The sequence below is a fragment of the Adiantum capillus-veneris genome, chromosome 20 (assembly GCF_014529385.1).
Source record: "Adiantum capillus-veneris isolate H3 chromosome 20, ASM1452938v2, whole genome shotgun sequence".
NCBI classification, from domain to species: Eukaryota; Viridiplantae; Streptophyta; class Polypodiopsida; order Polypodiales; family Pteridaceae; genus Adiantum; species Adiantum capillus-veneris.
In genome coordinates this window covers 38680505-38824683 of record NC_140950.1, presented here as the reverse complement: position 1 = coordinate 38824683, position 144179 = coordinate 38680505, and the positions used below count along the sequence as shown (strand labels likewise).

General features: G+C 44.8%; 2 protein-coding genes across 3 annotated transcripts; both read left to right on the top strand.

Annotated features, from left to right (window-relative positions):
- Positions 1-24984: 24984 nt before the first annotated feature.
- On the top strand, positions 24985-110868 carry LOC147432386 (uncharacterized). 2 transcript variants are annotated; one of them, XM_086492360.1, is made up of 7 exons: positions 24985-25170; positions 25397-27217; positions 27310-27472; positions 27569-27732; positions 109597-109855; positions 110215-110284; positions 110629-110868. In XM_086492360.1, exons 2-7 carry the CDS (start codon positions 25455-25457, stop codon positions 110706-110708), a joined length of 2499 nt encoding a protein of 832 aa, XP_086348486.1. In that variant the 5' UTR covers positions 24985-25170; positions 25397-25454; the 3' UTR covers positions 110709-110868. The 2 variants fall into 2 exon arrangements, with proteins under 2 accessions (XP_086348486.1, XP_086348485.1); XM_086492359.1 differs by having other exon boundaries at positions 24985-25176.
- A 26777-nt stretch (positions 110869-137645) lies between these two features.
- LOC147432385 (uncharacterized) lies at positions 137646-138763 on the top strand. Its single transcript, XM_086491919.1, has 2 exons — positions 137646-137945; positions 138035-138763. The coding sequence occupies exons 1-2, from the start codon at positions 137646-137648 to the stop codon at positions 138761-138763; spliced, it is 1029 nt and encodes a 342-aa protein (XP_086348045.1).
- The last annotated feature ends 5416 nt before the right edge of the window (positions 138764-144179 follow it).

Below are 144179 nucleotides of genomic sequence, written 5' to 3'. Positions count from 1 at the left end.
CACATTGTCTCTTTGTAAGATTAGACCTCTTGTACATCTTCCTTGTCTTCTTCTTCACTGGATGATTCCAGAGCTTCATGTTCACTTTGATCTTCACCTGTGTTTTTCTCTTCTTCCTCAGCCATATCTTCTAGATCATTGTCTCCTCTTCTCTTAAACATTTTAATCCTTTTTCCTGCAATGGGAATCTTTACTTCTGTACCATCTAGTTCAGACAAGCTGTAAGTAGCATTTTCATGCACATGCTTTACAACATACGGTCCAAACCATCTTTTTGAGAACTTACGCATGACTGTGTGCTGGTTATCAAGGCTACTATCATACACTAAAACCCAGTCACCTTTTTCAATTGCTTTGCTCCTGAGTCGATGTCGCTTATCAAAATAGTCCTTGTTTTTGAACCTTGCATTTTTGAGTCGTTCTTTTGCAACTTCAATGTCTCCAGGTCTTCTCTCTAGCTGCCTTATACGCAGTGCAAGGAGATCTTCCCTACTAAGCCCCTCTTGCCAAGGTAGTACATTCCATGTGGGAATTGTATCCTCAATAGGCATCACTGGCTTTTGACCATGCATTAGCTCCGCAGGGATGTAGCCAGTTACTGAGCTATGTGTTGTATGATCAGCCCATAAAGCATATGGTAACAATTTTGGCCACTCACCAACTCTTCCTTCGCAAGCCTTGGCCAAAGATTTGATGATAGGAGGATGCCCTCTTTCACTCTTTCCATTGCCTTCAGGGTTGTAAGCTGTAGTAAGAGAAAGCTTGATCCCTAATCTAGAAAAGAACTCCCTTGCTTCTTCGACATCCAGTTCACCTCGATCTGCAGTGATTTTTCCCACACAACCATAACTGCAAATCACCTCATCAAGAAGGAATTTGCACACAGCTTCTGTGGTCTTAGCTCTTAATGCTCTTCCTTCAACCTGGTTAGTTAGGTCCTCTCGTGCAAGAACCAAGTATCTCATCTGCCAGAGTCCTAAAGGCATCGTGACTAGATCCACAACCCATTTATAGTGCATGGCTAGTGGATATGTAGGGTGCAATCCATCACGATGTCGAACATTTGAATACGTTTGACAAGTTGCACATGACTCTACAAACTGAGATACATCTTTAACATACCCTTCCACCAGTATTTTTCTTTCAACTTGGAGAAGGTTGCCCACACACCCCTGTGTCCAGCCATAGACTCTCATGAAACTCTTGCATGAGCTTTACTTGAGTCTCTTTTTTACATATAACCCGTTGTGGTGTAGCACCCTTTTGTTTAGGATGCTTCCACAAGTAACCATCCCTTAAAAAGTACCCATATGCTTTCATGCGTATCCTCTTGAATTCTTGTTCAGACCAATCATCCTGTTTTGTTAGAGTACTCAAGTACCTTCCAATAGAAAGCCAATCACCTTCATAAAGATCTTTCAAGAACAATTCAAGTGAATTAGTCATGCAGACATGGTTACCTTTGACATGAGAGATAGAATAGAATTTTGTGCCTACATCATCTCCCTCATCAATCATTTGTGACTCATCTTCATACCTTGCCCTTGATAGCATATCTGCCACTGTATTGTCTTTACCTGCAATGTGCTTAAACTCGGGATTTAAGGACTTAATGTAGGCAATCCACCGCAACATAGCAATGTCTGGTGTTGAGCAGCTTGTAATCATCCCAAGAAGTGGTAGACAATCTGTTTCTACAACCACACATGCACCAATTAGGTACTCTTTCCCACTTTTCAAGGCTGTAACCATACCCCATAACTCTCTCTTTATCTGTGGATATTTTCTTTGGCGAGCACTTAGTACCTTTGCTCCAAATCTTACCACATACCTGTGTCCTTCTTTGTCATCTTGCCCTATTGCCCATCCAATCCTTGTAGGACTGGTATCTACTGTCACAATCACTGGCCTTTGACACTCATAGTCTACCTTTCTCAAAGTCGTTGCTGATTGGAGTAACTCCTTTAGCTTTTTCATGGATTTTACATGTGCTTCTGTCCATTTAAACTTTTGATTCTTTCTAAGCAGCTGATAAAGAGGATCAGCTACATGTGCATAATGTGGAATCCAAATAACATAGAAGACACATGCTCCCAGAAACCTTCTAACCTCAGTGATGCTAGTGCATGTTTCTTTCATTCTTTGGATGGCATCTACCTTTGATGGACAAGGTTTCCTACCATATGGCCCGCACATGTGTCCCACAATGAGCACTTCTTTGACACCAAACATAGACTTTTTCCCTGACAATGTAAGATTCACTTCTTCCAACCTAGACAAAATTTTATCACAATCATTTATGTGATTTACCACAAACCTGCGACATCCCTTGAGATCCAAAGCTTCATCTTTGTCACTTTCTTCACATCCTTTGATAGGAAAATCATCAATGAAAGGCATTGTGATTTGAGGAATAAAGTCACGTAAGACCTTATTCATCCCATTCATCATATGTGCAACCAAGTTGGTTGCTCCCTGTGGCAAGGTGCACATCCTTACCAAACCCAAAGGTGTCCTCATGGTTGTCAAGTCTCTGCTTTCGATTGCAAGCTGAAATTGATCATACCCTGAGTAGAGATCCCCCATTGAGTAGATTGCCCTCCTTGCAAATGCTTCTGCAAATTCATCCACAATTGGACATGTTCCTACATTTCTAATTGTCACCTTGTTCACTGGTTGCATATCTTGGATGAAGCGTAGAGAACCATTCTTCTTTGGAACTGTGAACCACCTGTTTGAGTATGGAGCACAAGAAGGCTCCAAGATTCCCATTTTGATTTTCTCATTCAGTAGCTCTACTAACTTTGGCAAATGAGCCTTTGGAACCGGAATAGGCCGCAGATTCCAAGGCACATGAGGTATTGTGAAAATTACCATAGGAGCTACAATATAAGGATCAACACATCCTATCTCATGTGGCTCAAATGCAAAAGCCTTACCATGCTTTGAAAGCATTTCTTTGAAGCACTTTGTCTTCTCCTGTGTTAGAAACTCCTCGCAACCAATCTGCAACTCTTGAAAGGACTCCTTTGTGAAGGTATGCCCGATCTTTTTAGGATTCCGCAAACTTGGTTGTAAAGAAGCCTGTTCAATCTTTTCCTTGTTGTTGGGTGGTAAGGGTGAAGCTACTGGTTTCCCCTTCTTTGCTACACTCTTGTATTTAGTTTCAACATGGACTTCTGGGCCAACTGTTTGGCTTTCTTTAAAGGCTTCTATTACTTGATACATTTCCATAGAGCAAACTTCCACGACTTCATTTTCAAGATGCAAACTAGACCTCATTATAGCATCAATCTCACCCATAGTATCTACAAAAGAAACTTGTTCACACAAACCCAAAACATTTTCAGTAGGCTTTAGCAACCCACTCTTTTTCATGCCTATTTGTACATTATGCACATATTGCCTCTCATATCTCTTCAAATCTTCAAGTTTTGTAAAACATACTGATCCATTCCTTGTTACCAAGGAGCTCATCGAGAAAGTTTCACCTATTTTTGGATCAGGCGAGACCCTTTTTCTTTCTGTACCATTGCAATCCCGCTTTACAATGGTACTTGGCCAAAACCCATCATTTCTCTATGATCATGAAACTCTTTGCTTACCTTTGGTAGAGGATGTTCTCTGAGGTTGTCACGATTTCTTTCATGGTTTACACAGACTGTGAGAAATTGGACAGCTCGTTTACCATCTTTGCTACGTATTCTAGCATATGCTGAACCATCGTCCATAACCTTTGTTTCCATTTGAACTCCCACAATGTAGGGTTGTCCAAGGATGAGATGATATGAAGATGTATCCTGTACAAAGAAGTTTTGGTCAATCTTTACATCACCTATTGTCACCTTCACACCTGGACATGCTGCATACAATTCACAGGATGAATTGTTTGCCACTTTTACCATCCAACCATGATCTGTGTCCATTGGCCATTTGCACTTGTTGTAGAGACTCTTTGACATTATGTTTATTTCTGAACCATGGTCAATCAAGGCAACAAATGGCTCTTCAAGATCACCTACCTTGACCAAAGTTTTTGTAGTAGCCCTTGCCCAATGACTTCGTGAATAGTAACTCCTAGGAATATCTTCAACTTCTTTATCATCATTTGAGAAATGCACTTGCTTCACTCTCCCACTAGATTGGTAGCATCCTACCACAGCTCCATCATTCTCCTTATTTTGCAGTTGCATCCCTTGTGTCTTTGAGGTTTCCCCTTCAACCTGTGGACGAGAAACTTCAGCAAGGGTTTGCCTCTTTCTCTTGATGATGTCAATGATCTCCTCATGGAATTCATGCTTTGCAATGCCAAGAACTTCTCCCAGAGTAAACTCAATCTTGCTATTCAAGATCCTTTCCTCCAAGACTTTCTTTAAATCTGTAGCAACCTCAATATCAGATTGTAGTTTATAAGTTGGGCCTTTTGTCTTACCTTTCATTGGCTCTTTCTTCTTTCCTGTTGTAGACTCCTCCATGAGTACTTCAGGTGGAGATGCTCCTTGTGTTGAGGGTGTTTGAGAAGGCATTGAGTCGCTTCTTCCCCCACTTCTAGAAGCTCTTTTTGATGGTCCTTCATCAGCATTCTCACGTCTGCGCTTCTCTTCTACAATTGCCTCATTTTGTTGGCATTTTGTAATGTAGGCATGCACTGACAATGAGTCCACTGGATCATTCCATCCTGTTTTTAGACGTATGCAATCACCTGCTTCATGTAGAATCTCTTTTGTAAGCTTTCCCTTTGTAGCTAATTGCATGACATTTGGTCAAATTTGACCATGATGGTCACTCACCTCTTCATCACAAAAATGTTCAATTTTTACTCCATAAGTAGCTGCCTCAACTGAAGAGGTGGCATGCTTGGTTGCCATATCTTCAACTAAGGTTTGCATTCCCCCCTTCCCAAAGTTAGTTCTCAAGGGTAGACCTGTCTCTCTTAAGTGGATTTTACCATCCTTAAAAAAGACAACATCTTTTGACAAAGCATCACAAAAATCATCACAATCCCTTCTTACATGGTCTGTACTATCACACCAAATACATCTATTAACAAACCCTTCTTTGGGCTGTTGTCTTTGCCTAGGAAGTGGCCCTGATGGTTGGCCTTTTCTTCAAGCTTTGTAAACTTCACCTTCAAGTCACGCATTCCCTTCACAAGCTCATCTAGCATGGACTCATTAAACTTAGGAGCGATAAAAGTAGGCTTTACCATTTTGTCAGAAGTTGAGGTGGAAGGACTTGTAGTGTTTACTACCATCTTGTCCCTCCTTCTTTGTCGTTCGGCAAGCAGTGAGACAGCACCTTCAACCTCATTCCAGTCGGTCTTTAGTCCTTGCTCAGCATCTTTATCTTCAAGAAGAAGCTCCAAATTTTCTTGAAACTCTTTACCTGCAGCTTGTAAGAAAAGATCTGTCTTCTCTGCATCTAGTGTGGCCCTTTCTGTCCTAGTGAGTTGTGCATAGCGCCGCTCAAATTCCCTAAGTAGCTCTGTTATTGATAGTCCTTGCTTTGGCTTGACTACCCATTCTAAGAATGTCCTTTTGGTCACTCTCTCAGAGTCCTCCATGAAATATTCCTCGTTTAAAGCTACTTTGAGTTCTTCCCAATTTCTCCCATGCCCATCTTTAATTGCCCTAACATGCTCCCTAATTTCTAGAGCAACAACTAGCTCAAAGCTTTGAATCATCTCACCTTCTGACACGCGATGCAACTCCATCTCCTTCATATACTCGCGTAAGTACTTGGTTACATCTTTGCCATTGAACTGATCCATTCTGTTGACGACCGCTTGTATGGCCTTCGTTGCTGAAATCTCCCTTCTTTCAGTAGCATGTTTTTGTTGCATGAACATTGCAAATGCTTGAAAGATTTGCATTGTTGCTGGGTCAAAATGCATACCCTGTTGCTCAACATGATCACCCATGGTTACCCACAAACTCTCACCCTAGCAGATTCGTGTCGAGTTCACCAAAAATATGTCGAGAAATTTGCGGTCTTGCCAGGAAAGCACCGGGCTTATGGCTGTGAGAGTTTGTGAGAGAACTCAACAAAAACTATATGAAGGAGTTAAACCATAGATGCCATGAAGAATAGGGTTTGGAAAGAAGTGCAATCAAAGAAGACTCACTCTTTCTCTCTTGCACTCACACACACAAAGAAAGAACGGAAAAGAGAATGTCAAAACAATACGAAGATGAAAACATCAAGGCTATGGTCATATCGTATCATGGGTAATATGAAAGGGTTAATGGATGAGTTAATGGCATTCAATCTTGGCTGACCAAATAGGCTACGAATTGTTCTTTGGAATTTTAGTTTTGTGCTTACCATAATATATATATTTTGTCTAGTGATTGGGATTAATTGTGTGTACAAATCCTCTTGGTTCATAGCAAGATAACTACGTTTACATCAAAAGAAAAATTATAGTCTATGAGAGGTAGTATGATGGGATCCGGTGATAGAAGTATTTCATTGAGCCTTTCAGGGCCGAAGAGAAACACTATACGTTGTTGAAAGTGTATTTTACGGCTAATCCATACGTTAATTCTAATAGATCGTACAGAGTGAAAGCGATAGAAATGATCATCATGTGGGTTATTCATCTAGGATAGTATGTGAGAAATGTAGATATGAGAGAAGTGAAGAGATGAGAAGTTTCCCTCCCAAGCCCTATTCTTGCCCGTAGGCAATAAGGATACTGCGGGGAGAGATGTACCTGTAGCAAGAGAACCTAGAGAGGATGAATTACTAAGAATGAAAGAGATAGGTTTGGTTAAGGCGATGAGATTAGATACATATATATATATATGTATATGTTGGATTAGAGATGAAAATGAAAACAACAAGAAATCAAGAAAACATCAATGTAGAACACATCTTACTTGAAACCCTTCGGCACCATTATTGATGGGAGAGAGAAGAAGAGTGGATAATTCCACTTTGATTGATACACTAAGTGCAAGACCTTCTTTGATTAGAGTTGATCTTCCAAGGTTAGCTTGTTGCAAGAATGGCTAGTCTCCCTCTAGGAGAAAGTGTAGGCTTGGGCTTATGTTAATGGCTAAGTACAATTAGGCATTACTACTCACTCCCTCGAGAATTCCTCTCATCAATGGCTTGAATGATTGAGTTCTTTCCAAGGAAGAAGAGGTCCCCTTTTATAGGTGAAGGGAACCCCCAAGGGTTTACACAAGAAGAGAGGAGCCAGTGTGAGCAGGAATTGGAAAAGTTGGAAATGAGTTGTCCCTGCATGATGTGAGCAGACTGGGGTCCAGTATTTTGATCATATTTCCTTAACCGTAGCTCCAAATAAAAAAGTAAAAATATGGGCAGAAACTTCATCTCATTAGCTACGATTTTTATTTTAAAATCATTCTCCAATTCGGATTGGAACCTTGTGTAAAAAATTCATCAAAATAGGGTCCATTTATGGCAGCAAAAGTCTTCATGTGGTCTCCTTAGCCTTGACTTTCATTTAATTCCAAAGGACACCTCATGCCATATGAAAGCATGACATTGCTCCTTGACAAAGTTTTGTAATCATGCTTGAAATAATGCATTAAAATAAGTGTATCTTTGAAATCATGCCACCTAGTGTCCCACTAGGATTTGATTCTCTCCTAGTAGCTATTTAAAAAGAAATATAAGAAAAGTATAAAAAATACATAGAATATATATATATTGGAGTTTACCCTAGATATAGGATCTAGCTAGGGTGTGAGATGATAATGAAATAGTAGAAATAAAGAATCAATGCTTTTTGCCCCAAGTTAAAGAGGCGGAGCTATTGATGCTTTTCCCATAGTATTTTCTGATGGTAAAGTAAGGATATGTTACCCTTGAGAAAAATAATAGGATGAGATAGAAGGCTTATTATTATACTTAAATATGCATATGTACACTATAGGAAATATAATTATGTATCTAAAAAAATACAAGATAGATCTTGTAGCATGCGTTCCCACTATGTACGTGTCACAACACGACAGCGTTACTTCGCCATGCTGACCGCTTCTTCTATCGGTGCTGTAAAGAGGTGAATGTCAACTTCTCCAAGCTTCAATCTTGCTTTACAAGCTTATCCCTTCTCTAACTTTTATCATCATATATCTCACCATTTGGTGAATGATTTTGTAAATATGTTGTAGTGATAATTACTAACTACTAACCACTAACCTTATTGTAAAATGCACCCTCTACTAGAGTAGGCACTCCCAAATTATTCACTCAATACTCTCTCCTTTCAGCCTCAATAATTCTCTTCCCTTGAGCACACATCCATGTGACTCAAAGGACAAGAGAGACCCACCCTCATTAGAAAAAATAAAAATATGCATAATCTTTTATTCCTTCAAATAAACTTGATTAGGCCTAATCCAAATTGGGGCTTCTAAAACCTATAAATAGAGCCTTTCTCTCCCTTGTAAATCATCACATGATCACACTACACCACACCATTCTCAACACATTACACACCACTCTTCAAGCCTAGTTGTGTAGAGTGTGTGCATTGTGAGTGCTCTATTCCATCACTACACATAGGTGCATGGAGAAGGTTGAAGTTAGTTATGCTATCTAAAGGAGTGGAGTGATATCATACTCTACATCACACTTGTAGCCTACTCTTGTCCAATAAATAAGATTCATAGTTTTGGGTGCAATTGTATGCTGCAACTACGACTCTTCTCTCCAAATTGACTTGATAAGTTGGCTCATCAGGTGGTTGAAGGTATATTGTCCTTGAAGTTTGTTGTGCCATTTCATGCTTGGTGGTTTGAGGGCTTGTTGAATTGTTTGCCTAAAAGGTAAATTGTAAGAGGGTGCTCGGTGAGAGGGCTCCCGTGACCCTAAGACAATTTGTGTATTGGCAACAAGGTCAAGTTTTGTGTTGTCTCTCTATTTCTCATCAAGCTTTATGTGCATCTAGTCTTTAAGGCTAAGACTGAGTTGCTCAAGTTGATTTGTGCTCTTTACCTCTCTCTGGTGTGGTCAATGTTTGTGTCTGGTGTGTGTGGCTATCTTGCATTCCCCTCTCTTTGTGCGTTTGAGTACAAGGAGATATCACGTGCATCCTAGTTCGCATCTACAACTAGATGGTGCCCCTTTTCTTGTTTGGTTTCTGGTTGTGGGTTGTTGTTGTCTCTGATTGTGCTTGCACCAGCCCCAATTGAGCAGCACGGGAGCCTCGAAGGGTGTTTAGAGGACGCTCTTCTTGTTGCCCACCCCGTACCGCCTCAGCATCACCAAAATCACCGCTTTGACTTCAACTAGGAGCATCAGTGCTCTCCTCAGTGGAGACACCAAAAGATGGAGAGGGGGAATGGGGAACACACCCGACACACAAACAACTGTCCCTATATAGCGCAAGGTATTCATAGCACCCCTGTCCTCTTGAAAACACCTTCAAAACAAGCAACTCACACTACCAGGGCCTCGCCTGCACTTCGCCCAATGCACACACACTTTGCACGATCCTCGGATAGCGATCACACCGATCTTGCCCGCTTCTCGCACTTCCACAATTCAACACCTCTCTCTCTTTCTCTCTCACACACACAGAGTGCCTGAGAGACGCACACGCTCACACACACCGGTGCCACACACCCTGGAGACGAGCAAAGAAGAAAGAGGGGAAGGGGGGAAAGATGACGCCAAAACCGATAATGAAAGCTTCTCCTTCAAAACAAAACACATGTACAAAATCCATATGGCCTGCTCTTGGTTGCAACAAAGCCATCACCTGCTTCATCGAGAGGGGCCCACATCTCCCTCACCACTTGACTACGTCGGTACACACATCGTCGAGAAAATTCAACTCTGGCTTCGCTTTGACAACAGCCTTTCCTCTTGGTAGCCTTCACTGCTACGTCCTCTACCATGCCCTCGCCCTTTCGGGAGCTTCACGGACAACACTTTGCGTGCTGGCTTCGACTGTCGAGCACACGAAGACCCTCTCCCTTCTTTCTCTTCCTCCTTCTCTCCAAGAAAAAGCCAAGGAGCCCTCTCCTCTTGAAACCGCTGCCCTCCTTTTTCTTCCTCTTCTCGTTTCAAAGCAAAGAAAAAGGTTTGTTTTTTGGGCCTCTTAGGCTTAGTCTTCAAAGATTTTTTTTCTTTTTTTTTCCCACTCCCCTTAACTTTTGAGCTTACATTTCTTTTATGAAAAACACTCCAACCTCCTCTCCCTTTCCATTTATAAGCAAGAGGATTTAATAATTTGATTCGCACGCCATCGATGCTCCGTGTGCTCAGGTTTGCCCAACACTTCTCTCACCAAGTTACTTCCTGCTAGCTTTAAACCTAGAGAGCTTTGTCGCATTCTGAACACTTCACACCCTTCCACTGGCAAGTCGCCAAAGTGGAAAAAAATCGAGTTCGCTCCCCTGCAACGATTGGCTGTCAACTTAAAGTGGGCGCATCTCGATGTCCTTGACTCCGATTCAGGTTCGATCGACTCCGACTAGCATCACATGCTGTATACTATCCACCAGACACCTGGCGAGCTCTAGAAAACACCAAATTGCACATTTCCCAATGCGGCTCCCAAACGCCTCGAAACTGGTCCCTATCAAACCTTGATTATCCATAACTTTCCATCCAGAAGTCCGATTCTCAATCCGAAAAGACCGGCGTGCCCCACAACTCGAGGACTTCCCATGTATTATTTCACACTTGCCTTGACCAACCACCTGTGCCCGCCCAATCCGGCGAGAATCTGCAAACGCATCCCACTTCAACTTGCTATATCTCGCACCTGCGGGCTACGTTTGACGAGCTGTCTAGAAGAGCTTCTAGAGCATCTCAAATACTACATTCCAGAACACTAACTCAGCATTCGGGGCACCTTTACCTGCTATTCCACACGGACCATTTTGGGGCCTTTTTGGCCTTAAAAAACCACATTAGGCATAGATTTCCGCTGCCACTGTCCTGCTGAGGTCTCCCACACTGGCTTTAGCCCTTTGCCATGCACATGCTAGTACCCTTTGCACTGCATAGCACACTTCCCAACGCAGACCAACTTTGGTCGCACTAACGGCTCTACAGTCATCACGCTTGTTTACCATGCAAATCATATCGAATTTGCACAAAACTTGAAGGGAAGCTACAGGGGACTATCAGGAGCATATCCTATCACTGTCACAGCATTTTAGATGGGTATACGAATCGCGATCATTCGTCCCAAAGTACGCAAAAACAGTAAACGGATGATCCTAAAGGGTCGTTTTTGGATCCCTAAAGCCTCTCCTAGGGTGAAAACAACATAAAATACACATATAAACACTCAAAATAGCGATTTAAGGCCACAACGATTGCATTTGATACGTACACCGAATCTTGAATGCTTACACTTGAATGAAAGAGCAGAGTAAGAAGAACACAATGCAATTAACAAAACTGAATTTGGATTACTATAGCCACAATAGCGATGATTACAAGTTGGAGCCAAGAGGTCGCTCCCTGTGCGTACAACAATAGTCACTTATCTTCAAAAATAATCCCCCTTTCCCACTAACCTTAGCGTATTATATACCTAGGGATTTCTAAAGTGGCCGGCGGCCAACTTCTCATGGACCTTTACATACATCATTGGAAAAATTACATCCTTGACTTAGACTTGACATAGACGATTGTCATTAGGCTTTTACAGGGTTTGATATATTAAACATCGGAAAAATAATGTGACTACATCAAAACTTTGCCCGGCTGACCCAACAGGCGCTATGGCTATGTGGGCACTTGTATGTTGTTATCACCTCCAAACACTCCCCCCTTCCTAGCTCGTGTCGTCCCTTGACACAACCATTTGTAGTCTGGTCTTCTTGTTGATGAGACTCCCCCCTTCCTTGATTGAGTTATATCTGGCATGTTTTGCTTGTTTAAATGGGGTGCCCATTTGCCTTTGATTGATGAACATGTGTTCTTTGTGATTTGGATGTTGTGGACGAGGCATTTGTGCATGTTGTTGCACATCCTGCTTTACCTTTCCATTTGTGCAGTTGGTCGATGATACCTGCTTCTTTGGATACTTTGCCTCCTGGTGCAGTTGAATTTTTATTGGAGCTCGTATCTCAAAATGTTTGAGACTTTGACATGTGTGCATTGGCATCTCCAATTTGATTTTCTTTGCCACTTTGTCAATAGAGCTTTGTTGGTATCTTTGAAGATAAGAGCTGCTCTTGTTGAAGCGTAGTTGAGAACAATGTGGCCCCACTTTATCTCTTTGAAGATCGTGTAACAAATTCTTTATTGGTTTCATTTGATGGAAGGAATATATACAATAGAATAGTGATGGGTGTTTCTAAATTAGGGTCTAGAACTTGAATGACCAAAGGGAAAAACCCAATGGGAAAAAATGCCTTTGGTATACGCTCTTATTGGGCTTGAACACTTGGAAGTTGAGTATTTGTTCATGAAAGGTGAGTGCTTGGGAGAAATAAAGTAAGAGTGCGTAATTCAAGTGCCAATGATGGGACACTCTATATGCACACAAGAGTTCTTTCAAGAAAATCATGCGGTGTGAAAAATGAGTTGTTGGGTGCTTCAAGGAACAAATGTAGCACATGTGACATCCAAGGACATCTCAATAGCTTCCACATTTCCAAAAAGGTTTTTTGATGTTGAAGCTTCTCCACTCATTACTCACTATGCATAGTGCGTGAGTGTCTTTTGGACTCTCTTCTTCACTTTATCAAACTTAAAATACATAGACTTGGACTCTTATGCTCACCTATACCAGCATGAGCGACTCAACATAAATATGCTCAACTCCTCCACCTTGAGCAGTACCTAGAATAGCTAATACTCTTAGACCACAAAGAATATTACTTGAAGCTTTGGGACTAATGCCTTTCTCATTTAGTGGCTCAGCTGCCCGACTCTTGACTTTTATGCCATGTATTTTTAATGGCGACTTGGACTTACCTGTTCATGGCGGAAAGAAGTACAAAGTTGGAACTGGCAGCCCTCCCTTGAAGTATTTTGCAAGTGCCTCAGAGCTAACAAGGACAAGCCTCCTATCTGCAAAGAGGGATATGTAAGACAACGCAAGATGCTTGCCAAGTTTTTGACTTTAACGAATCGGCTATATTCTCTGCAGTAATCTCCAAGACACAGGTCGCCATTGGAATAAGCACTTGATGCAACATCTACCACTCCTAGGTCAGTGAGGCAAAGAGAATGTGAAGCATCAATTGACACTCTTAGTCAAACCCACACTCTTAGATCATTATTCTGAGAAGGGGTTAGATCAAAGGTGCATGACGCACAATTTGTTTTAGGTGAGAACTCAAATTCTCCCTTGAAGTGCCAGTCTTTTGGTTCATCGTTGGTCAATGACTATGCAAGGCCCTGCTTGACGATAGGAAGTGGGAGGGTATGCCATGAGCTGCTGAGCATGACTGCATAGTGGTACTTGACATAGGATCACTGGCTTTGTCAAATGGGTTTCACACATGCATCAAATGGTCGCAAGCTCAACCCGTTGAGAGGAGGTCAACGAAAATGTCAAACATTTTTCAGGGGCTACAAAGTGTGTCTACTAGTGAGGTCTCTTCCCGCCAACTGTATAGAACGCAACTAAATGTTATTGAAGAGCCCACTAACATTTTGATTCACTATGTGGGGAAAGTTATGACTGTGTACAACAACATGGTGGGCTTTGACGAGTGGGGGGATCTTTGGGGAATCTATAGGATTAATGAATAAAATGTATGATGAGCCAAATATAATATAGTATAAGTAGGGGTGTACGATGTTGGTTTATTCCGAAAATAAGGGAAATAACTCCTTAGCGTGGAAGGCTTGCACATGGAGACCTGTAGGTCGATGATTATTGAGGCGATCGTAGCATGTTTCTTTTGCATCTGTTGAACTTGAAAGACAAGTGGAAATGTATGCCGTCTCTTTGGAAGGCACTTGCAACACCTCTTGATAACCACATGGTCCACCAATAACCCTGATAACATTATACCACAGACCCTCAAGTCCACTTCCCTTGCTCTTGCAAACATTGACCACACTACTCACACCTCGCCTCCAACACACCCCTACCATTTTACTCGGTGACTTCAACATCAATGCTAAATACCAAACCCCTGAATTCCTTGCTATTTCTAACCTTCTCTCCACACACAACATGACACAACATATAACCCACAACACAACAATCTACAATTCAACTTTGGACCACATTTGGACTACAAACTCCTTCACTGACATAACAACAGGCACTAACTTCTCATTTTGATCAAACCACTCCATTATTTACTTACTGCTTCCACTAAACTCCAAAAACACATTCCAATACACCCCTCTTGCTACTTCCTGACAACACCTGCACAAATCCTTCCATTGGCAGGCCCTCGTGATTCCTCACCTTGTTTTTTTTTTCATGCTCATTAGAATTAACTCAAAATAGTACATGCAAACCTTGGCATATCCTTTGTAGAGGGGTTTTCGACAAGTACAAAAGGCCCCCCTGAGGGATTTGAGACCACAGACCCTAATCCAACCCTTCATCCAAGTTACTATTTTTTTGCTTCTCGACAAGCTGCTTCCTCTTGCTTGACAAAAGCCACTCGTAGGTTTCCAGCACCAGATTTGCATGTAACTCTCCGTTCTTTTCCTAGAATAGTAGTTCATTCCTAGAAACCCATATGGCTTTCAAGATTGTAGCTCTAACTATACAAATTTGTGTCCTCAGATCTTCATTGTCCAAGTGCCTAGAGCCCAGTGCAAGGTCTCATCTAAAGAAAGGGGTGCCAAGTTGGTGAGCCACCCATCTGCTGTCATAAAATCTAATATCTAACCAACCCAAATGATTTTCTCATATTAAATTGATCACTTAATGTGGGAGAATAAACGGGAACAAGTGTTAAGATATAGATATGTGCTTATAGATCTATCTCAACACGGGGCCAATAGTAAAGAGGCCCAAATGGGAGATGGTCTATCAAGAGCAAGGCTAACCAATGGAGCATAAGACCTTAGGGTTAGATTCATTGAAGACCTCCAATAATGTGTGTAAAAGTCCTTTGACCTTAGGTAAGCTAGGGCTGAGCTTGAGGTGGGAACCCGGCCCAAGCTCGAGGTGTTTGTCCTGCTTGAGGTGCTTGTCGTGCTTGAGGTGTTTTTCCTGCTTGAGGTGCTTGATTAAGGTGCTTGAGGTGCTTGAGGTGCTTGACTTACTCCATGCTTGAGGTGCTTGACTTGCCGCTTGATTAAGGTGCTTGAGGTGCCTTGACATGCTTGCCTGAGATGCTTGTGGGAATACCCCCTAGTCCAAGTGCTTTGTCATGATTGATGACTAAGGTGCTTGAGCTCCTAAAGTCAAAAGCATCCCTACAAGAGGGGGGGGCGAGCCCTTTTCCTAGGGATTAGAGAGAGAACACACACTCACACTCACACTCACAAGGGAAGCCCCAGCTTGAAGAGGCAGCAAGGACACATGTCAGGTCCCTACCCATGTTACCTTCATGTGTTGCTTGAAGCCTATTGGCTAAGCTTCAAAGGGGTCCAATGATAAATTACTTGAATTATCTAATTGTTTTTGCATTTATCAAGTCCTCTCTCTCAAAGGGGAAAGGGGGACACTTGTCCCAAGGCTACCCCTGTTGCTTGTAATGGCTTCTGCTTGTGATTGGCTAGGCCTGGAGGGATCCAATGAGCTTCAAGCATGAGCTACAAGGGGGGGTCGACCCAAGCAAGCTAGGGGGGTGCTTAGGGGGTATACTCACCCACACACACTCACAAGCACTCTCATTGTGTACTATGCAAAGTGCAAGAGCTCCCTCTCCTTCTCCAAGCAAGTAGAGATTGAGAGCCTACACCAACACTCTTGGCTATGGAGTGCAAATCCAACCAAGAGCCATGCTTCAATGCTTAAGCTTGCCATCTCCTTCTTCTTCATTACTATGCTATTATGTATGCTAGCAACAAGATTATGATAAGTGAGGAACTAATTCTTTCTCCTACGAAATGTTTCTTCTTCCTCTTCCCTACCCTCATTCCCTGCTAGCTCTCTCCACCTTCGAAGGTGTTTGAGGTCTTGGGACTGAGGCTTGGGATAGTTAAAGCTTTCTTCAAGTTTATGTTATGTTTGTGATGCATGAAGCCTTCCATATTCATGGCATCACCTAGGTCACAAGGAACACAAAGACTGTATTGTAACAAGTCTCTCTTTATGGGAGAAATCATAATACAAATGCCTATTGGAGGGGGGACCGGCTCCACATAAATCCGGTCCTCAACTGTTGTCATGTTCTCTAAACTCTCTCTCTTGCAAAAGTATTGTCTATGCCAAGTTAACTAATTGCTATGATTATGTTGCTGTTGGGATCGGAGAGCACACACACAGAGAGCCAACACGAAGAAGGAGATAGACACAGTGTGTGGCGGGGCGGTACTCACACTACAATGTGTAGTTATGAGTATAGTTATTATGAATGAGTAAATGAATGGCTGTACATGGGCGGTTAAACAACGGGCAGCCGGGCACACGGGCCTTTAACCCAACAATTGGGATCGGAGAGCACACACACAGAGAGCCAACACGAAGAAGGAGATAGACACAGTGTGTGGCGGGGCGGTACTCACACTACAATGTGTAGTTATGAGTATAGTTATTATGAATGAGTAAATGAATGGCTGTACATGGGCGGCTGAACAACGGGCAGCCGGGCACACGGACCTTTAACCCAACAATCTCCCACTTAAAGGCAGTGTACCTTTAAAGTGGCCAAAGTACAGCAAAAGAAGTCAAGCCATACCCATCAGCGATCTACAGTGTGCAAACCGCTGTGAGGGTAACGACTTCGTGAGTAGATCAACAGGGTTATCGTCAGTGTGTACCTTGACAAGCTCTATGCGCTTGTCCTCTAGCACCTCTCGTATGAAGTGATACCTCACCTCAATGTGCTTTGTCTTCGCATGGAAAACAGGATTCCGTGCCAACGCTATGGCACTCTGGCTATCACAATGTAGAATCGGAGCATCACCAGCCATACCAAGATCTCCCACTAGTCGTGAGAACCATACGGCCTCCTTGGCAGCCTCAGTGGCAGCCATATATTCAGCCTCTGTAGTGCTCAAAGCAACGCATGGCTGTAAACGTGATGCCCACGAAACCGGTCCACCTGCAACTGTGAACACATAGCCGCTAGTAGACTTCCTCGAGTCCACTGACCCTGCATAGTCTGAATCTGTATATCCGCAAACATACATATCCTTCTCACCATAACATAGGGACAACTCTGAAGTCCCTCTCAAGTATCTGAGAATACCTCTCACTACATCCCAATGACGCTTGCCCGGGTTAGACATGTACCTGCTAACCACACCAACTACATGAGCAAGATCTGGACGCGTAGCCACCATGGCATACATCAAGGAACCAACAGCTGACGCATAGGGAATCTGAGACATCTCTGTAGTCTCCAAATCTGTCTGAGGGCAGTCATCATGGATGAGTTTTACATATGGAGGCAACGGGGTACTAATGGCCTTCCCCCCTTCCATATGAAAACGCTCAAGCACCCTGTCAATGTACTCTTTCTGACTAAGAAAGAGCATCTTGTGAGAACGATCACGAGTGATCCGCATACCCAAAATATGACTGGCATCCCCAAGATCCTTCATGGAAAAGGTTTCATGTAGCCTATGTTTCAAGGCATCCACATCAGAAATACACTTCCCTGCGATCAGCATGTCATCCACATACAAACCCAAAACAATAAGACTACCATCTGCAGCCTTGCGAGTATAGAGGCATGGGTCCTCATAACTGCGTACATAGCCCAATGAACTCATGAATGCATCAAACTTACGATACCATTCACGAGATGATTGCTTCAGCCCATACAAGGTCTTAAGAAGCCGGCATACCATCTTCTTTGAACCATGAATAACAAACCCACTTGGTTGCTCCATGTACAAATCCTCGTGCAAGTCCGGATGTAAGAAAGCTGTCTTTACATCCATTTGCTTCAACTCCATGTCTTCTGTAGCTACCAAGGCAAACAACATACGCAAAGTAGACATCTTCACCATTGGGGAGAAGATCTCGTCAAAATCAATGCCCTTCTGTTGCTTGAATCCTTTAGCCACAAGCCTTGCTTTGTACCTAGGCTTTGCATCCATTGAACACAATTTTATCTTATAAACCCACTTGCATGGTAGTGCCTTCTTACCCTTTGGCAAAGGAGTAAGCTCCCACGTTTCATTTTGGATCAACGAATCCATCTCTGACTGCGTAGCCTGCTCCCACTTGAGCTTGTCAACACTAGACATGGCCTCATCATAACATGATGGCTCCCCGCAATCAGTCAACAATACATAATCCATAGAAGACACAAAACACTGAGGCTGTCTTGCACGCCGCTCTGAACGCCTCAAAGACTGTGCAGGAGGTGCATCTGGCTGTCCCACATCTACATGATCTCCCAACAAGGGCTGATCTCCCACTTGAGGGTCAATGGGTTGCCCACGAGCAGCCATGGGACCATCATACCGATGACCATCCTCCTCAAATATCACACGCCGAACCTCAACCGTTCGCGGTGATGCTCTATACATAGAGTCCTCATGAAAAACAACATCATGGCTGCGCACAATCTTCCTGTCAATAGGATCCCACAATCGATAACCCATCTCACCAGAGCTACCATAACCCAAGAAGATACATCTCTTGCTCTTTGGATCCAATTTGCTGCGTTTTGCCTTAGGTACATGTACATAAGCTTCACAGCCAAAAACACGAAGGTGACCATACGAAGGTGGCAAACCTGTCCATACCTCTTCAGGCACTTTGAAGCCCAAAGGAACACTAGGTGAACGATTTATCAAATGCACAGAAGTGGCAACAGCTTCAGCCCAAAATCCATTTGACAAACCAGTCATAGAAAGCATACTACGAACTTTTTCCTGTATAGTCCTGTTCATGCGCTCTGCCACACCATTTTGAGGAGGTGTATAGGGAGCACTAAGCTCGCGCCGTATACCCTTCTCAACACATAATGTTGTGAAAGCATGAGACATAAATTCACCCCCATTGTCCGTACGTAAGCACTTCAACTTACAACCTGATTGGTTCTCAACAAGAGCCAACCATTGCTTAAATATATCAAACACCATATCCTTCTTACGAATGGGGTATGCCCATACCTTCCTGCTAGCATCATCAATGAACGTAACAAAGTACATAGCACCTCCAAGAGAAGCATTGGGCATCGGCCCACATACATCACTATGCACCAAAGCTAGCTTTTCCAAAGATCTGTGTGGAACACTTTTCTTATGAGAAGACCGAGCATGTCGACCATAAAGGCAATGCTCACAAAACTCAAAACCACCAAAATCTGAAACGGGAATGTAATCCGCACGTGCCAACAACTTCAAACCTTTCAGTGACATATGCCCCGAACGCTGATGCCATAAAGAAGCAGGAGGTTGCTCAGTGATCCCCACAATGTGATCAGCCACACTAGCTACACAAAGGGAATACAACGTATTCCTCTTAGCACCTTTAACCAAAACAAGGCTGCCCTTAGTGAGCTTCCAACCTCCATCACCAAAAGATACATTGAAATCAAGTGAATCCAACTGACCCACACTAATCAAGCTTTTTGCAAGAGCCGGCACATGACGCACACGCTGCAAGACAAACGTAGTAGAGTTTGGCATAGCCAAATGAATATCCCCAATGCCATGAATCTGCATAGAACGCCCATCGGCAATCCTGACAGTACCTGTGCTCGAAGCATCATAGTCATGAAACCACGACCTATGAGGCGTAACGTGAAAAGAAGCACCACTGTCAATGACCCAATCCATAGGCATACTACGCTCATGAGTGAGAAGAAAAGCGTCATCAAAATAGGATGCAAGCAACACATCACCAAGCTCTTCACTAGTAGCACTAGTCGGAGCACATACATGGTCATCTTGAGAGCTACACTCTCCCTGTGTTGCATTTAACTGCTCAATCTTGACATTGGATTTAGGCTTGTCCTTAGCATCATGGTCTTTCTTCTTACCATCTCCATTTTCCCTTTTCCACTTGTAGCAATCCTTTTTGAAATGGCCTTTTCTACCACAATGAAAACATTCCACATCCTTTTTACTTGTGCCTGCACGGGACTTGCTTCTAGATTTACCCCTGTTGGACTTATACTTGTCCATAATCCTGCCTCTGACAACCATTGCACTAGAAGACTTACTACCTGCATTATTCTTTCGATTAATCTCTTCGGTGAGAAGACTAGACTCCACATTAGTACTTGTCAACTCATCCGTAGGAACCGAGTTACTTATGGCTGTCCTAAATGTGTCCCATGACTCAGGCAATGTGACAAGTAAAAACATAGCTTTTACATTGTCCTCAAACGTAATTTTCTGCGTAGCAAGTTGGCTGAAAATTGTATTGAACTCATTCAAATGCGCATTCATGGAAGCATCTTCCTCCATTCGCAAATCAATAAGCTTTTTAATCCAATACACCATAGAAGCAGCCGAATGCTTATCATACATATCGCAAATCCGCTGCCATAGCTCATAAGCTCCACCCTGTGCATCTTTCACATTGTAATAAACAGACTTTGAAAGGGAAAGCCTAATGGTAGACCTGCACATCTCATCCAACTCCTCCCAATCATCCCTCTCCATGTTCTCTGGCTTAACTCCCTGCAACTTTAGAGGTCGAATCTGTTTCTTCTGCACCAAGACATCCCAAATCTGATCTTTCCAATATGAGAAGTTATCACCATCCAACTTCTCAATATCGAAAACTGTGTCCTCTTTAGTGCCCATTACAACAAGAATGCAACAATGAGAAACGTGTAACCAACCAACAAACTGCTACAACAAAGTAGTGTTGCAAATCTGACAACACCTGCTGCTCAATCAAAGAGCAAACGCATAGAGTATAAATTAGCCCATAATATGGTCAAAAAACGTACGTAGAAATCCACAAACAAATGCATAAACCCGTGACACCTGTAACTCAACCGGCCTAGGCAAACTGTGCCACAAAATGCATCAACAATGAGCTGTCATAGAGGCATAAACATACTCCATGTCTGAATAACCACAATAGAGACATAAGCTGACCAAGCTTACACAAATCCGTGAGCATAAATGGATCCAAGTGAGCATATAACCAATGCACAAGCTCAACGAAGTCCAATCTCTACTGTCAACCAAGTACCTATCCGTACTCAAACCGCAACACTGCAAGCAAGAGCAAACCCGCTCTATGTATAAGTGAACCAAATCTCCACAATATCATGCATAAAGAGTGTCTGTCAAACTGCCATATCCACATTCATCAACATACATAGATGATGTCAACCTGTAGCTCAAGAACACGCATAAACAGACTGCCCAGAAGAGTAGAAGCTCCCACTCAAACCACAACCATATGCATGGCTGTCCCACAGTCAAAATACATGTTTTTGTAACCACAGAAGAAACCTGTATCCAAAGTTCCCTGTAACCTGTAGCCTGTACCCGTACCTGTACCTGTACCTGTAGTCGAAGAAGACAATGTCGCCAAACTCCCACTCTATCTGTGTGTATGAGGCCACTCCAAGAAGAGGCTACACACTCTCAAATGAGCTGTGGGCTCACGTAAGTGGAAGACACTACAACAATGGCACCTGTAATGGCTATGGAAGCTCTGGCAGCAGAAAACTACCAAAGAGAGCTGAAAAACGCAGCTCCTAGTTTGTAGCTCGGATGGGATTTCTAATGGCACGAATGGCTCCGAAAGGGGGGTTAAACCTCAGGACACCTACTGTAAATACTCGCGGAGTGGTGAACCTTCCAATGCCAAGCTCAGAAAAACCTTCTGCTCTTTAAAAATACGCGCGTGCGCGAAACCGAAAAACGGCAATGAAACAGCAGCAAGTTTCAACACACTCAACAATGATGATGAAGCTCTCAATGCTCTCACTACCAAGCTCTGATACCACTTGTTGGGATCGGAGAGCACACACACAGAGAGCCAACACGAAGAAGGAGATAGACACAGTGTGTGGCGGGGCGGTACTCACACTACAATGTGTAGTTATGAGTATAGTTATTATGAATGAGTAAATGAATGGCTGTACATGGGCGGCTGAACAACGGGCAGCCAGGCACACGGGCCTTTAACCCAACAGTTGCTATCTTCAATTATGTCAACCCGCTATGCTCACAAAATCATTTCTTGAAAGTACTCTCATTAAATTCTGCTACTCTCAAATTGAATAGGCAAATTCCATTACATCTGCAGACTCTTCAAGTAAAGCATTTTGATCGCTAGACATTCCCATACGAGATGGGACATGGTCTCAGGTTGTTGGTTGCATATGATGCAGGTACCATTGCCAAGACCTTGTATTTTGGCCTTGTCCCCATTCAATAGAAAACCAAAAATCATTTTCTACAGGAAAAATTTATGAACATTGCATTCAGAGTTCCATATATTCTCCAAGACCTGGGTCCATTTGATCTTGCTCCACTTTTATAGTCCTTGTTGGTAGAATCCGAGATCTCCTTTTCCACTTTTTCCTCCCCGCTGGTTTTCTCTCATTGGAAGGTATTCATGAAATTAAATTACTTGGTGACAAACAAAAGAAAAGTTGCACGGCTTTAAATGCTGACTCTCTTCTTCTTCTCAGTCTATGTTTGGGTTTTGAGACATAGTCTTGCCCTTTCTCTCTCTCTCTCTCTCTCTCTCTCTCTCTCTCTCTCTCTCTCTCTCTCTCATAAGGGTCTGCTCAGAAAAAATATAATTCCCAATCTCAAGAATCAAGGGTCTACTCATTCCTACTCTCAAGAACCCATAGTCTATCTCATGGGTGTAGCCTATGAATGCCTCTCATAGTTTTTCTTAGGTAGAATATACCATGTTAAGTGCAAGACGTAGCAAGAGAGGGACGTCAAGAGAGAGGCTCCATGCACTTGGGCTTCTTGTTACAATTTGTGAGCACTAGGCAACGTTGTGTACGGCTAGCAACCAAGATCACTAGGAGGACAAGAGCAACAGGAAAGGAAGTTCGACTTGTCCACCTCCATGGGTGGAAGGAGAGCATTCCTTGTGGTACTCGTTATGTGGGAAGGGGCAATGAGGGCATCTATCGTGATGGGAGAAAAGTGTGTTTGCATTATCCACTTCGTGGGAAGAATTGAAGACCTATGTGGGAAGTGTTAGGTACTTTATGCTAGCCTTTAATTCTTTAGAGTGTTGAATTCCTTAGACTAGCCTTCTTGAATTTTTGCGTAGTGTTGAATTTCTACGTGACATACCGGTTCATTCTGAATTATATTCATTTCTATGGTAGATTCCTCTTGGATCCCACCCTTCCAACCTTACCCTTTGTGTTATGCTCTAAAAGTTTAGACCATGATTCGATCTCGTACCCCTGAGAGTATATAGTCGCGACCTCACTATCTAACCACATCAACCAATGCGTCGAGCTATGTTGCGTAGCGAACCATGAACTTAAAAAAAACTTCTCTGCACTTGCATGCTCCACAGGTGCTCCCAAGCAGTAGCCTCTGTTGTTCTTCCCCCCACCTTGCAAAACCCTTCTTGATACTCCCCCACCTCGCGTGACCTGTTGGTCTCTCCCCTCGCCTCCCTCGCCTCATGCGACGCCTGCAAGCTGTGCTTGATTCCTTCTTCTTTTTTGTTTCCAGCTCCTCAATCGGCATCCTTCAAAGATTCGCATGTTGCTTTCTTTTTTTCAAAACGTTGGCACATACTAATGCCTACTGGCTCGTTTTAAAGAAAATCATTAGTTTTGTAGATTCTCTCATAAGATTCTCTTCCCTCCGAACTTCAACATTCCCCCCCAAGCTACACTCGCCATCGCTAGAGAACCTCTGCACAAGCCAAGGCAGCCCTTGAGCTGTAGATTGCTCGAAAGAAAGGCACACAGATGTGACTGCTTGCCTCTTCCCTCGACCCAAGAAGGGCTTGCCCTGCCCTTGCCTTGACCTGAGAGAGAAAAAGCTATGCATGGGCAGAGAGAGAGAGAGAGAGAGAGAGAGAGAGAGAGAGAGAGAGAGAGAGAGAGAGAGAGAGAGAGAGAGAGAGAGAGCAACAAAAAATGCTCCCAAACAGATTTTGCAACAGCCTGCGTCTTCTTGCACGAGAGAGAGGCTGACATCGCTCATGAGAGTGAGAGAGAGAGAGAGAGAGAGAGAGAGAGAGAGAGAGAGAGAGAGAGGGGGGGGGGGGGGGAGCGACACAGGTGTTAGCTCCCTTCTATTTTCGAAGGCCACTGTAACCTTCACCTTTCCTACCCTACGTGTCACCCTTGCTAATGAGCGATTTTTTGAATTTTCTCTAGATGGTGCCCCCTACTAGCCTTCTTGAAAGTGTTGAATTCCTTAGGCTAGCCTTTATTTCTTGAAAAGCCACCTCAATGGCTTTTGAGGAATTCAAGACATGACTAGTTTAAGCTAGTGTGAAAATAGACACCCCATGGCTTGCCAAAAACAATTTTCTTAGCTGAAGAAAATACGGAAAACTTAAAACTCTACCGGGCTTTATGTCAAAACTCAAATCATTTACCGGTATTTATACTAAAACTTGTAAAATTTTGCTGAGGCAAGCTCATAATCTGGCTAGGATTTTAAAGGAACCCTCAAGACAAGAATACTTTTATCTTTTCTAATAAAAAACCTTCTTTATGTGTAGGTATGGTGTCCTTTTATTTGGGAGGACGGATAAAACCTTTTAGTCAAATTTACCTCTAAAATTTCTCACATTTAGGTTTGCCAAGTTCTTGTGTTTTTTTGGAGCAGTGGGATAAACGTAAACCTTTACAAGGAAGTGCCAAGGTCTTTTAGCTTTGGAACCTAAAAAAATCTAGGGGCGTGTGGAGAACCTCAAAAAGAACGGTCGAAATGTAGACACGTGGAAAGAACATTGCTGAGGTGGCAAAGATCTCCTCGGAGAGAGAAAGAGAAAGAGAGAGAGACGAGGGGGGGGGGAGGGAGAGGGGGACGTCAACTCTCGCAGAGACTCATGAGAGAGAGAGAGAGAGAGAGAGAGATGGTGGGCGGATGTGCTTTTGGGCTTTGACGTGAGCTGACTCACATACGAGAGAGAGAGAGAGAGAGAGAGAGATATGACGATGGTCTAGGCACTTTGCCCATTTGCCTTCTCTCCCTCTCCATTTCTCTGTACGTGTAAGTTGATCTTGATCTGTCCTCTTATTCAAGTTTGTACACAGAAGTTATTTTTATCATTTTTTGTGTTGTTTTTTGCTTCTTCTATTTGCTCTTGGAATTTTCTGTCCTCTCTTGGAATTTTCTGGTTGTTTGATTTTGGTTTTTTTTAAAAACTTCAATCTCATTTTTAAGTAATGTTCTGTTGCTCATGGAGATGTATTCTTTGGATTGTGCTTAGGTTGCCTGCTTCCTAAGCCTTTGCATCGCCCTCATACCGTAGCAAGCTCAGTGTTGGTATGGAGGGTGAGGATGAAGAGTTTGAGAAGCTTTTAGAGGAGATCCCTCAAGCTATGGAGAGCAATACTCAGCTAGATGATCTGGAATCAGCAGAGGTTGTGCATAATGGGGTGGACAGTTACATGATGCGATCACACAGTATCGAATCATTACAGGGCATCTTTCAAGCTTTCCAACCAACCCGAGACAATGAAGAATGCATGTATTCCATGCATTCCTCTCATTCTGATGGGGTATTGACCACAAATGCCTTTATGGATTTCCACCCCCCTTCTGAGGCATCGGGTGTGCAAGCGCAGACTTTTGGATTTGTAAACAAAGAGGTACCTGCAGATGCTCCTCTTGGTACTGTGTTTGCGAATCTTAAGTTGGAGGCAGCTGCTCCCATGCAGTCAAATTTTGCTGTGCATCATTGCGCAGAATTTTCTCTAGATACACTACGTAATGCCAGCTCAACATGGGTAGCCAATGCTAGTTCCTTCGAGTCTGGTATGAAATATTCAAGGCCAATCACACAGGCAGTGACCGATGAGCATTTGCGAGGCGTTCCTAAGAATGGTGGTTATGGACAAGCCTATGGCAGACCTGTGGGTTTGGAGCATAGAGGCTTGCCACTCTCTCAGTGCAGCGGCGACAAGAATATGACAAATTTGAAGCCTATGGGCCTTGACTCAGGCATTGATTATGTGCATCAGGTTTTTGGGGTTCGAGTGATGACAAATCAGCCTTTCATGTGCCAAGCACCAATGCCCTCCTCTGTTCAAGACGAATGTGTGCCTAGGATTTATGTTGATGGAAAGGATGGCTGGTATCAGAACTCCAAAGTGCTTGCCTACCTTCAACCTCAACAGGTGCACAAACTGAAGCTTTTACAGCAGGCGAGAGAGGGAGAGACAATCAATGAAGTTTTGGCTCATTACCCTCGGGACTTTGTAGATGTTGAACATAATAATGGTATGTCAGCATTTCCTGCTGGTAGAGACCATGGATATGCTCGTTTAGGCATTGGAAACACATGTCCTATAAACTGTGGGTACCCCCTTAGACAAAAGCTTGTTAACCCTTATGTAGATAACTTTTGCTCATGCTGTACACAAGACGTTTGCGGCAGGCGAGATGATTGTTCAGCTTTCCAAAGTATGCTAGGAGGTTCTACAAAGAACAAGCCTTTTCAGGTCGAATCGGCACTTCTCAGCAATGGTTTGCTCAAGGCTCCCACTTGTTCTCCTCTGTATGAGGAGAAGCCACAAGTGAGAATTTTGTCAAAGAAAAGCTTGAGAGTAGCTGCACCTGCCTCAACTCCATTGGTGGGATGGTGTCACAACAACAAAAACGCGAGTAATTTCCGAGAAAAAGGAGCGTGCAATCAATGTTCAATAGCTGAACCTAACAAATCAGCAGGGCAGGAAAATTCAATAAAGCCTGCTTGGGAACTGCGTAAAGCATATCAGGCCACGGATGCAACGCAGCAAGGCCCCTTCTATAGCACTTTAGCTGACATTGAAGGGCGCATACTTGCTGTTGCCAAAGACCAACATGGATGCCGTTTTTTGCAGAGGAAATTTGATGAAGGTTCTCATGAAGATGTTCAAAAGATTGTTGCTGAAGTACTGGGTCATGCAGTTGACCTAATGGTGGACCCATTTGGTAACTACCTTATTCAGAAGCTCTTGGAGGTTTGCACCGACGATCAGAGATCAAACTTGCTACAGTCCATTACAAGCAAAGGGGAACTTGTGAATGTGTCCCTTAACATGCATGGGTATCTAATACTCCTTGCTATCAAGCTTTACAATGTAGTTGTTGTGGTTCCAGTTGATAATGGCTTCCTAACTTTTAGTGATTTTTGGACAGCACTCGTGCTGTGCAGAAGTTGATAGAGACATTGAAGTCCCATCAGCATGTGGCTATTGTTACGGCTTCTTTGAGGTCAGGGGTTGTGACCTTGATTAAGGATTTGAATGGCAATCATGTCATCCAGCGTTGCTTGCAGCACCTCAGCAATGAGGACAATCAGGTCCTCTTACTACCACCACCATCTCCCCAACTTGTATTGTTTTGTTGTTCTTTTGTATGTGACAGAGCTATGTGTGTGCTGGATGGTGATGTACAGTTCATTTTTGAGGCTGCTGCTCACAATTGTGTCGAAATCGCCACCCATCGCCATGGTTGCTGTGTGCTGCAAAGATGTATAGATCACTCAACAGGAGTTGCGAGGCAAAACCTTATCTGGGAAATTGCTTCAAATTCTCTACAACTTGCCCAAGATTCTTTTGGGTATGTTTTTTACGGTTTAAAAGTGTCTGTGTTCTCATGTCGAACAAAAAACAGTGGGCTAAGGGTATGTTTTTTAAGGTTGATCAGATTTATAGGTGCATGGGTGGGTGCAATGGACAGTGGGCTGAGGAAGAAACAAAGAATGAAAGAATACTTATTTATTTGTCATTCAAACAACCAATTGAGCAGCTAGATAGTTTTATTTAGTTACGTTCCACTTTGGATTGCCATCTCTCTCTTTCTTTCTTGGTACCCTCATTTCTTTTTATTTTTATGTTCCCTAGGCATGGATGTAACCTTTTGGTCTCATAGGTCATTTTGGCATTTTGAAGATGTTAATATAACATTTCATTTCATCTCTCTCTCTCTCTCTCTCTCTCTCTCTCTCTCTCTCTCTCTCTCTCTCTCTCTCTCTCTCTCTCTCAATGAGCGTGTGTGTGTGTGTGTGTGTGTGTGTGTGTCGAAAAAGGAGCTATATAGTGTGAACAAATGACCTCTTGGGATGCTCATGGGCCTTTCTCCTAAAGAACGTACAAATTGGAGGAGTACAATGTGAGTGCTAGCTATACATCATGGCTGCATATAAGAAGAGTGGAGTATAAACCATCGAGGATGTGCATAGTTCCATGTAATGTGTCCCTGATCCAGATTGAAAGATATTGAAGACTGCATCCATAGCCAAAGGAAAGAGGATTCATGCGCCTCTCCTGTCTTGGAGGAGCTTGCTGATGTATCCCAATGGCAAAGCAGAGTATGCACCAACTCCCACCGGATAGCAGTCAAGGTAATAGTTATTTGGGAAGGCTGTGGGCCCATGATGTGAGCACACAAAGCCTTCCGCATAATCCATAACGTAATGCAACAAATTTTTGCAACAGTTGTTTCCCACGGATGTAGATCAAACTAGTGCATAGTGGGTGGAAGCATCTCTAGACCGCCTCATTTGTAGCCTAAAGACGTGAGCATAAAGACTGGATTTGTAGGAGAACCCTTGAATAGAGTATGTAACCAAGAAATCACAAAAGCCATGCAACAAACACATCATGAATGCCAACTCTGATAAGCAAACAACATACTACCCGCCAAACCATGGGCATATTCAAAAGCAATGTCTTAGGGTCTCATGTGGCTATGTAGTAAATCATTGACATGTTAGGTCATGGCCAAATGTGCAGCCCAAGTGTCAACAAGGAGTCTTGCATGTGCACTCGTCACATGAAGTAAGATGGCTCTAGATGCATGACCAAAATTGGAACCAAAAAGTAGGAGAGAATTGCTGCTGAGACCAGTGCTGCGACTGGCGTTGGCCACCGGTGATATGGGGGCTAGCATTGTTGGATAATCAAGTGCACACCACCATGGGTTTCATTCCTTAAACCATGCATCCAATATAGAGGCCAAGAATACATGTGGATAGTGGTGTTTGGAGACCATCCTTTATATTGTAACCTTTGGTTTAATTGAACTCTCTTTTTTTTGCTTATTGCTTTACATGGAATTCTTCCTCTCCTCTCTTTGCTTGTGCTCTGCTCTCCATCTCCCTAAGCTTTGGAAACTATGCTAGAAGACAAGGTATTAGAGCGTGGTGATTTTCATCCTCCATAGCCTTGGCTTGTAGCTCTCGTGGGAAAGATCTCCTGTAGAGGAGAAGGAGAAGAAGTTGACCATCTCGAAATCTTACACAACTGGCATCATCAGGGTCGCCAAGGCTTGTAGAGCATCTCTCGATAGTGCAAGTAGTTCCGATACTCATTCTGCAGCCCACCATGGGTAAATACGACTTCGTTCTGAAAACCTATACACTGTTGCAGAGATTCCGTAGGCTTTTTATGTGTATTCACACCAATTCTATGATTGGCCACTTTGCTTTAGTAACCCTAAGAGGTTCTTCACATCATCGTACAAATGGCTTTCGATATCTTGGCTTTCTTGACAAGTTTAATTGGATTTATGTGTCAAAGTTATGCATCTCAAGTGAATGCTCAATGTGTTCCTATTTATTTATTTTATCATTTTAGGTATTTTAAAACTTATTTGACATGAAAATTGGGCCGAGAAATTCAGTTGAGGGGTATATAAGGATCCCCAACCCCGAGTGTGTTGGTTTGAAGAATCTCTCTCTCTCTCTCTCCCTCTCGTGCATTCTCTCTCTATCTCTACGCTTCCTCATTGTCTACTTTGACATGGTATCAGAGCAAGTTGGCTCATGATCGCGGGAGACGCACGCAAAGAAGAAGAGGAGTTTGAGCTTGGTGCAACTTTGAGATTGACGAGCGCGATCACGTGGAGTAGAAGCGTGAAGAGAACTTGAAGAAGGTTGGAAAATCTCTACGCTTTCACATTGTCTACTTTTGACATGGTATTAGAGCAAGTTGGATCGTGATAGTAGGAGATGTGCGGGTAGGAGAAGGGGAGTTCGAGCTTGGCGGCGGTGTTGGAATTGGCGAGCGCGATCACGTGGATCAGAAGTGTGAAGAGAACTTGAAGAGGTTATTTCCAACCGGATCGACACTTCAATTTTTCGGCGATCTGAAAGTTCTTATAGTGTGACCGACCTCAAGATGGCCATCACAAAATGATGACGTGGCATGCCCACCCGGACAAGCATTGATGGAAACTGACAAAATGAATAGTTTTAGGTTGTTCCAACTTATGAGGTCTTGTCCGATAGGGCCCAGGGGACACAAGGATTCAAAAATAAAGTGAAGACTAATTTCTGGCACTGGCTGCTGACATGGCAGGCCGTACGGACACCTGCAAATAGCGTTGACTGCTGATGTGGTAGACTATACAGACGCCCGAGATTTGCGGCGGAAATTTTGTTGGCAGCTTTGAGCGCTAGAATGAGGACCATATGCTTTTGAGACTTGAAGGCTTTTCATGTAACTACTTTTGGAAGGCCATGGGCCTAAAAATTTGTTGCCAGGGTCTCTCCCTCTCTCAGATTGGCTTGGGATGTTAGGTGCAGCGGAATGAATGTTTGCGCTTTTCTTTGCTCAAGATGAGTGGTCCATAGTGTGCTCAAGGTTCCTTTTCGTTCTTATGGAAGGTAGAGCCTTCCGTTCTTAATGAGAGAATGCTATGATCACAAACAAAGTGAATGGACACTGTGCGTGCAAGTGAATGAGACTGAGAGATAGAGAGGAAAGAGATACGGTACCATAGACGTTGTAAAACCCTCCTCCGAAGGCCCCACTCTCGTCAGCGAGAGTGGTCTACTTATGATTGCACAATCTGGTACAAATGAATGCAAGTGACTGATGCAAGTCTAGGCTATGTTGACGATGACGATGGAGATGACGAAGTTGACCTAAGGGCTGAAATCTGCAATCTTTCTACTGCTGTCCAAAAACGCTATGGGTTGAAATCTGCTGCGGGTCCAAAAACGCTGATTTGGGGGCTGTTTTCTATGGGTCTTTGTCACTGAAAATCTGCAAGTCTTATGGCTGAAAACTGAGGTTAAAACGCTAGTTGCCTGTAAATTCTTCTGGCGATGAAGGTTGATGCAAAACGCTGGTGTCTGAACTTGCTGGCGATGAGTAGATCTTGAAAACGCTAGAGGATGGCTGATGCAGAAAACACTAGCATGGGGGTTCTTGCTTGGAGGGGGAAACCACCAAGGTTCTGTTGAGAAGTTGCCTGCTGAGCTTGGCTCCTGTTGCCTCTTCTGCCATTTAGTATATATTTTCTTACCCAAATTGCTCTACCTACTTTTGTGGAAAGTCACTTAAATTAACAAGTGAAAAATGTCAAAAATAGGGAAAATAGGCTAAAATCACTGGAAAATTCCCATGAAGGATTCTGATGGGAATACTGATGATCATGCTGTGTGCAACGAGAGGATATCCATCTACACTAAGTGACTAGGCATGCACGGTCTACGAATAGACTCACAAAAGTGCCAGATCACTACTAATTTAGACTGACTGGATTGATTGAACCCTGATCATGCTGTAGCTTGTCTACGGACACATAGGGTTGGATGTGTCACGTGACATCCCCTCCTTTTCAAAGTGAGGTATTGGTACCGAACTGTATGGCGTCGAGGGAGATTGCCAATAGCATCCGGAAATTTGGAAGGGACTCTTCGCCGGCCCACTCTGATGTGTGGGTCGTGCGTTACTTGAACTTCATAAAGGTCTGCAACGCTTGCTTCTTTGGGCCGCGTCGAAAGCGACACAGAGTCTTTTGTGGCTCCTTCGATGCTTCAACTTCGTCTAGAGTCATGCTTCTTTCTTCTTCAAGAATCTCCATGGCTAAAAATTCTTGAAACCATTTCCAACACAAAACCATGAACATACCTATTCCATGTAAAGTGACTGGAAAAAATATTGTCTTCCTAAAAGACAGTGCATGCAATGTAGATGAACAAAGAGACGGAGTGCCAAACCGTTCACCACACACACGTAACCAATGAGATCGAATCTCTCTCTTTGGATCTAGAGCAATCAATTGTGGCAATTCACAACGGAAATGCCCATGCTTGGTGCTCATACTTTCATGTGCTCTTTCTACAAATGTGTCATGCCAAGGAAGAGACATGGAATGTGACTTCCTTGAATGTATACTTTTCAGCTTTTCATGAAAAATCCGCATACATTCGTGCTCATCCATGAGTGAAACGTGCTCAACGTACAATATGTTATGCCTAATAAAAGGGATCACATAGAGACGCTGACTAAAATACAAGAAACGATCACGAATGAAACACTCGAACAATGCGTGCGTATCAATCATGCGAACACATAATACTTCCTGTGAGGGTTCTTTGGACCTAGGCTCGAAAGCCAAGATCGGTTCTTCCTGAATGAGCAAATTATCCTGTGGGGGTTCTTTGGACCTCGACTCGAAAGCCAAGATCGGTTCGTCGTGATTGATCGAATCTACAACGAGGTTAGCTTTGCTAGAAAAAGCATCCACTAACACATCATCCTTGTGAACAATCGCACCATCTTCATGCAACTCATCATGCTTGTGAGAAATCACATCTTGATCATGCAAATCATCATGCTTGTGAGAAATCACATCTTGATCATGCTCATCATTAACATCCAAATCATCATGCAAATCATTGTCATTTAAATCATCATGCTTATCATCATCATTCAAACCATCATGCTTATCATCATGATGTTATGTCCCGCTCACAGGAGAGGGGATCTAGCCGAGATGCCGTCGGGATGGGCGTCCAGTGTCCGGACGGACGTAGTGTGAACCCGGCCAGTGTGGCCGGCCATTATTATAAAAGGGAGGCCAGTGGGGGTCGATAACTGCAAATAAGGCCTTGGCCTCCCTTTTATAATAATGGCCGGCCACACTGGCCGGGTTCACACTACGTCCGTCCGGACACTGGACGCCCATCCCGACGGCATCACTGCCAATGGGGGTCGATAACTGCAAATGAGGCCTTGGCCTCCCTTTTATAATAATGGCTGGCTACACTGGCCGGGTTCACACTACGTCCGCTCGGACACTGGACGCCCATCCCGACGGCATCTGGGCTAGATCCACTCTCCTGTGAGCGGGACAACATCATGCAAATCCTGTGTGTCATGCTTTGGAGAAGAAGAGACTGAGAGAGTCTCCGTCTCCTGAATCTCTTGCATCTGTGCCGGCACTTGAGAAAAGAGTCGCAAGAACTCTTGCATGTGTCGCTCGCGCTGTTCTTGTCTTGCCTTTCTTTCTGCTTCTCTTTCTGCTTTGTCTTCTGTGTGCGTGCGATCCATTTCTGCTTTTATTTCTGCGTGTCTACGATTTACTTGTGCTATTCTTTCTGCATTTCTTGCTTCGCGTTCTAAGTTCTGTTCCAGAAACATCAGCTCCAACTCCTCCATTGGAGTTAGTGCAATCGTTGTAGATGGGGAAGGGTCAGAAAAACCTCCTGGTGGGGAAAATTCTTCTTCGCCTCTCTCATGCTCATCACCTCCAAGCGAAGTATCCATTCCACTTCGAGTGATGACCATTCTAAAGTCGTGGGTTCTTGTGGTCTTGGGTTCTTAAGTTCACGAGGAACTTGGGTTCTTGGGGGTCTTGAGTTCTTAAGTTCACGAGGAACTTGGGTTCTTGGGGGTCTTGGTTCTTGAGGTTTTCTTTCGCTTGCAAACCGTGTTTGAGAAGGATCTTCTCTTCACCCGAGTTCTACTCCTCTCCGTGGGCGCACCCCTTGGCGGCCTTGCGCTCACACCAAGGTTGCTTTTTCCCACCTCACGTCGATTGGCCGGCCGCTAAGTGCACGGTCCGCTCTCAATGAGTGAAAAGAGACACAAGGGGAGGTTGAACAAGCCCTTCTTTCCTGGGATTCCTGTCACTCTTCAAAAACACGATTAGGAATCGACACGCCCAAGTGAACTTGGGTTCGTGTGACCGCAACAAGCAAAAAAAAAAATTCTTGTGATTCTTGTGGTTCTTTCCTTGAGTGATACAAAACACTGCCAAAGCTCTGATACCAATGTTAGGTGCAGCGGAATGAATGTTTGCGGTTTGCTCAAGATGAGTGCTCCATAGTGTGCTCAAGGTTCCTTTTCGTTCTTATGGAAGGTAGAGCCTTCCGTTCTTAATGAGAGAATGCTATGATCACAAACAAAGTGAATGGACACTGTGCGTGCAAGTGAATGAGACTGAGAGATAGAGAGGAAAGAGATACGGTACCATAGACGTTGTAAAACCCTCCTCCGAAGGCCCCACTCTCGTCAGCGAGAGTGGTCTACTTATGATTGCACAATCTGGTACAAATGAATGCAAGTGACTGATGCAAGTCTAGGCTATGTTGACGATGACGATGGAGATGACGAAGTTGACCTAAGGGCTGAAATCTGCAATCTTTCTACTGCTGTCCAAAAACGCTATGGGTTGAAATCTGCTGCGGGTCCAAAAACGCTGATTTGGGGGCTGTTTTCTATGGGTCTTTGTCACTGAAAATCTGCAAGTCTTATGGCTGAAAACTGAGGTTAAAACGCTAGTTGCCTGTAAATTCTTCTGGCGATGAAGGTTGATGCAAAACGCTGGTGTCTGAACTTGCTGGCGATGAGTAGATCTTGAAAACGCTAGAGGATGGCTGATGCAGAAAACACTAGCATGGGGGTTCTTGCTTGGAGGGGGAAACCACCAAGGTTCTGTTGAGAAGTTGCCTGCTGAGCTTGGCTCCTGTTGCCTCTTCTGCCATTTAGTGCTAACTTTGGTTTGCTTATATATTTTCTTACCCAAATTGCCCTACCTACTTTTGTTGGAAAGTCACTTAAATTAACAAGTGAAAAATGTCAAAAATAGGAAAAATCGGCTAAAATCATTGGAAAATTCCCATGAAGGATTCTGATGGGAATGCGGATGATCATGCTGTGTGCAACCAGAGGATATGCATCTACACTAAGTGACTGGGCATGCACGGTCTACGAATAGACTCACAAAAGTGCCAGATCACTTCTAATATAGACTGACTGGATTGACTGAACCCTGATCATGCTGTAGCTTGTCCACGGACACATAGGGTTGGATGTGTCACGTGACATGGGAGCATTGAGCAGAGAGAGGGCCCTCGGACATTGTACTTTGTCAAGATTAATTTGAAAAGAAATACCGAAAGGGGCGCCAGATTTTGGGGCCAATCTCTCTGGGCACGGAACTACGCCGGCCGTGTCATCTTTCTTAGTTGTGATTAAGTTATTTCGAGTTTCTCTCATGTGTGTTGCGTCAGATTCTTGACTTGGGGTGTTTAAGTCTGTAACAGTGGTATCAGAGCTCAAAAAGATTCTTCTTCTATGGAGGATCCGATCCTTTTTGTAGCACACACAGGTTTTTGTGCAAGAATCTTGGCGTCCCGACCCCGGACTTATTAGCTACTCCCACCCTTCGTCCATCGCACATCAGGCGCGCTCCCGTCTTCATCGCTCTACCTTGAGGGCATAAGCCATAAAGCACCCCAGATTCCACATGGGTTCTCGTGGAGAATCTGACAGAGATAACACCTCTAAGGCAAAGAAAAGTTGAAACCGGGCATGGGAATTGAAGAAAAGAATGAAGAAATGGGCAAATTTTTGGCAGGAAAGTTTGCCAAAGCCGAGTACAAATGTCAATTGCAAGTTGACATTGTGTGAAAAGATTAATCAAGTACTCCAGAGACCCGAGATTTGTGAAACCTTGAAGATGTACCCGATTGATGAGATTCACTCGAGATGCCGTGATGCCATTGATACTCCTCTTAGCTGAAAGGACAGACGAGTGCAGAAAAGCGGAAGTTGTACTCGCAAGAAGAGCTGGATAGAGCTGTTGACCAGAAGATGAACCAGATAATGAAAGGCTTGAAGTACTCTGAAAAGAAGACAAAATCGGTGGATTTTCCCAATTATTTGGGCCGGAAGTTGAGTTTCGAGGTGGCAAGCAGATCCAAGAAGTGTGCTCATTTCAAGGACGACTCAGATTTTTCTTCGTCTTCAGAGAGTTTCGACAGTTCGTCGTCCTCTAGTTCCAAAGAGGATGAGAAAAGGCGGAAGAAGCAAAGAAAAATTAAGAAAAGCAAGAAAAGCAGATTTGTGAAAAAGTCTAGAAGGCATGGAAGGCCATCTAGTAGTTTAGAGGAGGAGAGCTCGTCCTCTTTTGACAGTGCAAGAAGACTTTCACAAAATGATGATGTGGTAGTAGTGCCCGGACAAAGAACCGATGATGTGGCAACATGTTGTACGGACAGGTCCGAAATTTACGTTGACAAGTGCCACATGGCAGCTGTACGGATTTTCGTTTTATGCGCTGACATGCCGACGTGGCTGCTGTACGGATTTCCGCCAATTGCGTTGGCTGCTTTTTGGTAGTTTTTGGTACCATATGCTTTTGGGACAAATTGCTTTTGAGTTTACTGCTTTTGGGGCATCCCTTGTCCCTTGTAAGAATAAATAAGACCCTTGGGGCCTCACTCTGCAGAGCATCTGGATGCAGAGTCTGAGAGCAGAGGTCCTGCGGGTGTTGTACTTTGCTCAAGCCTTAATATAAAAATAAATACCGAAAGGGGCGCCAGATTTTGGGGCCAATACCTCTTGGCACGGAACTACGCTGGGCCTTGTCGACTCTACTTCTAAAGTGTGATAAAGTTGTGAAGTATTTTCAGAGATTCTCTCGTGTGTCGTGCCAGATTTCCGACTAGGGGTGCCCAAGCCCGTAACAAAGACCAAGGAGTTCAAGAAAGGGGGTTAGGCCCTCAGGTTTGAGACGTTTTCAAGCTACCAGGACACCCATCGAGCCCTTGAGTTTGTATAACAGTTTGACGGCACCTTCTTTGGAGGTCGGTTCATAGAACACTCCGAAGGGCGGCATCTTACTTGAAAGGAACTGCATAGACATGGTGGTCTACTCTGTTGTTACGCAAAGAAGCACCTGTGACGTCGTTAAAATTCAAGAAATTTTTTACGTCAACTTGGATATCAAATGAATATGAAAGAGATGTCATCACGGCTTGGCATCACTTGAGAATGACTAAGAAAGATACATTTGATGACTACTGCCAGTGTAAGGTGCAGCGGAATGAATGGTGAACTTTGCTTAAGATGAGTGCTCCGAACTGTGCTCAAGGTTCCTTGTTCTTGGGGAAGGGAGAGCCTTCCGTGCTTTAATGAGAGAGTGCAAGTGATCACAAACAAAGTGAATAGACACTGTGCGTGAAGGTGCATGAGACTGAGAGATAGAGAGAGAAGAGAATACAACACCAGACGTTGTAAAACCCTCCTCCAAGGGCCCCACTCTCGATGGCGAGAGTGGTCTACTATTGATTGCACAATCTGGTACAATGACTAATGCAAATCTAATGGCTATGCCGAGGCCGACGGTGGTACCGACGATGACGAGACTATGACTGGAAACTGAATGCTTGGCGAATTTGCAAGGGGTCGAAGTCGATGGGCTGATCTGCTACTGTTTTGCTTGCTAAATTGTTCGCTGAAAACGCTGCTTGGCTGCTGCCTAAAAACGCTGTCTATGGCTGAAACAAAACGCTGGATTGGGCTGTTTGTAGGCGCTGTTGAGGCTGCTTGAAAACGCTGCTATACTGTGCACTTGCTTGCTGTAAACGCCCTTGCTGAAAACGCTGGATGGCTGCTGTAAAACGCTGACAAGGCTGGCTGAAAAACGCAAGACAGCAGGGGACCAAAACGCTAACTGTAGAGGCTTTTTGTTGCTGAATTCCCTGGCTGAAAACGCTGATTGAAATTGCCAAGGCAGGGCTGAATTTGTTGATGAAGATTGGTGAAAAACGCCAGCCAAGGGGGGGGGGAGTCTTGCTGTGAGAGAGAGGGGGAACCTGCTGCACTTGTGCCTGTGTTCTCCTTGCTCTTCTGCCAATTAGCCTAATCCTAGGTTTGCTTATGTATAACTTTAGCAAAATTGCCCTACCCAGTTCCCAACAAAATTCACTTAAAATAATAAGTGAAAAATGTCAAAAAGAGGGAAAATAGGTTTAATGCACTGGAAAATTCCGCTGATGGATTCTGATGGTAATGCTGATGACGTGCTGTGTGCAACCGGAGGATATGCATTTAATCTAAGTGATTGGTCATGCACGGTCTGCGAACAGACTCACAAAAGTGCCAGATCACTTCCTATTCTAGACTGACTTGATTGAACTGAACCCTGTTCATGCTGTAGCTTGTCCACCGACACGTAGGGTTGGATGTGTCACGTGACATCCCCTCCTTTTTAAAGTGAGGTACTGTTACCGAGTTGCATGGCTTCCTTGTAGTCTGCCAACAACTCTAGATAATCTTTGTAAAACTCTTCGTCAACCAACATTGCTTCGTAGGTTCCTCGATCCTTGAACTTCAAAAAGTATTGTCTCACTTGCTTCTTCAAACCATGTCGAAACCAATGCAACAACACTTGCTCCGGCTCCATGACTTCAGCTTCATCTATGATCTCCGGTTCTTCTTCTTCCGAAATGTCCGTTTGAGGCATTCGTTGAAACACTTTTTTTTTTCCCGAGAAAAAGATCCTTCTATTAGTTACTGAAACTGCCCGTAGGGCTACAACCACCTCTTCAAGAGAGGGCTACAACAACCATGGTGGGAGACTCTCCCAATGAAAAACCAGCGTACGTACAATGGGCCTAAATCAAGAAATGGGGAGAGGGAAAAGCCACACAGGTGGTCGGTAATGCCATTGGAGTACACCCTGGACCATGGTGTAGAAAGGCCCAGGACGCCAGAGTCAAAGGAAAGCCTCTCTGCGCTACTGCATGCGGTCGCAGCTGCCTTGTAGTCCCTCGAGCTGTCCTCTGAGAGTGTGGATCAGCTCTAGCCAAAAAATCGCGAACAGTCTCTGCTGGTGGCACGGGGCGAGTCTCAAAGATGCGGAAGCAACGGGCCCGCCAGATGAACCAGAGTGTCAGGCCACTGATGAGCTCCCAACACTCCTCTCTCTCACTGCACCACTCCTGTGGAGTAAGCTCTGTAGCAGGCTGGAGTGTAGGTCGCCCCTCCTGCATCACTATCATCCTGCTGGTGGAAGATAGCTCAAACTGAAATGCCGGGCCTGAGAGGGTGGACCAAGCCGCTGCTCTGTACTGTCGAGCCGTGGAGAGAGCAGGCATGAGCCGAAGAACTCGTAGCCACACCTGGTGGCCCGAGGGACAGTCCCAAAGACAGTGACGCTGACTCTCCACAAGGTGGTCACAAGCTGCACATGCGACCGAGAGACCACTATGCACTAGCCAGCTCCCAACTGCTGTAGCTCTGTGTGCGACCAGCCACTGAAACAAGGTGACTCACCTCGACTGTCTAGAGTCTCACAACCTCTCCCAAAATGCTGCCAAGAACTCAACTGTGAGACCCTCCTCCTGCCAATGAGGTGCTGCAGCAGGGCGGGCCTCTCTCTGTGCTGCTAGTATATGACGTCCCAGTCGAACAGTGTACTGAAAGAACGGGACTCCTGGGTGGTCTGCAGAAGAGAAGGGATCCCTCCATAGCCACTCACTAGGATCCCACTGTACTCGTGCCAGTGGACAACACTCCCAAGCCCAAGCCTCTAGTGTCAAGTCTCAAGAGCTGCTGGGTCAGGGTCTATGACACAAGTCCTCCCACAGATGCCCACTACTTGAATGCTCTGAAAACAGCACTTTGCTACCTGCGGGGCCTCTACTGCAACTCGCTAAAGGCGTCCCCCACCCTGAAGCTCGAAGAAAAGGGCTGGGACAGTCTCTGAGCAGGCCCTGACTGAGATGAGAACCTCCAGTCGTGTGAAGGCTCCCATCCACCGGGGTGCTACTGGGCTCGAGGGGCGTGAGCCACTCAGCTGGAACTGACTCTGAGATGTCCTGGCACATGCTATGCACCCCTCTCATGCCCTGTAGCTGGAGACCTTGCACCTCCTCTGACAAACCTGTGAACTCTAGCCAGTCACCCAAAGAGTGCGCTGGACCTGCTGCCATGGGGCCCCAGGAAACATGAGGCCGACTACCAACCAAGTGGCCTCTCGAGTGCTAACCATGGGGTTCCAGACGAGGGGTTGCCGTAGGCGCTCCTCCGTGCACTCAAGGCCACGCCGCAAGTGCTCCCAAGATCGAAGCAAACTCACAGCGAAGCGGTCCTCTAGTCTCCTGCTCGAACCAACTCTGCGCATCTTTGTAAAGATCCATTTGGTCGAAGGTTGCCAAGGGCCTCCTGCCCGAGGCACCCTAGCACGAAGCCGCTGAAGCAAGAACTCCTTCCGGGGCTCCTCACTTGGAAGAAGTCCTCTGACGATGAACTTCCCAAGAAGGGCTCTGCTCTGCTGTGCTGGATCAATGATCCCAAGCCCTCCTTGTGAACAAGGAAGAGTGATGACCTGCCAAGCCACCTTGGCTCGGGCTATCTGAGTGTCACGTCTTGACCAAAGGAAGTTCCTAATCAGCCTCTCTACTTGGCTGATACAAGAACTTGAGAAGATCTAGCAGGAAGTGACGTACCACATAGTCGCCAACAACACCTGGTTGGCAACTACTACTCTGCCAGCCAAAGAAAGTCGTGCTGAGCTCAAGTGTAACAACTTTCTCTTGATAGACAGGAGAAGGGGAGCAACTTGCTGCTCGGGAGACAAGTCCAAACCAACCTGACAGCCCAAGTACCGAACTGCAGTCCCTAGGGGAATCCACCTAAAACCCTCTCCTGGCATCCAATCTGGCACATGAGCACTACCAACCGAGAAAGCCACTGTCTTTCTCCAGTTGATCAATGCGCCCGATGCACAACAGAAGATCTCTAGAGCCTGCTCACACCTGTGAAGGTTGGCCGCCTGGCTATCTAAGTACAAGGCTTTGAGTCATCGGCAAACTCAGCATCCAGTAGCTCATCTCCCCGAATAGGGAGTGCTAAGCCCCGTAGACCAACCTGCTGCGACGCCAAAAACCTGCTCATCGCCTCCGCATAGAACAGAAAGAGGAAGGGGGCAAGAGGACAGCCCTATTTGACCGAGCGTGTAAGCATGAAGCGATCACCTCTACCTCCTGCCAAGAGTACTTGACTATGAGCCTGTCTGTACAAAGCTGACACCCCTCTGATCCAAGCATCTGAGAAGCCCATCCTGCGTAGAGTGCCCTCTAGAAAGTCCCAGTCAACTCTGTCGTATGCCTTCTCAAAATCGAGAAGAAGAATCACGAGGTCCTCACCACGGAGCTGTGCCAGGGCGGAAGCCTCCCAAAAAGTAAAGATATTGTCAAGGATACTAAGTTCCTTGACAAAACCTGTCTGAGTCCCATGTATAAGGCTCTCTAGAAGTGGCTGAATCCTCAAACTCAGAGCCTTGGCAAGAATTTTGTAGGCTGAGTTGAGGATGGTGATGGAGCGCCACTGTCGAATCTCGCCACCCTCCTTGGGAATGAGGTAGATCAGGCCCTCACTCATGCTGTCAAGCATCACTCCTGTGTGCAAAATGTACTGAAAATCACTATAGAGATCTGGGCTAAGCAGGTCCCAGTACTCCAAGAAAAAACTGGGAGTCAACCCATCCTCACTTGGACAGCTACCACGGGGGAGGGCCCTAAGAGCCGTGTGCAGCTTCTCAAGCTGAAGTGGCAGCTCAAGCCTCTGACGCATCTCCTCAGTCACAAGACAAGGCATCTGTGCCCAAACGTGCTCCCTGCATGCATCCTGACGCTCTGACTGGGACTCTGCAGACAGTAACTCACGGTAAAAGTCAGTAGCAACTGCACGCATATCCTCGGGCTCAGAAGCAACTGACCCGTCGGGCCTCCTCAACTGACTGACCTTGGCATGCGAGTGTCGAGGTCCCACTGCCTCAAAGAAAGCACCAGTTACTCTGTCGCCCACCTGGGTCCACTGAGATGCCTGTCAGTGGAAAGCAAACTCATGTCGCCTGTCCTCTGTGCTAGCAAGCTCCTGTCGAGCCTGCTGTAACTGCTCCTCCAACCAAGGACTGTCTGGATGCTGCTCCTGCATCCTTTGTAACGAAGCAATGCCCCGTCTGAGACGCTGCTGTGCCTCTCTCGCTGCAGCCCGGCGAGCCAGAGACTCCTGGAGAAAAAAACTACTAATCTGAGCTAGGTCTGAGGCCACTCTGTCAGGAGGAGAGTCCTGCCTGTCCAAGCCCTCTGTCCAGAGAGCCTCTACCCTCTCTGTGAGTGCTGAGTCCAACAAGACCCTCTCTGGGATGCGAACCATCGTGCTCCCACTCCTCTGCCTGTCTGCTACTGTGAGGATCATTGGTGCATGGTCCGAGAAGGAGGTCCCTGCCAGGATGCCCACTGTCCCTCCCAAGTCACTGAAGTGGTCACTAGTGTAGAAGCGATCTATCCGCGATAGATTCACTCCTCCCACTCTGCGGTCCAATCGAGAGAAGGCAAGGCTGTTTGGGGGCCTCACAAAACCAGAGTGCTGCCAAACATCCGAGACCCTCAAAGTCATACAAAACCTCTCCCAAGCTGCCAACTCCACTCCATGCACAGTAGCATGGCTACCACCAATCCTGTCAGAGGGGTCCTCTAGCATGTTGAAGTCCCCTCTTATGCACCAATGTTCTGCCTGCGGCAGAGACTCAACTATCTTTGACCAAAACTTTGCACGAGCACTCGCCACATTGGGCGCATAGATGTTTAGGAAACCCACTAGGCCACCCTGAATCTGCATCGTAATCCATTGAGCCCTGCCTGGCACAATAATCCCTCTGCCCACAATGGCCTGCTGCAAAGAGTCTGCAATAGTCATACATACCCCACCCTGGATGCCTCCAGGTCCAAAAGCAGCTGACCAAAAAGTATCATATCGTCTACGCAAGAGCTGACCACAACGTCTAATGCGGCTCTCACACAGATGGTGCTCCTGAAGCATAAGGAGATCAATCTCTCCTCCCACAAGGCAACGCTGAAGCTCCTGACGCAGTCGGCCCCGTTGACGCTGAAACTGGGGCCCACCTAGTCCCTGTACGTTCCATGAGATGATCTCATGGGGAGCGAGAGAGAACAAATGCTGCCGCAACAGCTAGACGGGCTATCTTTGAGGCTCTCTTGGATGGGGAGTAATCCACATCCGAGCGTCCTCTAGAGAGGCATGACTGCAACGAATGCCTGGTCTAAGTCCAAGCAGAACGAGCCGTACGTAAAGCAACCTCCTCTGTCCAGGAGTTCTCATGAATGTATACATGGCATGGGAAGTACTGTGTATCGGCAAAGAAGTAAATCACAATGTGTCTACATCCTGCTGAGTCTTGAGGTGTCACCGCAAACTTGGCCAATGGCCACAAAGTCTGGAGCATGTCTGTAACTCCTAGTTCTCCCATGTGGTGAGAGAACTCTAGGATCTGTGTGTGTAACCATCCCAACATTGAGTCGAGAGTCCACTCTGTCTTGTCTCTGCCACAGAGGGGGAAGGAGAAGCCAATTGCTAAGTCCAAGGCCTCTGTCCCCCTAGCGGCAAGGAACAGAACATGGACCCTGAAGCAGGCTGCCTCATGGTCTGCTGAGGGGTCGCCGAGAAAACGAGTGAAGCCGTAGTCGAAGAAGTCCCATCGGCGCCGGATGTCAATGCTCGTCAGACCACGAGGGATAGCTGCAAGGGAAGATGTCTGTCCCTGCAGAGGGGGCCGCAAGAAAGGCTGTCCCTCTCTCGCTAAGCGACTCGTGGCAAAGGCACTGCCAAGAGATCTCCTAGCCGCCGGAGAAGGCCCTGCCCCCTGGGTCGACTGTGGAACTGAAGCAGGAGGGGGGGGAGAGGGAGCTGGGGGGAGCAGTGGAGAAGAGGGGCGGGAGGGAGCGACAGAGGTAGAGGGGTGGGGGGAAGAGGTGGCGGGAGCAGGAGGCGGGGGGGAGGATGATGAAGAGGGAGGGAACTCTGGCGGGGGAGGGGCTGTCGAGGGTGAAGCTGGGGTGGGGCTGGGGCAGGGACCTCATCCTGCTCAAGAGGACCAAAACGGTTCCCCGTGGGAACCCACTGCTGCTGAGTAGGCGCCTGAGGACCACTCTGAGTGCCAGGCTGATGCTGTGGCCCCTGTCGTCGTCTACCACGGGCCTGCTGCCATCCCTCCTCCGCTGGAGCCCCAAGCTCAGAGGATGGCTCTGCCTGTGTGTGCTATGTCTCTGGCTGTGTCTGCTGGCCAGCCCTTGAAGGCTGGGGCTGAGGCTGTGGTGTAGGTCGAGGCCTCGTCCGTGGACAGGCCTTCGCTAGATGGCCCATCTGTCGACAAATGAAGCACTGGTTCGGGAGGCCCGAATACTCCACTCTCTGTCTGAACCAACCCCCACTCACCCGAGGCAGAAGAATAACCTTCGGGAGCGTGTGAGTGTCTCTGACCAAAACGCGAACTGAGGGAATGCCAGCCTCCTTGGCAGCTACTGAGGCTGCCGTGCGAGGTGTCTCCAGGACAGTCCCAATGGCTGAGCCGATCCTGGACAGAAGTGGTAGGTACTCCCTCCGCAAACCCGAAAAGCAGACAAAGATGGGGATGTCTGCCTCCTCTACTAGAACATCCGAAGCAGGGTCGAAACCATGTCTTCGTTGTCGAAAGTTGGCACGTGCTGCTCGGATGGTCAGTGGACTCATGGTGATGACCTTGGACGCCATCTCGAAAGTCTCAAACTCGATCTGATAGTAACCTCGTCCGAGTATCTATACGTCCAAGATCTTGCCCACCTCTGCGAGAAGGCGGGCCTGGAGAAGGTCACGCAGCTCTCCTCTGCTAGGTCGGGTGCCGAGAATCTTGCAGATGACAGAAGTCGCCTGCAATACTTCCCCCAACTTGCGAGCCCCGTTTTCATGTGATTACTTGCGTCCCTTGTATTCGGCACTTTCTTATGATATTGATCATTCGTTCGCGTCCCTCACTCTCGTGTCCCTCTTGCGTTCAGTTTTCAAGTTGCGTTCTTGTGTATGCGTTTGCTTGCCTGCAGGTCCCGTTTGCATCGCAGGTGAGCCGGCGCGGCCCCTTTTTCGCGACGCCCCGAACGAGGGCGTCTCACTTGGTATCAAATCGCTCTACCTCTGCGGCTAGGCTCGCTTGCTCTGTCGGCGAAAGAGCAAGTCAAATGGTGGGCTCAGCAGGGTCGGGCGAGGGGGCTTCGGACGAGTCCCTCTGTGGCGGAGCTGGAGCCTCCATCTGTGTCTATTGCTGTGGCGAAAGAACAGGCGGCGGGGAGTATGTGCAAATGAGTGCGCCGAGCACTGCCCAAAAAAGTCAGTGCGGCACGAGCCAAATTGCAGAAAGCTTCAGGGAAAAAGGAAAGTAGGCGGGGGGCGGGGGGGGCGGGGGAGTGCGGTTGCACAAGCGGCAGTGGGCGGGGGGAGAAGGGGGGGGATGGCGGCGCGACAGGAGGCAGCGGTTAGGGAGCGCGAACGGGCAGCAGGCAGCGGGCGGGCGAACAGGGATAGCGGGGGGCGGGCGAACATGCAGCGGGCGGCAGCGCGAACGGGGGGGGGGGGGGGGGGGGGGGGGGGGGGGGGGGCAGTAGGCGGGCGAGCAGGGACAGCAGGGGGCAGGTAGGGCAGTGGGGGGGCAGCGTTGGGGCAGAGGGGGGGGGGGGGGTTAGCGATGGCGGAGCAAGGGGAGTCGAACAGCAGCAGCGAGTGAGCCAGACAATGGCTGAAACACTTTTAACCACGAAACATGGAAAACATTGTGCATTGACCATGAGTTAGGCAACTGCAATTTCATTGAAACCTCATTTATCTTTTCAATGACTGGAAATGGACCATACATTCGAAAAGACAACTTGGGACACTTCTTTCCAACTTGCTTAAGATGTTGCTTCATGATTCTTAAATACACCCAATCCCCTTCCTTGTCAAAACATCCCGACGATGCTTATTAGCCTGCGATGAATAAGATTCTTGAGCCTTGCTTGGCCGAAGCTTCACACTATCAGAAATCTCATCCAATGACTGACTTTCAACATTGTCATCAGGCATTTGACTGACCGAGCGAGTCAAAAGTGACTGGAACGGACGGCCAAAAACTGCCTCATACGGAGTTCGACCAATGGCAGAGGAAAAAGAGTCATTCAAAATAGCCCGAACCAATGGGAGATAGAGCTTCCACTGAGACTGCTGATCATGCACATATGACTTTAAAACATGAAAAGCCAATTGATTGTAAATCTTTGTCTGACCATCTGACTGTGGATGAAAAGCCGATGAAAAATTCAACTTAGTGTCAAAATTTTCAAAGAGTGCGTGCCAAAAATTGGACGTGAACTTAACATATTTATTTGAAACAATTGATTTTGGCAAACCACAGAGGGGGTACCAATGCTTAATGAACAACCGTGCTACATCTTGTGCAGTGACTGTGGCGTTACAAGGAATCAACATGCAAAACTTGCTGAAACGATCAACAATTGTTAAACATTGAGCGTTCCTTGAATGCAAACTTGGTGGAAGGTTAGTCACAATCCATGGAAATATTTTGAAAAGGTCCATCGGGAATAGGCAGCGGAAGCAAGAGGCCTTGCTGCTTACTCCCAGGAGCTTTTACCTTTTGACATATAGTGCATTGTGTGACATATCGAAACACATCTTTGCGCATTTTAGGCCAATAAAAGAATCTTTTTATTTTTTCCAAAGTGGTGTTCATTCCCCTGTGCCCATCCGTGAGAGGATCGTGTGCATCATGCAATATGGTTGGCCTGAGAGAGGGCAACACACATAAACGTTGACGAAAATACAACAAACCATCACGAATGAGATAGTTGCTTGGCCCTTGGGAAGCAAGAACCTGCAACCAATGCTTACCTGCTTACCAAACTCGAAATCCGCTTACTAATTCTTCATGCTGTCGAAAGACACACTCTGAATAGAAAAAGTGGACTTGACTTAAGAGCCAAAATCTATCCTTTGCGACTCAATGCATCTGCAACAGGGTTAGCTTTTCCAGGCACATACTCAATCAAACCTCCAAATTGCTCAAAAAATTGTGACCACCGTGCTTGGCGATCACTCCAATGTGCACTAGGCATAGACTGGAGCCACTAAGGGCTTGATGATTTGTGCGAACTGTAAACTCTCTACCATAAAGAAAATGCTTCCAATGCTTAAGAGAGTGAATGACAGGCAAAAGTTATTTATGATAAATTGAATAATTCTTTTCTGCACTATTGAGCTTCCGGCTAAGGAAAGCTACAGGACGACCATGCTGCTGAGGCACAACGCCTATGGCGACATTGCTCGCATCCGTCCATACCTCAAAGGGATCATCCCAAGAGGCAAGGATAAGACATGATGCTTCTGTCACCGCAACCTTGAGAGCTGCGAAAGCCTCAATGGCTGCTTCGGGCAAGTCTATGCGCTGACGGCGAGTCTTGACCCCTTTCAAAACATTAGTCATAGGTGCGGCAATGTGTGCAAAATTCTCTATGTGCAAACTATATGCTTGACATAAACCAAGAAAAGAACGCACATCATATGCAGTTTTGGGCAAATCCCAATTACGAACCTGTTCCATCTTCGCGGGATTTAGCTTGACGCCTTCTGCATAAATAATATAACCCAGATAAGTGACTTCAGTAAGAAAAAATTCAGACTTCTTAGCTGCAATGTACAACTGACACTCATCCAAACGGGTTAGTACCCTTTCGACATCCCTTTCATGTTGTTCCCACGATGCAGAAAAAATGAGAATATGAACACACATACACCGACTATATCGCCGAAACGCCTACCATGAGATGGTTAAATGTACCCACGGCACCTGTCAATCCAAAAGGCATAACAACATACTCCCATTGCCTTCTCTTGGTGCGAAAAGCGGTCTTGAAGATGTCGCCTTTGAATACCCGTACCTGATGGTATCCACTCTTGAGATCGACCTTGCTGAAAACCTTTGCTCCATTGAGCCTATCAAGGATATACTCAATGCGAGGCATCGGAAACTTGTTCTTGACGGTCATCTTGTTCAAAGCCATGTAATCAACACACAAACGAGACGAACCATCCTTTTTGCGAACAAACAAAATAGGAGCAGCAAAAGGACTACACTAGGACGTATGAATCCTCTGGCCACCAACTCCGTGAGTTGTCGCTCTAACTCTTCCTCATGTGTCTGTTCAAATGGTAGGGAGCCTTATTGATAGGCTGTGCCCCCTCTATAAGCTCGATGCGGTGGTCCTCCGGCCGCTCGGGTGGGAGACGGGGTTAAAGATGATCCTGCAAAAAGAGATGCTTAAACTTGATAAACAAATCTGAATACTTAGCTGGAGCTTGAATGCTCCGGGAAACTGGAGCAGCATAGATGAATGCCGCTTGTGCTCCTCGTCGTAATTCATGCTTTACCTGCACATGAGAAATGAGAGGCAAAGAATGTCGACCCTCCTCAGCACGAATGATGATGGGGGAGTAAGTCTTGGCATTTAATGTGAGAGTGTTGGCCTCCCAATCAATGAGAGGGTTATGCTCACGAAACCATCTAATGCCCAAAAGCATATCACATCCTGAAAGAGGAGACATGAGAAATTTCCTAGGGAAAGCAACTTGCTGAACTGTAAACAACACATCAAGGCACTCTTTCGTGATGAGAGAGTCCATACCGGGAGCGAAGCCAGAAACCTCGAGAGGAGATTTCTGACCAACCTCTAGGCGGGCTCTCTCAACAAGAGAGGCACTAATCACATCATGCATACTACCTGGATCAAACAATATGATAAAACTCTGACCCTTTACATGACCATAACACTTCATGAGAGACTCATCAATGTGTGTGTCAGAGACATGAGAAGATTCAGCTTGGTTCATTAAAGTGCTTGTGGTTGCTGTGGATGCCTTTGGTTCTTTAGGTGGGGCTGTTTTAGGACAAGCCTTCTTAATGTAACCCTTGACGTGACATTGATAACATCTACCTTCCTTAGCATAAATCGCTTGTTCTTCAGTCGTGATGTATCCTCTTATAATTCCTTGTGCAGCTTTTTTATCCGGGGTTAGTTTAGGTTTTGCAGGTGCTTTAGCTTTACCCTTAGATTCATTGTTAAAGTTCTTTTCCGAAGAATTAGAGGAAGATGGGCTAGAAGAGTTACCATTCTTATCATTCTGTGGGTTCTGAGAAGTCTGCGAGGTTCCTTGAGAAGTATTGTTCTTCTTAGGCTTTCCTTTATTGTGCTTCATCTCCTGTGCGAGAGCAATCGCTACCGCCTTGTTGAGATCGATCGGATCAAGTACCTCCACATCAAACTTGATATACTCGTCCAATCCATAAAGGAATGCCTCCTTGCGCTCCGCATCCGATTTGCGTAATTGAGTACTGAGCTGCAAAACACGATTAGAGAAAGACATAACTGGCATACCATTTTGCTTGAGAGTGCGCCAATCGTCCTTCAATCGTGCGAGGTACTGAGGTGGCATAAACCGCGCCTTAAGCTTGTCTTGGAAATTGGCCCAACAGAAGGAGAGGGGCGTGAACTCGTCGGCTTCCTCTAGGTGCATGGCTAACTGTGCCTCTTGCCATGCGTGGTACCAATTGATGGCATCACCGGCAAGGTACATAGCTGCCGTCAAAACCTTGCTATTGCCTGTCTTCTTAGTTGTCGCAAAATAAGCATTAAATTGATGCAACCAAGAATGAATACCCGTGACATCCATCTTATGATCATACTCACTGAAAGTCAACTTTTCTGTGAATCTCGGGTTGTGCCACTTGATGAACTACCAACATCTTTAGCTGGTTTGGACATAGAGGCGAGAACATGTCGGACTAACTCTTGCATGCGTTGTTCACTCTGTGCTGCACGCTCTGCGTGTCGTTCTTGAGCCGCCAAGCGCGCTTGATCATGCTCACGCTCCAAGGTTTCTTGTCTGAGTTGGCGTTCACGCTCCAAGGTTTCTTGCCTTTGTTGGCGTTCACGCTCCAAGGCTTCCTGTCGTTCTGCTTTTCTTTCTAGTTGTGCCATCGCAACGTGATTCGTTTCTTGTTGTGCCATCATCTCCATCATCGACTTGACCATCGCCTCCATAGGATTTGGTACAACTCGTGGCGTAGATGGGGAAGGGGGAGGGTCGGGAAAACCTCCTGGTGGGGAAAACTCTTCTTCGCCACTCCTATGCTCACCACCTCCATGCGAAGTATCCATTCCGCTTCGGGTGATGACCATGCATTGTGATCTTGGTTCTTAAGTTCTCGAGGAACATGGGTTCTTGTGGGTCTTGGTTTCTTGGGTTCTTGAGGGTCTTGAGTTCTTGAGGTTCTTGAGGGTCTGGAGATTCTTGAGGTAGAGAAGGCTCTTCTCTTCACCCGAGTTCTACTCTTTTCCGCGGGCACACCCCTTGGCGGCCTTGCGCTCACACCAACGTTGCTTTTTTCCACCTCACGTCGATTGGCCGGCCGCTAAGTGCACGGTCCGCTCTCAATGAGTGAAAAGTGGCACAAGGGGAGGCTGGACAAGCCCTTCTTTCTTGGGTTTCTTGTCACTCTTCAAAAACACGATTAGGAATCGACACGCCCAAGAGGTCTTGGGTTACATGCGACTGCAACAAGCAAAAAAAATTATGTGGTTCTTGTGGTTCTTTCCTTGAGTGATACAGAACACTGCCAAAGCTCTGATACCAATGTAAGGCGCAATGGAATGAATGTTGAACTTTGCTCAAGATGAGTGCTCCGAACTGTGCTCAAGGTTCCTTGTTCTTGGGGAAGGGAGAGCCTTCCATGCTTTAATGAGAGAGTGCAAGTGATCACAAACAAAGTGAATAGACACTGTGCGTGAAGGTGCATGAGACTGAGAGATAGATAGAGAAGAGAATACGACACCAGAGACGACGTAAAACCCTCCTCCAAGGGCCCCACTCTCGATGGCGAGAGTGGTCTTCTATTGATTGCACAATCTGGTACAATGACTGATGCAAATCTAATGGCTATGTCGAGGCCGACGCTGGTACCCACGATGACGAGACTATGGCTGGAAACTGAATGCTTGGCGAATCTGCAAGGGGTCGAAGTCGATGGGCTGATCTGCTACTGTTTTGCTTGCTAAATTGTTTGCTGAAAACGCTGCTTGCTGCTGCCTAAAAACGCTGTGTATGGCTGAAACAAAATGCTGGATTGGGTTGTTTGTAGGCGCTGTTGAGGCTGCTTGAAAACGCTGCTATACCGTGCTCTTGCTTGCTGTAAACGCCCTTGCTGACAACACTGGATGGCTGCTGTAAAACGCTGACAAGGCTGGCTGAAAAACGCTAGACAGCAAGGGATCAAAACGCTAAGGGTAGAGGCTTTTTGTTGCTGAATTCTGTGGCTGAAAACGCTGATTGAAATTGCCAAGGCAGGGCTGAATTTGCTGATGAAGATTGGTGAAAAACGCCAGCCAAGGGGGGGGGGGAGTCTTGCTGAGAGAGAGAGAGGGGGAACCTACTGCATTGCCCTACCCAGTTCTTAACAAAAGTCACTTAAAATAATAAGTGAAAAATGTCAAAAATAGGGAAAATAGGTTTAATGCACTGGAAAATTTCCTTGATGAATTTTGATGGATTCTAATGGTAATGCTGATAATCATGCTGTGTGCAACCGGAGGATATGCATCTAATCTAAGTGACTAGTCATGCACGGTCTACGAACAGACTCACAAAAGTGCCAGATCACTTCCTATTCTAGACTGACTTGACTGAACTGAACCTTGGTCATGCTGTAGCTTGTCGACGGACGCATAGGGTTGGATGTGTCACGTGATAGCCAGAGGTTTTGGGATACTTATTTGCCAGTATCTTCATTTCGGAAGATTACTTTGAGAAACCAGGTTGAGCGGTTTTGCTGTGGATTACCAAAAGAGATTCGAGATTATTATCTAAACTAGAAGTCTGACTCTATCCAGAGACTTATGGGACATGATAAGCAACGATTTGGAATGCATGCTGGCTCATTGACTTATCCTATGAACAGGATAGTATCCTCCTCAAAAGGGCAAGAGTCTGCCAGTTAAGAGAATGAAGCAGGGAAACCGGATGACAACTCATCACGGATCCTGGAGAATCAGAGGGTAGCACATCCGAGGGTTCCGACGAACTAAGGGAACCAGATGCAAGTTCATCAGAGGATTCTTGAGAAGAAAGGGGATCAGATGATAGTGCGTCTCAGGGTTCCGATGAGACTGACGTGCCAATGGATAGGGGAGGCTAGCTACCCACAGGTCCTAGGCACAAGGAAAGAAAGGAAAAGGGAATCAGCTGGCGGATCAGAGAATTCCCAGATCTAGGTGAGGTGCCAGTGAACAGAGAGTCCAAGGAGCAACTTGAAGTGGAAGAGAACGAGGAGATTCTCGTTCCAGAACAGATACTGTTTCACATGGAAAGGAAAGTGAAAGGTAAAGTGAACGGCGGTTCTTAGTTAGGAACTACCTGGCATTGGATGTGAAGTGGATGGAGGAGGAGGACGTAGCAAAATTTCCTTAGATTTGGAACTTTACCTTGACGCTTTTGGTCTAGCTTCGACTATTCCAAGAGTTCCTGGAGATCAGTGGGTTGAATCTGGTGCAAGCAGGACTGCACAAGAGAGGAGTTACTCCGCTCCTTTGTCATAGATTACTCAAATGGAGTCATTGATTTTTTCTTTGGATTTCAGGGATACTGATGGGATGATACTATTTTTTTTTTGAATTTATGAAAGAAGTACTTCGAAATGGAAATTCCGAAATGAATTTGATTTATGTGTGCTCTCTCATGTGAGTAGTGTTTGAGTGCATCTTTGAAAGATGAAATGACTGCAGCATTTCGGTCTTGTGATTCCAGAGAAATGAGATGGACATGATAGCAATAAGAATTAGTCAATCGAGACATTTGCGGAGATTTGGGATAGATCTAGATGTATTGCTAAACATGTTGCCGATGGATCATGATTCAATATCTCGATGGACGCTGTGATGTGAATGTGATTTAAATGTTCAATGACTGTCGTCTTTGTGCAAGTGCTAGATTTGTGTCGTCTAGTGTGTCAGTGCTTAGAGTCAGTGTCTACTAAACTGGTTTCTGGCTTATGTTTGATTTTGTAGGCGTAATCGAGGGCGATTACAATTCTTTCAAGAGGGGGATATGTCACAAAATGATGATGTGGCATGCCCACTCGGACAAGCATTGATGGAAACTGACAAAATGAACAGTTTTAGGTTGTTCCAACTTACGAGGTCCTGTGTGATAGGGCCCAGGGGAAACAAGGATTCAAAAATAAGGTGAAGACAAATATTTGGCGCTAACTGCTGATGTGGTACGCCGTACGGACATCCGCAAATAGCGCTGACTGTTGACATGGAAGGCTGTACAGACGCCCGCGATTTGCGGTTGAAATTACGCTGGTAGCTTTCAGGGCTAGAATGAGGACCAGATGCTTTTGAGACTTGAAGCTTTTCATGTAACTGCTTTCGGAAGGCCATGGGCCTATAAATTTGTTGCCAGAGTCTCTCCCTCTCTTAGATTGGCTTGGGAGCACTGAGCAGAGAGGGGGCCCTCGGACATTGTACTTTGCTAAGATTAATGAAAAAAGAAATACCGAAAGGGGCGCCAGACTTTGGGGCCAATCTCTCTGGGCACGAAACTACACTGGGCCATGTCGTCTCTCTCAGTTATTTTCAATTTCTGAATCTGACGCAACACACATGAGAGAAACTAAAAATAACTTAATCGTAACTGAGAGAGACGACACGGCCTGGTGTAGTTATTTATTTCCTTCTTAATGGAGATATGGCTTACAATAGGGAATAGCCAATCCCTAGCATCAACAAAAAATTTAATGCTCTTGCCCTCATGCTTAAAAGCGAGGGTCTTTTCTACATAATCTGAGACCGATTGTATATGATAGTGCCATGGCATACCCAAGATGATGTCATATCCCTCAATGGGTGCCATCAAGAATGATTCGCGGTCCTTGTACTCGCCAATATGGAAATTGATCTATCCTTGCACGGGAGTTGCATTGGTTTGAATACCAATCCGGAAGTGACTGGAGTTCCAAGCTGAGCCGGTGTGAGGCCCAAGCGTTCTGCAGTTTCCAATGAGATAAAGGTGTCCGTTGATTTAGGATCATAGAGGATCAATACCCATTGGTTATTCACAGATCCCCAACCTTTTAGGAACTGACGCTTCCATTTTTCTGTTTCCGTATTCCCTTGCACATCAGGGATCAAATTCGAGCTTAGTGGAGTGGGTTTCTTCTTCGATTGTTTCTTCTTTGAAGATGCTTATTCCTGCCGTTGTTGTCGAACAGGACAGTCGGTCTTTATGTGTCCTTTCTCATCACAATAGAAACACCTTCCTTGCTCTTTGAAGGTTTGTACTTGGTTCTGCGTGAGATACTTGAGCCATTTGCCGGTACCCTTTGGCTTCTTAGGCTGATCCGGGTCCTAAGAGGGACGCTTTTGCCATGATCGCCATGATCATCATAAACTGCTCTTTGCCTTGCACGGTATGTGCTATGTTCCATTTGTCTGGGGGTACTAGTGTAATGTAGGTCCTCGACAATGATTGCCGACTCCATCATCTGCTGAGGGTGTATCATGAGGATACACCGTCATGCTCTTTCGAAGTGGTGGTTGAAGGCCTGCTTCGATTTTTCTCATCTTTTCCTCGTCGGAAATTTTCATGAAAGGTGTAACTTTCAGAAGAATCGACCAATATGTCACGAGGCTGTGACAACCACTAACCTTAGTTGTTGGTTTCTTTCCTTGATTTTTATTTAATTTTTGGACCCTCTTTTTGAAGTCACAAATGGCCGGACATTGTATTGCCAGTGTGAAACGGCCGACGACTGAGAGTTTCACCTGGGCCAGATCATCACGAGTTGGTCGGGCCAATCGGCATTGAAATCCGAGTAGTAAAAAATTGTCTAGGCTCAGTTCAAAGTCATTTAGGCCCCACGCGACACTTCTAAGTTGGTGGGTACTAGGAAATTAACTCAATAGAGGCAAAGTGAACACATGGCGGCTCTAGGTGAAATTGCCACACTCATCAGCAAGAGGGGGTGCCCAAAAAGCAACCTAGCATGAGAGACTGATTTGGCTCATTGTGAGACTACTGTGTGAGTAGTGGGTGGAGGTGATCACAGCTTTAATGGAAAGCTTGCCTTCTCCCCTATTCTATGTAGCACAATGATTCCGTTGTTGTGCACCTCTCTCCCCTTTTGAATACAGAATCGTGATGCCCAGCAGAAGGGACTATTCATCTGTATGTACAATTGTGTGGGTTCATACGCGATTGCTGAGGCAACAACCTCTTGCACAGGTACCAAATTAGAATCCCCCGCAAGTTCAAGTCGATTCGGAGAGATTTCACTCGAGAAATCTCGTCCGAATCAAAAGACAAGTAACCCAACAGGTGCGAGAGCTCAAGGGCTTGCTATGGATGCGATCGGCACACGAAACGGAGTCCGAAACAGTAAATTACAGCCTGCTGTGTATTTTTGCAGGTTTAGGGTTTTGACCCTTTTTGATCCCTAATACCCCCAGGAGCTTCGGGGAAGCTAGGGGATTGTCCTACAGGTGCATTTTTGGAGCCGAAAAACAAAGAATTCAGCGTGCTGTAATTTCTCGCTAGGTTTGGAAAAGTGCTCAAATGTGCCGAGAAAGTCGCCTTTTGCATGGGGATTTTGTGTGTGAAGCCTCCTGTTGCGGTCATGCTGCTGAAATTGGGCTAGAGTAGATTGTTCTCAGCCCAAAAAAAGTGGGACAGCTGGTAAGAACTTAAAAGGATTTTCTCCAAAGTTTTAATTGAATAAAGAAATAACGAAAGGGGCCCCAACCTTTGGGGCCAATGCGGTGTCACTGTCTGCTTAGAAGCACTCTAGCAGCCAGGCCGAGTTTTGGTTGAAGTGTAATTTCCAGTCACAGTCTTATTCGTGAAGCTCCTCTGTGTCGTAAGGTTTAATAGTGTAAAGATTGGGTGAAAGCTAAAGTCTACCGCCCTCTAGGATTCTACGGGCCCTTGGTTGGTTTTTTGCGAGGACACAAAGCACAGGAACTTGGAATTACACTATGGCTAACAGAGTGAATGACACCAGGGAAGAGGGTTCCTCTTCACAGGACAAATAGGCTGTTCCTCCTCTAGTATTCGAGGTTGGCGAGAGTTCACGACCACCCCTATCTGTACCTTTTGCTGATGTGAATGCTCCACAAGGTCAAGGGTTTATGTTTGGGCAACTAGATGAGGATGCGTTGAGGACACAATTGGTTGCTGTTGTCAATGTGTTTTCTCGATTGGTGTAGAATCCTAGGTTTATGGAATTTCTGCAAGCGCCACCAATGTCACAGCAGACAAGGCAACTTTCTCATGCAGGAGAGCGCGTTGAGGCTCAAGCTGAGGTCCCTTATGCGTCTCATCAAGGTAAGGAGCACTTGCATGTTGCGGAGTCAGTTGGGGCTTCAAGAAAAATTCCTTTTGTCCACAAACAGGTGGTTAGGACGCTGTTTTCCACAGGCTTTACCAGTTCAGTCAGCCACCTTGCAAAGTCCAAATGTTGCATTAAATGGACAGGGAACTAGTTTCTAAGCTATGCAACAGGTTCTTCCACCATCCACGGTACATCTTGGGTATTTTGGGGGTGGATCTTGGGTATTTCATGGCTGGTTATGCGCCTGGAAACCAACAATATATGCGAGGAACATTCTTTGGTGGTATGCAAGGCATGATGCCAAACCCCATGTATGGTAATATTGGTGTCTATGCCACAGGAGGGCAATTTTGGCATGTCTGGTTAGCAGGAAAATATGGCACCGGTGACTTAGAATGTCAACGGCCAAGGGGCGCCGATGATCCCTATTACAATGTCCATGTTGCAGGCACTTGCCTATGATAATTTGGGAGCACTGGAAAAGTCAGAACCATACAAAGAAGGTGGTGCGGCTGTGAAGTTTGATACTTTCAGAGGATTTGAGGATAAGACGAAGGCTCTCACTTTCCTCCAATAGTTTGATAGTGCCTATGCAGGGGGGGATTTTAGAGAAGCCTGTGAGGTCAGGAAAACTGCCACGTTCTTGATGGGTAATGAGTGTACATGGTGAACGACACTGTTGATGCAAGGACAGGCACCCGCCACATGGGTTTACTTCAAGCAAATGTTTGCATCTACGTGGCTGTCAAATACCGAAAGGGGCGCCAACCTTTGGGGACAACGCGGTGTCATTGTCTGCTTGGAAGTACACTCGCTGCCAGGCCGTGTTTTGTTTGAAGTGTAATTTCCAATCCCAAGCTTATTCGTGAAGTTCCTCTGTGTTGCAAGGTTTATCTGCTTGGAAGTACACTCGCTGCCAGGCCGTGTTTTGTTTGAAGTGTAATTTCCAGTCCCAAGCTTATTCGTGAAGTTCCTCTGTGTAGTAAGGTTTAACAGTGTAAAGACTGGGTGAGAGCTAAAGTCTACCGCCCTGTAGTCAGTCTACAAGCTAGTTTCACCAATACTGGTTAACATAGGCTGTGACTTTCTCATGTTTCTTCTGGGCGAACCAGTCCCATTTCTTCTGATTGTCATTTTCGAAGTCAGGTGTCACAAAGTGATGACGTGGCGGACAGCTGAAACCCTAATTTCTGGCTGAAACCCTAAAATTCCTGCAAACCCTAAAATCTGCCAAAACCCTAATTTGCAGCAAACCCTAATTTCAGGCTGAAACCCTAATTCAGCAGACCCTAAAATCTGCCGGGGGTGCCATGTGGCAGCAACAGTACGGATTTCTGTAAATTGCGGCGGATTTGGCACTGGCAGCTTTTTGTTGCTTTTTGGACTCTACGCCATGAGAAAGAGAGAGAACTTGCTTTTGTTTAAAAAAAAGAGACTCTCTAAGAGAGAGAGAGAGCTGATGCTTTTTATTTTTAAAGCTTTTGGGGCACTGCTTTTGGGCATCCCTTGTACCTTTAAAAAAAGTGGAGAGGGCTTCACTTCTCAGAGCATCTGGACGCAGAGTCTGAGAGTGAAACCCGACCCACTCTCTTGTACTTTGAACTGATTAATACAAAAAGAAATACCGAAAGGGGCGCCAGTCTTTGGGGCCAATATCTCTAGGCACGGAACTCCGCTGGGTTAGTGCAAATCTATTGTGATCTGTGAATTGTTTTGAAGTGGTTATTTGGTGCTGTCGCGATTGATTCTTGACTTGGAGTGTCCAAGTCTGTTACAGTGGTATTAGAGCACGGCCGATTTCTCTTCTACTTGAAATCCGATCCCCAATTTTTTTTCCGCGGCACCTATGGCTTCACGCAAGGATCAGTCGACTCCCTCTGCATCTGGAGATGCGGGTAGGGATCACAATGAAGATTCAGACAGAGAGTATGGCTCGCCTTGGCCTACTCAGGCGGAGCAAAGAGAGATGAAGCGTCGTCAATTGATCGGCGATGCAAGAAAGATGATGCTCAATTTTGCAAAGGATCCGAAATTGGCAAAATATATGAGCGAGACTTCTTTTTAGGAAGTGCATGAACAGTGGCAGAAAACCACTACACCACCACTGAAACCCGCTCTCAAGAAACCTTCTGATCACAAAAAGTACTCAGAGAAGGAATTACAAGAGATGGTTGATGCACGGATTGCTCAGCTTTTTGATGTGCAAAAGAAAGCCAAAAAGCACGGCAAAAAGCAGAAGAAAGGCACTGACTTCCCGGGATATTTTTGGGTCGTCGGTCGACATTCGACAAGGCAAAGAAACTAAAGAAGCATGTCAAGTTTGAAGGCTTACCCAGTTCTTCTTCTTCTTCTTCTGACAGTTCTTCTAGCTCTTCCGACTCGAGCGAAGAAGACAAGAAAAGCAAAAAGTGAAGCAAGAAACAACGCTTCGGAAAGGGCAAGAAAAAGGCAAAGAAGTCTAAGTCTCGCCTAGTGAGTGACACTTCTACAGAGGACTCGTCTAGGGACAGTTCAGACTCTGACAACAGAAACTTTTATGCGAACAAGAAGAATTCCAACCAGTATGACTTTCTCGAAGATAAAAGCATGAAAGTCCGAGAGTTTAAGGAAGGTGGCCAAGCACTTAAGTTTGATACTTTTTCGGGATACTCCGATGCTTCGAAGGCTTTGTCTTTTATACAGCAGTTTGACATCGCTTTTGCGGGAGGACGCTATTTAGAGCACTCCAAGATTCGGAGAGCTGCCTCTTATTTTAAGGGGAATGCTCGCACTTGGTGGTCCACGCTTTTATTAAGCAAGACTGTGCCAGTTACATGTCTGAATTTCAAGAGGCTTCTCATTTCTTCTTGGTTGACTCAAGAGTTTGAGCGAGATATACGAGCTGCTTGGAACCATCTCCGGATGACCAAGAGCGATACAGTGAATTCTTACTATGAAAGATTTTGGAGCTCTTTTCTACCTGCCTCTTCATTCAAGAAGATCTTGTTCAGAGAACAGATTGAGCGGTTTACCTTGGGTCTACCTACAGAGATCCGAGATCACTGCTTGGAACAGAAGTCAGCTTCTATCCAGGAGTTGATGAGTCATGCGAAGCGGGGCTTTGCAATTCACTCTGGCAGTCTGACTTACCCCACAGATGAGGTCACGACACAATGAACCGGACAGACTTCTGGGAATGAAAGTAGAAAAAGAAAGAGCAACCCAGAGAAAAAGGATGCACGACCAAGCTTACTCCTGAGGAGAGAGCTTGCTTCATCAGAGAGGGGAAGTGCTTTGGATGTGGGGAACATGGACATATCTCCGCGAAGTGCCCTAAAAAGGCACAGAAAGAACAGAATGATAAAGACGACGACAGGCCTGAGAGTTCAAGAGCAGCTGAGGAACGTGGCACAAAAGGCAGATAGAAGAGCAGAACTGGTACCACATGGCGTGGGACCTGCACCGAATCTAATGCATGAAAGTACAAACTTTGCCACTTTTGGGGCAAAGTGAAGGATCAGGAAGCTCTTTTGAAGGAGCCAAGGCAAACTTCTTTTTACTTGGAATTGGCGGCTCGATTTGGAATTACGCCCGACAGATTGACGCCACAGGTGGAGGTAGTTCGACTGGCACCCGGATGGGATGTTGCCATTACACCGAGCATTGGCAAACTTCGTTTGCAATGACAGGGGTGTTCAGGGCACGCGAGTGACGTTCTACTCAGGATCCCTTGGTACAACAAGAACTATGCCGTGGTTGACTACCGGGCTGAGAAAGCGACTTTGATAAATGAAGGGCTTAGAGATTGTACTTGATGAACTTCAGTTTCTTACTCATTCTTTTGGGAGAGAACTGAACGATGGATAAAGGTTGAATATGTTTTGACCTGATCAAAAGAACGCCAAGATTTTTCTCCACACTCATGCCGATTGCTTTTTAGAGGGCCTGAAGATCAATCCATTGATCTGATACCTGGAAGCACGCCACCGAACCGGCCACCTTACCGTGTGAGCCGAGTACAGAATGAAAAGATTATGAACCCAGTGAAAGACCTCTTGGAAAAGGGTCTTGTCCAGCATAGTACTTCACCGTATTGCTCTCCAGTGTTGTTGGATTTGAAGAAAGACGGATCTTGGAGAATGTGCATCGATTATAGCGCTCTCAACAAAATCACCATCAAGAACAAATTCCCGATTCCTAGGATCGATGATATACTCGACAGGTTACAGGGATCCTCGTGCTTTAGTAGGATTGACTTGAAGAGTGGATATCGTCAGATCCGAATCGCGCCGGGAGACCTCTACAAGACAGCCTTTCGGACGACTTTTGGGTTATTTGAGTTTTTGGTGATGCCTTTTGGCTTAACCAATGCTCCTGCGACATTTAACCGGATGATGGACGGGATTTTTCGAGAGTATAGGCTATTTGTTGGCACTTTCTTTGATGATATCATTGTTTTCTCCAAAAATGAAGCAGAACATAGAGATCATATGCTTCAGAGATACATTTTTTTTTGGGACACTGTCTTAGCAACAGGAGTGCAAATGGATCCGGCCAAGATAGACACTATCCGTGATTGGCCCGACTTGAAGAATGTCCATGAAGTTGAAAGCTTCTTGGGACTGTGTTCGTACTACAAACGGTTCATTCGAAAGTTTGCAGAGGTTGCTTCCCCTTTGCATATCTTGATACAGAAAGGAGTCCCTTTCTCGTGGGGATCCACAGAGGTGATTGCCTTTCAGACATTGAAAGAGAAATTGACTACAGGACCAGATTTGAATTTGCCGGTCTTGCAGAATTCATTTGAAGTATTTTGTGATGCTTATGGTCGTAGTCTGGATGCGGTCTTGATGCAAGAAGGCCATGTCATTGCTTACGAGAGCCGATTGTTCTCTAGGCCGGATATGACAGCACAGATTTATGAGAAAGAGCTTTTGGTGGTTATCCATGCTCTTACTCAGTGGCGTCATTACCTACTCGGAGCAGATTTTACTGTCTTTACAGACCATCAGAGTTTGCGCTACTTCTTGCCACAGAAGCAGCTTTCGGAAAAGCAGATGCGGTGGGCGAACATCTTGTCATAGTTTCACTTCTAGATTGTCCATGTGCAGGGACAGAAGAATGTGGTGGCAGATGCTTTGTCTCGGAAGCCGTTGGTTCAGGCTATTTCCGCGATACATCATAGGAGCTTCGAGGATATGGTCGATCGGTATGCCACAGATACAGATTTTGCATATATTTTTTCACACGGATACGGGATGGGGAGACAGTAGCTCGATACTTCCTTCGGGGAAGTCTACTTGATAAGAAAGACTATGTTGTGCGTTACACAGCCGTTGAGGGAAAAGGTTATAACTGAATGCCACTGTCCACCTTTTATGGGTCACCACGGCATTGCTACCACCATGAAGGAGGTAGAGAGATACTTCTTTTGGCCGAGACTCAAAAAGGATGTGGAAGAGGTGTGCGCAGTATGCCAGAAGGTCACGTTTGACAGGCATAAGGCACAGGGCTTGTTACAGCCTTTACCCATATCCACCCGCCCTAGGGAAAGTATTGCAATGGATTTCATTTTTGATCTTCCGAGAACACAGAATGATCACGATGATTTTCCGATTACATGGCACGTCTGAGACGATTGTCTCCGACAGAGACCCCAGATTTATGAGTTTGTTTTGGAAGGCAATTTGGGAGAACATTGGCACGCGGTTGCAGTTCTCGTCATCGTTCCACTTGCAGACTGACGGGCAATCTGAGATTGCCAATTCAGTGGTTTTAGATTTATTGAAGTCTTGTATCTCGGATCAGAAGACTCAATGGGAAAAGAACTTACCTTTGGTGGAATTTGCCTACAATAACAAGATACACTCTTCAACGGGGAAGACACCATTTGAGATTGTTGAAAGTGCTGCGAAGGTTCCATCCTTCCTGAGCACGAAAGATTACATATTTGAAGCGGATGAATATTCGCGAGATTTGGATACGACTTTTGCCAAGGTTCGCGAGACTTTGCAGAAGTCTCAAGAACGGCAGAAAAAGGCAGTGGATCGCCATCGTCGCGACTTGAAACTGAAGGAGGATGATTGGGTGCTCTTACGTTTTGAGAAGGCACGCCTATGAAAGAAAAAGGGAAAGGAGAGGCTTTTTTCCAAAGCTTAGTATGCGATACTACAGACCTTTCCAGATTACTGAAAAGATAAATGATGTCTCCTTCCGATTGAAACTGCCAGATACTTGGAGGATTCACAATGCATTTCATGTGAGTCTCTTGAAACCTTTTAAAGGTGATGTGCCTGATGATGGGGAGCCTGATGAGCAACCCGAAGTGGAAGAAAACGAAAAGATCCTTGTTCCTGAATAGATTTTGGCACATAAGGATACGAAGAATAAGGGTAAAGTCCGAAGGCGGTTCTTGGTTAAGTTCAAGAATTATCCTGCACTTGATGCGAAGTGGATGGAGGAGGAGGACCTAGCAGATACTCCTCAGATTGTGAAACTTTACCTCGATGCTTTTGGTTTAGCATAGTCTACTCCAAATGGAACCCAGAATTCAGCTTGGCTGGAGATCTGGTGCAGTGGGATGCACAAGAGGGGAGTCACTCCACTCCTTTGTCAACAGATGCCCTGATTTTGATACTAGAGTCACTGATGTCTCTTTGAGCTTCAGGGATACTGAGAGCTGACAGTATTCTGTTGGATGACTTTATGAAATGGAATTCCTGATAATGATACTGATTTGTTCTTGACTTCTTTTGAGTGCAGGAACTGATAGACGAAATGACTGCAGCATTTTGGTCTGATTGATCTCGAAAAGACATGGTTGCAATAGGGGTTAGTCAATCGGACATCCATGAGGTCCCGATTGGACCTAGATGTGATTGCTAGCTACATTGCCGATAAATCATGGTCTAAGATCCGAACGAATGTTGAATGTCATGTGATGTCCTGTGATATCTGGTGATGTCCTGTGATGTCGTGTGATGTGACTGTCGATTTTGTACATGTGCTAGATGTGTGTTCCTAGTACGTAGGTACTAACAGTCAGTGTCTGCTAAGACGGTTTATGGCTTCTATCGGTTTTGCAGGCGTAATCGCGGTCGATTACAATGCTTTCAAGAGGGGGGTATGTCACAAAGTGATGACGTGGCGGACAGAAACCCTAATTTCTGGCTGAAACCCTAAAATTCCTGCAAACCCTAAAATCTGCCAAAAACCCTAAATTGCAGCAAACCCTAATTTCAGGCTGAAACCCTAATTCAGAAAACCCTAAAATCTGCCGGGGGTGCCATGTGGCAGCAGCAATACGGATTTCCGTAAATTGCGGCGGATTTGGCGCCGGCAGCTTTTTGTTGCTTTTTGGACTCTACGCTATGAGAAAGAGAGAGAACTTGCTTTTGTTTTAAAAAAAAAGACTCTCTAAGAGAGAGAGAGAGCTGATGCTTTTTATTTTTAAAGCTGTTGGGGCTTTGCTTTTGGGCATCCCTTGTACCTTTAAAAAAAAGTGGAGAGGGCTTCACTTCTCAGAGCATTTGGGCGCAGAGTCTGAGAGTGAAACCGACCCACTCTCTTGTACTTTGAACTGATTAATACAAAAAGAAAAACCGAAAGGGACGCCAGTCTTTGGGGCCAATATCTCTAGGCACGAAACTCCGCCGGGCCAGTGCAAATCTATTGTGATCTGTGAATTGTTTTGAAGTGGTTATTTGGTGCTGTCGCGATTGATTCTTGACTTGGAGTGTCGAAGTCTGTTATATCAGGCGGAAGAAATTGTTCATAAAATTTAGATTTGAATTGAGTCCACGTTCTATTTTGTGTACCTTCCAAAATCTTGGCCAACCAGCAGTTGCTTGCTGTCTTCGTGAGATACATCCCAACATGACACAACTTGGATTTTTCAGTGAAGTTTCGTTGGCAAAAGCAACTACAAACTGTCTGATGAAAAACAGTTCCTTAGAGATGTCTCTTTGTCCTGTGTACCTGTCAAACTTGACATCCTTGTCACCGGATTTGAAAACCCGCATCTTGCAGTGACGCTTGTGGTTATCCTTCTTGAACTTGGGCTTCTCTTTAGTATTACGTAGGGAAGTAGTAGGTGTTTTCTTCTTTGAAGAAGGCTTAGATAGTGTATGAGAAGTAGATGTAGTAGTATAATCAGGAGAGTATGAGGGAGAAGAGTATGCAGCAATGTAGTACCATAACTTACAGGAACTTGGTCCTTGACACAAAGTTCTTTTATTCTATCTTTTTATGCAAGAACTCAAATTTGATGAAGGTAAGTATATAATGGAGAGTTCAAAATTGTATAGTGCTTATTGATGCTATAATGTACTTTGAAAACTGTCCAAAGGTTGTAAAAAAAGCCTTAATCCTCAAGTAGGGGTCTCGAAGGAGATGGCATTTGACTGGGTTTTTGAGATTTGAACCAAATTACAAAGGAGATGTTGTCCAAAATTTTTTGGATCATTCTTTAAACTTCATATTTGATCTAGGTTATGTTGTTAGTTTCTGTTGTAATTTTTGACACCAATAACAAGGGGAGGGAGTCGTTGACACCTGTCTTCCCAAGTAATGCCAATTCTGACAGGCCTGTGTTTCTTGGATGGTGACACGTAAGAGGGCCGTCGCTCAACGTAGGCGGATCCAATCCAAAGATTCTTTGTGCACGGCGGCACTTCCTTCCAATCTTTTCCTCCTGCGAGTTATTACCACCGGCAGTGATTTCCCGACGCCCATTAGCGTCTCTTTCTTACAAAATCATAAAAAATGATTCACCTTGCGAGCATCAATGACGATTTGCAAAATCTCAGGCAGATAGGATTCTAGCCATAGCATTTTTTGAACGTACGTTCAAACCCGGTTCACAATAGAGCGAACCCTCTTTGATTCTCAGGGATATTCTCCCATTTGTAATTCTTACCATTTTGAAACGGTTGGCGAACTATATTCTTATGAACAAAATAGTTCAAATTTATTCCAACAGCGTGTAAATGCTACTTGACCTGCTCATGGAGAAACATATACCGCAACCAAAAGTTGCTACTGTAATGGTAAAAGCACATAGTGTACTCAATGATCAACGACCATTGGAAAACCTCTTCTCTGTAGAGAAACTCAAATTCCTTCTACCAAACACATCTCAAATAGAGATTCTCGTGTCAGAATATTCTTGCGCGCAAAAAGGCGCTCAAGAGAGTATAACAAACTCTCGTCCAGTTCCCTTGCATAGGTCTGCATCTTCGTGTGTTATCCATGTACTCAAAAGTGTACATAATTCTTAAGCTGTGTTAAAGTTTCGGTGAACCTGGGAAATTACCTTCCCTTTGTAAGATCCTTAGAGCGAAGATGCTCAACTTGATGATCACTTGGCTCGATCTTAGAGCAAAACCCGCTCATCAAATAATCTAGGCTGTAGTTGTCACTTGTTCCTTCCCTCGTAAAGAGAGTGTTCATTCACTTGTGCGAAAAGCACTACCATGTCTTCCTTGACCGGGTAGGGGGTGTGGGCTTAAAGAGTATTCAAGCTTGATGAAAGCTTTTCTTTGCTGGAAAGCTCAGAATGGTTCCTTCATAATTTTCATGGTTCCTTCATAATTTTCCTACCCGCAGTAGTAGGTAATCTATTCGGGAATTAACGGATACCAGATCAATAGTTGACCTTCCGGCTAGTTAAGCAAACCAATTCATCTCAGAAAACAATGTTTCAGTTTGATCCTGCTCTCATAAACACTCGAGAGTGGTAGTCCCGGTTAGACATAACCATATCTTGTGCAAAAGAGCAAACAAGCACAATGCACTTTATGATTTCCTCAAAGATGTAACTTTGATTGAAAACCTGCCCTCTCACTTAAAGTTCGAGGGTCTTTTGTTCAAAATCTCAGGAGTTAGATTGAATACCTTACTCCAAACTTTCTCCGGATAGTATACTTCGAGAAGAGGTAACAAAAATTCATTGTTTCTGTTTCAATGGTTCCTGTTCCACTGTGGGGGTTAGATTCTATGTACACTAAGGTGTACACTTTCAGCTTGTACTGCTGACTCCAGCATCCGCTACAAAGTATCTTGCGGATGCGTTTAAAAAAATTCGGGCAAAAGTCCTTCGTTGAATTTCTTCATCTCTCCTCCTTCAGAGAGGGTCGAGAGTGGAGCCACCTTGGCAAGAGTGAACCACTACTTGCTTTGACTCACTCGTGTTCCTATTGGGCAAACCGATCCCAATCTTCTTGGATGCCTTCCTCAAAGCGTAGAGGAAAAAAATTGTCGGAAAATTCAGCCTTGAATTGAATCCAAGTCTTGTTGTAAGTTCCTTGCAGAGACTTGGTATACCACCAAGTACTTGTAGTCCCCTTGAGGTGTTTGGTCACATGCCTCACCTTCGACGCTTCTCAGAAATTTCCGTTTGCAAAGGCAACTTCATACTGTCGAATGATAGCGGTAGCTTTCGGGACATCTTCCCTTCCGTCAAAAGTATCAAACTTGACCGGAGGGTTCTGAGGTCTAAAGACCTTCTTCATATCCTTCCCGAAATGACGGGATTTCTTGGCTATGGTTCTGGATTGATGTTCATGGATATCTCCAGGGTTCTGAAGTATCTCGAGCATTCCGCTCCTCAGATTCTCTAGGTTCTTGAGCATCATGCTCTTGTCACCTTCGCAGAGAATCCCAGGTCTTGTGTCGACTTCTTGCAGAGAGAAATTTTTTTTTTCCAACTCTGCGAGCTTTTCCTGCAGGGCTTAGGGTTCCACCTGCTTGCTTCTCTCTTGGCTTGTCATGGCTTCTTCCCGTATCTTCCCAGAGTCGTCCTCCTTTACAGAGAAAGAGAGGAGACCATGCTCTGATACCAGTGTCACAAACGGGAGCGCATAACAATGTAAAATATACTCGGATAAATAGAATTTATCACTTAATACTGAAGCCAAAGGATATAGAGAGAAATAGATAGAGAGAGATAGAGAGTGAGAAGATCGACACAGTACTGGGGACTTGAAGATGGGCTGGTCCCCCCCTCGTAATAGTATCTTTATTACTGAGGAGAAGTCTATACAAGCACTTGAACCGAACGTATTACCACGTTCGTTCTAGAATAAGACTTGATGGTTCCCGGAAGCCTCGGCTTTCGATTCCTAGGGCAAAACCCTATTCCAAGGAACTTCCGTTCCTTATTCCAAATCCTTGAGAACCAAGGTTCTCGCCTCTGGATCACACCTTCCAGACTCGGGGCATGGCATCCATGCAACTCTTTTCCGACTCTGTTTCCAGAGTCCTGTTCCTGTAGAATAACTCCGCTTTCTTGGACACGAAGTCCTTCCCTTGGGAATTTCAACTTTCGGATCACATCTCGAGAGTCTACCTCTCTTCAATCCGTGGATCTGCTTCCCAAACCTGGGTACGAAACCCTTGGGCTGATCTGGCTCTAGTTCCTCAAAGCATTTTTATCCTGCAGAGGCTCATGCCTTCCTCTGCTCCTACTCCCTCACGAAGAGGAAGTACACCTGCAATCAAATACTTAGAGATCATAACATAAAAATCGTACCTTCAAAGTCGCGACGCTTGTAACGCAACTCGATTCTCGAAAAAGAAATTCCCCGGAAGAGATCTCTGCATAGAAAATCCTCTCTTCCAATCCTGCACACAAAAGAGGTGTGTTCTCGGGTTCCTTCTCGTAAATCAGCCCCATCTACGACGTTTATGGGCTGAAAACAGAGAAAAACAGCAGCTTGTCGCGATGGAAACACGCTCCGTAGGCACTTCTTCACGAGGGAACTCGCGCACTGGGTCTTGGCGACATCTGGTACACTTGGGGCAGCCATGGGCATCATCGGCAAATGTCTTCTTTGCGGGTGAACTCTGCAGCAGCATCTCCTTGCAAAAACTGATCCTCCCCTCTGAGTGAGGGCATGTGATGCTTTTATAGCTCTTAGCCACGGGCACGAATAGTTGCTCGCGTAGAGATCGCGGCCGTTTTTTTTTTTTTTTCATATTTTTTTTCGCTGTTCTACCAGAAAAAGAGAGAGAGAAAACGCTGGCTGATCTGTTGCCTTATTTATCAGATGGCTGCCCACTTATTAAGTGGGCGGCCTGCGTATTTTAAAAATAGTCTGAACCTACCCAAAAACTCAATAAAACCTTATAAGTTAAAAACAATGCTTTCACAACACTTCCTAGGCGTCCCCGGATGCAATCACATGCACAGGTGCAGACATAGACTTCCTCGCAGGAAAGCATCTGCTTTCCCGAAAAGCAATCCCGCTTTCTTGGAAAGCATCTATTTTTCCTCAAAGTTTCCTCTGAACCCATCTTCATTCAAGTGCTTGCTTTTTCCTTGTGCACAATTCTAACACAGTTCGGAATTTCCTCCCGACTATGGATATTCCCTTTCCGATGCACCCGTCACCCACCTTGTGACGCATCAGGAATACCCATCACCTAGTCCTTTCCTACCGAACTTACGGTACAATCTCCTTCACGATGCTCTGTCACCCATCCTATGACGCATCACAGATGTCCGTTCCCGGATGGTCGGATACTTCTTTCCGATGCTCCCTGTCACCCATCCGATGTGACGCATCAGAAGTACCCGTTCCTGGTGGCCTTACAAATATTCCCGTTCTCAATGCTCCTGTCATTACTTTGAATGACGCACTAGGAATACTCTGTACTCGGATGTCTCCAGTGAAAAAAAGCCCTCTCACTTAAAATTCCAATAATTCATTTAGAATTATTTTTCCTTGGTGTTCCAAGCGAGAAAACCCTCTCACTTATAAATCCAATAATTCATTTAGAATTATTTTTCTGTAAGATAAAGCCAATTTAGCAACAATGACAGAATCTTCAAGAGCTAGCGCTGGCAAAACTGAGAGAGAGAGAGAGAGAGAGAGAGAGAGAGAGAGAGAGAGAGAGAGAGAGAGAGAGAGAGAGAGAGAGAGAGAGAGAGAGAGAGAGAGAGAGAGAGAGAGAGAGAGAGAGAGAGTTTTTTAGGCACTTGGGACCGGATGGAATACCCGGTGTGGTGTCGGCAACAATAGGTGTAGAGGTAGCGCTAGAGGAGAGAGAGGGCTGGCGGCAGATTTGACGACTCAAAGAGAGAGAGATCGCACATTCTTTTTCAGCCCAAGGCCAGCACTCGGTTATTGTTAAGAGCCTTGCTTTATTTCTTAATAGTAATAAGTGGGCAGCTGATCATCTTTTAAAAAATGAGCGTCCCTGGATGCAGTTCTTAGGCACAAATGCAATGCAAATAGAGATTCCTCGCGGGAAAGCATATGCTTCTCTCGGAAAGCAATTAAAAATATTCCACTTTTTAGAAAAAGCTTCTGAAAACCCATCTTTATTCTTGTGCATGCGTCTTTACACATATTCCTTTTTCCAGTTCGGATTTCCTGCCAGTCCAATCGAATATTCCTTTTCCGATGCTCGCGTCACCCATCATGTGATGCATCAAGAATATCCACTTCCCGATCTCTCCCACTGTACTAATGGTACAACTCCTTGGCGATGCCTAATGCCACCCATCATATGACACATCATAGTTCGTTTCTAATGGATTTCATCAATTCCAGTAGATATTCAGTTCCTAACCTTTACGGTTCAAGTGTACACATTTAAATATCCTAATTTCAATAAATAGAAATTACTCAAAAAAATAAGAAAATAGTCCATTTAGCAACACAAGCACAGATACCTAGATTGATTTCCAGGAAGATTATTCTTCTCGAGGTTGAGAAGGCGGAATTGAGTTAGCAGATTTTCGGATAAGGAAACTTCCAATCTGTTGGAGAGATGTAAATGACGAGTTGTCTACGTGACTCGTAAGATTGATGATTGGTGAAAGATATCATGGAGGAACTAGAGGAAAGACATACATTTATCCTACTAGAGTTTAAGTACTCCATCTGCTTTCAAACCGGTAAGGTAAGTATTGAATTATTCAATTTTTGTTCAAGCGAATTTTTAAGTCCTCTTTCGAGAAAGTACCAGCTCAACTCACCATTCTTTTGGAAATTTCCTCGGTTTCTCCTTGGGTAGTTCAATTGGATCTCTACAGTTGAGGACAACTGTTTATAAGTGAGAAAGATGTTGCTAAATTAGCTTTATCTGACAAAAATAATACTAAATGAATTATTGGATTTATAAGTAAGAGGGTTTTCTTGCTCGAGACACCGGGAAAAATAATTCTAAATGAATTATTGGAATTATAGGTGAGAGTTTTCCGACATTTGAGTACAGATATTTCGAGTGCGTCATTTGAGTAATGAAGGGAGCAGTGCTAATGGGAATATTTGTAAGGCCACCAAGAACGAGTACTTCTGATGTTTCACATTGGATGGGTCATAGGGAGCATTGGAAAGAAGTATTCGACCATCTAGGAATGGACATCTCTGATGCGTCATAGGTTGGGTGACATAGAGCATCGGGAAGGAGATTGTACCGTAAGTTCGGTGGAAAGGACTAGGTGATGGGTATTCCTGATGCGTCCCAAGGTGGGTGACGGGAGCATCGGAAAGGGAATATCTATAGTCAGGAGGAAATTCCGAACTATGTTAGAATTGTGCATAAGGATGAGCAAGCACTTGAATGAAGACGGGTTGAGAGGAAACTTTGAGGAAATACAGATGCTTTCTGAGAAAGCGGGTTGCTTTTGTCACAAACTGCTGACGTGTCAAGCCACTGAAGAACGGAGCCAACCTGCAAATCTCGGCCGAGGATTCTAAACCCTAGAAGAATTAGCAGAAGAAGTTTTATTAACTTGCGGGACCTCATCCAATGGGACCCAAGTGACCTAAAGGGATTAAATAAAGCAGAACCACTTACGCACACTATTGCGTAGCAATTGATGATGTGGCAGTCCAATACGGACGCTGTCACAAACTGGTGACGTGGCAGGCCCTCAGACACATTTACACTGCTGGCAGGCTCGGAAAATGCCCCGACAGGTTGACGTGGCAGATTTTCGTGAAACTCGTTGGGCTGCTGACTTGGCAGATTTTCGTAAAACACGTTGGGCTGATGACGTGGCAGTCTGTACGGATCTCTGCAAATTACGCTGGCCAGCTTTTGGGCATAATGCTTTTGAGTTGGAAGCTTTTGAGTTATTTTTAACTGATTTTGGGGCTCTGCTTTTGGGCATCCCTTGTAAGAATAAATAAGTCTGTTGGGCCCTCATTACTCACAGCATCTGGACGCAGAGTCTGAGTGTGAGTTCCCGCGGACTCTTGTACTTTGCACACAGATTAATATAAAAAGAAATACCGAAAGGGGCGCCAGTCTTTGGGGGCCAATACCTTTTGGCGCGGAACTACACCGGGCCGTGTCGTCTTTTGTGAATTGTTTTAAAGTGAATCTCTGCTGTCGCGATAGAATCTAGACTTGGGGTGTCCAAGTTTGTTACAGTGGTATTTTCTCTTCACCCGGGAAATCAGATCCTTTTCTCGCGACACTTATGGATTCCAACAAGAATTAGTCAACTTCTTCTGCATGTGCTAATGCGGAAGGAGATCACAAAGAAGATTTTGATGACTTATCAGAGGAAGAGTACGGGCCACCTCGGCCTACTCAGTACGAACTTCAAGAGATGGAATATCGATAGCACGTTGACAAGTGCATAAAGCAGATGATTAAATTAGCAAAGGATCCTCAGTTTGCAAATTTTTTGTCTCAGCAATCCATCGCAGAAGTGCACACCCAGTGGTAGAAAGCCACACAACCACCCATCAAACCGGCAATCAAGAAACCTCCTTCTTCGAGGATGTTTACAGAACAAGAATTACAAGAGGTGGTTCAGACACAGATCAAGTCGCCTTTTGGACGCGACAATCAATCCAAAAAGCAAGTGAAAAAACGCAAGAAGGGGACTCCTCATCATACCAGCAATTCTGGCGTATGCTCCCAGAATGTCGCCGCTGCCCAAGCTCAAAGAGAAATGAAATAAAATGAAAGATCCCTTGGCTCTAATCAACCGCAAGATCATAGATACCAAGGGCCTCTACATACCTCTCCACCACCCATCCTAACCTACAGAGGGTCCCCAAACCTGAACCCCATAGAGCATAGCTGAAGCTACTAAGGTATCAAAGAGCCAGAGTTTTGTTCGGGGTTCCTGGAATTGAACTTGCGAACACATCCTCTTCAATCCTCCCAAGGCCGCATACGCTCGAGTCAATCTAGTTTTTCTGCTCTCTTCAAAGAAAACCTTGGCCCAGTGAAGGCTACCCCAACATAAGTGTATGCATCTGTGTACTCCACAGTCTCCGGCGGGGCGGAGAGAGAGAGAGAGAGAGAGAGAGAGAGAGAGAGAGAGAGAGAGAGAGAGAGAGAGAGAGAGAGAGAGAGAGAGAGAGAGAGAGAGAGAGAGAGGCGCTGCTTATAGTAGATTTGGAAGGACTTTCGTCTTGCTTTGATCTGACACCTGCCTTCTTTTGTGGAGGAGGTAGTGAGGCAGCCACTTGTATGGAATGCATATGTGACAGATGCAGAAGGCCGTCAGCTAGGTGAGAGGACTCACGTTGATTGGGCTAGTTGGGATGCTGGACCGGCAATCTTTTTACGTCGTTGGTCATATGCTTCCTTAGTTGGGGCACAGGTTATTGGAGCAACCTACGGGATTCGCAGAGGGTTTACTGCCCCGTATGAGAGAGATTGATGAGGCCATTCCACCCGATTGGCATGCCTTGAGCGAGGGACAGACTACTTTACCTTCCCATCAAGGATGGTGGGTGTACTTTGATCCCATCTCCGGAGACTCGATTGTTGCTCAGGAGGGGACTCTAGTCTTTAGCATCGCCGCGACTGGCCATCATGGACGTCACATCAGATTGGACTTTCAGGGCGGGGTTTCCTCTGATGAGAGGCTGACTGCCCATTGGCTGCCTGTTAGAGTGGTTGGCTCTTTCCAGAGGAGATCATGTGTCGAGTCTGTTTTCACTGTTGAGGAGGCTCTACTTTGGAAACTTTGGATTTGGCAGGGGAAGCCCCTTGTTCAGTTGGATTGGGATCCTGGAGAGTGGCATTGGCCTTCATTGAGCGATGATGATGCCCCTCTATCCTTTTTTGAGTACACAGTCTCCCTTGGGAGAAGGCTTCTTTTGCGCACCCGGCATCCACCCGGAGGTGTGGCAGGATCATTGCATCCTCCCAGCTTTACAACGACAGTTCTGGTCCTGCATCTGGACCCTCTGGATCCTCTGTGGGATATTTTTTTTCATGTGGATGATAGCACATGCTGGATTGCCTGTAAGCACTTGGTTGGCAAGTCATTGGTCATGATCCGACTTGCCAGAGATGTACTTTGGAGCCTGAGTCTTTAAGGCACTATTTCTTGGTTTGTCCATATGCGCAGCCAGTGTGCATGGCAATCTATCGTTTGTCGATTAGAGTGGGCATCCATTATGGGTTTGTGACATGGGGGGAGTTGCATGGCTTTTGCAATTTCCGGGGTCACACCTTTTTTCGGGGCTTGCCGACGGATCCGGTCTTCCTGCTTACTCCCTTAGGATATAGACCAGGTACTCTATAGATGATACGAGATGCAGGTCATGAGTTGGATTCCTGCCACCGAGACGCAGTTTCACCACGATATGCAGCATCACACTTTGGACCATGTGAAAGGTTCGTTGTGCCCACATTCTTGGCTCTCAGTCCTCCCCTACCTCCACCCTTTTGAAAACCATTTGGACAGAGCTGCTGCATACTCTTCGCAGTCAGTGGGATTCTTCAGCAGGCTCCTCCAAGGCAGCGGAGCAACGTCGATGCGTCTTTCTTCACAGATGGGCGAGATCGTTAGTTCTTTTCCATCGAGATCCTGGCCACCTGGCATTATGCGCCCCCAGAGTGGTTCCTTTTACATTCGTCATTTAGGCCACCTTGATGTATATATAATTCACACCTTGGTAGCCCACTTTTGTACTTCCTTTTGGTGATAGGCCATTGTGCATCTCCAGAGGTCTCTTATGTTTCCAAAATACAGCCCCTTTTCTTGCGCACACGCGCACACACACACACACACACACAGAAATGAAATGAAAAATGAAACGTTAGATTAACGTCTTCAAAAGGCCAAAATGACCTATGAGACCAAAAAAGTTACAATTGGTGGATCTGATACCGTGTCTGAGTACGGAAAGTACAAAGAACTAACTAACTAACACTAAAACACTCAGGGGATGAATCTGAAGCTGAGTCGGAATTGAAACGGGATAGAGGGGAGGAGGGTGGGGAGGGGGTTTGGTGGGTTCAAATGAAATCTCTCATCGGTCGTTGTCGAATCTCACATCAACATCCTCCATGGTCAGTACTCTGGTTGGGCGTCTTGCATGTCGAGCGAGAGTGATCTGTATCTTCTGTTGCAGCCTTCGTCGATGGTGGGAGACCCCTCCAGGTCGTGGGCGTCTAGGTCTGCCTAGCTCAATGGCTCGGTCAATCAACGTACCTCTAGTGAAGTTGGGCTCTGAGATCTGCTGTGATGATTGCTCCTCTGGCTCTTCCTTGGCTGGTGTAAAGAAATCTATGATTCGTCTCTGAGACTGTCCCTCCCCTGATATCCTTAGCAAGCGCTCCCTAAGTCTGTGCAGCTCTAGCAGGAACAATCCGAGACATCTCTGATCCTCGTATCTCATGACTCTAGAAAATGGTCCACACCCTCTTTGAACAGACAGTAGAAGCGGCCACGTATCTTATAGTACGCCCGGCAGTGACGTGTAGTGCAGCTCTGTCTCAGGTTCTAAGTGACATATCCTGGCCTCTGCTGGTACCCCTCGAAATCGGCCAGTTTCGATTTGGAGCTGATGTGAGGATGTGTGTATCTGTCCAATAGTGCATCATATCCCATGAGATAAGTGCGTATCCATGTATGCAAGCCTAGTACAAAACCGTCCTCCGTGAGTTGGAGAAGATGCTCTTTGGAGAAGGCCATCTTCGTGCCCAACTCCTGTGTCGGCTCATGTGCTCTTGGTATCTAGCTGAATCAGACCCTGGCATATGAGTGTGGTGATCTTTGTCCGTGTGAGATACTGGGAGGGTGCATCCAGGGAGTATTGAAACGGAGGCAATCTATCCATGCTGAAACCATGTGATTGAACCATGCTGTCATTTGTCCATACCAACATGCTGTATCGCCTTGTAGCGCTAGTTGTCGAGATGACTCCAGGGCAAGCCGAGCATATCTGTCCTTGGGGAGGTCCCATAAACTGTGTATAAAGGATACTGATCTAGTCAATGCCTCAACCACGAGGGGGGGGAGATGGCTAGCTCGGCTCAAATAATCTCATGCAGCACTGAGGCGCCTTAGCCCGAATCATCCGAGCGGTCATAGAGACCAAAGGCCTCTCCATATATCTCCATCCATCTGTGTTGTCAGATCTCCCATGATGGTCTACTGAGTATCCCCATACCTGAACTTCGTAGAGCATAGCTGAAGTCACTAGAGTGTCAAAAAGCCAGAGCTTTGTTCGCGGTTCCTGGAACTGAACCTATGAACAAATCCTCTCTAGTTTTCCCAAGGTTGCATATGCTCTCATCAGTCTAGTTTCTGATGCTCTCCTCATTGAAAACACCGGTCCACCGAAAACTACCCCAAGATAAGTATATGCATATGTGTACTCCACATTCTCCTGGCCATACGTAAATGTGGGTGCTGACCTCCTGACCCACTGAGGTATGGTGTTGAACACCATAACCTTGGTTTTCCCAAGGTTGACAGACAATCCACTGTCACCAGCAAATGTATGCAAAGCATCTAAATGACGCTACATCCCTCTGGAGAGTAAGAAATCAACACAATATCATCAGCATATAGTAACAACGGAATCCATGTTCCTGCTAGCTGTGCCCTTGTCACAAGACAGACACCATGTGCCAATAGAAAAGAACAGACCGAACAAACTTTTAGCAATTCAATAACAACTGAAATGAGAGAGAGAGAGAGAGAGACGACACACGACACGGAGTGGTGGAATTCCACCCCAGAGAGTATTGGCCCCAAACCTTGGTGCCCCTTTCGGTATTTCTTTATATTACCGCTGATTCGCAAAGTGCAACAGTCCGGGAGCACCTCCTCTGCAATGTGCGCGCTGAAGAGAGCCAGAGAGGGCCCCCAAGGCTCATATTTAAAGGCCCAAAGCCTAAAAGCATCAAATATGAAAAGCTGACCCCAAAAAATTACTTTCCTAAAATTTCGGGATTTCCCTAAAAATCCGCCGCGAATTTCGGAACGTCCGTACAGGTGCCACACCATCATATTTTGATGTGCAAAGTCTTTTGAGCGTGTTCTGCTTTATTTTTAATGCCTTTATGTCACTTGGCCCCCATCGGACGGGGTCCCATAAGTTGGTGGGAACTCTTCTTTAAAAATAGGCCACTCGTCAAGACTTTGTAAGTCTATAAAACTTCTTCTTCTTTTGCTGCTGCTTCTTCATAGGGTTTTTGATTTTAGGGTTAGGGTTTCGGACAGAAGTAGGGTTTTTGATTTTAGGGTTGGGGTTTCAGTAGAATTAGGGTTTTGGACAGAATTAGGGTTTTTGATTTTAGGGTTAGGGTTTCAGCAAAATTAGGGTTTCGGGCAGAATTTAGGGTTAGGGTTTCTGCTCTCGGGTAACCACGTCATCACTTTGTGACACTTCTTTTGTTATTTGTTCTTCCTAGGGTTTAGGCCCCTCGGTCGGTAGCTCCGTTCTTCAGTAGGTCGACACGTCAGCAGTTTGTTACATTTCCTCTTCTTGAAAGAGAGTAATCGTCCGCGATTACAACATATCTGCAAAACAACTCAAGTTAGCTCAAAAATTTCCAAGGGTTATTAAGGAGTTGGCTCTTTTTATTAAGGAGTTAGCTTCTTCTTTCTGCTCTTTTGATCAAGGAGTTAGCTTCTCCTTTTGGCTGTTTTGATCAAGGAGTTAGCTTCTCCTTTCGGCTCTTTTGATCAAGAAGTTAGCTTCTCCTTTCGTCCAGATCGGAACTCTTGATATTCCGGCGTATTAAAATTAGCCATCACACCCAGACCGTACTGATCTTCCGCGGGTGTCTTGATGCACTAAAAATACATACCCATGCAATCTCATCCAATTAGGAATATTCAGTAATTGGCACATCACAATGCAACACAAATGCTTACATATGCATGTTACAAGACACAACAAACAGTGCCGCTGAGCACTCCCCCGAGACAAACGGTCTGCAGTATGAAGCTACTCAATGACTACCTCGTCACTGCCCCCGCAAATAACCTAAAAAGGTCCGGGCCATGAGCTCAGAGGACTGTACAACCAAACGCTCCCCAGACCGCAGTCTGCGTCACTCGGAGGTTCAAGCGTACAACCAAACGCTCCCCAGGCATCGGTCTGCGTCGTTCGGAGGTTTTCTAGCATACAACGGAACTCTCTCCAAGCATCGGCCTGCGTCGTTCCGAGGTTTTCAAACATACAATGAAACGCTCCCCAGGCATCGGCCTGCGTCGTTCCGAGGTTCAAACACAAACAATATTTCTCACTTCTCCACCCGGGAGTAAAATCACCAATCATTGACACCAGTATCAAACCAGAGTCAAACAATTCAAATCGGCACCAAAACAGGTTCAAAACAGATACCATCCATTTCAAACAGGATCACCAAACAAGCTCGAACAGAACTCAAACTTAAAAAGCAATCTCGACATCAGTCGAGCTCGAAAAGTCGACCGACTTTCCATCTTGAAACCTGCACCAAAAATTAGGGTTAGGTTACTGCCATGAGGTCGTAGCCGAGCACAGCATAGTCCGTCAGCTCTTGGACAAACAATGTTGCTTTGGCGGCGATGGTAGTCCTAAGATAGCAATCGCACTAAGCCTCCAAGGTCATCTGCTCGTGAAGAGACATCTACTGAGAGATGTCGAGAAATTTCAAGTTATAATCTGCTAGGGTTTCCATGGCAAACATTTCAGGATACCCCACTCTGCCAGAAGTTGCACTCTGAAGGAAGATGTCAGAAACCATTTAACTTTGGACAAAATTTTTCTTGAAAGCTTGCCAAGTCCTTGGAGTGTGCGGCTTGGTAGCTATAGACATTAGCATCTGCATGGCACTGCTGTTGAGAAAAACAGTGACTCGAAACAAATATCGGATCCTTCTTTGCAAGTGATCTTAATGGCTTATGCCCTGTAAGACATGAGCGGTGAAGACGGGAGCGCGCCCGATGCGCGATGAAGTAAGGGTGGGAGTGGCGAAGATACCTCAAATAAAATTTCAAAAGCTCTGTCTCCTCTTTTGTAGGACTGGTATGCTTTCAGAAAAGCACACGCCTGATGCTCGGATACCACTTTCACAAGGTGGGCACCATGTGCCAATAGAAAAGAAAAGACTGAACAGACTTTTAGCACTTCAATAACAACTGTTCAATAGCAGCTGAACTGAGAGAGAGAGATGCGACACGTGACACGGAGTGGCGGAATTCCACCCCAGAGAGTATTGGCCCCAAACGTTGGCGCCCCTTTTGGTATTTCTTCATATTACCGCTGATTCGCAAAGTACAACAATCCGGGAGCACCTCCTCTGCAATCTGCGCGCTGAAGAGTGCCAGAGAGGGCCCCCGAGGCTCATATTTAAAGGCCCAAAGCCTAAAAGCATCAAATATGAAAAGCTGCCCCCAAAAAATCACTTTCCTAAAATTTCGGGATTTCCCTAAAAATCCGCCGCGAATTCCGGAACGTCCGTACAGGTGCCACACCATCATATTTTGATGTGCAAAGTCTTTTGAGCGTGTTCTGCTTTATTTTTAATGCCTTTATGTCACTTGGCCCCCATCGGACGGGGTCCCAGAAGTTGGTGGGAACTCTTCTTTAAAAATATGCCACTTGTCAAGACTTTGTAAGTCTATAAAACTTCTTCTTCTTCTTCTGTTGCTTCTTCGTAGGGTTTTTGATTTTAGGGTTAGGGTTTTGGGCAGAAGTAGGGTTTTTGATTTTAGGGTTGGGGTTTCAGTAGAATTAGGGTTTTGGACAAAATTAGGGTTTCTGATTTTAGGGTTAGGGTTTCAACAAAATTAGGGTTTCGGGCAGAATTTAGGGTTAGGGTTTCTGCTCTCGGGCAACCACGTCATCACTTTGTGACACTTCTTCTGTTATTTGTTCTTCCTAGGGTTTAGGCCCCTCGGCCGATAGCTCCGTTCTTGAGTAGGTCGACACGTCAGCAGTTTGTTACCGCCCCTCTGTCTCCTTGACGTTCTACATAGTATGAAAACTCGTCTACATACATCCACAAAAAGAGTCAGAGATAGGGGGCATCCGTGCTACACTCCAATAGTGGAGTGAACCATGTCAGACATTCCCTCAGTAGTGCGTACCCGCCCCATCACTGTCCTGTATAAAGCCAAAATACCCATATCAGCTCTATAGGCACACCCATGTCATGTAGTCTGCGTATAAGTATGGCTCTCGGCACTATGTCAAGGAAATCTACAAAGCTACAATAGATCCTCTTGCCATGGTGTCTACCTGTCACAAACTGCTGACGTGTCAAAGCCTAAAGTATGGAGCCAACTTACAGATGCCGACCGAGGGGCCTAAACCCTAAGAAGAGCAAGTAACAGAAGAAGTCCTACCAACTTATGGGGACCCCGTCCGATGGGGCTCCAAGAGACATAAAGGATTAAAATAAAGCACGACCCGCACAACACAAAAACTGATGATGTGGCAGATTTTTGAAAATTGCACTGGTATGATGACGTGGCAAGCTGTACGGATTTCCGCGCTTTGCGCTGGTTGATGGCGTGGTAGGCTGTACGGATTTCCGTGATTTTTTGGCTTTGCTTTTGGACCAGATGCTTTTGAGTTTGAAGGTTTTTCACTGTAACTGCTTTTCAGGCCAAGGGCCTTTAAATATGAGGTTAGGGCTCATTCTCTGGCATGTTTCGTGGAGAAGGTGTAGGGTCTGGAGTACCGGCTTGTACTGTGCTGATGCAATATAAAGAAATATTGAAAGGGGCGCCAAGGTTTGGGGCCAATACTCTCTGGGATGGAATTCCGCCACTTCATGTCGCATGTCGTCTCTCTCTTTCAGTTCAGTTGTTATTGAAGTGCTAAAAGTCTGTTCAGTGTGTTCTTTTCTATTGGCACGTGGTGCCTGTCTTGTGACAGTGGTATCAGAGCATCAGGCGTATGCTTTTCTGAAAGCATACCGGTCCTACAAAAGAGCAGACAGAGCTTTTGGACAATTTTTTTCGAGGTATCTTCGCCCTCCAACCCGCACTTATTAGCCACTCCCACCGCGCATCGGGTGCCCTCCCGTCTTCACCGCTCATGTCTTACAGGGCATAAGCCATTAAGATCACTTGCAAAAGAAGGATCCAAGATTTGCTGTTTTTCTCAGAGGCAGTGCTATGTGGATGTTGATAGCTACCAAGCAGCATACTCCAAGTACTTGGCAAGCTTTCAAGAAAATTTTTGCCCGAAGTTATATGGTTTCTGACATCTTCCTTCAAAGTGCAACTTCTGGCAGAGTGGGGTATCCTGAAATGCTTGCCATGGAAACCCTAGCAGATTATAATTTGAAATTTCTCAACATCTCTCAGTAGATGTCTCTTCACGAGTAGATGACCTTGGAGATCCAGTGCGATTGCTATCTTGGGACTACCATCGCCTCCAACGAAAACACTCTTTGTCCAAAAGCTGATGGATCATGTTGTGCTCGGCTACGACCCTATGGAATGAACCTAACCCTAATTTTTTGGTGCAGGTTTCAGCATGGAAAGTCAACCCACTTTTTGAGCTCGACTGCTGTCGAGATTGCTTTTTTTTTTAAAAGTCTGAAATCTGTTTGAGAACTTGTTTGGTGATCCTGTTTGGAATTTGTTTGAAATGGATGGTATCTGTTTTGAACCTGTCTTGGTGCCGATTTGAATTGTTTGACTCTGGTTTTAATAGTGGTTTCAATGATTGGTGATTTTACTCCCGGGTGGAGTAGTAGAAATTATGTTTGAGAATGTTTTGAGAATGCTTGTTCATACTCATGGCCCGGACCCTTGTGGTTATTTGCGGGGGAGGGGGGAGGTGGTATTGAATGATTGAAAAGTGTTGTTTTTTTACTCATGGCCCGGACCCTTGTGGTTATTTATGGGGGCAGTATTGTTGTTGTGACTCCCGGCCCGGACCTGGATGGTTATGCGGGAGGAGTATTGAGAAGTCTGAGCAGTGGTTACTCTCAGCACCTCCAAATGACGCAGGCTGCGGTCTGGGGAGCGTTTGGTTGTAAAAGGCCTCTATATCTCCCGGCCCGGACCTTTTTAGGTCATGCGGGAGGAGTGATGAGGGAGTCCTTGAATATCTCCCGGCCCGAACCTTGTTAGGTTATGCGGCAAGAGTGTTCATTGGCGACTTTATGTTTCTATGTCTTGTAACATGCATATGTGAGCATTTGTGTTGCATTGTGATGTGCCAATTACTGAATATTCCTAATTGGATGAGATTGCCTTGGTATGTAATTTTTTAGTGCATCAAGACACCCATGGAAGATCAATACGGTCTGGGTGTGATGGCTAATTTTACTATGCCGGAATATCAAGAGTTCCAATCTGGACGAAAGGAGAAGCTAACTCCTTGATCAAAAGAGCAGAAAGGAGAAGCTAACTCCTTGATCAAAACAGCCGAAAGGAGAAGCTAACTCCTTGATAAAAAGAGCAGAAAGGAGAAGCTAACTCCTTAACAAAAAGAGCAAACTGATTGTCCCTCGGAATGACCCTCGGAAATTTTTTTGAGCTAAATTGAGTTGTTTTGCAAATATGCTGTAATCGCGGACGATTACTCTCTTTCAACAAGGGGAGATGTCACAAACTGCTGACATGTCAAAGCCTAAAGAATGGAGCCAACTTACAAATACCGGCCGAGGGGCCTAAACCCTAAGAAGAGCAAGTAACAGAAGAAGTCCTACCAACTTATGGGGACCCCGTCCAATGGGGCCCCAAGTGACATAAAGGATTAAATAACGCACGACCCACACACACACAAAAACTGATGACGTGGCAGATTTCCAAAAATTGCGCTTGCATGATGACGTGGCAAGCTATACGGATTTCCGCGTTTTGCGGTGGTTGATGACGTGGCAGACTGTACGGATTTCCGTGATTTACGCTGGCAGCTTTTTGGCTTTGCTTTTGGACCAGATGCTTTTGAGTTTGAAGGCTTTTCACTATAATTGCTTTTCAGGCCAAGGGCCTTTAAATATGAGGTTAGGGCTCATTCTCTTGCATGCTTTCTGGAGAAGGTGTAGGGTCTGGAGTACCGGCTTGTACTTTGTTGATGCAATATAAAGAAATACCGAAAGGGCGCCAAGGTTTGGGGCCAATACTCTCTGGGATGGAATTCCGCCACTCCATGTCGCGTGTCCTCTCTCTTTCAGTTTAGTTGTTATTGAAGTGCTAAAAGTCTGTTCTTTTCTATTGGCACGTGGTGCCCGTCTTGTGACACTACCCTCCTCAATAATAGCTTTGAGTGTCAGAATTTGGTCAAGAGTGGAGAAACCTCTTCTGAATCCTGCTTGCCCTGGTGCTCGTATGCCTACTCGCTCTGCCCATCTACTCAGCTCTTGCTCAAGAACTCCTGACTTGAAAATAGGCACAATCGTAGACATACTCCAAGTCTCAGGAAAGCCTTCATACATGGCTCGATTAAACATCATAGCAATAAGCTCTGCGAGCATATCTCTAGCATGGATGAAGTGCTTTGCTACCAGACCATCATGATCATGTGCTCTCCTTGTCTTCATCCTGTCTCAATGGCTTTCTTTACCTTCTCGACAATAAAGAAAGTACATGTCTCAAGGCATGTCTCTAGTGGGTCCGACAAAGGTGGTTGCCCTGATGCTGTGTAGAGAGATGTGGCATATTCTCCCCATGTCTCTATGGTGGTGAATGCTTGTGGAATAGCCTCCATACTTCGCCCGGGTCTTGACTGATAAACATAGTTTCAGGGGACGTGGGGGACGGGCCCTAGGGTTGGGGGACGCCCGAAACTGGGCTAGGGACGGACCGGGATGGACGGAAATTTGTCTGACCGACGGGTCGCAAGCAACCGGACCGGGGACAGCGGCAGGGGACGGACCGGGGACGATCGGGAACGGCTGGGGATGGCCGGGAACGGACAAAAACAGGCGGCCCAAAAATTTCAAAATCTGAAAAAAATGACCGATACGGTCATTTGCAGCCAACGACCTTATTTTTTGGGGGGGTTTGCCCCTTGGGAGGCTATAAAAACCCCCTTGGGCCTCATCTTCCCTCAAGCTCTCTTCTCTACTCAGAGTCTACGTTGCTCTACGACTCTACGCCGTACGGTCTACCTTCTAGAGGCTTCTAAGCCTTCTACACTCTACACTCTACCCTTGAGTCTCCACTCTCTCCCTCTTCTACCCTCTCAACTTTGAAGCTCTCCTCTACTCTCTCTCCACACAAGCTCTCCTCTAACTTCTAAGCTATTAGCTCTACTCTCTCTCCACCATCATGTCATCTCAAGCCAACTCCACTTCTCAAGCCGGCTCTTCTCGAAGGAGGCCCGCCGTGCAAACATGGTCGTGGTGGGATAAAGTCGACTCTAGCTATAACCAGCTTGTACAACGTAGAGGGCGGTACTATTTCAATTACCTGTTAACTTTACACAGAGCACTGAGAAGGGAAGAGAACACAGTTGCGTCCAGCGACTAGAATGTCACTGCGCACACGAGACCGACACCCTATAGGCCCCAAAGATTGGCGCCCCTTTTGGTATTTCTTTATTCAAATTAAGCTAGACGATACGACCACTTCGCACAAGCTTTCACAAAGCTGTCCAAACCTGGCGAGGGCTGAAAACGCAGGTTTTCAACCTGATTTTGGCAGCATAACGGCGCAAAAACCCCTGTAGCTCAAAAGCACCTGTCTAGGACGGATTCCCTCGCTATCTGGAAGCTTTCTGGTGAGCTGTCACAGAATTTCAGCGGGCTGTAATTCCCTGTTTTTCACTACCGGGTGCCCAAAGCCTGTACACGCATCCCTAGGCTCTCACGAGGCTCCCCCGGGGTTCCCTTGCAGTTTAGGTGCGAAACCCTAAACCTGCAGAAAAACACAGCAGGCTGTAATTCGCTGTTTCGGATCGTTTTTAGCGGAGCGAACACGCCTACGTGTGTCCCAAGGGCTCCCGCACGCAATGGGATAGTTCCCCTGTGAATTGGACGAGTTTTCACGCGAGAAAACTCTCCGAACTCGCAATCTTTCGCGATGGAACTGTGCGTACCTGTGGGGGATTAGCAATTAGCTAATCCGGTTCCTCTTCAGAAGGCTCTTGCCTTGGCAAACGCGCATAAACCCCAAGAACTGTACATGTTCAACTGAGTAGCCCAACTAGTGGGGCATTACCATATGTGCCAAAGGGGAGAGAGAGATGCACGAGAGCAAGTCATCGCGCTACATGAGACAGAGGAGAAGGCAAGCTTTCCATTAAAGCTGTAGACCTGCACTCACTACTCACACACACACTGTAGCTCACTTATGATCAAAAATCAGCCTCCTCTCTCAATGGTTTCCATCATGCTGGAAGAACTAACCATCATGAAAGTGTTTCTATCGAGGAGTCATCTCCTTTGCCATACTTGTCTCCTTCTACTCCAACAAATGTTGAAGAAGTTACTTACATGCCAACTGATTATTCAAGTGCTAAAGTGTGTGGCCAAGATTCAAATGTGGAATCTCTTTCTTCTACCTTTATCACAAGCATGCAAAAATCGACACAAGATATCTCAAATGGCATTGATGATTCAATAATGGATACATCCAACCTTTTGGCAGAGGATCAATTTCTAGTCCGAGTAGACGAAGCTTTTGTGCAACATGACTCTATGGAGAATGAAGACCTTGAAGGTAACCTTGATCTTATGGAATGTTCTGAGAGTGTATCTTGTCTAAAAGAAGAGAGTGAAGAAGAAGATGAAATCATAGGTGGGGAGATCAAATTGGGCGCCCCCTCTTGCTGATGGAAGTGGAAAATCCACCTGGAACCGCCATGTGTCGAGTTTACCCCTTTTGAGTTTATTCTCTAGTTCCCACTTTCCGAGTGGCCCAGACTTCATTTGGCGCACACATGCTTCCATACTGATCAGAATTCAGTGCTAACTGGCCGGACCAGTCCTAGACTGATCGACCCAGACTCTCGCTGTGAGAAACCTATTCGGCCGTAGCCGTTTCACACTGGCCATGCAATGTCCACTTGCACCTTTTCAAGGGTTCCGGGAAAAACAAGCAAAAATAAAAATAAATAAAAATATCTAGTACTTACTTACGGAAGGCAACAGGAAAAATACACCTCCTGGTGACACACCCCACCCTTGAAATACTGCAAGCGACCTCGCTTGCATGCCAATAATACATGCGGTATCTGTTGATATCACACATATTCTATGATGGGAATCCAAGATATACATGCTTCCGGAAATGTAGCGTTGGACGATTAAACAATCCCACCAACCTGGCTACGACACATATATCAAGCATAGATGTCTTTTAGTGTACTCTGAAGCACAAACTTCTCTAGCTAAATTCTGTATGGAAAGAGTAGATACAATTGCTTAACTACTCTCTTGGGCATTATGAACCATGCTCTTGCCTTGCTCCAAAATGTCTACATCAAGTCATTGTGGGTTCCAACTGAAAGGCTTGAAGATACAATTGCAATGGCTGAGGTGAATCAAGGAATTCAGACTCTTGAATCTTCCATCCATTTGGCATCCAATGATGGATAGTTCTTGAACTTCACCAAATAGCGTCTTGCAACCTTTCCTCTAACCTTTCTTTCTTTATGTGCCAATACATGTTCAGGAACAAGGATTTCATCCAATTCTTCCACTTCGGGTTGTTCCTCATCAAGCATATTCTCTGGCACATCACCAACAAAGGGTCTTAGAAGGCTGACATGAAAAGCATTATGTATTTTCCAGCCTTCTGGTAGCTTTAACCTGTAAGCTACATCGCTGATCTTTTCTGAAATCTGAAAAGGACCAGAATATCGCATACTGAGCTTAGGAAACAAGCGTTCCTTGCCTTTCCTTTTCCTTAACCTGGCCTTTTCAAAGCGCAAAAGCACCCAATCACCAAGTGAAAATACAAGTTCACGACGGTGACGATCAACAGCAATCTTTATCTTCCTGTATGTTTCATCCATATCTTGCACATACTTGTCTGCCTCAAAAATCTTGTCCTTAGTCTGCAAAATGGGCGGGACTTTCTTCCCTCCTTCCACTATCTCAAATGGTGCCTTACCTGTTGACGTATGCACAGTGTTATTGTAAGCATATTCAACCAATGGAAGATGGTGTTCCCAAGTTGCCTTGTGCTCTGACACAACATTTGAGCAGGTCCAGAACAGTAGAATTTGCCTCTTCTGACTGTCCATCAGTTTGCGGATGAAACGAAGAAGAGAACTTTAGCGTAGTGCCCATGTTCTCAAACAATGCCTTCTAGAAAAGACTCCTCATACGTGGATCCCTGTCACTGACAATTGACTGAGGCATCCCGTGATATTTAAAGATATTGCTCATGAATATCTTGACCATGTGTTCTGGCTTTATCTTCTTCCTCACAGGAATGAAATGGGCCTGTTTACTGAACCTACAAATGATAGTCCAAATCCCATCATTGCTTGTTTGTGTTCTTGGAAGAGCAAAGATAAAGTCCATTGCTATGCTTTCCCATGGCCTATCAAGGATCGGCAATGGCTGCAACAATCCCGGTTGCTTTTGTCTGTCAAATTTGACTTTTTGGCATACTAAGCATGATCTTACAAATGTGACAACATCTTGACGTAAAGCTGGCAAATAGAAGAATGCCTCAACCCCTTTCACTGTCGCATCAATTCCACGATGCCCAGCATAAGGTGGAGCATGACTTTCTATCAAAATCTTTGGCCGCAACTGTTTGGTAACGCATAACTTTCCATGCATCATGAGAAAGTCATTCTTAAGCATATAGTGCTCATGATGTTACCCATCAACAAGCTGGTCATAGATCCTTGCAAAATCTGAATCTTCAGCATATTGTGTCTTCATTTCGTCTAGTTCACAATGGTACGGAATTGACACTGCTGAAATTTGGGGCTCTCGTGACAACGCATCAGCCACCACTTTCTTTTTCCCTTGCACATGCACAATCTGAAAATGGAACATTGACAAGATGTTTGCCCATCGCATGTGCTTCTCAGACAACTTCGTCTGTGTGAGAAAATATCGCAAGGTTTGATGATCCGTTTGGACAACAAAATGAGCCCCTAGCAGATAGTGTTTCCAACTAGTGAGAGCATGAATTACTATCAGCAATTCTTTCTCATAGACTTGCAAGTTTCTTTCAGTCTTCAAAAGAATTCTGCTCTCATATGCGACTACTCGGCCATTCTGCATTAGAACTGCGCCAAGACTATGGCCACACGCATCACACTGAACCACAAAAGGTTTTGAAAGATCTGGCAAAATGATTACCGGATCTGAAGTCAACTTCTCTTTCAAGTGTTTGAATGCTAAAATTTCCTTGGCTGTCCACTTGAAAGTAACTCCTTTTCCTTGTAGTGCATGGAGTGGAGAACCACTCTCAGCAAAATTTCGGATGAACCTCTTGTAGTAGGAACATAAGCCTAGAAAGCTTCAAATGTCATCTACGGACTTCAAGTCTAGTCATGACCTAATTGCTTCCACTTTAGCCGGATCCATGCGTACCCCATCCTTTGAAACAATGTGCCCAAGGAAGTGAATTTTGTAACAGACTTGGACACTCCAAGTCAAGAATCAACCGCGATAGCACCAAATAACCACTTCAAAACAAGTCAGATCACAATAGATGTACACTGGCCCGGCGGAGTTCCGTGCCTAGAGATATTGGCCCCAAAGACTAGCACCCCTTTCGGTATTTCTTTTTGTATTAATCAATATTAAAGTACAAGAGAGCGGTTAGGGTTTCACTCTTAGACTCTGCGTCCAGATGCTCTGAGAAGTGAAGCCCTCACCACTTATTTAAAGATACAAGGGATGCCCAAAAGCAGAGCCCCAAAAGCTTTTAAAATAAAAAGCATCAGTTCTCTCTCTCTCTCTTAGAGAGTCTTTTCTCTTTTTTTATAAAAAAAGCAAAATTCGCGTCGCTCATCATTTTTCAAAAAAAAAAAAAGTTTTTTTTTCAGCCTTCGCGATTTTCCGAAATTAGGGTTTCTGGCAGAAATTAGGGTTTGCAGGAATTTTAGGGTTATTGGCAGAAATAAGGGTTTCTGTTGTCCGCCACGTCATCACTTTGTGACATACCCCCCTCTTGAAAGCATTGTAATCGACCGCGATTACGCCGGCAAAACTGACAAAAGCCATAAACCGTCTTAGCAGACACTGACTGTTAGTACCTACGTACTAGGAACACACATTTAGCACATGTACAAAATCGACAGTCACATCACACGACATCACAGGACATCACCAGACATCACAGGACATCACATGACATTCAACATTCATTCGGATCTTAGACCATGATTTATCGGCAATGTAGTGCAATCACATCTAGGTCCAATCCAGGCCTCATCGATGTCCGATTGACTAACCCCTATTGCAACCATGTTTATTCGAGATCAATCAGACCAAAATGCTGCAGTCATTTCGTCTATCAGTTCCTGCACTCACAAGAAGTCAAGAACAAATCAGTATCATAATCAAGAATTCCATTTCATAAAGTCATCCAGCAGAATACTGTTAGCTCTCAGTATCCCTGAAGCTCAAAGAGACATCAGTGACTTTAGTATCAAAATCGAGGCATCTGTTGACAAAGGAGTGGAGTGACTCCCCTCTTGTGCATCCCACTGCACCAGATCTCCGGCCAAGCTGAATTCTGGGTTCCGTTTGGAGTAGACTATGCTAAACCAAAACATCGAGGTAAAGTTTCACAATCTGAGGAGTATCTGCTAGGTCCTCCTCCTCCATCCACTTCGCATCAAATGCAGGAAAGTTCTTGAACTAAACCAAGAACCGCCTTCGGACTTTACCTTTCTTCGTATCGTTATGTGCCAAAATCTATTCAGGAACAAGGATCTCCTCGTTTTCTTCCACTTCGGGTTGCTCATCAGGCTCCCCATCATCAGGCACATCACCCTTAACAGGTTTCAAGAGACTCACATGCAATGCATTGTGAATCCTCCAAGTATCTGGTAGTTTCAATCGGAAGGAGACATCATTTATCTTGTCATTGATCTGGAAAGGTCCGTAGTGTCGCATACTAAGCTTTGGAAAAAGCCTCTCCTTTCCCTTTTTCTTTCGTAGGCATGCCTTCTCAAAACGTAAGAGCACCCAATCATCCTCCAATTTCAAGTCACGACGATGGCGATCCGCTGCCTTTTTCTGTCGTTCTTGAGACTCCTACAAAGTCTCGCGAACCTTGGCAAAAGCCGTATCCAAATCTCGCGAATATTCATCCGCTTCAAATATCTAATCTTTCGTGCTCAGGAAGGATGGAACCTTCGTAGCACTTTCAACAATCTCAGATGGCGTCTTCCCCGTCGAAGAGTGTATCGTGTTATCGTAGGCAAATTCCACCAAAGGTAAGTTCTTTTCCCATTGAGTCTTCTGATTCGAGATATAAGACTTCAATAAATCTAAAACCACTGAATTGGCAATCTCAGATTACCCGTCAGTCTGCAAGTGAAACGATGACGAGAACTGCAACCGCGTGCCAATGTTCTCCCAAATTGCCTTCCAAAACAAACTCATAAATCTCGGGTCTTTGTCGGAGACAATCGTCTCAGACGTGCCATGTAATCGGAAAATCATTGTGATCTGTGTAATCGGGAGATCAAAAATGAAATCCATTTCAATACTTTTCCAGGGGCGGGTGGGTATAGGTAAAAGGGTGTAACAATCCCTGTATCTTATGCCTGTCAAACTTGACCTTCTAGCATACCAAGCAACTGCGCACAAACTCTTCCACATCCTTCTTGAGTCTCCGCCAAAAGAAATATCTCTCTACCCCGTTCATGGTGGTAGCAATGCCGCGGTGACCCGTAAAAGGTGGACAGTGGCATCCAGTCATAACCTTTTCCCTCAACGGCTGTGTAACGCACAACATAGTCTTTTTCATCAAGTAGCCTTCCCGAAGGGAGTATCCAGCTATTGTCTCCCCATCCCGTATCCGTGTGAAAATATCTGTAAAATCTGTATTTATGGCATACTGATCGACCATATCCTCGAAGCTCCTATGATGTATCGCGGAAATAGCCAGAACCAACGGTTTCCGAGACAAAGCATCTACCACCACATTCTTTTGTCCCTCACATGGACAATCTGGAAGTGGAACTGTGACAAGATGTTCGCCCACCGCATCTGCTTTTCCGAAAGCTGCTTCTGTGACAAGAAGTAGCGCAAACTCTGATGGTCTGTAAAGACAGTAAAATCCGCTCCGAGTAGGTAATGCCGCCACTGAGTAAGAGCATGGATAACCGCCAAAAGCTCTTTCTCATAGATCTGTGCTGTCATCTCCGGCCTAGAGAACAAATGGCTCTCGTAAGCTATGACATGGCCTTCTTGCATCAAGACCGTACCCAGACTACGACCACAAGCATCACAATATACTTCAAATGACTTCTGCAAGTCCGGCAAAGTCAAAATAGGTTCCGTAGTCAATTTCTCTTTCAATGTCCGAAAGACAGTCACCTCTGTGGGTCCCCACGAAAAAGGTACTCCTTTCTGTGTCAAGGTATGCAAAGGGAAGCAACCTCTGCAAACTTTCGTATGAACCACCTGTAGTACGAACACAGTCCCAAGAAGCTTCTAACTTCATGGACATTCCTCAAATCGGGCCAATCACGGATAGTCTCTATCTTGGCCGGGTCCATTTGCACTCCTGCTGTTGACACAATGTATCCCAAAAAGTGTATCTCTGGTAGGAAAAATTCACTTTTCTTTGCATTAATCACTAATGTGTGATCTCGTAATGCTTGAAAGACTTGAAGCAGATGATCTTTGTGTTCTGCCTCATTCTTGGAGAAAACAATGATGTCGTCAAAGAAAGTGCCAACAAATAGCCTGTACTCTCGAAAAATCCTGTCCATCATCCGGTTAAATGTCGCAGGAGCATTGGTTAAGCCAAAAGGCATCACCAAAAACTCAAATAACCCAAAAGTCGTTCGAAAAGCTGTCTTGTAGACATCTCCTGGTGCTATCCTGATCTGATGATATCCACTCTTCAAGTCAATCCTACTAAAATACGAGGATCCCTGTAACCTGTCGAGTATATCATCGATCCTAGGAATCGAAAATCTGTTCTTGATGGTGATTTCGTTGAGAGTGCTATAATCGATGCACATTCTCCAAGATCCGTCTTTCTTCAAAACCAACAACACTGGAGAGCAATACGGTGCAGTACTAGGCTGGACAAGACCCTTTTCCAAGAGGTCTTTCACTGTGTTCATAATCTTTTCATTTTGTACTCGGCTCACACGGTAAGGTGGCCGATTCGGTGGCGTGCTTCCAGGTATCAGATCAATGGTTTGATCTTCAGGCCCTCTGAAAAGCAATCGGCATGAGTGTGGAGAAAAATCTTGGCGTTCTTTTGATCAGGTCAAAACATATTCAACCTTTATCCATCGTTGAGTTCTCTCCCAAAAGAATGAGTAAGAAACTGAAGTTCATCAAGTACAATCTCTAAGCCCTTCATTTATCAAAGTCGCTTTCTCCACCCGGTAGTCAACCACGGCGTAGTTCTTGTGGTACCAAGGGATCCTGAGTAGAACGTTACTCGCGTGCTCTGAACACCCCTGTCATTGCAAACGAAGTTTGCCAATGCTCGGTGTAATGGCAACATCCCATCCGGGTGCCAGTCAAACTACCTCCGCCTGTGGCGTCAGCCTGTCGGGCGTAATTCCAAATCGAGCCGCCAATTCCAAGTGAAAAGAAGTTGGCCTTGGCTCCTTCAAAAGAGCTTCCCGATCCTTCACTTTGCCCCAAAAGCGGCAAAGTTTGTACTTTCATTCATTAGATTCGGTGCAGGTCCCACGCCATGTGATACCAGTTCTGCTTTTCTATCTGCCTTTTCTGCCACATTCCTCAGCTGCTCTCGAACTCTCAGGCCTGTCGTCGTCTTTATCATTCTGTTCTTTCTGTGCCTTTTTAGGGCACTTCGCGGAGATATGTCCATGTTCCCCGCATCCAAAGCACTTCCCCTCTCTGATGAAGCGAGTTCTCTCTCGGGAGTAGGCTTGGGTCGTTCATCCTTTTTCTCTGGGTTGCTCTTTTTCTTTCTACTTTTATTCCCAGAAGTCTGTTCAGCTCGTTGTGTCATGGCCTCATCTGTGGGGTAGGTCAGACTGCCAGAGTGAATGGCAAAGCCCCGCTTCGCATGACTTATCAACTCCTGAATAGAAGCCGACTTCTGTTCCAAGCAGTGATCTCGGATCTCTGTAGGTAGACCCAAGGTAAACCGCTCAATCTGTTCTCTGAACGAGATCTTCTTGAATGAAGAGGCGGGTAGAAAAGAGCTCCAGAATCTTTCACAATAAGCATCGATTGTATCTTTCTTGGTCATCCGAAGATGGTTCCAAGCAGCTCGTATATCTCGTACATATTTTTGCGTCAACCAAGAAGAAATAAAAAGCAGTCTTGTTTAAAAGAAGCGTGAACCACCAAGTACGAGCATTTCCCTTTAAGTAAGAGGCAGCTCTCCGAATCTTGGAGTGCTCTGAATAGCGTCCTCTCGCGAAAGCGATGTGAAACTGCTGTATAAAAGACAAAGCCTTCAAAGCATCTGAGTATCCTGAAAAAGTATCAAACTTGATCGAGTGGCCACCTTCCTTAAACTCTCGGACTTTCTTGTTTTTATCTTCGAGAAAGTCATACTGATTGGCTTTGTAAAAATTCTTCTTGTTCGCATAAAAGTTTCCGTCATTGGAATCTGAGCTGTCTGTAGACGAGTCCTCAGTAGAACTGTCAGTCTCTGGGCGAGATGTAGCCTTCTTTGCCTTTTTCTTGCCCTTTCCGAAGCTTTGTTTCTTGCTTCGCTTTTTGCCTTTTCTGTCTGCTTCCTCGAATCTGAAGAGCTAGAAGAACTGTCATAAGAAGAAGAAGAACTGGGTACTCCTTCAAATCGAACACGCTTCTTCTGTTTCTTTGCCTTGTCAAAAGTCGACTGACGACCCAAATATCCCGGGATGTCAGCGCTTTTCTTCTGCTTTTTGCCGTGCTTTTTGCCTTTTTTTTGCATGTCGAAAAGCTGAGCAATCCGTGCATCAACCACGTTCTCCAGTTCCTTCTCCGTATATTTCTTGGAGGCAGAAGGTTTCTTGAGAGCGGGTTTTGGGAGTGGTGTTGTGGTTCTTTGCCACTCCATCTGTACCTCTTCCAAAGAAGTCTGGTTCATATATTTTGCCATCTTTGGGTCCTTGGCAAAATTGAGCATCATCTTTGTTGCATCGCCAATCAATTGACGACGCTCCATCTCTCTTTGCTCCGCCTGAGTAGACCGAGGCGGGCCATACTCTCTGTCTGAATCTTCGTTGTGATCCCAGCCCGCATCTCCAGATGCAGAGGGAGTCGACTGATCATTGCCTGAAGCCATAGGTGCCGCAGAAAAAATTTTTGGGGATCGGATTTCCCGTAGAAGAGAAATCGGTTGTGCTCTGATACCACTGTAACAAACTTGGACACTCCAAGTCAAGAATCAACCGCGACAGCACCAAATAACCACTTCAAAACAAGTCACAGATCACAATAGATGTACAGTGGCCCGGCGGAGTTCCGTGCCTAGAGATATTGGCCCCAAAGACTAGCGCCCCTTTCGGTATTTCTTTTTGTATTAATCAATCATCAAAGTACAAGAGAGCGGTTAGGGTTTCACTCTCAGACTCTGCGTCCAAATGCTCTGAGAAGTGAAGCCCTCACCACTTATTTAAAGATACAAGGGATGCCCAAAAACAGAGCCCCAAAAGCTTTTAAAATAAAAAGAATCAGTTCTCTCTCTCTTAGAGAGTCTTTTCTCTTTTAAAAAAAAAAAAAGTAAAATTCGCGTCGCTTATCATTTTTCAAAAAAAAGAAAAGTTTTTCTTAAATTTTTCATCCTCCGCGATTTTCGGAAATTAGGGTTTCTGGCAGAAATTAGGGTTTGCAGGAATTTTAGGGTTTCTGGCAGAAATTAAGGTTTCTGTTGTCCACCACGTCATCACTTTGTGACAAATTTCTTGCAAAAAGAATTCACTCTTCTTCGCATTAATGAGTAGTCTGTTCTTACGTAACTCATTGAAAACTGCAGTCAAGTGATCCCTATGCTCCTCTTCTGTCTTCGAATAGACAATCATGTCATCAAAGAAGGTACCCACGAAGTTTCTATGTGGTCTAAAAATTCTGTCCATCATTCTATTAAACGTGGCAGGAGCATTTGTGAGACCAAATGGCATGACAAGAAACTCATAGAGACCAAATGTTGTCCTGAACGTAGTCTTATGGACATCTTCTAGCCTAATGCGTATCTGATGGTACCCACTCTTTAGGTCTATTCTTGTAAGCTGATCAAGAATGTCATCTATCCTCGGTATGGGGAACCTGTTCTTGATGGTATTCTTATTCAAGGCGCTATAGTCAATGCACATACGCCATGAACCATCCTTCTTCTGCACTAAGAGTACAGGCGAACAAAAAGGGGATGAACTGAGCTGAATCAGCCCCTTCTCTAAAAGCTCGTTGACCTGACTCATAATCTCTTTCTGCTGGGCTGCACTAACCCTGTACGGTGGTCTATTCGGTGGACTAGAACCTGGCACAAGATCTATAGTATGATCCTCAGGTCTCTCAGGAGGTAACTCCCCTGGCAAAGAGTCCGAAAAACAATCACTGAAACCACTCAAAAAAGTTGACCTGTCTTTATCTAAGGTAGACAAATTAGATACAACTTGAGGTACTTCTTTTGCAAAGATCAAGTACGCAGAAAGATGATTCTTTATTACAGATGAAATAGTAGAAGCAGAAACAACTGGAACAGACTTGCCTCTAAGCTTTACATCAAGGACATGAGTCTTTCCTCTATGTACAAGGGTAATCTTTTTGTTGTAAGTATCCACCATAGCATGCAACCTGTAATCACAAATGAGTTGTATTCACCATAGCATTTTGGGGAAGCACAAATGAGTTGTATTCACCATACCATAGCATGCAATCTCTATGAGTTTCTTGTCATGCCATTTGGTCTCACAAATGCTCCTGCCACGTTTAATAGAATGATGGACAGAATTTTTAGACCACATAGAAACTTCGTGGGTACCTTCTTTGATGACATGATTGTCTATTCGAAGACAGAAGAGGAGCATAGGGATCACTTGACTGCAGTTTTCAATGAGTTACGTAAGAACAGACTACTCATTAATGCGAAGAAGAGTGAATTCTTTTTGCAAGAAATTTGTCACAAAGTGATGACGTGGTGGACAACACAAACCTTAATTTCTGCCAGAAACCCTAAAATTCCTGCAAACCCTAATTTCTGCCAGAAACCCTAATTTCCGAAAATCGTGGGGAAGCACAAATTGTTTGTCAACCATGCAGACGCAAAAAGCTGTTTGAATTGGACCCACGTTGTTGGGGCTTGATCTTGGTTCAACAATGCGGTCCACCATTGGAGCGCATTCCCTTTCAAGAAAGTGGCAGCCTTGCGTATCTTTGAAGATTCCGTGAAGTTTCCTCCAGCATAAGCTGCATCGAACTGTTGTATGAAGGTCAAAGCCTTCAATTGATCCTCAGTTCCTCTGAAAGTTTCAAACTTCACTCCCTGCCCACCTTCCTTATAATCCTTAAGCTGACTCAAAGGAGCCACATTATCATAAACAGGTGCCTGTAACAGTGGTGCTCCATGGTTGTTCATTCCAGCACTCGCATCAACTGTTTTACCTGTGGTATCTGGGTTTGGTACGTATGGCTGCGAAAAACCAGCCATACCAAATTGTGTTCCAGGCACTCGAAACTGGCCATAGGCACCCTGAAAACCTGGTTGGACACCCATGTTCGCGTACATAGGGTTACCCATGCCTGTTTGCATTGTCCCGAACACATTCCTTGGCATATAACCTGTGGAAGGTCCAGCCATAGCTTGAAACACTGAACCACCTCCAAAATAACCAGGATAAGTATTAGGTAATGGAAGGGTCTGACGCATAGCGTGTTCATTACTCCCTTGACCATTCACAAACGGTTCTTGTCCAGCTAAAGCAAGTTGCTTTGGATCATTGGACACCGCTAGTTGCTCAACCACATGGGCTTTCCCTCGAGCATCATGAGTCCTCTGCGCATTGGAAATCTCCTTTTCCTGCAACGGCTCAGTCATGCCCTATGTAGGAGGCTGAAAACCTTGTGTCGAAGCCTGTAAGAACTCCTGCATCCTTGGGTTGTTAGCCAACTGCTGAAACATGTCCATGCAGCAACGCAGTTGAGTTCTAAACAACCTGTCCTCTTCTTGCAGAGTTGAAGGAACTTTCTCCGTGTCATGTGAGCAAGATCCCTCTTCAGGTACTTGGTCTCTCTTCTCTGCCATAACGACAAGCTCTGTGTTGCTTTCACCCACAACAATCCACGCTGCACTTTTTGAAGAAAAAGTGACTATCCCGTCGATGGAACCATGTAACCGGCGTGTACAACGTAGAGGGCGGTACTATTTCAAATTTCAACTACTTGTTAACTTTACACAGAGCACTCAGAAGGGAAGAGAACACAGTTGCATCCAGCGACTAGAATGTCATTGCGCACACGAGACCGACACCCTATAGGCCCCAAAGACTGGCGCCCCTTTCGGTATTTCTTTATTCAAATTAAGGTAGACGATACGACCACTTCGCACAAGCTTTCACAAAGCTGTCCAAACCTGGTGAGGGCTGAAAACGCAGGTTTTCGACCTGATTTTGACAGCATAACGGCGCAAAAACCCCTGTAGGTCAAAAGCACCTGTCTAGGACGGATTCCCTCGCTATCTGGAAGCTTTCTTGTGAGCTGTCACAGAATTTCAGCGGGCTGTAATTCCCTGTTTTTCACTGCCTGGTGCCCAAAAGCCTGTACACGCATCCCAAGGCTCTCACGAGGCTCCCCCGGGGTTCCCTTGCAGTTTAGGTGCGAAACCGTAAACCTGCAGAAAAACACAGCAGGCTGTAATTCGCTGTTTCGGACCGTTTTTAGTGGAGCGAACACGCCTACGCGTGTCCCAAGGGCTCCCGCACGCAATGGGATAGTTCCCCTGTGAATTGGACGAGTTTTCACGCGAGAAAACTCTCCGAACTCGCAATCTTTCGCGATGGAACTGTGCGTACCTGTGGGGGATTAGCAATTAGCTAATCCGGTTCCTCTTCAGAAGGCTCTTGCCTTGGCAAACGCGCATAAACCCCAAGAACTGTACATGTTCAACTGAGTAGCCCAACTAGTGGGGCATTACCATATGTGCCAAAGGGGAGAGAGAGATGCACGAGAGCAAGTCATCGCGCTACATGAGACAGAGGAGAAGGCAAGCTTTCCATTAAAGCTGTAGACCTGTACCCACTACTCACACACACACTGTAGCTCACTCATGATAAAAAATCAGCCTCCTCTCTCAAATTGGGCGCCCCCTCTTGCTGATGGAAGTGGAAAATCCACCTGGAACCGCCATGTGTCCAATTTACCCCTTTTGAGTTAATTCTCTAGTTCCCACTGACTTATAAAGTTATAAGTGACTTTTCGAGTGGCCCAGAATTCATTTGGCGCACACAGGCTTCCATACTCATCAGAATTTAGTGCTAACTAGCCCAATCAGTCCTAGACTGACCGACCTAGACTCCCGTTGTGAGAAACCTATTCGGCCGCAGCCGTTTCACACTGGCCATGCAATGTCCACTTGCACCTTTTCAAGGGTTCCGGGGAAAACAAGTAAAAATAAAAATAAATAAAAATATCTAGTACTTATTTACGGAAGGCAACAGGAAAAATACACCTCCTGGTGGCACTAGCACGCGTGGCAAAGATGGCGGTGCAAGACCATGGACATGCAAGCTATGCCCGTACAAGAGAACGGGTGGTGCAAAGAAAGTGCGAGCCCATCTTCTTCATGAATCCGGTCACGAGGTGAAGTTTTTCCCTCGAGTAACTCCCGAGAAGAGGTTGGATCTTCTTGAGAAGTTCACGCTGTATGAGGTCGCGGAAGCGGCCAAGAGGGGCCGTTTTGTTGCCGTTGATCCCTCCGCCACGGCGACACCGCGAGAGCAAAGGGAAGTCAATTCAAGACAAATGCATCTACACCGTCCTCTTCCGTTGCGCATCGCCAAAGCACCCTCAACGAAAATTGGAATCCTAAATTGAAAGAAGAGGTGGATAGGTTGGTTGCCCGATTCTTCTTCCACGACCACATTGCCTTCCATGCTTCGCGGTGAGTTTCCCTTGGCATATGCACATTGCAATCTCCCATTTTGTATTCATTATGGGGTCTCGACTCTCGACTCTCGACTCTCCATACTAACACAACATGCTCTATTTTGTGTGGATAGGTCTCCACACTTTCGAACCATGGTTACGAAAATAGGGGAATATGGCTCCTCTTATGTGCCACCTTCATCGGAGAGGCTTCGCAGCACCCTCCTTGACAAAGAGAAGGTTGGTGTGGAGCAAGCGGCCCAAGCAACAAAGGATTTGTGGGAGACCAATGGCGTCTCTCTCCTTGTAGATGGATGGAGCGATACCCGCAAGCGGTCCATCCACGGAGTGGTGGCCTACTCTCGGGGGGAGATGTACTTTGTGGAGTCACATGATGTATCCGATAGTGGCAAGGCCGCGGAGATGCTTGCTGTGGAGTGGACAAGCACCGTAGAGATCACTGGCCCGGAGAATGTCCTTTGTATGGTTGCAGATGGAGAGGCGTCAAATAGGGCAGCCGGGGCTATCATTGAGGGCATGTATCCGCGCATCCATGTCACATTTTGCATGGAGCATTGCCTCAATAACCTCCTCAAGGACATAGGGAACTTGTCATGGATTTCACCCACCATTGGTGACGCCTCTCAAATTGTCTCCTTTGTGCTCAACCATCAAAAAGTGCGCCAGGAATTCTCAAAGAGGAGCCACTTGTCCTTGCTCGAATATTCAGAGACAAGATTTGCATTCAATTGGCTTATGCTAGGCCGCTTATCTACATGTGGCGGAGCCTTAAGGGGCCTCTTTCTTAGTGATGAGTTCCAGGCCATGCCGGAGTCTACATCAGCAAACAGGATTGAAATGTTGAGAATGGGCCGACGACGCTGCTTGGTGGGAGGAGGTGAAGACTCTTGACGCCTTGGTCAAGCCTATTCTACACCTACTTCGAGTTGTGGATGGCTTGCAACCATGCATTGGCAAAGTCTACGAAGCCATGGATCGGATGATAGAGGCACTTGAGAAGCTTGTGCCTAGACTTGTTCAGTATGCGTGTGAGTCGAGGTGGAATGGATACTACTCTCCACTTCATGCGACAGCTTATGTGCTTGACCCTGAGTTTCAGGGAAGGCGTCAAGAGACCGACATGGAGGTGAGCAAAGGATGGCGGCTTGCATTGGAGCGCCTTGAGCCTAGCAGTGACACTAGGCTCGAGATTAGAGATGAGCTACTCAACTACAGGCAAAAGAAGGGCTCCTATGGATGTGTAGATGCACAGGTTGATCGCAACAAGATTGGCTCGGTTTTGTGGTGGGAGGACTATGGAGGAGATGGCCCACATTTGCAGCGCTTGGCTGTTCGTGTCCTTAGCCAAGCATGTACCACTAGTTGCTTGGAGCGACTATGGAGTGTGTATAGCCACATTGCCTCTAAGAAAAGGAATCGCCTTGGGGTCGAGAGGGCCAATGATTTGGTGTTTGTGAGCGCTAACTTGCGCATGCTTGCCAAGAGCATCACACACAAGGGAGATCCCTTCATTGAGTCGGAGATGGCACAAGAGAATCCATCTATGGCCGATACACTTTTGGAGGAGCTAGAGGAGGACTTCGAGCCTGAATGCGAGCCTCCCGAGGCCTCATAAGTCGCTGATGACCTCGACTACGACGACGATATGGAGATTCAGCAGGCGAGCACTTCTTGAGTTTGATGATCATTGATCACTCTCGAGTCTAGACTCTTGAGTCTACGACTCTACCTACTACATAGCCCTTTGTACTTTTTGTTATCCTTGAGGCTTGTCCTAAGTCCTTTAGGCTTTTTGACTCTTGAGCCCTTGTGGCATGCACTTTTCATTTTGTATCCATCGATGTTTTATTAGCACATTTCTGCCTATATGACTCGTATTCTTTGGTCTATTTAGTGTAAATTTGTGGTCAAAGAGGTCATAGCTATGAGTCCATTGGCCATCCGAGCATCACGCGCCCACTTTCGACAGTGGCGACATGGTTTTGACCCGTCTTCGGATGTGCTAGTAGAGGAGGCGGACATCCCCATCTCAGTCTGCTTTCCGGGTTTACGGAGGGAGTACCTTCCACTTCTCTCCAAGATTGGCTCCGCCATCGGAACTGTCCTGGAGACACCTCGTACGGCAGCATCAGTAGCTGCCAAGGCGGCTGGCATCCCTTCAGTTCGAGTTTTGGTCAGAGATACCCACACGCTCCCGAAGGTCATCCTTCTGCCTCGGGTGAGTGGGGGTTGGTTTAGACAGAGTGTGGAGTACTCGGGTCTCCCGAACCAGTGCTTCATTTGCAGACAGATGGGCCACCTAGCGAAGGCCTGTCCACGGAGGAGACCACGACCCGCACCCCAGCCTCAGCCCCAGCCTGCCAAGGCTGGGCCGCAGCCACAGCCAGCGACACAGAGCACAGATTCAGCGCCACCCTCCGAGCCTGGGGCTCCAGCGGAGGAGGGGTGGCAGCAGGCCCGTGGCCGTCGACGCCAGGGGCCACAACGACAGTTTGGCACTCAGAGTGGCCCCCAGGTGCCTACTCAGCAGCAGTGGGTTCCCACGGGGAACCGCTTTGGTCCTCTTGAGCAGGAGGAGCCCCCTACGCCAGCCACCACCTCCGCTTCACCCTCGCCAGCCGCTCCGCCTTCCAATCTCCCCTCCTCCTCCTCATGCCCTCCCCCGCCCTCTGCTACCGCTCACTCCCCACCTCGCCCCCCCCATGTCTCTGCCGCCCCACCCCGCTTCTCCTCTCCCCCGCCCCCCCCAGCCCCTTCTCCCCCTCCTCCTGCTTCAGTACCACAGTCGGCTCAGGAGACTGGACCCTTGCCGGCGGCCTGGAGATCTCTTGGCAGCGCCTTCGCCACGAGTCGCCTAGCGAGAGAGGGTCAGCCCTTCATGCGGCCCCCACTGCAGATTCAGACTTCTCCTCTTGCAGCTATCCCTCGTGGTTTGACGAGCTTTGACCTCCGACGCCGCTGGGATTTCTTCGATTACGGGTTTACTCGTTTTCTTGGCGATTCCGCAGCAGACCACGAGGCAGCCTGCTTCAGAGTCCACGCTTTGTTCCTCGCCGCTAGGGGGACAGAGGCCTTGGACTCAGCAGTTGGTTTCTCCTTCCCCCTATGTGGCAGGACTGAGACAGAGTGGTCCCTCGACTCAGTGGTGGGATGGTTGCATACACAGGTTCTCGAGTTCTCTCACCACATGGGAGAACTTGGCATTACAGATTTGCTGCAGACTTTGTGGCCACTGGCCAAGTTTGCGGTGACACCCCCAGATTCTGCAGGATGTAGACACATTGTGGTGTACTTTTTTGCTGATACGCAGTGTTTGCCTTGCTATGTATTCATTCATGAGGACTCTTGGACAGAGGAGGTTGCTTTACGCACGGCTCGCTCTACTTGGGCTTGGACCAGGCACTCACTGCAGTCTCGCCTATCTAGAGGACGCTCGGATGCGGATTACTCCCCATCCAAGCCTGCTTCGAAGATAGCTCGTCTTGCTGCTGCGGCAGCATCTGTTCTCTCTCGCTCCCCATGAGGATCGTCTCGTGGAACGTGCAGGGACTAGGTGGGCCCCAGTTTCAGCGACAACGGGGCCGATTGCGTCAGGAGCTTCAGCGTTGCCTTGTGGGAGGAGAGATTGATCTCCTTATGCTTCAGGAGCACCATTTGTCTGAGAGCCACATTCGGCGATGTGGTCAGATTTTGCGTGGACGCTATGATACCTTTTGGTCAGCTGCTTTTGGACCTGGAGGCATCCAGGGTGGGGTATGTATGACTATTGCGGACTCATTACAGCAGGCCATTGTGGGCAGAGGGATTATTGTAACAGGCAGGGCTCAGTGGATTACTATGCAGGTTCAGGGTAGCCTTGTGGGTTTCCTGAACATCTATGCGCCCAATGTGGCGAGTGCTCGTGCAGAGTTTTGGTCACAGATTGTTGAGTCTTTGCCACAGGTTGACCAGTGGTGTGTAGGAGGGGACTTCAACATGTTGGAGGACCCTTCTGACAGGATCGGAGGCAGCCATGCTACTTTGCATGGAGTCGAGTTAGCAGCTTGGGAGAGGTTTTGTATGACGTTGAGGGTCTCGGATACATGGCAGCATTCTGGCTTTGTGAGGCCTCCAGAGAGTCTTGCCTTCTCTAGATCGGACCGCAGAGTGGGAGGAGTGAATCTATCGCGCATAGATCGCTTCTACACTAGTGACCACTTCAGTGACTTGGGGGGATCAGTGGGCATCCTTCTCGGACCATGCACCAGTGATCCTCACAGTGGCAGACAGGCAGAGGAGTGGGAGCACGATGCTTCGCATCCCAGAGCGGGTCTTGTTGGACTCAACACTCAGAGAGAGGGTCGAGGCTCTATGGACAGAGGGCATGGACAACCAGGCTCCACCTGCAGACAGAGTGGCCTCAGGCCTAGCTCAGCTTAGCCACTTCTTTCTCCAGGAGTCTTTGGCTCGACGGGCTGCAGCGAGAGAGGAGGAGCAGCGTCTCAGACGAGGCATTGCTTCACTACAGAGGATGCAGGAGCAGCATCCAGACAGTCCATGGTTGGAGGAGCAGCTACAGCAGGCTCGACAGGAGCTTGCTTGCACAGAGGAGAGGCGCCATGAGTTTGCCTTCCACCGACAGGCATCTCAGTGGACTCAGGTGGGTGACAGAGTGACAGGTGTTTTTTTTGAGACAGTGGGACCTCGGCACTCGCATGCCAAGGTCAATCAGTTGAGGAGACCCGATGGGTCAGTTGTTTGTGAGCCAGAGGATATGCGTGCAGTTGCTACTGACTTTTACCGTGAGCTACTGTCGGCTGAGCCCGAGTCAGAGAGACAGGATGCATGCAGGGAGCAGGTCTGGGCACAGATGCCTTGTCTTGTGACTGAAGAGATGCGGCAGAGGCTTGAGTTACCCTTCAGCTTGAGGAGCTGCACACGGCCCTTAGGGCCCTCCCTCGTGGTAGCTGTCCAGGTGAGGATGGGCTGACTTTCACCTTCTTCTTGGAGTACTGGGACCTGCTTGGCCCAGATCTTTGTAGTGCCTTTCAGTACATTCTACACACAGGAGTGATGCCGGATAGCATGAGTGAGGGCCTGATTTACCTCATTCCAAAGGAGGGTGGCTCCTTGGACGAGATTCGACAGTGGCGTCCCATCACCATTCTCAACTCAGCCTACAAAATTCTTGCCAAGGCTCTGAGTTTGAGGATTCAGCCACTTTTGGAGAGCCTTATACATGGGACTCAGACAGGTTTTGTCAAGGAACGCAGTATCCTTGACAACATCTTCACTTTTTGGGAGGCTTCTGCCCTTGCACGGCTCCGTGGGGAGGAGCTTGTGATTCTTCTTCTCGATTTTGAGAAGGCATACGACAGAGTTGACTGGGACTTTCTAGAGGGCACGCTACGTAGGATGGGCTTCTCAGAGGCTTGGATCAGAGGGGTGTCAGCTTTGTACAGGCAGGCCCACAGTCAGGTGCTTTTGGCAGGAGGTAGAGGTGAGCGCTTCATGCTCACACGATCGGTCAGACAGGGTTGTCCTCTTGCCCCCTTTCTCTTTCTGTTCTATGCGGAGGCGATGAGCAGATTTTTGGTGTCACAGCAGGTTGGTTTGAGGGGCTTAGCACTCCCTATACGGGGAGATGAGCTTCTGGACGCTGAGTTTGCCGACGACTCAGCCTTGTACTTAGAGGGCCAGGAGGCCAATTTACACAGATGTGGGCAGGCCTTGGAGACCTTCTGCTGTGCATCGGGCGCACTGATCAACTGGAGAAAGACAGTGGCTTTCTCAGTTGGTAGTGCTCCTGTGCCAGATTGGATGCTAGGAGAGGGTTTCAGGTGGATTCCTCCAGGGACTGCAATTCGGTACTTGGGTTGTTAGGTTGGTTTGGATTTGTCCCCCGAGCAGCAGATTGCTCCTCTTCTCCTGTCCATCAGGAGAAAGCTGTTACATTGGAGCTCAACACGACTTTCGCTGGCTGGTAGAGTAGTAGTTGCCAACCAGGTGTTGTTGGCGACTATGTGGTACATCACTTCTTGCTGGATCTTCTCGAGTTCTTGCATCAGCCAGGTAGAGAGGTTGATCAGGAACTTCCTTTGGTCTGGTCGCGACACTCAGATTGCCCGAGCCAAGGTGGCTTGGTCGGTCATCACACTTGTTCTCAGGGAGGGCTTGGGATCATTGATCCAACACAGCAGAGCAGAGCCCTTCTTGGGAAGTTCGTCGTCAGAGGACTTCTTCCAGGCGAGGAGCCCTGGAAGGAGTTCTTGTTGCAGAGGCTTCGTGCCAGGGTGCCTCAGTCAGGAGGCCCTTGGCAACCTTCGACCAGATGGATCTTTACAGAGTTGCGCCGAGTTGGTTTGAGCAGGAGACTGGAGGACCGATTCGCTGTGAGTTTGCTTCGTTCTTGGGAGCTATTGCGGCGTGGCCTAGAGCAGCGGCAGCCGACGTGCACGGAGGAGCGCCTACGGCAGCCCCTTGTCTGGAACCCCATGGTTAGCACTCAGAGAGGCCACTTGGTTGGGAGTAGGCCTCATGTTTCTTGGGGTCCCATGGCAGCAGGTCCAGCGCGCTCTCTAGGTGACTGGCTAGAGTTCACAGGTTTGTCAGAGGAGGTGCAGGTTGTCCAGCTACAGGGCATGAGAGGGGTTCAGAGCATGCGTCAGGACATCTCAGAGTCAGTTCCAGTTGATTGGCTCACGCCTCTCGAGCCAGTAGCACCCCGGTGGATGGGAGCCTTCACACGACTGGAGGTTCTCATTTCAGTCAGGGCTTGCTCAGAGACTGTCCCAGCCCTGTTCTTCGAGCTTCAGGGTGGGGGACGATTACAGAGAGTTGCAGTAGAGGCCCCGCAGGTAGCAGAGTGTTGTTTCCAGAGGATCCGAGTTGTGGGCATCTGTGGGAGGACTTGCGTCATAGACCCTGACCCAGCAGCTCTTGAGACAGGACACTGGAGGCTATGGGCTTGGGAGTGCTGTCCACTGGCACGAGTACAATGGGATCCTGGTGAGTGGCTATGGAGGGACCCATTCTCTTCTGCAGACCGCCCAGGAGTCCCTTTCTTTCAGTACACTGTTCGGCTTGGACGTCATATACTTGCAGCACAGAGAGAGGCCCGCCCCGCTGCAGCACGTCATTGGCAGGAGGAGGGTCTCACAGTTGAGTTCTTGGCAGCTTTTTGGCAAAGGCTGTGGGACTCCAGACAGCCGAGGCGTGTCACCTTGTTCCAGTGGTCGGTTGCACACAGAGCCACAGCAGTAGGGAGCTGGCTTGTACATAGTGGTCTCTCGGCCGCATGTACAGCCTGTGACCAGTTGGTGGAGAGTCAGCGACACTGTCTTTGGGACTGCCCCTCGGCCCAGCAGGTGTGGCTACGAGTTCTTCGGCTGATGCCTGCCCTCTCCACGGCTCGATAGTACACTTGGGGGGCGGCGGCTTGGTCCACCCTCACGGGCCCGGCACTTCAGATTGAGCTATCTTCCACCAGCAGGATGATAGTGATACAGGGGGGTCGACCTACACTCCAGCCTGCTACAGACCTTACTCCACAGGAGTGGAGCAGTGAGAGAGCGGATTGTTGGGAGCTCATCAGCGGCCTAGCTCTCTGGTTCATCTGGCGGGCCCGTTGTTTCCGCATCTTTGAGGCTCGCCCTGTACCACCAGCGGAGACTGTTCGTGACTTTTGGCTAGAGCTGATCCACACTCTCAGAGGACAGCTTGAGGGACTACAGGGCAGCTCCGACCGCATGCGGGAGCGCCGCGAGGCTTTCCTTCGTCTCTGGCGCCCTAGGCCGTTTTACTCCATGGTCCAGGGGGTGCTCAGATGGCACTATTGTCCACCTGTGTGGCTTTTCCCTCCTCCCATCTCTTGATTTAGCCCCATTGTATATATGCTGTTTTTTTTCATTGGGAGAGTCTCCCCATCATGTGTGTTGTAGCCCTCTCTTGCAGAGGTGGATGTAGCCCTATGGGCAGCTTTCATTAACTAATAGAAGGATCTTTTTCTCGAAAAAAATAAATAAAATTTGTGGTCAAAGTGATGCTCTATGTGTGTGGCATGTGTAGGTCAAAAAATGCCAAAAAACTCTCTTTTTTTTTGCCGTTCCGACCCCCGTCCCCGTTTCCTGACTTTTGCCGTCCCCGTTCCGGGCCCCGACCCTGACCCGCCGTCCCATGTAACTATGCTAATAAATAGCTGGTACAGATCCCGCTCTAGTTGAGATAGATAAGCCCTTTTCTTTCGTCGCACCAGGCGGCGAAAAATAATCCGTGACTTTCTATGTGTGGTAATATCTATGAGCACTTCCCTGTGTGATTTGATCCTCGTCTCTCTACACTCCTCATCATACCAACTGTTCTGGGGCATGCTCCCAGATCTTCTTTGTGTAGGTTGGTTGTGGGGGTATGCCTCTGATGCTGTGTCATGGAGTCTCTGTCAATATTTGAGTAAGTTCATCTAGTGGTCGTGCCGGCTCCTGAGTGCATAGCTGCCTGTATATCTCATCCATATACACAAAATCCATCTCCCTCATGAAGGTATACCGAGTGTGCGTGAGGGCCTCTCCTAATGGAGCTGTGCTTAACTGAAACGTAAGAGTGAAAGACAAGATAGCATGATCAACTGCTACTCTAACTGGTCTAGTGCCCACCATGAAATCGTGAAAAAATGGAATGAGACCTGGCTGGGCCATAACATAATCCACTGTACTAGCACCATGTCGATGTGGAAAGCATGTAAGACATCCAACTATCGAAAATCTTTGTAGGCCATTCAAAATGGCCAATCTATGTGCAATTCCCATATCCATCAAGTATCTGCCATACTCAGTGTACTTCTCGTCTTGTGATAGTCTGGATAGGCCCATCTCTGTAACGTCCAGCTCCCTAAGCATCTCCTCGGAAGTATCATAAAGTATTGTCTGGTGATGGGTAGTCCTAGCATTGAAGTCCCCTAGTATGACAATGTCACCATCCTTGGAAAACTCCCATATGTCATTATCCAAAATAGCAAAGGGTGACTGTCCTTTGGGTGATGCATATACTGACATATTAGGAGGAAAGTAACAAATAGCAATGTAGAGGTATCTGCCTGTCTCTACCTTTAGCCTCACCCACATGTACCTAGCCTGCTCACCCTTACGCGCTATATATATCAATGGCTGCAACTCCTCTCTGAATAAAATTGCCACCCCCCCTGAGCCCCGTCCTCGATGCTCCGATCTGGTCTCCTGTCTGCAGGCTGTCTCCCATCTATATCCGCTCACCTGTGGCATGGATTGCCCAAGGGCTTGATGTGTCTTAGAATAGAAAATGATGTCTCTCCCAGTGAAACTATCCTCAAAGGCACCTACATCAAGACGGAGTGACCCATTACAATTCCAGGCTGCCATCTTTAGTGTGGTCCCATAGATCTCGCACCGTCATGCGGAGTGTCACTCCAGTATCACCACCCATCCATCCCTGTAAAAAGCAATCTTCCCTTGCTGCTCTAATTTCCGGCATTACCTCTTGCATATGAGCAATCTACGAGAGGGTGAGGACATCTCCAAGAAAGATGCCTGTCTTTTTTAGAATCAGTCTCTTCTTCAAGAAGTCCTTCGCTTCCATGGAGGGGAAACGGAGGATGAGTGCCCTTTCCTTCGAGGTTTCCCCATTGCTCCCATTTTTCTTATTGCCCACTCTCCAAGCCCTCGTATGCTCTGCTCGTTAACCCCCACCAGAGTCATGAGTTCTTTTACCTTTTTTCCACATTATCTTGGTCTCTGAGGCCACATATCCTTACGTGTAAGCTCCTCTTCTAGTGTAAGGTTAATGATGGTTGGTGTGGGGGTGGTGGTTATTTCCTTGCCCTTTCCTTTCTTGACAATCTCGATCCATTTCTCAGCCTCTTTTGCCTTGTTGAGTCTTTGTGATGACATCTACCCATGCGGTCGTCATTTCTTTTTGTTGCTCCTCTCCTTCTTTGATGCCCCGCACTTGTTCTTTAATCGTGTTAAGCTCTTCGATTACTGAGGGCTGAAGCTCTCCCTCTTCGAGGACGTTTTGCGATCGCACCTCTGCAAGCTCTTTCTTGAGTAGTGTGATTTCCTCATCTTGGGCCTTCACACGATCCTCAAGTGTACGGTGGACTCGTTCACTTCTTTTTTGCATTTTTGAATGGCATCCTGCATAGGGTCATCCTTGCCATTTTGTTTCCTCATGATTGAAAGCCGCAAATGAGAGGGAGAGAGATAGAATGAAGTGAAGAAGAGGATAAAGTGGGGAAAGGAAGAGGGGGATTTTTTTAATTTAATTTTTTAATTTAAACACCCCCCCCCCCCCCCCCCCTCTCTCTCTCTCTCTCTCTCTCTCTCTCTCTCTCTCTCCCCCCCCCCATGTGCAGGTTTTTTCTCTCTACGCTCTCTACTCTCTCTCTCTACGCTTGAAAATTCTCAGCTTTCTCTCTCTACACACTGGCAGCTTTCTCTCTCTACCTTTCTTTCTCTACGCAACAGGGGGGGGGGGAACGCGAGGGAGCTGGGGTGCAGAGGGGGAGAGCGCGAGGCAGCAGGGGGGGTGCAGAGGTGGGAGAGCGTGAGGCAGGAGGGCAACGGGAGCGCGAGAGAGGGAGAGGCAGTGGGAGCGCGGCGGGGCAGGGTAGCGGGACGCGGGACAGGGCAGCGCGATGGCGAGGGGGAGCAGAGAGAGAGAGAGAGAGAGAGAGAGAGAGAGAGAGAGAGAGAGAGAGAGAGAGAGAGAGAGAGAGAGAGAGAGAGAGAGAGAGAGAGAGTGCCTTCTTTGCCTGTTCCCCTGCTGATAATGTCTGTGGTATGGCAGGAATTATGTTGTTCAATACATCCTTGAGTTGGGCTTGCCATGGGCAATCAAAGAAGTTATACGTCATTTGGTAAAAAACTATGCCCGTCTATCCATGCAAAAGTTCAGTAGCAACGTTGTTGAGAAATGCTTGAAACTTTCTGAGGAAGAAAGTAGGGCTCGCATTGTACAAGAGCTCATTGACAGTTCTCAACTTTTGCAACTTCTCCAAGATCCATATGCGAACTACGTTATTCAATCGGCTCTGATGCTTTCAAAGGTTAGCTTGTCTCTCTAATTTAGTTATGCATGATTTCAGGGTTTGCTCATCAAAAAACAAAACTTTAACCTCATGCCATTCAAGTCAGAAATGAAAATTGCGGATTATGGATGTGCGAGTCATTGTCAGAATTGATTGAATTTTTTGAGGGGCATGCAGTTGTTGCCCGTGTGCGACTTATTTTTGTTTGCTTGTGTGTGCATCAAAATTGAGCATGACCTAGGGCAAGACATCCTAATTTTACTTGTGGAAGTGCGACCACTGGCACTTCATTTCACCAAATTTCCTTCAGCTCAATGTTTTCTAGGAGTGAAGATTACCTCTAACCTAATGTCACTGGCCTTTTTATGGGTGAACAGGGTGCTTTGCATGCCAGCCTGGTGGAGGCCATTCGCCCACATGTACCTTTACTCCGCAGCAGTCCGTATGGTAAACGAATTCTTTCCCGTAGAAGTCTTAAAAGATCTTGAAAGAAGTAGGAGAATGTAGTATATACATACATTGCTTTTTCCATAGTCTATGCTGCTCATCTTTTGGGCACTAAAGAAGCCCACTTCCTGATGTTTTGGGTCCTAAAACCCACATTTGATGATTTTAGACTGCTTGCTGCCTTCTAGCTCTTTTGAGACTACGATGATTTGAAGGCAGTGGCAGTTTTTAACCAACTTAGCAATGCTAGAATTCTTAGACTTACAAAAGAATCTGCCAAGTGTATTATATATATTATGGTTCTATCGAATTTTCTCCTGACAAGGTCTTAACACATTTTATAGGGGCTCATCTAGTCAAAAGCACAGAAGACATTTTGTACAATTTGCTACAGAGATATCCCACCCATAAGAGCAACTACTGAGGCTCAAAGGTGGTGATGAGATTCATCAATGCTTGTAATCTTTTTGTGAGTTGGTGATTGGAGGCTGAAATTTCAAGCCATTGGGGATAATGTAAATCAATCTGGACCTGCCAAAAGTCTTATCATTATTTATTTTGTGATTGACATGCTGGTTACCTTATTACTTGTTCTTTTTTCTGATTTGTGTTAAGGTTATGTGATTGGTGCTACATGCCAATGCTGTATGGATTCAGTGAGCTTCATTGGCTTGCATACCCATAGAGTCTTGCTTGGTAAAGTAAGGAGTAGTTTGGGAATAGACGGTGCTCTATACGATACCTACTTCGTGGTTGCATATTTTTATTATGCATCTTTTATGAGCATTTTTCACTTAACGATAGGACTTAACAAAGAAAAGAGGCAATCTTAGACCAGGCATACCCACTGATAAGGATCTGCAAAGGGATATCGCATGCTGTGTTGCCTTCTGTGCTTAGCCAAAAATACTCCCTATGCTTCAAAATAAAGTTTTATCATACTTGCATAACCATTCCTTGGGTTTGCATAAAGTACCCAAAGCATGATAGATCCATTTGGCTTATAGGAGGATACACTAGCATACATTTTACGCATCTCTAAGTAACGACAATTAGATTTCACAATATCGTGCTAAAGGTAACTAATAGTCCCATTGCAACATGCCACTCATTAGATAAGTCTGGGAAAATTAGAATTTGAGGGTCATTGTTAGTTTGTGCAAAGATTGATTTGAGTGGTTTACAGTTTTGTGCACTTTGTACTTAAAGCATGTCTTATATTCGAATTGTTGTGGTTTCAATCCCCTGGCTTGCCGCAATGGGACACCAATGTCCATAGGATGCATTCAAGGGAACATGAATGCATCCTATGGGAGGGTACATCATAATCTCTCTCTCTCTCTCTCTCTCTCTCTCTCTCTCTCTCTCTCTCTCTCTCTCTCTCTCTCTCTCGCGCGCGCGCGCGCGCGCGCGCACACACACACACACACACACACACACACACACACACACACGGACAGAGAATGCTACACTCACTAATCCACCCTAAATCTAACAGTTGGTATCAACACTTAGTTAACACTAATAGTTGAGATGGATACATATTTGCCACATACTGTGGAGGTTCACATTGGCAATTGTGAATTGTGAATTTTATACTAGGTAAGCTTTATGAATCCTACTTCTCAATACCCTTTCATTTGAGATGAAATTTGCAAACTAGCCCTAAAGGCACACACGTCACCATTCATTTATTGAAGGGAATATTTTGAATTCTTGAAGATATTTTGAATATTTTGAAGAATGTGGCCCCAACATTCTTCATCTAGGTCATTTAGAAAATTTGGCTAAGATAGGATTTGAGACCTTGGCATTTGGAGACCATACATGAGAGACATACAAGGTTTTTATTTTGGGAAGCTACATTTTCTTTATTGGTGTTTCTCATAAGGTAGTTGTGTTATAAGCTGAAGAAAAGAAGGCTTTTTCTCCATGTTAGCATGAGTAGTTTTCTCCTTGTTAACATGAGGGAAATATCCATGGTTTGTTTTAAAGTGAGTATTTTTTAAAATTTGAAGATGTTTTTAAATAAAAAATTTCCTAAAATGCCTATTAATTTTTAGGGGTGATGTATCTCTCATGTTTATACTGTTTACAAATATCATATCTAAAGCTTTGCAACAAGCAAGATTGCTAGTGAGAGCTAAAAGAAGCTCGAACATAGCTTTTAATAAGATCCACTCTTGATTAGAGTAGATGGCACTAGATGCTCCAATTGCGTTTGTAAATTAGCTATGATTTATTGAAACGATATAAAACTCTTGAAGCTATGCCCAATTTCATAATTAATTTTTGATTTGAAAAATGTGAGAATTTTTAGTGTGTGTGGATTGTCATGTAAGAAAATCTCCTTCATTTATCTTAAACATTGTCTACATGTGTTACATGTGTATAAACTCTTAGATCTACTAGCTTCATCCCAATGGAAGTGAACTTGTATAAGTTATTCCCACAAAATTGCATGTGTACTATTAGAATGGATAAGATACGCTTTAAAGAATAATGAGGCTTATGGGGAAAAACATAAACTACTTGTTTATGGTAGTGCTATTATTTGTGGAAGGCTTGCTTATCAAACATCTCTTTTAAGGTTGTATCGAGTTGTGGCAAGTCGAATGGGTCTTAACACAAATTCCTATGGACTTGGAGCATGTACAAAGTAAAACATCATGCTCAATTTGTACCTTACGGTCCACATTTCATGGGTTTTAGTGATCAATAAGGTGTTACGAGCCCACTCACCAAAATTTTTTGTCCAACTAGAGAGAGAGAGAGGGCACACTCCAAAATCTTCCAGTTTTGAGGTCCGAATTTGAAGGATTTGCCGCTTTTCACACAAACTTGTAAAAGTTTAACGGTTTTCTTCAATGAAAACTCAAACCTAGCCTTAATTTTTGTTTTTTTAAAAAACATAAAAGCACAATGAATTGTAATAGAAAGAAGCAAGGATTTACAACATGAGAACCCTAGGAAGAGACTCAGAGCCTAGATTTTGCGATTGTAGCCAGTTAAAAATACACTAAAGGTCAGTTTTGTGTGAACACTGATTAGAGTCATTGAGTTCAAGTTATGGCTTCTTATGCATGACAAAGAAATAATTTACTAACGATGATATGTTCATACTCCTGTAAAACATTAGGGCAATACCATACTTATATCACACTAGAAAAACAAGCTACAATGAGCTCCATGTTTGACGTAGTTTGAAGTTGCAATTGTTAATGTGGCTTCACCAATTTTATTTCGCTTGCATGCTCAAAATCCAACCTTCTTTCTCTTTTGCACAACATATCATTTAAGGACTGTCGAGAGGGAACTTTCTTTGTGAACGAGACAACAGAAACTTGGCAAACACTCTGTAAGATACTATTGCTTTCTCTATGATTTCATATACCTTTAGCACTTTTCTTCAAAAAAGTCCAGAACCAAATTGTACGTTGCACATTGATGCACACGTTGTGCACCATCGCACACATGCACGCACACACACGGATGATGGAGCACTACAACAACATCTGTATAACCATGTACATATGATCCAAGCACATCAAAGAATGTGTGCAACACCTAAGTATCAACCAAGTACCTCAAGAGGTCAAGCACTACCTCCCATAGATTTCTATGAGGGTCAGGCACGTGTCAATTCACTGCTTTCACTATGAAAGCTATCTCTAATTGAATCGTATCCTTGGCATACTCCCAAGGAACCCTAACACCCTGCAAAAGTGTCATCACTAGGAGATTCCACTAGCTATCAACCCAACATCATGCATACGAGGGTGATATGTAACAACACCTCTAGCTAGGTACATGCACAAAGTTTCACACATGCTGCATCAAAACTTTGGCTTGTTTCAAGCCTCATATCACATGAACCTACATCTAGAGGCTGTTCCATGGCTATGATGGCTACAGAATATGAGTGGCATCAACACGAGCTGTATCCTTATCACTCCATCCATGAGTCTCATCAATGGCTACCCGTACCCTTGTAGTCACCCTATGTGCCTCAAATGAGATTCCATTACCACTATCTACATAGCCTTAGAGGAAAAATCTCCTTCTATCCTCATGTAAACACATTGATGCCTCACAATGCAACATCCCAATGTGATCACATAATGGAGCATCACCACTATGAAACTCTGCATCTCTATCTCTTAGTTTGAAAACATGTGTACATGTTTAAAATCCTTCAACACCAATGAATAACCATGAGGAAATGCCAAATGGACTTCTCCCACACCTCCAACTTCATATGACTGATCACCTAATCTCGAGAAGCTCTTTCTTGTAGCATCTTATGATGTGAACCACTCGCAAGTAACATGAAAGGATCCTCCAATATCTAAAGATGGATCAAGCCATCATCCATGGATAACAAGCAATCATGTGGCTATGTAGATACCTTAAAATGCACATCCATCCAAAACATAAGAAACATCCTCATCATTATCATCACTCAAATAACATGTGCATGTCCATCTTTTTCCTTTGCATCCTCTTTCTTCTTGCCATGTTTCTTACTAGAAGTTTTTTTAAATGCTCTACAACAAGATTCTATTGTCATTTATGTTACTTTATAATCCCAAAACAATGTCGTCTAACGTGTCCCCAATGACAAGAATGCCAACATACTAAGTCTTCATCAATGTGAGACTTACCTCTCACAAGACCAGACATGGAACATAATCCGGTCCACACATCATGAGCTATCTTCTCATGCATAGCATCAACATAATAGATACTACAAGGTGCAATCCAATTGTAGACTCAACTAATGCATCTATATTATTCCAAGCATAGACTTAGGCTTATTGACTTTCCATTCAAAGTCACCAACAAGTCACGCCTAGTCAATGCATCAAGCATACACTCCCACACCAAGAAGTTTGTACCATCACACTTAGTCAAAGTAAAGATCTCTAAATGTGACCAATTTCAACCATATCACTAGCTCAAGTGATAGCCAGATGCAAGCAATATAACTAGCCAAAATTCTCTAAAGATGGCTCCAAATTCAACCAACTTCAACCATACCACTAGCTCAATTGATAGCTAGATGCAAGCAATATAACTAGCCAAAATTCTCTAAAGATGGCTCCAAATTCAACCACCAATAGTCCGATCCAACGCCGCTTAAATTGGCACAGTTCTTCCTGGCTCCATTTACATCACGATGCCATGAGTACCATAAACAATATAGCCTGTGTCAAGGAACATACACAGATGGATCTTTCCATAGAGTATCAACATAGCCATAAGTCACATACGTGTGTCAATTCATCTCCAAACATCATGTAGGCCAAGAAATTTCTCACAATAGAGCATCTGTAAGAGTATACACATCAAGTATGTGTATCAAAATTGAGCATGAATATGTCTCAAAATTGTAATCGGATGTATATTGCATATACAAATGAAGCTCAAACAACTCTCAAAGAGCACCACGATATCATGTACATGCCCAAAATCTCAATCTATAGAATGGTCTGCAATACAGACATCTACATGTCATTGCTCCTATGAAACGGAAGTCCTGATGTTATAACTCCAACAAATCTATGTAGATTTTCAAAAATTTGATAACAGAAATGCATTCAAAGCATTCAATATGTCTAATTAGAGTCCACGGTCATACATATCCGAGTTTGTATCAGAGAGATATGCAAAAAACTTTGTTATGGAGCTTGAAAAATAGAAAAATGAAATGCATGAGCTACGTTGTCTATTTTGACAATTGCTTCTTTTTGTACTACAAGATTTTTGATTACTCGCTACCTCCAAACTAGGAACTTGTTGCTAGGTAATTTGCTCATTATTTGTACGAGTTGCTGATATTCCTATCATGGGGCTTCTCCTCGTTATATCCAATTTTAGAGGTTAGAGACCAAAATGGAATAACTTTGCAAATCTTCTTCTAAGGATTTGAATCAATAACTAAAAAGACATGAAACTGCTTAGAATTTTTTTAACAAAGATCTTCAAGCTCTACACAATCTTAAATCTTGTGCACCCAAATTCAAGCACCTGTAGTGCTTTCAAAAGCACATTACATTCACACATGCGAGAAACAAAAAATATGATTTTTATTTTTTGTATATAGTTAGTATACATACAATATTTGCAAAATGGTGCAAAATCTAAATAAACGTTTTTCTATTAAGTTGTATATGTCATCAAAGGGAGGGGATAAATAGTCAAAATTCTCATATTTACATTCTATAAGGAGATAATTGACTTGTAAAATAATGTTGTTCCGTGCATACAGCTTTCATCTCACATGCACTTGTACACTTCTATAGAGCTTCCACAAGAGCATACATCTCTCTACATTGAGCTTTCAAGCTCCCACTTCATTCCCCCAAAGCCCTCAATCTTTTTTGATTTATATCGTCACCCAAGCTGGCAACCATGACTCTGATACCATTTGTGTTAAAATTTATGCATCATAATCTCAACTCTATTCTTATTGAGGAGGAAGCCATCATAGTCACTGAAGGAAAGATTCAAGTTTGTGAAAAAGGTGAAGAAGCACTTGGTACTTTGGAAACTACAAAAGAGCCGCTGTCATAAATATGGAAAGAGTGGTTGTTTGTTTCAGGATTACAAATCCAAAGGCAAAGTCAAAAGCTTGACTAGGCAAAGCCAAGTGTGGTGAGGATAGGAATGATAGTGATTTTACAAAGAACTTGGTGGAGTTTTTTTTGTGTGGTATAAACTATAGTGGGAAGAACTTTGGCCTTCTAGTCAAGTGGCCATTGTTGCAACATGCATCAACCAAAGAGGGGCTTGTGATGAGCAACAAAGAGGGGGGAAAAGAGCTCCCTATACATGATTTGGACCCACGTGTCTGAGTTCAAGGTACTGGTGTTTGAACACATGTCTTAGAGTTCAAGGCACATGCATCTAAGAAGGAACCAACACAATGTATACAAAACACTATGGATATGCATGAAATCCATTATTGTTTCCTAGATTATGGAAGGGGTGTGTTCCAAAGTTCATTGTCTTGGAAATTTTGGAGGTGATGTGTTCACAATTCACGAATCAGGACTCTTGGATGCCAAAGAAGAGATGGGTTCGGCAAAGGGGTCTGAAAACCATGAGACCATAAAAGGAATGTATTGCCATGATGAAGCATAATATTTTCCACTTAGATATGGTTAAAGAAGGCAAAATTCGGTTAAAACTATGGATGTCATCTATAAAGTAAAGCTCAATGTGGTTGTTCTCCTTCAAGGTTGTCTTGAGAAACTCTTGAAGGCATCTGATGTTACTCAAATGATGCCTTCTTCTAAACAAAACTAAAAGATGAGGTGTATAGCCAAATATAGTCATGCTTATAAAACATGCTTACAATAGTAGTAGCTATTCATGCTATATTGGAGCAAGGATATGATATGCACTTTGAGATTATCAACAAAGGCTATAAACTCATTGTATAATTGGACCATGAGGTTTTCACAGTTGATCTCCTTTTTCGTATAGGATTCATAAGGTTATGATGCATCTCATAGCATGGTTAAGTGTGAAATTGTGGAAAATGGGAACATACATGTGTTCTTATCAATACACATCAAGGATTAGAATAAGAAACTGTATGTTCTCAAGGGAGCCTTTTTGCAACCCACATGGCCTCTTGGGTGCACAACAAAATGATCATGGTTACATTGTGTAGTCATGATGACATATTGAAGGGGGACAAATAGATTTGTTTCGAAGACTATGAGTGGAGGCTATGGCCTTAGCATGACTAAAGGGGGTGAAATTGGATGGTTGATATCCTTGGCCAATGTAGACAGTGGGAACGGCCTTTAGACGGGAACTTAGACTAGCCATTGAACTGGTAATTATTGAGTCAGTTACTATAGTAACTGCATAATGGACAGCCAGTCAGAGGAATTCAATAGCTATAAATAGGACCCATTACTTCATTTGATGGGCCATTGTATCATGCCATCATACAGGAGATCATTTATGCCATTGTATTGTGCTCTTGTGTCTAGTATCATTCCTAGAGCTCATCTTTCTCTTGTACTTGTTTGGCTATTAAGCTCAGAGCAATACTTTGGCTCATGTTGTTGTACTCCATTCCAGTTGTACTGATTTGAATACATAATCCAGTTCCAATTTCAATATACATGTGTCATTTCCATTTCAATCAATATTTTTGTTTCCATTTTAGTATCATTATCTTTATCTAATCTGATTTTGAAGTGTGTCTGTCCGAACTGGTTTACCTAACTCTATCGTTGTCTCTATCTAATATGCGAAGTCTCTTTGTTTGAACTCATTTAGCTACATCTACTAACCCAACCTAAAAGATTTTTCTAAAGAGACCAACTCATTCCATTTTGGTGATCATGGTGGCTTGAAATGAATTGCTCTTGACAATGAATCACTCTCCCAGTTCACTTTTCCGAGTTATCTTATTTGAGTCATGCCGCCCAGAAGAGTAGCCCGAGGTAGAATGCCATCAACAAGGTTCATAGAGATTCCAGACCATGTCAATCCAGTTCTGGAGGCGTCAGAGCAAGGCTTTGACACTGACACGGAGACGTAATGAAACTGATCATAACCTGGATCAACAAGAGACTGAGAATCAAGACTCCTAGTACTCTACGGGGTACATGCATTGACGATCAAAGAGAGCAAAGAGACGCTCTCGATCTACAGAATCTAAGAAGAAGGATAAGGAAAAAACCAAAAAATACAATGATGAGAGTGAAGGTAGCAGAAGAATTCACAGGTCAGGAAATAAAAAAACCGAGAAAAACTAGACCCAGACATAGTAATTGAAATGGATGTAGGTTGAATGCCTCTATGCCCCGCATAGGGAGGCGCATGGGATTCATACATAGCTTTCTCATGAAGGGAGTGGGTAACACATGGCCTATTGCCATGGAGAAGATAACCATCCTGCAGGTGAATGGTTCCTCTTTCTTCCCCAAAGCAAGGGCTGACATTTTATCTCTAAAGTCGGGATTAGTAGCATATTCATCTATCATACACGATAGATCATTGTGAGTTTCTACAGACACCACATTAACTTTTGGTTGTCGTGAAAGTTCATCGGCCTTGATTGTGCTGACCAAAAATGTGAGCAATATGAAAATAAAATTGCAAAAGTAAATTTGCCCACCTCATTTGTTTGTCAGAAATCTTGGTTTGCATCATGAAGTACTTGAGACTTTGGTGGTTTGTTTGTAAAATAAATGGAGTCCCCAATAGATAGTGCTTCAATGTGTCTAGGGAATGTAGAACATCTAAAAGCTCCTTTTTGTATATGCCCAAGACTCGCTCATCGGCATTGAGCCTTTGGCTCTCATATGCTATGGCATGCCCTTCTTGAAGCAAGACTACTCCAAGGCAATCACCACAAGCATCACATTGGACCTCAAATGGATTTCCAGAAAGGGGAAAAATACAACCCATATGTTCACATTCAAGCATTTGAGCAATATGCTGAGCTCAAAAACATTGACAAAGATGAATGGGGAGAATATTTTTCTCACACATTAAAGGATGCAGCTCAGAAGTGGTACTACCATTATCTAGCATGTCAGCTCAAAACATACAGTAAGTTGATTAAAGCATTCAAGCTTGAATATTCATGTAACAGAGGGGATGAAGATATCCTATATGATCTAGACATAATAAAACAAGGTAAACTGTCAGTTTGGAGCTACGTGGAGAGGATTAAGGAACTAACTAGACATCTGCACAAACCTCCATCTAAAAAACAAATGCGAGATTTTCTTGGCGGGTTCAGAAGGAATAAACTCAGGGAACAGGAGGTTCCCGCCCCGACAAATAAGTTCAATGATTTGGTACAGGAATCTCTAAAACTTAAATAGCAAGAAAAAAAGAAGAAAGGTCACAAGAGACGAAGGAATTCCATTGATTTTGAGACAATCACTAAGGAGTCTGATTCTACCTCCAGTTCCAACTCATCTGATAGTGACTCAGATGATAAAGCTAAGAGCAAAAGGAAGGGGTCCAGGACAAAGAAGCTAGAGGAGATGTCCAATCAAATTACTGAAATGGCAAAGACTAGACCTTCAATGAGCGAATTGGAAACCTAGTGTTCACAATGGAGATCAAGGGATCACATATCAGATGAATGCAATCGATGTATATGTTTTAAAGCCTACGGCCATGTCTAGAATAATTGCATAATAAGAATTCACCACTTCAAGAAGGGAAATGACTTTTCTATGATTGCTTTAGCTAATTTAAAAGTGTTAAAAGTGTAAGGTTCTAATTAAGGCGCTTTACTATAAGTTGCGTTCATGCTTGACACATAATTACGAGTAATTACACTTAATTAGAGAGACAAAATATGCAAATGAAAAATACAAAATAAGGCTTGCTAAATTAGATTGATATTGGAAATGTACAATGGTGCTCTCATATAGAAGAGCCATACAATGACATACAGGGTGACATCATAGGTAAGGTGGTGGAAATATCCAAGATATTATTTTTAGCATAGTGCCACACAGGCTAGTAAGCTAGATATTATGCCATATAGGCTAATAGGGCTAAGAGGTGTTGCACATGCCATAGATAAGAATAATAGGACGTCCCACCCAACAGAAAGCAGATGGAGAATCTGGTTCCAAGGGAAATGGGGCTCGTACCAGTATGAAAGAGGCAATGGTTGAGACAAGGGTAGAGCTGACTCTAGGAAGAGAGATTTTAACTGCTACACCCATGGGAAATACAACCATTTTACAACTCAATGTCGAAACAATGCAAAACCAGAAGAATATGAGCAAAAGACACTTGAGCTAGTGCCAGTGAGAGTGTTCACTAGCAGTCGAGGGGTGGTGATCAAAGAGATTCTCGATGAACTTGAGGAAGAAGTGAATCAAGATGTTGAAATAAAGAGATAGGAGCAACAAAGGACTACCTATGCTCTTATTGGAAACCAATTGTATCCGAGAGGTAAGGATCAACATTTGCGTCTTTGTGCATAAGAAGATGAATATATTCCGATCATAGAACAAGCACATGCTGAATTAGCTAGAGGTCACTTTTCTAGTGAGACCACCGTAAGAGAATTCTTAATGTGAGGCATATGATGGAGAATACTTTTTACAGATGCCAAAGAGTATGTTCGAAGGTGTGATGCTTGTCAACGAGCAAAAATGCCGACACGAGTAGATAGCATTCCCTTAAGACCAATGATGGGAGCTTGAGCCTTTGTTTGTTGGGCCAATACAACCACCTACTTATAGAACCCAAGCTCAATATATCATTGTAGCTACAGATTATTTGACTAAGTGGGCCGAGGCTAAAGCAACTCAAAGGAATGGTGTCAGAATCAATGCCACATTCTTATATGAGTATGTGTTCACAAGATATGGAATGCCAATAGAAATTTTCAATGATAGGGGGACTCATTTTCTTAATGAGGTAATCGAGTATCTGCTTAATGAATTTATGGTCATCCATAACAAATCAGCTCCCTATCACCCACAAACAAATGGACAAGTTGAGCATACAAATAGGATTCTTAGCTCGGTATTGACTAAAGTGGTTAGTTTAGGAAGGACAGACTAGGAAATGAATCTCCATGTAGCTCTATGGGCTTATCGAGTTTCATTCAAAACAGATTTAAATGCTATACCCTTTAATCTTGTTTATGGTCTTGATGCCATACTGCCAATAGAATTTCTATTGCCGACATTAAGGATAGCTAAGGATCTTGCGTGGACTGGACATGAATTATTAGAGAAACTTGAAGATTTAGAAAAGCTAGATGAGCAAAGGCTAACTGCTGTAGCTCACATCTATGCACAAAAGCGAAAATAAAAAAATAGTTTTCTGATTCCCATTTAATTACAAAAATATTCAAAAAAAGGGGACTTAGTTCTAGTCTATTCCCTTAAGCAACACATTCCCAAGTTTAAGAAAAAGTGAAACGGACCGTTTATCATTGAAGATGTGTCTCCAAGTGGAGCAGTTAAGTTGTCCACCCTAGATGGTGAACCAATGGCTAATTGGATTAGTGGATGTTGTTTAAAGAAGTACAATTTGCCGCTAACCAATGAGTTGCTAGAAAGAATGCATGCAGCCAAGCAAAGAAAGATAAAACGACAGCAGGTTATTGATGAAGCCCAAGAGGAATCTCGGCTTCGGGTACTCAAAAGGAAAGATACTCTCAAGAATCAACAAATACCTATTTCCATCAACACACCGGAAATAGATGAGCAACAATGGGAATTGCAGAAAGATGCAGTATTATTAGATGATGAATGGCTAGATGGAATGGACCTTTGCATCAAAGTACATCTCAACAATCATAGCACAAATGCATTGGTCGATACAAGAGCTAGAGTAAATGCAGCCAGTTATTCCACGTACAAGAAAGCAACAAGTCAGTCACATTGACAGCAGGAATAGCAACTATCAAATGATGCAACAAGAACCCAACACCAACATTCGGAGTAGTCAACTTGAATGTGATAGTACATGGATGTTCATGTTCTTATCAATTTGTATGCTTACCAAATGAACACATGAATGAGACAATGATTCTTGGAATCTCATGGATGCGGACATACAAGGCAGTACCAGATTAGGATACAAATCAGCTCAAGCTATCACCCAAAGGCGGACAAATCATTATTCCAATTGCATCAAGCAAGGAGGAATGGAAAGGCAATTACCAACAAAGAAAACCACAAAGTAATCAATCTTCTCCATCCTATCGGCAAGCAGCATGCAAGGAGTTAGGAAAATTTGGGTACCAAAAGCACAGCTTAAGGACAAGCGATTCTAATCTGGGTGTCCAAAACATCATCGACAACACGACGGTTCTAGAGGTCAAAACATAGAGACGAGCATCTCTAAGTAAGGAACCTAACACAAAATGGGTTGGGAAGAAAAAGAGCACTTATCTTCTCCGCAAACTGGAAAACCAATCAAGCAATGGAGAGTTAAGTCTCAGAAACCTCAACCACACCATTCTGACCAACACAAACCAAGATATCAATGGCGGGTAAAAGCTCGACAACAGTCATTGTTGATACCAAAATATCAGGAAATCAGCGTGCTAAAGCATCCTGATGGTACAATCAAGCAAAGAGCACATAAGCTATAAGATTTTCACTTTGGAAGACAACATTAGAAAGCCCCGACATCAGAAACTCTTGAGTTAATTACTCAAGACCCAACTCTTGCACAACAAATTGGTTTGAACTGCATTGAGCTTCAAAGCATGGTAGAGCCACCAAGGCTATGCATAGACACAATTGTTCAACCCATGCACACAGTCGTCCCGGAGTACGCCACGTAGGAGGGGTGGAAAAGTACTAAGTAATTAAGGACAATGTTTAAAGAGGGAGGAAAAAGTTTGATGTTAACATGTGATTTTTTGCAAAAGTAATAACGACCTTATAAATCAACAACATGAGAAATTTAAGTAATAATATCTCCCCGATGAGTGTAAATAGTGTATATATTATCAAAAAATCATAAAAAATAGTCCTTTATCATCATTTTTCTCGATATTGAGACTTAAAAATGGAGAAATCCAACAAAAAACCATAATGCTGTGTTTCTCAATGGATTTTCTTAATTATTGGATTTTTTCTTTGCTTTTTTAGCGCATTTTGTTATTTTCTTTGATTTTTTCAATAAACAGGTCAAAAATTAATAAAAAATAGTAAAGGAGCTCAGATGGAAAAACTAAAGACACGATGGTGATAAAAAAGACAAGATGGACAAGCATAAAAAATTTCAATCAAATCGGTAGATGGAAGCGGGAAGCCTAAATTAGGCGGCCAGACCTACTTTTGCAGAATTCTTGTAGAATGAGCTACAAGAATCTGATTGGGGAAATTTTGTAGTCTAACATAGATTTCACGCCCTAGTAGGACTAATAGGGAAATATGGGGAAAAATGGTTCGGGAAGTCCGAGTATAGATACCCAAGATAGGCTAAAACCACCTCATTTCCACTTGTTGCCTTTGGAGAGAGAGCCTTTCGACCCTCTTCGCGCGTATTTTTCGGAGTCCACAATTACCTGTTTTCAGTGCCGTCTCACACGAGACATGAGGGGTAAGTTCTTTACTCATCAATGATCCATTTTGTACTACTGGTAGCTAGTCTAAACCCCTGGAAAAAACCCTAGAATCCGAACAGTGCACGAAGACCTACAACCAAAAATCGACCATAGCGGCCTGTCAGCTCAACCGAATCGGATGAGATTTGAATTGTAGCATACTCCAGCATAATAGAACACTTCTATAGCAGCAATTGACCATTCGACAAGGGTCGAGGGGGTCCCAAGTAGAAAAGCTAGGTTTTTGGCAGATGCCAGAATTGTATTCTGACTCGACAGACAGCTTGCATATGAGATCTATACACAATGTATATAATTGGTTTTGTAAAATCAATCAAGCCAAACCCTCAAAAAGCAAAAAACGACTCAAAGGCTACAAAGCATCAAATTCGACATACGAGGTCAAACTGACTCCAAATGGGCCAAAATTGGATGAGTTGCTTCACGACTATGTTGCGGACAAGTCCATAGCCTCAAAAGTGACTAACCAACTCTACAGGTAGTGTAGTCACAGAAATCGATGATTTCAGAGTCGACAAAGCACAAAGTGATGCTGATAAGACCAAACTTTACCAAATTCAATTTAGGACTTGTTTTAGGTGTATAGAATGTATTTGAGTCATAATTTACAAGTCTTGCAAGAAAATGTTGACTGCTGTAAATAATCACAATTATTTACTTTTGTACTATTTTGGCTTGAAAATTGTATCATCACCTCACCTATCTCTTGTACACACCTATTACATGCCAAAATTCAAGTATGAGCGAAAATGATCAGCTATAACTTGGGAAATTGCCAAAAAATGCAAAGAAGTCCTTGCAAGCCAATTTCTAAGTTATGAGCCACATTTTTTTGATCCAAATCACCTCATATCACATACACATTGTCTATACCATGCCTAGAACCAAGTTGTAACAAAAAATGTTCATTTTGATGAAAAAGTTAATAATCATGATTATTTACTTTTTGGCCAAGATGGGGGAAATTTGCAACTTTGCCATCATGGGACCAAAGTACATAATTTCCTAAGCCCACTAACCAAGTTTGAACAAATTTAAAGTTCCAAATCTCAAAATTTCTTTACATCTACTGTTTCAAAGACCTAAAGCCTATATCTGGCACCATCTTCACTCTGTGCACTCAAATGAGCCCATTTTTCACTCAGAGTATGTATTTGGTATACACTTCAAGCCTATAAAGTCAAGTCTGCAAAAAAAAAAACTCAGCTGTAAATAATCGCAAACATTTACTTTTGTTGCAATTTTTTGTTTGGACTTCATAATTTTTCCCTTTACATGTTTTTATGCATCTACGCATGTTCAAAAATTGATTTGAAGCAAATTGGACTCAGTTTGTTAGCATTTCAGACTGAAGAACATTTCAAAGAAAAATCCTCCCAATTTGCTAACTTTAACACTCTATCACTTAACAGTAGCCATGCAAGCTGTAGAGAAGGCCAAGAAGAAGCTCTCGCTGCAAGAGCTACCACCATATAAACTGGACCCCAGTTCAACCAAAACTACCAAAGAGACCTATCTGTCAAGATAACAGTTGGAAGAGAACAACACCACGGTGTTCACAGGTAGATTCAGGAGTGAATAAGGACATCACGTAGAACTACAACTTCTACCACAAGAAGTTTATGATGTCGCTGCAAAGCCTCAGACAAAAGAAGCCAACAGGAGGCTTGGACTCAGAGAGTTTTATGAACAAGAGCCATGTGGAGTGGAATTCCAAAAAGCTTATGTGCTCTTCTCCACGATCAAAGAAGATGGGACCGCTCAAATGTCTGACCAGCAAGGGAACAAAGTTGAAGTGGTGATGACATAGTGGCAGAAGCTCTAAAACTGCCAACAGAAGGAATGACAATGAGGGCAAGTGATAGAAAGACGGCATGAACCTTCACCAAGGAAAAAACCGCTGTGACATTTGCGGACCTCATCCAAAAACAGGTGGAAGAGCCAGCAAGGTTGTATCATCAGCACTTCCACTTCCTTGCCAAGAGACCGCCAAGGTATACGACACCCAATCATCCGATTTCCACAACCTTTACACAAGTTCTCAAATCAACAACCAGGCAACCAATTGACCATGCACAATATGTGTTTTCCACATTGAAGGGGACAAAGAAAGAGGGAAAAATAACATATCTAAGAGCACCAGAGGCTCTAACCCAAATTGCCTACCATGCTATCGGCATGGCCAACGAATTGCCACCTACCGCAGGTCAGAACACTTGGATAGTGTCAGCATAACCTTCCCCTCAACCCACAAGATCTACCAAGAGAACATACAAGTCTGATGAAGAGTCTACGGAGAGCTTGCCAGAATGACATAGTAGTGAAAGCTCAGATAATGAGGAAAAGAGAGCACGAAGGGAATAGATGAAAAGAAAAGCCGTGGTAGCACATCAGGAGGAGCCGCAAAAAAAACAAGCCAGGTTTGAAAGAGAAAAGAACTCCTACGAACACAACCGCCAAGCACAAGGCAAGGACCCGGCAAAGTGGGTACCAATTGAATTGAAAGGACCAAGAACAAAGCATCATGCCAGGAAACAAGCAGAAGATCCCACCGAGTTACTGGAAAAAATGTATCAAGAAGTAGAAGCTTTGAAGCTGAAAGAAGCCCAAGAAGCGGAATGAAAAGCTAAAGAGACGGCAAAGCAGCAAAAACAAGCAGAGGAAGCAAATGCACAAGGAAAAGCACATGAACAAGGTGATATGTATCCTTGACCTTCTTCACCTGCTTTTGAACAGCATGATCACCCCATGCCAAGCCCACCACCTTCACCATCAGATAAAGCCATAGAAATTGAACCTACAAAAGGAACGGAGATTGATCAAAGAGAAGCAGCTGAATCTGCACAATAGGTCGCTACTACACAAGAGCAAGAGCAAGAGCCTGAGCCAAAAAGGGCAGCGAGTCCTACACCAGAGGGCACCACAAAGTTTGAACAAACAAGAGATTAGGAGTCCGAGAAAACACCTTCTACCTCTACACAACAAGAAAAGGCCGAGGCATCCACGAAGCCTCGGGATGACAAAGCAGAAGAAGACCAGTCACAACTTCAAGGGCAAGAACAACCAGTCACCATGTTGCAGCCCAGAGAAACACAAGAGACTACTGAAACATCTAGGCAGCTAGCGCAAAATGAGATTGGCAATCTAACTATGAGGTAATCCTGCAAGTCAATGAATATGCAAGGCAAATGCAGGATATGACGGAAAGACTCCGAACAACAACACTTAGCCGCAACACAAAGGCTAAAGAATTAGAGATGGTGATTGACGCTCTCCAAGGGGATTTAGATGATAGATTAAATGTCATCGTCGATCTACAAAGGCAAGTGCAGGAATTGAAAGCTAAAGCTGAACAACATCAGCTAGCAAGGGATAAACAAAAAAAGGAGATGGAGGAGCTCGATGACCTACTTACAAAGTTGTTAGACGCTTACAAATCCAAAGATGAACAGCTGACAGAAGTTACCAATGAACTTCTAACTACAACACTATTAGTTCAAAAGATTCAGGTACAATTAGATGTAGAGAATGCTTCCCTGCAATACTCAGAGCAGAGAATAAATAATCAGGCAACTTTCTTGCGGCAAATACGAGAAAATCCTGCAGTAGCCTCGATCAAAGGAACGAACGAGGTCTACAAAGCATTAGAGAAAAAGAATAAAGACCTCGAGCTGGAGCTAAAACTGGAGCAGTCTCAGCACAGAGACCTGGATTTAATGCGGATGCAATAAGAAGAAGAGCTGCCAAAAGAAATAGCCGAGCTTAAAAGAGTCAATTAGCTTCTGAGAGATGGCCGGCCAGAAACTCAAGAAGAAGCGGGAACTTCCGAGCAACCACAAATAGAGATTCCCTCAGTTTCATTTGCTGAGATGGAGACACAGCCAGTAGAAGGGCTAGGTGGCGAGGAGGAATTCCAGGTAAAAATAATAGAAATTGATACAGTGTCAATGGTCTAGCTGTCAAAAGCTGAGGAAGATGCACTGAAAGAAAAGATTACACAAGAGGTAGATGAGCAGTGGAAAGCAGCGATGGATTGGGAGTTGAGAGTTCCACTCTGTCAATGTTACTCAACTCACTCCCAATCAAATTAATGCAAAATGGCATCAACAATCCCTTCCATACCCTTTGATAAAGGTGGAGTTGCTTCAAGTCAAAGAGAGGATGTATAAAGACATCCAAGTAGAAGGTGCAAATCAAAACCACCCAAAGTGGAGGCTGAGCTGGTTGAACAAGAATCCAAGGTATTTGATTCTATTCACAAGAGCACTTGCGGCCCTACAAAAGGATCCTGCTTTTTGTCCTGTACCAAGAGTAAGGACCTGGCAAGCACATGAGGCATTAACAAAGAAACGGCAAAGCTGGCTGAACTACCCAAGATTGCCTGCTCCAAAATATGGACCACCGACTGAAGAATACATGGTGAGAACCCTAACGAGCTCCATGTTATTCTTTAAAAGTCTTCCAGATCTATCATGTGCAATGCTATATAAAATCTACCGAATGGTGCTCACCTACATCGAAGTTTTCCATGAGCCAGAGCAAGCAGGCACCCCATGGATGTCATTCCTTGAGGGTAATAAAGGTTTGTGCTACCATCTTAGTGGCCAACCTTCCGAAGAAGTCCTCTATGGCTTCTATGCTAGGTGTATGTTCTTACCTTCACACAATATGTTGGCGTTTGAGGAAGCGTTCTACATAGGATTCTTCACTTGGTGAATGAAGATATTTGGGCCAATGATCAACAACCTGACATCAAGATTTGTAGGCTACTCCGTAGTAGAGCTGAAAAATAGAGTCACGACTAACTATGCAGTTTTTGCAGGTGCTAGATAAAGAGAGGAGGATCAGATATAAAAAGGTCCTAAATGCACTTAAAGACCGCCTCGCCAGCCGCCAACCCAAAGACTACTTCAGCCCATAAAGTTGTGTCAAGGGACGACACAGGCGAGGAGGGGGGAATGTTAGCAAGAACCTAACTCAGATATCATTTTTCGGAGCTCTTATTGTTAAAAACACTTATTATTTTTGATAAATTGAAAATATTGTAACTCTTAATTTTCAAATAAACCTTGTAATTGATGAGCCGGGGCTACAAGCTTCCAGATTGTATCAACTTGTCATTACCTATCTTTAGTTAGAGCTCCCAGATCACCAAAAACGTTGGCTAAGGTATAAAAGCCAATTTTTTAAAGTTATTATTAAGTTTTGATAATCAAAATACACAGCGTGAGCTAACAACGCTCACTTCTCTCCTTCTCACACTTTCTACTCCCTCCCCGGTTGTCACATTGCAGTCGCATTTGTTGCATTACAACCTTAGGTAAGAGCTCTACGTGTTGATGTAAACACATCACAATATTTTGTAGCTTTTGGCATTGCCGACCCGCGGCCTAATTTCATCATAAGTAGGAATTTACACTTCAAAATAAAAAACTAAGCATAGGTGGGTATTGGGGCATCATTGCTAAGCATTTAAGTGCATTCTGGGTCAAAAATGACTAGGTTAAAAATCCATTGCTTTTAATAATTGCGATTTTGGCACTTGACCTAAAGTAGAATTTGAGACCATAAGCATGTGTGCTTAGGTCTTATAAACATGTTCTAGAAGTTTCATTACGTTTGGATGTCATTTGATGCTGTAGCGGATGTGATTTGTTTGCCAATGAGCGATTGGCTTTTGGTGATTTCAATCAGTTGAGTGTAGCTTGAATTAGATGCGAGTTGTTTGTTGTTTTTCGAGAGATTGACAACCTCTTGTAGCCTCTATGCACTAGTCGAGTCAGCTTCGTCCCATGGATTGACAATTTAATCGTGATTCTCGCTAAATCTGCAATAAGATAGGAGTGAGGTTAGACACCCGTCCCACAGCATCCTCATGGTACCATCAAGCAAAGAGCACACAAGCTACAAGATTTTCTCTTTAGAAGAAAGCATCAGAAAACCTCGACATCAGAAACCCTTGAGTTAATTACTTAAGACCCAACTCTTACACAACATGATAGTTTGAACTACATCGATCTTCAAAGCATGGTAGAGCAAACCAAGGCTATGCATAGACGCGATTGTTCAACCCATGCACATAGTCGTCTCGGAGTACGCCATCTAGGAGGGGTGGAAGGGAACTAAGTAATTAAGGGCAATTATCCTTCAAACCGGCACTCCCTCTTTTTGTTCAGTCAGTACCTACAAATCTTCACTTTGCAAGCTTCAAGTGTAGCGCTGCCTCTAGTAGAGCCCTCCTCATTCACTACTAGAGATCACTTGAATACCGACGCCAACTTACGGACGTCATTGGTGGGCGTCGGTATGTGCACACATGGGCAATACTGGAGGGAGCTCCGATTTTTAAAAAAAATTCAATTTCCAATTTTCGTCGCGTATACCGACGCATATCCAGCAGTGTATCGACGCGTATCCACCAGTGTATACTGACGCGTATCCAGCAGCGTATACTGACGCCGACTGGCTTATTTTCTACGCATTTCCAAAAACTCATTCTCTCTCTCTCTCTTTGCTCAACTCCCGGCCAGATCTGCACCTTTGGACTACTACGGGCTTGGGCAAACACCATCACATCTTCTCTACTGCTGCAGGTAAGCCTATTGTCCTTGTTTTTTGGTTATTTTTGTGTGTGTGTGTGTGTGTAACACAATGTGTGTGTGTGTGTGTGTTTTTTTTGCAGATGTGGAAGCTACTCCGGAAGCTTTGTGCACACATACGAGTGTATGTGAGTGCACAATCTCATTGCTCTCTCTCTCTCACACACACACACACACATTAATTTTAATTTTGGTTTAATTTTATATTTTAATTTGTTATTTAATTTTAAAATTCAAATTGTTATTGTTGTTTAATTTTAATTTGTTATTGCTATTTAATTTTATATTCAATTTTGTTATTTTTAATTGTATTTTAGGGTTTCTTGAAATTAATTTTAGGGTTAAATTTAATTAGTTTTAGGGTTTTGTATATCCAAAAATAGAATAAAAAAGCTTTAAATACATTAACAAAAAGTAGTTAAAAAAATAGAGTAGAAACAAAATTAAACATAAAAAAAGGGAGAGGGAAAAAGAGAGAAAGAAAGAAAAATAAAGAGAAGGAGAGAGTAGAGAAAGATAGAGGGAGAGAAAAAAAGATAGAGAGAGAGAGCTAGAGGTAAAGAGAGAAAGAGAGATAGATAGCGGGAAAGAAGAAAAGAGGTAAAGAAGGAGATGGAGGGAAAGAGAGAGAATAGAGAAAGAGAGAGGCAAAAGGAAGGAGGGAAAGATAGACGTAGAGAGAAAGAGAGATAGATATAGAGGGAGAGAGAAAGAGAGGTAGAGAGGGAAAGAGAGAGAATAAAGACAAGCTTCGAAATGATCCAAGAACACATTGAAATCTTCGCCCACATCCTGCTTCAAAGCCTTCAGCTTGGTGTCCATGTCGAGCGGGGACACTTCCTTGCAAAAGTCATGCAGAAACCTCGTACGTAATGCCGGCCACATTTACTTTGGCTCGCCTTCCAGTGCTTCAAACCACACTTTGGCCTTGCCTTGCATGACCAACGGAAACGTTTGCATCTTACTGTCATCATTCGGCATTCTTCGTGACAGCATGTAAAGCACACAGAATCTCTCTCTCTCTCTCTGCACACACAATCTCTCTCTCTCTCTCTCTCTCTCTCTCTCTCTCTGTGTGTGTGTGTGTGTGTGTGTGTGCAAAGAACCGACGGCCCGGGCGTACACACGCTCCGTCGCCGCGACTAGTACGAGAGCATAATAGAAGAAGAAAAGAGGAAGGGAGGAGCGACAAAACACAAAAGGCAAAGATGGTGGCTCATTGCTTACTCAAAAAACCATCACAGCGCTCCACAGAGCTTCTCTCTCACTCTCCTCTAGCATTTTTAATAACCGGACGACATGTGGCACTCCTCTTGAGCTTCTTTGACTTCATTTGACCAGCTCAAAATACATTCGAAGCGCAACTCTCACCTTTACACATGAAAGTCCTCTAAGGAGCAACAACAGCGCCGTCGTTGCTCTTAGAGACAAGCTTCCTCCTCAAAAAAGGTTGGTCGGTGGAATATAACAAGCCGTAGGTCAAACGGTTAGAAGAAACACCCAAAGTACAAGCCGTTTTTAAAGTCCGGTTGGGTTATTCTACGGAAAAACGCAAACGGACTTCATAAACGGCTTCTACGACGTAGGTCAAATCCGGTTGCCTTTTTCTACAGAAAAACGCAAACGGACTTCGGAAATGGCTTCTATGCCTACCTAAACCATCCGTAGTCCATTAGGTAGTCTTAAGGCAATATCAAGAGCGTGTATGGCAATCCGTAGGTCAAACGGACAGAAGAAACGTCAAATACACAAGCCGTAGGTCAAATCCGGTTGCGTTTTTCTACGGAAAAACACAGACGGTCTTCGGAAACTGATTCTATGCCTACCGAAACTATCCGTAGTCCATTAGGTAGTCTTTAGGCAATGTCAAGAGAGCTTATGGCAAGCCATAGGTCAAACGGATAGAAGAAACGCCAAATACACAAGCCGTAGGTCAAATCCGATTGCGTTTTTCTACGGAAAAATACAGACGGACTTCGGAAACTGATTCTACGCCTACCGAAACCATCCGTAGTCCATTAAGTAGTCTTAAGGCAATGTCAAGACCGTGCATGACAAGCGTAGGTTAAACGGACAGAAGAAACGTCAAATACACAAGCCGTAGATCAAATCCGGTTGCATTTTTCTACGGAAAAACGCAAACGGACTTCGGAAATGGATTCTATGCCTACTGAAACCATCCGTAGAAGATTAGGTAGTCTTTAGGCAATGTCAAGAGCGCGTATGGCAAGCCGTAGGTCAAACGAATAGAAGAAACGCCAAATACACAAGCCGTAGGTCAAATCCGGTTGTGTTTTTCTACGGAAAAACCCAAACGGACTTCGGAAATGGCTTCTATGCCTACCGAAACCATCCGTAGTCCATTAAGTAGTTTTAAAGCAATGTCAAGAGCGTGTATGGCAAGCCGTAGATCAATGGGTTTGAATTAACGCCAAATACACAAGCCGTAGGTCAAATCCGGTTGCGTTTTTCTACAAAAAACGCAAACGGATTTCGGAAATGACTTCTATGCCTACTGAAACCATCCGTAGTCCATTAGGTAGTCTTAAAGCAATGTCAAGAGCGTGTATGGCAAGCCGTAGGTCAAACGAACAGAAGAAACACCAAATACACAAGGGATTGATCAGATCCGATTACGTTTTTCTACGAAAAAACGCAAACGGACTTCGGAAACTGATTCTACGGTTACCGAAACCATCAGTAGTCGATTCGGTACTCTTTAGGAAATGTCAAGAGCGCGTATGGTAAGTCGTAGGTCAAACGGACTGAAAAAATTCCAAATACACAAGTCGTAGGTCAAATCCGGATCTAAAGATAAAACGAGAACTCTTGAGACCGTTTACATGGATTGTCTGAAGAGCACGTGTCTGTGTGTGTACATATGTTGCACCCAAAAATATAGGCTTTAATTTGACCAATAAAGACATGATTTACCCTGTAACATTTAATGGCCTAATAACTTATGTGTAGCGTAAATTAGCATGAACATAGTGGGCATTTCATTAGAATAGATTCCTAATGAGAATTACAAGAGTGCTTGGGTGGAGAGAGCAACAAAAAGCATAACACCTAGTTAGATAGCATCGACAATACTTTCAAAAGAGAGAGAAATTAAGCTATTGACAACAGTTGAGGAGCGGATTTTCATGGAGCCGGTCCCCCCTCCAAAAGGCTTTGTATTATGGTTTCTCCCATCAAGAGAGACAATGTACAATACAATTCTTTGTGTTCCTTCAAGACTAGCTAGTGCAATGAAGATGCAAACTTCATGCACTAAGCAAAACACTTAACAAACACAACTTGAATTATCCCCGTTCTCAGACCCAAGACCTCACACACCTTCGAAGATGGTGAGAGCTAGCAGGGTATGAGAGTAGATTGAGAGGAAGGAGTATCTTACGAGAAAGATGTACATCTCCTCACATAATCACTCATATGTAGCATAGCTTAGCTTAGTAATTAGCTTGGTAGAGGAGATGAGCATGCATTGAAGCTTGGCTCTTGGTTGGATTTGCATCCACATGCCAAGAGAGTGTTGATGTAGGCTTCTATCTCACAAGCTTGGAGTAGGTGATGAGTTCTCCATTAAAGCTTGGGAAGAGATAGTCTTCTCTTTCTTCACACATGAGCTTGTGTGAGTGTGTGTGTGATAATGCCTTGCAAAAATCAGCCCCCTCTCTCTCTTGGGCGAGCCCTCTTGCTAATTGCTCTTGCTCAACCCCCATTGGACCTCCCCAAGTCAAGCCAATGACAATTAAGCAGCATAAGTGATAGCCTTATGACATGTGTCCCCCTTTCCCCTTTTGTGAGAGATTTAGGTAATTAAATAATTAAACTAAACTCTCATTGGACCCCTTTGCCTCCTGGCCAATAGGAATCAGGCAAGCCATGGGGCTCCTGAATGCTCATTGGACCCCTTGGGAGACTGCCCAATAGTCTTCTAGGAGACTTAATTCTCATTGGTTTCTTTTATTAAATGTTTTTAAATTAATTAAATTAGATTTACTCTAGCTTAATTCTCATTGGTCCACTTCAAGGGTCATCCAATAGAAATTGGACACACCTTGTGGGCATCTGGCCTAGGGAGCTGACATGTGTCCCTCATTCCCTTTGTGTAAAGGGAGCCTGTGTGTGTGTGTGTGTGGCTTTCTCTCTCATCCCCTACCTTTAGGGCTCGCCCCCTCCCATGTAGGGATGTGCAAAGACTTTTAGGGCACACACAAAGCATCCAATTTTCCCTAGGGTTGACCTTTGGACACAACCTTTGAATTTTGGAACCTTAGCATTTTGGAAGTCTTAATGGGCTGAACCTTAGGGTCTTTTTAGCCCATTGTTACACATGGCTCTTTTGCAGATGGCCCCCCCTTTGGATCCCTATTTTCCCTCCTTTGGATCCCTACTGTGGCCGGTCTGCTAGCTTAACCAATATTCTAGCTTTTTCTCCCCTGGCCTTCCCCACATTAAATGATCAGTTTAATATGAGAAAATCATTTAGGAGAATTAGATATTGATTATTATGACATACCCGGTGGTCCTTATCTCCGTGCACCTCTAGACCGAGGTGTGCGGAGATCGGACATGACTAGAGAATGTGAGGTAGTTTACACTGTGGAGACGAAGAAGATGGATCCGAAGATAAGACAATCCATGTTGAGACCGTTTACATGGATTGTCTGAAGAGCAGGTGTGTGTGTGTGTGTGTACGTATGTTGCACCCACAAATATAGGCTTTAATTTGACCAATAAAGACATGATTTACCCGGTGGTCCTGATCTCCGTGCACCTCTAGACCGAGGTGTGTGGAGATCGGGCATGACTAGAGAATGTGAGGTAGTTTACACTATTTATATATACAAGGTTAAAGAGAATCTATGCTCCTTACTATTAATTTATTGTACGACAGACACGTATCAATTATGGACGATAGGATGGCGTGTCCTTGTGTGCGATGCAAGCACCAGATCTTTCAAAAACGAAAGATATGTGAACAGCACATACGCAACAACGGTCTCTTCTGTGCAGAGCAACTACAAGATTTGCGTTTTCGATCTCATGGTCAGGATCAATCCCCACAAATAGATATTGTTCCAACTTCATAACAGAGAAGACGAATGTCAAACGAACCACCACCAGTGGAATCTACCCCACCAATAGAGAATGTCACATTCCAAGAAGCTGAGATGAATCAAATGTTGGATGCATTTTTTGACATGGATCCGGTTATTGAAAACAATGTCGATCAACCTCAGTCATCACGTCCACATCGACGACATGAGAGTGACGTTGAGCTAGAAGGTGAGATGATGCGGAGACTTGCACGAATGCCGCTTTACAATGGTGCAAACATTTCAGTTCTTTGTACATCTTTGGCACTCCTTAATCTATAGTCTATTTATGGATGGTCTGACACGAGTGTCACAGAGCTTTTCAGGTAAATGTACTGTATGCTTAGTATGGACACAAAATTCAAACCAATAATTGTGGCTTTTGATGTGGTGATGTATTGACAGGTTGCTAAACGAGCAAATTTTGCCAGAAGGCAATCACATGCCTCCCTCTGGACCTCCTGCCAAGAAGATTCTTACCAGCTTGGACATGGATTATCATAAAATCCATGCATGTCCTAAGGATTGTATACTCTTTCGAAATGAGTACGCAGATCTAGTACAGTGTCCCAAGTGTGGATCAAACAGATATAGAGAGAACACACAAGGCAAATCTGTCCCTGCAAAGGTTCTGAGACACTTTTCTATCATTCCAAGAATAAAGAGCATGTTCAGGAGCAAGTCTATAGCATCTTTGATGACGTGGCATACCAACACTAGATCCACAGATGATGTGATGCGCGTGCCTACTGACTCTCGTGCATGGAAGCACATAGAAGAACAATGGCCTACATTTGCGGAGGAGCCTTGTTCACTCCGTTTTGGGTTAGCAATGGATGGAGTAAACCCATTTGGATTACGCAGTTCATCATGGAGCACATGGCCTATTTTCTTGGTGAATTATAATCTTCCTCCATGGTTTGATATCAAGAAAGGCCATCGATTACTCTCACTCATTGTCCCAAGAAAGTACAAAGCAAAGAACATGGACATCTATCTGGCACCACTTATAGAAGAGCTTCAAATATTGTGGTCAGGGATTGATGTGGTTGACATGTCCCAACCGATTGGATGGCGACATGCCCATGTGCAAGGCATTCTTATGTGGACCATGCACGATTGGCCAGGTTTTGGTGAGTGTTCAGGTTAGTATCATGAAATCTTAACTTATATACAAATCTGCATCATCGCTAATTGTTCCCTTCTAATTTCTTTCTTTACTGTTTACAGGCTTGAGCTACTCTGGGAATCATGCATGTCCAAAATGTGGTCCTCAACTTGGCTTTCGCCGCTCTGATTACCTAGGCAAGACAGTCTACGAAGAGCATGGTCGATTTTTGCCTAAAGGGCATGAGCTACGTGGGCCAAACATATGTAAACACGACATGCATCCACTGAAGGCGAGTGACTGGAAGAACATGTGGCTACAAAGTGGAGATTTTAACCCACCCGGCATGAAGAGATTGTCTATTTTTTTATGAACTGCCGTACTGGAGTGATTTGCTTTTTAATCATCTGCTCGACCCAATGCACATTTTTAAGAATGTGGGAGAGATCATATGGAAGACAAGTACTGGAAAAAGGGAGAGAAAATCTCAAGGAGATTCTGTCTACTCAACTCAGAGGCAATGCAAAAGTGGTTAGAGAATTACGAAGAGGAAAAGCAACGACATATTACAGAACGTTTGCAGTTCAAGCGCAATCCTTCCACTGGAAACCTGCCTTATCCTGACCATCTTCAGAAGCTACCAGACTTTCCTACTGGTCGATGGTTAGATGCAACAATTTTGGAGGCAAAGCGAAACGGAGTGTTGATTACTGAAGAAGAACAGGAGATGTCAAGGGGTTGCGACTGGCATGTAAGTATTTCTACAACTTCTTTTTAAAAAATCCATATGGTCTACATTGCTTTAGTAAACCCTAAACTATGTGATTTATGTGCTTGTAGTATAACAAATACGGAGCTTTGTGGTCCCATGGGAGACACTTCAGAGTGCAGCGGATAGACGAACGAAGGGTGACCTTCGATAGTGGGGTTAGAGAAAGCTTCGTCCAAGAAAGTCGGGCCAGTGCTAGGGATGAAAACACACAGATTGGTCAGCTTGAATACTTTGGCTACATCCAAGACATTTTGAAGATTAGCTTCAGAAAGTTTGATACTTTTATCTTTGATGTCAAGTGGTTCAGAGTTATTACTAGTGGGCCTAATGCAACTTTACGCAAAGATAAGAGTGGATTAATTCGAGTGAACTCCAGGCCAGTGTGGACAGATGCTCGGGATACATTTGTACTTCCGCAGCATTGTGAACAAGTTGTGTTCACAATAGATCCACTATGGAATGAGAAGGATGAAGAAAATTTTTCTAAACCATGCTGGCTGTTTGTCGTTCAAGTTGATCCACGTAGCAAACAAGTGTCTGAAGGATTCAATATAGAGGTTGAACAATTGCAAGACTTAGAGGCACGGCAGACGAATGAGGATTTCAAAGTAGAGGTCAACGATCAACAAATGCCAGACTCAGAACATGGAGATGACACCCTAAATGCGGAGCTAAATGCAGAGAGCAATAACGAAGTGGATTTTGATGATGAAGATGCGGAAGTACAGATTAATATAGATATTTTTGACGCATCAGCTCTCATAGAAGATGAGAGAATGACCACTGATTTTTGTTAAGATGTAATTTGTAATGAACACTTGCGACATCAATTACATATAGTGATTTCTTTACAGCTTCGTTTTTTATGTTATTTGTATTGCTTAAGTTGTTGAATAGTGAATTGACGTATTTCTGTTGTTCTTTGAATTTAAGTTTTGCAGCCATGGCGGACGACGACTATACATACTCTCCAGACTTTAGTTCCCCAGTCACTCCGGTCGGCATGTCACCCGAGCAGATGGGTAGCTTCTTGTCGCAGTTTACACCTGAGAAGATTTCTCAGGCGCAGGCTCTTTGGGGTGTAGGCACCTCCAGACCTAGTACATCTGGTCCTACACCTAGGACTAGTGTGCCTCCTACCCCCTTGACTAGTGTGCCCCCAAGTCCGATCGGCACTACACCTCCGACGAGTGTACCAGTTACACCGAGGAGTGGTACCGATGCTTCCACACCACCGAGAGCGCGTCCACCGCTCTCTTCAGTAGACAGTTCACCAACGATCACACCACGTACACCTTGGGGATCACATGAGCATGATCCTAGCAAGGTGTTGAAGCGGTCCGGGGCGGGCAACAAGAAGAGCGGACTCTAAACACCCTTCGAGGCTCCCGTGCTGCTCAATTGGGGTTGGGGCAAGCACAATCAGAGACAACAACAACCCATAGCCAGAAACCAAACAAGAAAAGGGGCACCACCTACTTGTAGATGCGAACTAGGACGCACGTGATATCTCCTTGTACTCAAACGCACAAAGAGAGGGGAATGCAAGATAGCCACACACACCAAACACAAACATTCACCACGCCAGAGAGAGGTAAAGAGAACAAATCAACTTGAGCAACTCAGTCTTAGCCTTAAAGACTAGATGCACACAAAGCTTGATGAGAAATAGAGAGACAACACAAAACTTGACCTTGTTGCCAATACACAAATTGTCTTAGGGTCACGGGAGCCCTCTCATCGAGCACCCTCTTACAATTGACCTTTTAGGCAAACAATTCAACAAGCCCTCAAACCAACAAGCATGAAATGGCACAACAAACTTCAAGGACAATATACCTTCAACCACCTGATGAGCCAACTTATCAAGTCAATTTGGAGAGAAGGGTCGTAGTTGCAGCAAACAATTGCACCCAAAACTATAAATCTTATTTATGCACAAGAGTAGGCTACAAGTGTGGTGAAGAGTATGGCATACACTCCACTCCTCTAGATGGCATAACCAACTTCAAGCTTCTCCATGTACCTATGTGTAATGATGGAATAGAGCACTCACGATGCACACACTCTACACAACTAGGCTTGAAGAGTGGTGTGTTATGTGTTGAGAATGGTGTGGTGTAGTGTGATCATGTGATCATTTACAAGGGAGAGAAGGGCTCTATTTATAGGTTTTAGAAGCCCCGATTAGGATTAGACCTAATCAAGTTTATTTGAAGGAATAAAAGATTATGCTTTTTTTTTTTTTTTTAATGAGGGTGGGTCTCTCTTGTCCTTTGAGTCACATGGATGTGGGCTCAAGGGAAGAAAATTATTGAGGATGAAAGGAGAGAGGATTGAGTGAATAATTTTGGAGTGCCTACTCTAGTAGAGGGTGCATTTTACAATAAGGTTAGTGGTTAGTGTCTATTCTGCATAGAAGTATCTCGCACAAATGACTCTCTGCTTTGCTCAGTCACTAGAAAAGCATGCATGTCTGACTCTGTCACCTCTCTGTGTGACTGCTCAAGTCGTGCCCCAACTATGTGCACAACGAGCTCACTACTCTGCACTCCATGCAAAGCATCCTGCAACCCACAAGCAAAAGAGACTCGCCTGCTCTCTCGCTGTCTACCTGGCTGCATGATCACAGAGACAACACCGTCTCTTGCGTGATCCACATGCAATGGGTAACCTGTACCACTCCTGGCACCTCTCGCAATCACTAGCGAACCCAAATGCATCACAAAATCTCGCTCTCGTAGCGAAATCTGACATCCACTATCCCGTAACTGTCTGACTGAGATCAAATCCCATCTCAGATCTGGCACATAACGCACATGACGCAGGGTAAATGTCATACCACTGGGCAAGGACAAACATACGTCTCCTGTACCCTCAATGTCATACACAGCACCATCAGCCATGTGCACACAACCAAGTCTTCTACTAGAAAATGTGCTAAACCACTCACGATGCGACGTGACATGGAAAGTAGCATCTGAATCTAGTAACCAATGTGAAGACAATGTGCAATCCGATATGCAATCCGTAGACATAAGATCGTCTGAAGACAAGCTAGATGTAAATGTGACATCGCCGTCACAATCATACTCAGTAACCACCGTACTGATCTCACTAGCATCTGTCATGCCCAAATCTGCATCACGCATCTGTCGCCTCCGTTGTCTTAAACGCCTGAAACATCGACGCCTAATGTGCCCTCTATGTTCACAATGCCAACATGTCAAGTCTCTATGCCGTCGAGACTTGCGTGTGGGACCAATCTCTCCCATGGACATAGAAGTGGGACTAGACTCCCCTGTAGACATGGATGTCACGTACATAGCATGTAAACTTTGCCATAAAGCATGAGTTGTAGTCTCCCTCGAGACCTGCCAGTCAACAGACTCAACCAGATGCAAACGAATCGTAGACATTGCTAACTCATCAAGATCTTGCCAATCATCATCACTCATAGACTTGGGCTTCGCCGATAAACCATGCAAGGGTTTATCCTGCCCCAAATCTGTCAATGCAACAAGCATATGTTCCTTCCAAGCAACAAAATCTATACCATCAAACTGTGTCAGACCATAACGCTGGAAGTCAAATGAAAAATCAGCCATAATGCTCGCAAAAGAGCAACCAACAATGAGTAGAAAATGTCAACCAAATCAGCCCTAAACTGGCTCGAATCGCATCAACAGAAGTCTGCAAATATGGCTGCAAATCAGTCCCAAAACAGCCCCAAAAGTAAGCTCTTAAACAGCCGCATAAACAAGTCACAAACGTGTCCCAGTTCAGCCTACAAACTGAGCCATACATGGACACCTGCAAAGAGGAAACAATGGCTGAAAATTCAGCGCCCAAATAAGCCCTCAAACCTGCCTGTAAACTTGTAGCTGAAACCTGCTGAAAAACCTGCTGACTTGTAAACCTGTAGCTGAAACCTGCTGAAAAACCTCAAGCCATTAGTGCTCGAATCCGGCTACCTAGCTCGTAGCCAAACAAGCATACATCACAATACTCACTCCTGTGAGTGTGCCAAGATAACTGTACGCCTGTCAAACCGTGAGCTAATCACCAAGCCCACACTGTGCGGTATCGATGCATACACACACACAAATCTCCCACCTGCAGAGAACACCGCACGCAAATGCTGAGTGCAACCCGCAATCTCTACCTAGATCGCATAAATGATACGCATAAAACTCCTGGGAAAATTTCGCCAGAGTTTTGTCATTAAAACGGCCACAAAACCAGTAACCAAACTGAGTGCATGCTCAAAACCATGAGCAACCAAAGCGTATCAAACCGCACTCCAAATGCATGCACCAATCTCCACACTTTCCATACATCATTGCAAACACCTGTAAATCTAGTACACAAATATCTGCTCTACTTGTGATGACTGCCAAAAAACATGCTCGAGACATATATTGCCGAGCTCAAAATGCAATCACATTAGTCTCCCTGAGCATCAAACCACATAAGGCATACATCGTATCCTCCCACCTGTGAGGAAACTTGCAGCAAATATCACTCTCACATCTGAGAGCAAGCCATGTGTGAAATCCTCGACACACAATAAACAACTGCTGCTGCAAAAAATTCAGCGTTTAGAATTTTAAAATTCTGATATGACGAGTGCGTCCGAAGCATGCCAAAACCCCAAGGTAGACTCCTGGATCACATGTATCCGAGTTCGAGTGTGCAAAATATGCCAAAAACATTGTTTTCGGCCCAAAAACGCAGCAAAAACTTGCTGCTGCAGCAGAAATTTCAGAGGTCAAAATCAGCTCAAATGGACATCACCATTGCGTCTGGAGCATGCCAAAACCCCATGTTACACCTTAACCTTGCATAAATCGCATTCCGTATGCAAAAGTTATGCAAAAAACACTGTTTTTGGGGCCCGAAAAATGACCTACGGAAATGAAAATCTGCATTCTTCCTGCAAGTATGGCTACAAATAACCATACACACTTGCAATACACTCTTCCCTCAAGCTTGGGAATTCCCCTCAAGCTTCCATGAGCACAAATCTGGTGTTTGCTCACCGATCTCAAGCTTCCACCGAAAGCGAGCTCACCATAGCCGAAAGTTCACTTCTCTGTAGCACTCCATCTGTCGCGAGGCCAAAGCTCTGATACCAATTGAAGGGGATCGGGGAGCACCACAGACGGAGAGTAAGAGAGAGAAGGAGACACACGACACACAGATATGGGCGGGGAGACTCAAAGAGTGAGCAGCCCCCTATACACTTATGCTATGTATAATGTATACAAGTTAGTGGGCGCCCAGACTCTGGGCGGCTGGGCAAGGCACAGACGCCTATACCCCAACAGCAGTCAGCATGGCGAAGCAGCGCGTGTCGATGAAGCTATGTTATTTCAAACCTTGAAAAATTCATGATAAAAGCCTTCATTTGCATAGGTTAACCTTGTATTTTTGCTGATTTTTTGAAGTTCTTTACAAAGCTAAAGAGAGTATGGTAATATGGACATATATGTAAAGAAAAAGGGGAGCTCCTAGGGTGTAGAAATGGAGGATGAAGGCTATGGAGGTGTGAGAGATGTGGCAATGGTGAAGAGGGTGAATAAAGACATGGGAGTTGTAGGTTTGGGAGTGGGAAGGAGTGTGTGTGAAAGAGGAAAATGATAAAGTGGAAGAGAGAGTGTGGCTGCATAGCATGGGCAAACTAGGGTCCACCAATAAAATCATAGCTCACAGCTCATAGCTCAAAAAAATATGAAAAAATTTGAGGTGAAATTTCAGCTCACGAGCTACAACTTTTGTTTGTATCACCTTTTCAAATTCGGGGAGCATGTGATCTTTAAAAATTCAGCAAAACCGACTGTTTTTTCCACTGCACAAGGTCCTTATGAGGTCCTTCTTTGGATGATTCTTTTGAATACCTCCAAGAGTGAGCTTGAAATATCTTTCCCAAAGAAAGATGTATGGTATGGAAACACTTACTGATTTCGATTGAAGAAACTTGTAGATTTTATTGTTTTCCATCATTACATCTATCACTATGAATGTGATATAAAAGATTGGTTGCTCTTCCTCCTGTGTAAAGTTCATGTATCTGCTACAATCTTCAAGAGCTTGTATGAGCAAATTCCTGAACTGTAGCTCATAAAATTCATTCAACCTGGGTAGGCTCATCAAGTCAAAAAGTCTATGACCTTCATGATTTAGGAAAGCTTGATCCATGCTTCCAACTAC

Coding starts and splice junctions, on each gene's coding strand:
- LOC147432386 (XM_086492360.1), top strand. CDS start 25,455: ATGGAGGGTGAGGATGAAGAGTTTGAGAAGCTTTTAGAGGAGATCCCT. Junction 27,473..27,568: donor TCAGCAATGAGGACAATCAG/GTCCTCTTACTA, acceptor GGTGATGTACAG/TTCATTTTTGAGGCTGCTGC. Junction 27,733..109,596: donor CTTGCCCAAGATTCTTTTGG/GTATGTTTTTTA, acceptor GTGGTATGGCAG/GAATTATGTTGTTCAATACA.
- LOC147432385 (XM_086491919.1), top strand. CDS start 137,646: ATGGAAGACAAGTACTGGAAAAAGGGAGAGAAAATCTCAAGGAGATTC. Junction 137,946..138,034: donor CAAGGGGTTGCGACTGGCAT/GTAAGTATTTCT, acceptor ATGTGCTTGTAG/TATAACAAATACGGAGCTTT.